Source organism: Sorex araneus, chromosome 4 (assembly GCF_027595985.1).
Source record: "Sorex araneus isolate mSorAra2 chromosome 4, mSorAra2.pri, whole genome shotgun sequence".
In the NCBI taxonomy this organism is placed as follows: Eukaryota; Metazoa; Chordata; class Mammalia; order Eulipotyphla; family Soricidae; genus Sorex; species Sorex araneus.
The window spans coordinates 32,220,444-32,357,967 of record NC_073305.1 but is presented as its reverse complement, the minus strand read 5'-3'; the positions used below and the strand labels follow the sequence as shown (position 1 = coordinate 32,357,967).

General features: G+C 46.0%; 2 protein-coding genes across 4 annotated transcripts; one reads left to right on the top strand and one right to left on the bottom strand.

The window, feature by feature from the left end:
• The first annotated feature begins 41,793 nt into the window (after positions 1–41,793).
• On the top strand, positions 41,794–109,396 carry SUSD5 (sushi domain containing 5). Its single transcript, XM_004603956.2, has 5 exons — positions 41,794–42,061; positions 57,817–57,994; positions 63,750–63,868; positions 88,311–88,499; positions 103,073–109,396. Exons 1-5 carry the CDS (start codon positions 41,971–41,973, stop codon positions 104,356–104,358), a joined length of 1,863 nt encoding a protein of 620 aa, XP_004604013.2. The 5' UTR covers positions 41,794–41,970; the 3' UTR covers positions 104,359–109,396.
• Positions 109,397–109,478: 82 nt separating this feature from the next.
• Positions 109,479–133,978, bottom strand: CRTAP (cartilage associated protein). 3 transcript variants are annotated; one of them, XR_008629870.1, is made up of 8 exons: positions 133,424–133,978; positions 126,501–126,650; positions 124,860–125,031; positions 123,439–123,567; positions 118,042–118,187; positions 117,193–117,276; positions 115,345–115,547; positions 109,479–113,538 (listed from the first exon to the last, which is right to left on the bottom strand). XR_008629870.1 is itself a non-coding variant. In XM_004603955.2 (7 exons), exons 1-7 carry the CDS (start codon positions 133,910–133,912, stop codon positions 115,494–115,496), a joined length of 1,224 nt encoding a protein of 407 aa, XP_004604012.1. In that variant the 5' UTR covers positions 133,913–133,978; the 3' UTR covers positions 114,791–115,493. The 3 variants fall into 3 exon arrangements, 1 of the variants encoding a protein (XP_004604012.1); XR_008629869.1 differs by lacking the exon at positions 109,479–113,538 and adding an exon at positions 114,791–114,990; XM_004603955.2 differs by lacking the exon at positions 109,479–113,538 and having other exon boundaries at positions 114,791–115,547.
• Positions 133,979–137,524: the final 3,546 nt, after the last annotated feature.

The following is a 137,524-nucleotide window of genomic DNA, read 5'->3' as shown; positions in this document are numbered from 1 at the left end:
ACCTGTGGCATATTCGATATGCCAAAAACAGTGACAACAAGTCTCACAATGGAGACATTACTGATGCCCGCTCAAGCAAATCAATGAACAATGGGACGACAGTGCTACAATGCAGTGCTACACTTAGATAACTCTTTGTAATAAGTGTGTGGAGTGTGTGTTCCATATGTTTATATATATTCTATACCTAACACAATCCGTGACTTCTATCCATTAAATGCCTGTGACATTCTCTTCTTATAAAAAAGAAAAATTGTATCTAGGCCTTCCTAAATGTTACTGGAGAGGAAACTTGTCCCAGTTGAGAATTACTGCTCTGGCATGGGTAATGAAGAGAATTACTTGTTTATATATCTTTAGATTTACTGCATAGTGTCAAACTGTTTTCCAAAGTATTTGCAACAGCAGTGACATCATGGAATTCGCAAAGTAGGGAGCTCCAAGAAATGGTCTCTCCACTGAAGCAAGACTTAGGCTGTCAAAAAAAAGGCTGAATCAATGTTATTTTAAACTCTGGAATCTAGTCAAACAGAAGTCAACCAGGGAGTGCTGAATGAAGAAAGAGGCAGCTGAATTTGGATAAAAAAGCATTGTGAGATTTTTCTTCTTCTTTTTTCTTTTTCTTTGCTTTTTTAAGAACATGTTTTTTTTTTTTAGATTTTAATTTACTTTTTTTAAATTTTTGGGTCACACCCAGCGATGCTCAAGGGTTACTCCTGGCTCTACGCTCAGGAATTACTGCTGGCAGTGCGTGGAGGATCATATGGGATGCCGGAAATTGAACCCGAGTCTGCCCTGTGCAAGGCAAACACCCTACCTGCTGTACTATCACTCTAGTCCCTTCATTTTTTTTTCTTTCCTGGCTATCATCCCCTATTAACTCCTATAATTATCCCCTTAGCAGCAACCTTGCACAAAATGACCCAAGCTTCTGCTACAGCTTACCTTTGCCAGCAAAAGCAATAGGGCCCCTGCTCTCATGCAATTGACCTGTCTATTAGTCACCTAAGAGACTCGCACCAGATACTGACCTTAATTTTGCTTCTTGCAGCTTGGAGTGGCTTTCCATGTGGCATCTACATAGAATTTGAAGATGTACACTACCCATAGCTGCCTGGGGCACCTAACGAAGAATGAGGCAAACAGGAGATAAAACCATCAGTCTGGACATGAGGAAGCTCTGAAGGAAGTTTCTTGAGGAAGCAAGTGATGGGGAATATATAGTGCAAGGTACCAGGGCCAGATAAGGTACCTGCTTGGAAAAGCTCTGAAAGGGCCTTTGATGACAATACCCTTATTCTGGTTTGTTGTTTGACTCCATAGGAAAACTAAGGCCCTTTGTGGGTTTAACATGGAAATAAAGTCCTAGCTTAGAACTAATATGTAGTTCTAAGCTAGGTTTAACATGGAAATAAAGTCCTAGCTTAGAACTAATATGTAAATCATAGGGACCTTAGACTTCCTTTTCTCCAATTTCCAGGAATTTTGGGAAATATCTTCTCATCACTAACTGACTTTTGAGATAAGAGAGCAGAGACTTAGGGCTGGAGCGATAGCACAGTGGGTAGGGCATTTGCTTTGCATGCAGCTGACCCGGGTTTGATTCCCAACATCCCATATGGTCCCCCAAGCACTGACAAGAGTAATTCCTGAGTGTATGAGACAGGAGTAACCCCTGTGCATCACCAGGTATGACCCAAAAAAGAAAAAAAAAAGAGCAGCGACTTTGGTGAGCATAGACAACAAGAAATAGAAGCTGCAAAAATAGTTTGGAAAAAGTACTAAATAAATGCACAACTGCAGTCTTCAAACAGCGACTCCAAAAAGTCCTGTGCAGAGGAATAAATACACGGAGGCAGAAAAGTCATTACTGATTGTTGAAGTGAAGTGAGAAGCTAGAGAAGTGAACTATGGAAGGAGGAAGGAGGTGATAGATATAGTAAAGGATACAAGTTTTCCTTTTGAGGTGACAAAAATATTCTAAAACTGGCAAAAACTGCATGCCTCTGTGAATATATTAAAAACCAGTTTTATAATTGAGCAAAATGTGAGATTATGTGAATTATATCTCAATAATATAACAAGAAATACGATTGACTGGTTCAGCACCTCCATGACTGTGCGAAAAATGCAGCGAGTGGGAAAGCCACAAACAGACCCCTGTCTTTGTAAACTCTCGAGCTCATTCGTCAAGGTGGTTTGGTGCGAGCCTCAGGCAACCACAAGCTAATGTCCGAGCTCACAAAGCTGTGCAGAGGTTTGATAAAGGAAGACCTCAAAGAGAGAAGAGCAGCAGTGTTGGCCGATGTGGCAGAAGCCGGAAAAAGTATTCGCAACGCTCACCTATCCTTCGCCAACTACAAGACCAAGATGACTGCCCTCTGACGTCCCGATGGATCTATCACATCTTCCAGAAAGGCAATGGAAAGGATTATTCACGACTTCTACTCGGATCTCTTTGACAGCCATGTCCACCTGCCCACATACCAAATTCTGCAGGATGGATATGTCGTTTCCAACGTCTTCCTTTCTGAAATCTGACACGCCATTTCTTTGGTAAAGCAAAGACCAGGTACAGCACCTGGTCCAGACAAGGTCAGACCTGAACACCTGAAGAATCTGCCACCAGTACTCATCAATACACTGGCTCGGTTCTTTACATGCTACCTGTCTGAATGCAAGGTTCCATCTCAGTGGAAAACCAGTAGGACCGTTCTGTTGTACAAGAAGGGAGACATCCACGACATCAGCAACTATCGCCCAATCTGCCTGCTGTCTGTCGTCTACAAGTTGTTCACTCATGTCGTCCTGAATAGAATAGGCAGAACACTAGACGAAGGACAACCATGTGAGCAAGCTGGGTTCCGAAGGGGATTCAGCACAATAGACCATATCCACACAGTGACCAAACTCATTGAAGTTTCGAGAGAGTTCAAGATGCCGCTCTGTCTGATGTTCATTGACTTAAAGAAGGCCTTTGATTCTGTTGAGACTGAAGTGATCATCAAAGCCCTAGCCAAACAGGGCATTCAAACTCAGTATATCAAAATCCTCCTCGAGCTGTATTGTGGATTCACCACCAGGATCTCACCATTCTACAAGGAAGCGATCATTGATATAAAGAGGTGTATGGCAGGGTGATACCATTTCACTAAAACTCTTCAGTGCCACCCTCGAGAACTTCATGTGACGACTGGAATGGGAAGGAATGGGAGTGAAGATAGACAGTCGGCAATTACATCACCTCCGCTTCGCTGATGACATTGTTCTCATAATGCCAAACATTAGCCAAGTGGCACAAATGCTGGCCGACTTCGACCACGAGTGTGGAAAAGTTGGATTGCAGCTGAATCTCAACAAGACGATGCTCATGAAAAATGAACTGGTCCCTGAAGCTCCATTTGCTCTCAATGGAATGAATATCTCTGAATGCAGCAGCTATGAGTACCTGGGTCGAGAAATCAACATGAGGAACGACTTGGCGCCAGAACTGCACAGGAGGAAGAGAGCAGCATGGAATGCTTTCAAGAGCATTGAAGAAGTGGTTAAGAGGACAAAAAACCTCTGACTCTGGGCACATCTTTTCAATTCCACTGTTCTTCCTGTACTAACATACACCTCAGAGACCTGGGCACTACGCAAACAGGATGAGAACGCTATTTGGGTATCCCAAAGAGGAATCAAAAGAGCTCTGCTAGGAGTATTATGTCTCACTCAAGTGAGAGAAGGAATCTGGAGTTTTGACCTCCGATGGTCAAGAATCAGGGATGCTGTCACGTTTGCCAAGGCATCAAAAATCAGATGGGCCGGTCATGTAATGCAATTCAGAGATGACCGCTGGACTAGAGCTGTTACCGTCTGAATTCCACGGGATGTCAGAAGACCTCGTGGCCGCCCACCAACTAGATGGTCAGATTTCTTCATCAAATCCCTGAATGAACGATTTGAGGCTCTTCCTGTTCCTGGAGCAAGCAGATATCATTGGGCTGCACTAGCACTCGACAGGAACAAATGGCAACATTACTGGCGCCCGCTCAAGCAAATCGAAGCTCAACAGGACGACAAGTGATACAAGTGATAATCTCAATAAAGCTGTGTCTTGAAGTTATGCTGTTAGCTCATATATATTCTTTGAATTTTGGTTGGTTCGTATTAATTTATCAATAGTTTATAATATAATGGAATTTCAGGGGCTTATCTTTGCACCTTTCGTTACATATTTTGTTTGTTTGTTTGTTTTGAGGTTAGGGCTTAGTCCTGGGTCTATGCTCAGGGATCACTCCTAGCAGGCTTGGGGGAACATATGGGTGCCAGGGATTGAATCCAGGCCAACTGTGTGCAATGAAAGAGTCTTACCAACTGTACCATAGCTCTGACCCCTGTCATATATATTCTTATCTCTAATATATTTTTCTTAATTATCTTTGTATGAGTACTAAATATCTCTCCTGATATTTGTCTTGATCTCCTTATTTTGTTTTTTGTCATTTTTCTTCGTTTTTCATTTTGGGTCACTCCTGCCAGTGCTTGGGGGACCACGTAGTGTCAGGGATTGTACTCAGGTCTCCAGCAAACAAAGGATTCGCTCAGTCTATTGAACTCTCCAGGCATGGTCTTTACATCTTGAATTCCATTTACTCTCCCCTCCTCAGCTTCATTGAGGAATATGACTATCAAAAATGGGATATATTTAAGGCATATAATTTGATGTATGTGTTTAAATACTCTGAACTAATCATCGCAATCACTATATCCATTACCTCACCATTACCTTTTCTCCTTCCTTTTCTTTCCTCTCTGTGTGGTGAGAATAAGTAGTCTATTCTCTTAGCAAATTTCAAGTGTAAACTTAGTATTGTTAACTGTATCTGTGTGATTGCTATTGAATCACCAGAACTTACTCATCTTGAAGAACATAGGTTCCATTTCTCCTACCCCCATTCTACTGTATGATTTTATGTTTCACATTTTATTTCTTTATTTGTTTATTTTTTGCTTGGGACCACATTGTGCATAGGGTCTTATCCTTGTCTCTGCACTCAGGAGTCACTGATGAGCTTGAAGACCAAATGTGGTATAAGGAATCAAACTGGAATCACCATATGCAAGAAGCCTTATCCACTGAATTATCTCTCTAGGATGTTTCATTGTTGTAGATTCCACATAGAAATTAGGTCAGCAGTATTTGTCTTTCTGCACTTAATTTATTCCAATTAGCACAATATCCTCAAGGTTCATCTGTATTGTCACAAATGGTAGGACTTCCTTTTCTTTTAGTAAGCTGAATGATCCCTTGTGGTGTGTATGGTGTGCACATAATAGCCATTTCATAATATATATTTCTCTGTTCTAGGAAGTTTTTATGAATGTATTCATATAATAATTGGGGTTTTGTCACAAGATGTTTTTACTTAGCACAAAATTTGCAGATTCATCCCAGTCGTAGAAGTTATCAGTACGTCTTTTTTTTAATGGACAAACAATAGTCAATTGTATAGACACTTTATTCATTTGCTCATTAATGCACATTTTTGTTGTTTTCACATTTTTTCTATTGTGAATACTACTATTATGAATATTTACATATACAGTTTTGAATGGAGATGTTTTCAGTATGTGTACAAGTATACTTAGAACATTTTATATATATGTAAAATTGCTGACATACATACACTAGCTCTATATTCTTCAGATCTAAATACCTGAAGAACCACCAAACTGTTTTCCAAAGTAGCTAATCATCTTTTTTATTTTCTTTTTGGGTCCACCTGGCGATGCTCAGGGGTTACTCCTGGCTCAGCACTCAGGAATTACCTCTGGCGGTGCTGAGGGAACCATATCGAACCCGGGTCAGCTGCATGCAAGGCCCTACCCACTGTACTATCACTCCAGCCCCCAGTTAGTCATTTTATATTCCCATCAAATCCACAAACTTACTGACAGTTGGTATTATCTGACTTTTTATTTCAGCCACCTACTGGATGTGACCCTGAGAAAGCCTGAAGACTTCAGTCACAAAGCCTGTATACCTAAATTTTCAGCAGATAATATCTCGTTGAGGTCCATCCTGAGACTGTGGAGTCCGTCCAGCCAAGGGGCATGGAGGGAATTTTGGATTGTGGGAGCAAGCAACTGCCAGGGGCTCTGCTTGAGTGGGCATCAGGCTGCCCCAACCCTTTGAATTTATCCTGGTTTGTTCAGCCTTTTGTGGTTGATATAAACTGAGGATTTTGATCTCTTTCGAGATTTATTTATGGGTCTCTGAAGCAAGGCTAGTACATGAGCTTGTATAGCTGAGCTGCAGGTGACTTGTGGACATGGCTCACACATACCTAACTTTTGATCATTTAATTCTTTGGAAACTTGGTTCTGAGTTGTTGGGGTCCGATCAGAGGCACAGCAGTGATTTTAAAGTATCAGGAAGCCTGAAGGCACCTTCAGGCTGCTGAAGTACTTGCCCTGCGGGTAAAGGTTGACCTGCTGGCAGCACCACATCCCCTTCTTTCCCTTATTATTGACAAATATTTCTGTTGCCTCTAAAATTCTGGTGTCTTTGGTGTTGAAATATTGAATGTAATTAAATATGGTGAGCAATTCTTTGAAAATAAAATTACAAAAAAATTTATATTCCGAGGTACAGTGGCAATGTTGAAAGGACTACAGCAGGCAATTAAATCTGTAGAATTAATTAAATGAATAAATAAATAAATAAATAAAATTCTGGTGTCCCTAGGGGTTCTGTTTATTTGTTTGCCTTTTAAAAAGCTGATGTTCCAGTATATCTGTGCTTTTCTCACTTCTTTTTTTGTTTGCTTGTTTGTCTTTGGTTTGGAGCCACACCTGGCTGTGCTCCTGACCTAATTCTAGCTCTGTGATGAAGAATTACTCCTGGTGGTGCTCCCAGGACTGTATTGGTTCTGGGACTGTATGTGACTCAATCGGGGTTGGCTGCATGCAAGACAAGGGCTAGTTATGCTCACTGTACTATCTCTCCAGCCTGGGCGTTCTTCACTTCAGATCACTATCACTATCATCTTGTTGATCCTCGATTTGCTCAAGCAGGCCCAATAATGTCTCCATTCATCCTAGCCCTGAGACTTTACCAGCCTCTCTTTACTTGTCCTTCCCAACGGTGCCACATTAGAGGCTCTATCAAGGTCAGGAGAATGAGACCCATCATCGTCACTGTATTTGCAAATGAATACATCAAAGGGAGTTCGCCAGGCTCTCCCATGCCAGCAGGAAAACTCTTGGTAGCTTTCCAAGTTCTCCAAGAGGGAGAACTAGGCTATAAGATGTCACGCAGCCTCGAAGCTTGGTTTTATAGTCTCTGGATGTTGGCTGTTGATAGGATTACACTGCATCGGGGGCAGTTTCTGGGTGTGACCGCCTAGCTACTGGAAAATGGGGGATCTGGACAGAAGAGGCCCAGTCCCAATCCGAGCAGGCTTGGAGATCTCAGCCTCGGATCCCGCACACCTGGGTTCCTCTGCTGGTTCCTTCATGCATGAGGCTCATCCGAATGTGTGGAGAGGGGCTCTGAGTATGGATGTGGCTGGGTTCCAGAGGTCTTTGGCTGCAGGGCCTTTGCTTGGGATAGAGAGGGATAATCAACCCACTCCCTCCGAGGAGCCCCAATGAAGACAGCCAGACGCGGGGGCAAGAGACTCTATGTTGCTCTCTTCTGACTCTCTTCACTTCAGATAAGAAATTTAATTTTTTTTGTGTGTGGCTTTTTGGGTCTCACCCGCTCAGAGCTTACTCCTGACTCTGCACTCAGGAATTACTGCTGGTGGTGCTCAGAGACCATATGGAATGCCGAGGATTGAACCCAGGTCAGCCGCATGCATGGCAAATGTCCTACCCACTGTACTATTGCTCCGGCCCCAGGAATCTAATTCTTATCTTTGCTCTTTTGAAAGTTAAGTGATTTTTTTGTTTTTTTTTATTTATTTTTATTTATTTATTTATTTTTAAAAGTTAAGTGATGTTTCTGACTGATTTCATGACATCCTGCTTTTGTGTTTCAAAGGTTTATGTGCTTAGTTGAATATTTTGTTGGGGTCTTGGGGGGATAGTAATTATACTCGATAGTCTGAAGTTCTTCCATGTGTTGATTAGTGCATGTCAGCTTTTAGAAAACACCTTGCCACTACTTCTTCAAACACTTATCTAGCATTGTTCAAATATGTCCTTGGATTCTGATTATGCTTATGGTAGAACATTTAATATCTGCTCACATTTCTTAGATTTTCTGGGGGAGTGGGATTTGCAGACTCAGAAGTCTAGGCACCACTCTCCATGAAGGTTGGTCAAATGGTTTGGTGCTTGACCCAGCAATGCATACTGCTCAGGCCTGGTGGTATTGGGATTCACCAGGTATACTCCAGGAGATGCTCCAAAATGACTAATGTGCGTTAACCTCAAGAAATCCCTCTTCCTGGGACCTAAGAGGAAAGGTCTCAAAATGTATAGGAAAAGTTGCTTCTCTAGAGAAGGGACCCCCAAGTTAGAGAAGGGACCACCAAGTAAATGATGCTCCTCCAGGACTCGCTCAGGATGGGAGATGTGTGCTGAAAGTAGACTATGGACCAAACATGATGGTCACTTAGTACCCATACTGCAAACCATAACACCCAAAAGGAGAGAGAGAGAGAGTAAAAGAGAATGTGCCTACCACAGAGGTGCTGAGTGGGGAGTAGGGGGGATGAGTGGAGGTGGGGGAAGGGATACTGGGAACATTGGTGGTAGAGAATGGGCACTGGTGGAGGCTGAGTACTCAATCATTGTATGACTGAAACGTAATCATGAAAGTTTGTAAGTCTGTAACTGTATCTCACAGTGATTCATTAAAATAAATAAATAAAAATATATTTTTAAAAAAATTGCTTCTCCCCCATCAATCCAGCTTTGGAGACATTCTATTAGTGACCTCTGCCCTTCCCCCCAAAACAATTTATTATTCTTTGTGCTAACACTACACCTTAAAAAAAGAGAGAGAGTAAGACAAAATTCTGCATTTTAATAAAATTTGATTAAACGGTTACCAAAAACTGCACACACTTCCCCTAGGCATCTCCACCCCTGCAGCTTTCTGGCAGGGTCTACCTTGACATCTCTGTTTTGTTTCTGCAGGGCTATCCTATCCATTTCTCCTCTTTTCTTTTGGACACTTTCTCTCCCTTATTTGAAGGGGCATTTTTAGACTTGGGATCTGACTTTGGAGGAGCAGGGGGTTAGTTACATGCTGACTGCCAAATGGAGACCTTCTTCAGTAACTGCCATGAGGACCTCTCTAAAGACATACAGATAGACTGTCAGATGGTTTTTTTTGATGAGAAGGACACTCACTTATGAAGATCATAGTCATTTTATAACCAAACGGAAACAATAGCTTATCTCTCTGCCATGTCCTGGTCATTAGATGTCACTCAACCAGAAGTTCTCATACTTACTTAGCCTACTATTTGCTTTTCAGAAAAATAAAATCACCCATTTAACCCCTAGAAATTTACCTTCTTTAAGCAAGCAAACCACAAGTGCCATCCATTGCACCCAAGGCCAGCAGTGCAGCTTTGAACCTTTCCCTTGCTCCCCAGATGATAACATCTTCCAAGTCAGGGAACACTGCACTAATCACCAACCATATTAAAGATAAAGAGATTCAACAATGAATCCCAGATGCAGAGAACATTTCAGACTGTCTAAGGATTGCTCACAGGCTCTCACTCAGTTTCCATTTTATATGTTCTCTGTGCAGCTCCATAATGCCAGTTATTCTTGGGTGAGATTAGGGAGATAAAGACAAAATAGGAAAGAAACTTCTCTACCTTCAACTTTCCTTTCCAATCTATCTATTTGTGTTGACTTTTCAGATTACACTGGCGCTGTATTTTTCTGTTCTGTCCAGTATGTCCTGATGCCATATCCCAGAGAGAAAGGCCGTCTATCGTTGTCATACACTATCTGGATCAACATCAGAAGTCCTCTAATTCTAATCATAATTGACATTCCCTCTTCCTCTTTGTCTCTGAGGTCTTCGTGTTTCATAACAGAACTCTTGAACAAGTGAAGTATAAAGAGCAAGCATTTATATAACAGTGCTGAAGACTGGACCTCTGAGATCAAGGTGCCAGCATGGTCAACTTCAAATCTGTGTCCGCCATCTTCTCATTGTGTTCTCACATGACAGAAAGAAGTCAACCCAAACCCCCGCCAGTATTTATCCTAGAGCACACAACCAAGAGTAAGCCCTGAGCACTGCCAGGTGTGCCCAGAGGGCAAAAGAGTTTTCTGGGACTTCCTTTCACATGGATTTTCAGCCTGTTCATGAAGACCCAACTTTTTTTTAAAAAAAATTGTTATTGAATCACCACAAGACACTCTTACAAAAATTTCATGTATGAATTTCAGTCATGCAATGATCAAACACCCATTCCTCCACCAGCGTACATTTTCCAACACTAATGTCCCCAGTATCCCTCCCCTCTCCCCATCCCACTCCACCTTCTGGAAAATATGGCAAACAATTTCCTTCTTGCTCTTTCTCTACTTTTGGGCATTATGATTTGCAGTGCAGATACCAAGAGGCCATCATGCTTGGTCCTTTATCTACTTTCAGCAGACAGCTCCCATCCTGAGTGATTCTTCCAACCATTATTGACTTAATGATCCCTTCTCTATCCCAGCTGCCTCCACCTCCTGCTCATAAGACAGGCTTCCAATTGCCTTATGAGCAGGAGCAATCTTCCTGGCCCTGTCTCTACTATCATTGGGTGTTAGTCTCATATTATGATATTTTATATTCCACAAATGACTGCAGTCATTCTATGTCTGTCCCTCTCTTCCCTGACTCACTTCACTTAGCATGATACTCTTCATGACCATCTATTTTTTAAAAACGTATTTTTTATCATATTATTTTTTTCAAGTCTCAGTCATACAATGATCAAACACCCATCCCTTCACCAGTGCACATGATCCACGACCAAGAACCCCAGAGACCCTCCCTCCCTCTCCCCCTCTGCCTGTGTGGCAGATTATTTTCAGTTAACTCTCTCATTGCTATGATAACATTCAATTTTGACTGAAAACTCACTATCATTACTTGGAGTTTTCCTCCCCAATAGTCAGACCTGTCAGAATGGCATCATTAGAGCGTATGTTTTCTATTGTTGTTAAAATGAGCATATGATGTTGCACCATGACCATCCATTTATAAGCGAATTTCATCTTTCCTAACAGCTGCATAGTATTCCATTGTGTAGATGTACCAAAATTTCTTTAACCAGTTGTCTGTTCTCAGGTACTCCAGTTGTTTCCAGATTCTGGCTATTGTGAACAGTGCTGCAATGAATATGCAGGTGCTGATGTCATTTCTACTGTACTCTTTTGCACCCTCGGGATATATTCCCAGAAGTGGTATTTCGGGGTCATATGGAAGCTCAATTTCTAGTTTTTTAAGGAATAGCATATTGTTTTCCAAAAAGGCTGGACCAGTTGGCATTCCCACCAACAATGAAAAACTCTCCCTTTCTCTCTACATTCGCACCAGCACTGGTTGTTCTTGTTCTTTTTGATGTGTGCCAGTCTCTGCGGTGTGAGATGATGTCTCATTGTGTTTTAATTTGCATCTCCCTGATGATTAGCGATGTAGGACATTTTTTCATATGCCTTTTGGCCATTTGTATTTATTTTTTGAGGATCCTTCTGTTCATTTCTTCTCCCCATTTTTTGATGAGGTTGGAGGTTTTTTTCTTGTACAATTCTACTAATGTCTTGTATATACTGGATATTAACTTACCTGATGGGTATTGAAGACCCAGCTTTTAATTACCTCCCATATGTAACTAACACCTTCTAATATCAGAAAGGGGCTGGGATTTCAGTGTATGAATTGGAGTTAAGGGATACAAATATTCATCCAGTTGCATGCCCCTTCCCAAGTAACTACACAAACCCTCACACCTTAACTCCATTTCTTCTGCCCAACATGTATCCTGTTTTCTTTATTTGGAGGGTTTGGGGGGATAGCGGATGCATGCCCAACTATGCTCAGGGATTACTCTTGACTCTGTGCTCAGGAATAACTCCTGGTGGTGCTTGGGACACCATATGTGGTACTGGGGAATCTAACCTAGTTTAATCACATGCAATTGCCTTAACTCCGATATTATCTCTCTGGCTTCTGTGCTATTTTGTTGTGTTTTAGCTTATTTAATACTTTAAGCCCCTGAAGATATTATTGTTGTTGTATTCTTCAGACAAAAATCCTTTCTGTTTGTCTTTCCATCATGGATTATTTTCCTTCAGCTAGAGGAATCTCTTTGGTATATCCTCTAATGTGGATATGCTGTTATGTTCTTGCATGTCTGAAAAGAAGAGGTCCTCATTTTGCCTTCCTTCACAGAGGAAGTTTTCACTGGGAATAGAATTCTTGGTTGACAGTCCTAGTCTCTCCACAGTTTAAATATATAACTCTTGTTGTCTTTAGGTTTTTATTCTTTTTCTGGGATATGGTCTGTAAGCTTTGTTACTTCTTTTCTTTTCTTTTCTTTTCTTTTCTTTTCTTTTCTTTTCTTTTCTTTTTTGCTTGAGTTTTGCTTGTTAATTTGGGTTTTAGCAGTTTTTCTCAGTGAGGGGAGCAGACACACCTGAATCTCCCTTTGCCTACTTTTAACTCTCAGTTCTTGTTCAATGTGATCATTTCCTGCCTGCTCATTCTCACATGTATCTTAACACCTATTGATGCGCTGGGGGCCTGTAAATTAACATATTTTTGGGTATAACAAGAGAAAAAAGTGAAATAATGTAGGATATCATTGGTTTGTCCTTTCTCCCTTGCCACAGAGTTTGGGCTTATCTGGTAATAATCTCTAAACAATTCTAGACTACATTGGTATGTCCTGCTCCCCTTGCCACTAGGAGCTTAGGTATATCAGTCACACCCATCAAAGTGCTCCCGAGTCACTCCCATTCCTTTGTTTATCTGTAATCACTTCTATGCTCCCTTCCCCAACTAGTCATTCAGCTCTTCCCCTAATCAAACTCTGTTAATTTGTAAGGTCAGACCTTGCTAGGACAGTGAACTTGTATTGTAAGTTAATATTGTCTTTCTCCTCTCTTATGTCTTTTGAATAGTTTACTTTAAAACAATATCCCTTTTGTATGGACAAAGAAAGACAGTTGTTAATATGCTTTGGTAACATGGGACTTAATTGACTTCAAATATTATTCACTCCTCGGCATCTGCTTTCTCGACTTAAGCCTCAGCTGCCCTTACTTCCTAGCACCCTCAAAAGCAGGGTCCCGACGAGGGATGGGACGGACCCAGGGCAAGTGGTGAGTTGTGTGCTACCCTGGCATCGAGACGGGCCTGGCCAAAGTGCCTAATGCTTAACTATATGTTAAGAGCTTGGTCATGGACATGTCATGTCATGATCCAAAAGCAACGACAAGACTAGCACCCTGCTAGGGATAGGAAAGACTAATCTGGCCTGAGCACTATAGTCTGAGATCGAGATGACCCCAGGACAGCAATTCTATAAGCTTAATGCATCTCTTGCTATATCCATACAACATGATTAATAATATGAATATTTATATGTTAACTGGACAAGGAGAAACACACACATGGTATTCTGCTCTTGGGCGGGTGTCCTGCTGAAAGAGTATCTGTCCTAGTAGGAGCATCCCCTAAGGAATAGAACTTTACCCCCTATTGTCCTATTGATTGTGACCACACCTATGTGTAAGCCCAGATCCCTGATGAGGGGGATTTAAGGTTCTTGTATGAGGGGGTTTGGGAAAGAAGCAGAGAGAGAGACGGGAGTATATAGAGAGGAGATTGGAATAAACTGCGATTGAGACCAACCAGCCTGGCTCTGTTCCTTCCTTCGCCTGCCTCATCATCGCCATCAACCTCCCCGGGTGGGGAAGCGGCTGGAGACTACAGAACTCCGCTGCCCTGTGCCCTATGCCCGGTGCGGTGAGGTGCTCCGCCTCTCCTTCCGCCCCTCTCTTTTTCTTTTTTGAGTTTTTACACAAAGTAGGGTCAGAATCAGAGTTCTGTTCACTGAGCATGTTCCAGCAGCTAGCCGGTATTGGTTTTTCAAAGTTTTATCAAAAGTTGATAAATATGGGCTGGAGAGATAGCACAGCAGGTAGGGCGTTTGCCCTGCACACGGCCGACCCGGGTTCAAATGCCAGCATCCCATATGGTCCCCTGAGCACGGCCAGGGGTAATTCCTGAGTGCAAAGCCAGGAGTAACCCCTGTGCATCGCCAGGTGTGACCCAAAAAGCAAAAAAAAAAAAAAAAGTTGATAAATATAAGGCTGTCTGGGTTGGAGTCTCAGGGCCCTTTTATTTTTCTTTATATACACACTAGGAAGTCCTTTTATTTCTATTTTTGTTCATTTTTATTTGTTTGCTTGTTTTGGGGTCACACCCAGGATGTTCAGGGGTTACTCCTGGCTCTGCACTCAGAGGAATCACTCCTGGTGGTGTTCATATGGGATGCTGGGGATCAAACCCAGGTCAGCCACATGTGAGGCAAATGCCCTACTTGCTGTACTATATTTCTGACCCCTTTTATTTTTTTTAATTTTTTTAGAGAATCACTGTGATGTACAGTTACAAACTTATAAACTTTTGTGTTTGCATTTCACTCATACAGTGATCATTTACCCATCCCTCCACCAGTGCCCATTCACCTCCACCAATGATCCCAGTATCCCTCTCACCACCCCCACCCTATCCCCCACCACCCCACCCTGCCTCTGCGACAGACTGAGCCCTTTCATTTTTTATAGTGTTTTTTCACTGCCTTGCCTATGACAATTTTTTCTCACATATCTTCTGTTACAATAAATCTCTTTTCAAATTAATCGCTATTTTCTAAATTGAAAATTTTATTTAAATTGTAATTTTCAGTTATGTGCTTCATTAATTTTAAAATTTTATGGTTTCAATTTCTTTGCTACATTTGTGGTTTGTCCTTTAGATTTTTTTGTTTTGTCTTGGTTTTGTTTGGGGTCACATCAAGCGATGCTCAGGGGTTACTCCTGGCTTTGTGCTTAGGAAATTGGCTAGCTCAGGGAACATAAGGGATGCTGCGGATTGAACCCAGGTCTACTGTATGCAAAGTAAAAGTCCTACACACTGTATTATCACTCCAGTCCCATGAATAGATTTTTAAAATGTACCTTAAAGCTACAATATCTGGGGTTCGAGCTTTCATCATTTGTTGTTTTATCTTTTTCTTTTTTTAATGAAGCAAAATTGTTTTTATTGAGTGGAACTTAATAAATACATGAGGGAAAAGAAGGAGAGGAAGTATAAGTTCAAGAGAAAATATGAGCTTCTCTGAATGGAATGAGCAAGCAATGAAACAGAAAAACGAGAGATGTGTTCAAGCAAGAACATGGACTTGAAGAGCAAAGCCTCATTTGTTACTATTTTTCCCTCTGATTTTTATTCCTTTATTGTTAAGGGGCTGGAGCAATAGCACAGTATTTGGGCATTCGCCTTTCATGCGGCCGACCCGAGTTTGATTCCTCCGCCCCTCTCGGAGAGCCTGGCAAGCTACCGAGAGTATCGAGCTCGTGCTGCAGAGCCTGGCAAACTACCTGTGGCGTATTGGATATGCCAAAAACAGTAACAATAAGTCTCTCAATGAGAGACGTTACTGGTGCCCGCTCGAACAAATCTATGAGCAACGGGATGAATGATTGTTTTTATTGATGAGACCACCATCTCCTTTGTGTGAAATTCCACTTCATGGAGCGGGGAGAAAGGGCCGCAAAGTTTAAGAAGAGAACTCCCAGAACAACCACCATCTGGGAGTTCTTTGGCACTATTGTGGCAATATGGGAAGATGCCCTCATTGACAACATCGACAAGGACTATTGACTGGTTCAGCACCTCCGTGACTGTGCGAGGAATGCCGAGAGTAAGAAAGCCACAAAAAGACGCCTGTCTTCGGAAACTCTCGAGCTCATTTGCCAACGTGGTCTGGTGCAAGCCATAGGGAATCACAAGCTAATGTCTGAGCTCTTGAAGCTGTGCAGAGAAGCAATAAAGGAAGACCTCAAGGAGACAAGAGCAGCACTATTGGCCGATGTGGCAGAAACCGGGAAAAGTATTCGCAATGCCCGCCTGTCCTTCACCAACTACAAGACCAAGATGACTGCCCTCCAACGTCCTGATGGATCTGTCACATCTTCCAGAAGGGCAATGGAGAAGGTTATCCATGACTCCTACTCGAATCTTTTTGATAGCCACGTCCACTGCCCACATACCAAATTCCACAGGATGGATATGTCGTTACCAGGATTCTCCCTTTTGAAATCCGACATGCCATTTTGTCGGTAAAGAAGTGTACAGCACCTGGTCCAGACAAGGTCAGACCTGAACACCTGAAGAATCTGCCGCCAGTACTTGTCAATACACTGGCTCAGCTCTTCACACATTATCTGTCTGAATGCAAGGTTCTGTCCCGATGAAAAACCAGCAGGACCATCCTGTTGTACAAGAAGGGAGGCATCCACGACATTGGCAACTATCTCCTGATCTGCCTGTTGTCATTTGTCTACAAGTTATTCACTTGACTCATGCTGAGTAGGATTGGCTTAACACCAACCAACCTTGATCATACTAAATTGATCATGCTAAATCCTTTTCGAAACCAGGCTTGCTCGCATGCCTGGTTTTGAAAAGGATTTAGCATGATCAACCATATCCAAACGGTGACCAAGTGCATTGAGGTTTCATGAGAGTTCGAGATGCCTCTCTGTCTAACGTTTATTAATTTAAAGACGACCTTTGATTCTGTTGAGACTGGCGCAGTCATCGAAGCCCTAGTCAAACAGGGAGTTCAAACTCAGTACATCAGGATCCTCCGTGAGCTATATTACAGATTCACAACCAGGAACTCACCATTCTACAAGGAAGTGATCATTGACATAAAGAGAGGGGTCCAGCAGGGTGATAGCATTTCACCGAAACTCTTCAATGCCACCCTCGAGAACGTCATGTGATGACTAGAATAGGAAGGAATGGGAGTGAAGGTCGGCAAATACACCACCTCCTCTTCACTGATGACATTGTTCTAATAACACCAAACATTAACCAAGCGGCACAAATGCTGGCTGACTTCGACCGTGAGTGTGGAAAGGTCGGACTGCAGCTGAATCTCACAAAGACAATGTTCATGAGAAACAGACTAGTTCCTGATGTTCCATTTGCTCTCAATGGAATGAACATCTCCGAATGCAGCAGTTACGTGTACCTGGTTCAAGAACTCAACCTGATGAATGACCTGGTACCTGAGCTGTGCAGGAGGAAAAGAGCGGTGTGGAATGCCTTCAAGAGCATTGGAGAAGCGGTTAAGAGGATGAAGAACCTCTGGCTCTGGGCACATCTTTTCTGACTCCACCGTTCTCCCTACACTAACATACACCTCAGAGACCTGGGCCCTATGAAAACAGGATGAGAACGCTCTTTGGGTATCCCAAAGAGGAATCAAAAGAGCTATGCTTGGAGTATCATGTTTCATTCAAGTGAGAGAAGGAATCTGGAGTTCCAACCTCCGTCGATGATCGAGAATCAGGTACGCTGTCTCATTTGCCAAGGCGTCGAAAATCAGATGGGCCAGACATGTAATGCGATTTAAAGACGACTGCTAGACTAGAGCTATTACTGACTGGATTCCACGGGATGTCAAAAGAATGCATGGCCGCCACCTACAAGATGGTCAGACTTCTTCGTCAAGACCCTGAACAAACGATTTGAGGCTCTTGTGTTCCTGGAGCAAGCAAATGCCATTGGGCTACACTAGCACTCGACAGGGACGAATGGAGACATTACTAGTGCCCACTCGAGCAAATCGATGAGCAACAGGATGACAAGTGATACAAGTGATTAAGGCAGTGCTGGGGATTAAATGTGCAGCTTCATGTCTGCAAGACAGGGGTCCACCACAGAGCCATTCTGGGCCCACCTTCATTCCTCCCCTCTGCCCACCCTCTCATGTCCCACTTTTGTTTTAATTGCAGACCAGCTATGAATTTGCAGTGTTGCAGATTCTGTGACTCAGAAATAGCTATTCTTCCTTTAAGATAGATTTACTTCTAGTAAGCACATACATACCCAGGTAAAATGGGTTAACCATAAGCTAAATTCAGTAAGACTATTCCCACTTGAACTGCAACCCTCACGAGTACTTTCCTTTTTTTTTGGCGGGGGGAAGGGGCGGACTGGAGCGATAGCACAGCAGGTAGGGAGTTTGCCTTGCATGCAACCGACCCGGGTTCGATTCCTCCGTCCCTCTCAGAGAGTCTGGCAAGCTACCAAGAGTATTCTGCCCACAGAGTAGAGCTTGGAAAGCTACCCATGGCATATTTGATATGCCAAGAACAGTAACAACAAGTCTGACAATGGAGACGTTACTAGTGCCCACTTGAGCAAATCGATTAACAACGGGATGACAGTGTTACAGTGCTTGGTATAATGTGGAGTCAGGAGATCTCAATTAAAAGCAAAAGAACATCCCTCTCGATGGAAACTGGTCGTTTTCCTATTCAATAGCCTGGCAGGGCTTTCAAAAGAACCACTTGGGGGGCTGAAGCAATAGCACAGCGGGTAGGGCATTTGCCTTGCACAAGACCAACCCGGGTTTGATTCCCAGCATCCGATATGGTCCCCCGAGCACTGCCAGGAGTAATTCCTGAGTGCAGAGTCAGGAGTAACCCCTAAGAATCGCCGGGTGTGACCCAAAAAGAAAAAAAACGAAACACTTGGTTTCTTCTCTAAGCAGCTGCCCCTGAAATGAGCAAATAATCTCCCTGGGAATGGAGGGCCTCATCACTAGGATAGTCTCCCTGAGCCCTGGATCTTCCATGATGCTAGTGTAATAATGACTTACTTTGCTGTTATCTGCTTTCTGCCTTATTATTAAGGTAATATTATTAAGTATTGAGTTAAAAAAAATTTTATCCTCAGAAGGACTTGTAGTGTATGTCACTGTTACCAGAAGTAAAATCTCCTTAAATCTTTTCTATTAATGTCCTAGAAATGTTGATATGAATATAATACATACACAGTTATATAATAGATATGGTAAATATTCATATATAATGCAATATTATATATCATATAGAGAATTTTACATGAATGGTATAATATATATTCAGTACAATTCTTTTTTTGTCAGTAATATATATCAGTATGTTAGACTTAGTATACAGACCTCTATAGTTTATTATCTTTTCTCTCTTTTTCTATTTTTTTATTGCTATAGCATCATTTACAGTAGTATTAGTATTTATGTTCTAGGGATACAATGTTACTGCACCACACCCATCACTAAAATGTCAATATCCCTCCACCACAGTCCCTAGGTCCTTCTTGTGTGTCTTTCCTCCCTCCCTCCCTTCCTTCCTTCCTTCCTTCCTTTCTTCCTTCCTTCTTTCTCCTCCTCCCATTACTCCCTATAAGTAAACCTAGTGCCCTTGGTCGAATCCTTAACTTTTCTTTTTATCATACTTTCATATTTGAATTATACCAAGCAAACTTATTGTGATCCCTTGTTGGTTGGAGTTGCCTTTGATACAGTTAGTAATGGTAATTTGGCTTTAAATAGAACACTTTTATTTTTCACATCGTGAATGAATTCATTTTTCCCTGTGCAACCAAAAATTAGAAAAATATCTGAATTATACCAACAAAAGGTCATTTTTCAAGAAGAACAGAAGATGTTTGGATAAGAGAATGTCACTTTGCCAGACAACATTTTTGGCATTTGCAGATCATTTATAACATACTGTGTTTATAGTAGATTTTCTTCTGCAGCATTTCAAAAGATTCTGCTCCTCCTCAGTTCCTCCACCCCTAATAATTTGATCGATATCACCACCTAGTCAATTCATACAGTGTCCTGTCTTCACGGGGAACAGAATCTTTTTCTCGGAACACTGAGTCATTCTTTCCATCCCTGTTACCCTTTTGCTTCTGTAGGCACACATTGTACATTTTTGTGGGACCTGGAAAAGCTGAACTTAGAGTTTGTTTATTTTTTCATGTGAATGAAGATAAAGTTCCTTTAAAACCAAGTCCAAATAGCTACAGAGCAATCCTTTTATTTGCTCATTTACTCTTACACAGACTATTTGGCAAGGCCTCTTAAAAGTCAGTAGACAGGAAAATATGCTGTCTTAAAATATAATGTAATGAAAAACAGTGGGCTTCTAATTATTCTCCCAAGGCTATTCCTACCCTTTTCAACAAATTAAAGCAAACTCGGCCACTTTTTTATCGATGGCATAAAAAGTGCACAGGGACTAAGACAGCAGATGGCATGCCCAGCAACCCAAGATGCAAGGCTCCCCAGAGCAGGATCAACCCTTCTGCAGGGCTCAGTCTCTGGTGGGGTCTCTATGCCTATCGACTTTCGGCTTTCGCAGGATCTCCTGCTCTCTCTGATCCCAACCCAACTTCACCTGAAACATTCACTGTCAACCTCCTCCAACGTAAATGCTCTCTGATATTTTCTTCAGGAAGGAAGGAAGGAAGGAAGGAAGGAAGGAAGGAAGGAAGGAAGGAAGGAAGGAAGGAAGGAAGGAAGGAAGGAAGGAAGGAAGGAAGGAGGGAAGGAAGGAGGGAAGGAAGGAGGGAGGGAGGAAGGGAGGAAGGAAGGAAGGAAGGAAGGAAGGAAGGAAGGAAGGAAGGAAGGAAGGAAGGAAGGAAGGAGGGAGGGAGGGAGGGAGGGAGGGAGGGAGGGAGGGAGGAAGGAAGGAAGGAAGGAAGGAAGGAAGGAAGGAAGGAAGGAAGGAAGGAAGGAAGGAAGGAGGGAAGGAGGGAGGGAGGAAGGAAGGAAGGGAGGAAGGAAGGAAGGAAGGAAGGAAGGAAGGAAGGAAGGAAGGAAGGAAGGAAGGAAGGAAGGAGGGAAGGAGGGAGGGAGGAAGGAAGGAAGGGAGGAAGGAAGGAAGGAAGGAAGGAGGGAGGGAAGGAGGGAGGGACGAAGGGAGGGAGGGAGGGAGGAAGGAAGGGAGGAAGGAAGGAAGGAAGGAAGGAAGGAAGGAAGGAAGGAAGGAAGGAAGGAAGGAAGGAAGGAAGGAAGGAAGGAAGGAGGGAAGGAAGGAGGGAAGGAAGAGAAGCTGATTAAGACCTAAACAATTTGCTCATGCTCACAGCACTGCCAAGTAGCAGAAGTCATTTGTTTCTCTTTCAGCACTCTACAACCCACCATAGGGAACAGAGAGGAAACACTAACTCTCTTTTCCCCCTTTCCCCATTACTTCTCTGGGTCCAAGTCAACTAGTTAATTGCGTGTGTAAATTCCTATCAATGTACATATATACCATTATTTGTAGATGACTTAATTTTGATAGCCTCACTCAATAGTAACTGGTTTTATCTTTGAATGAACACTATTAGAAAAGAAAATATTTGTACATGGCTTGGTATATATCACCAGAGAGTAAACTACGGCTCCAAATAATTGTAAAAATGTTTAAAGTAGATCAGACATTATGCTAAACAATGATGAGGCACAGATTGTGATGAAAGTACAAGTTTATTTCTACTTTCCATTATTCCTTAAGTCATTATTTAGTGGGAATCATCATTCCTGGTTCCAACTACTGGTGGGTCCTTCCCCCCCCATACATATACCTTATTTATTATTTTATTTTATCTTTATAAAGTTGTTCACAATAGTTTATTACATTTGATATTAGCAGGCCCTAAAAAATTTAGTTTGTATTGCTTTTATAAATAATTTGTTAAAAATGATCAAAAAGGTTTCCTTAGAAAAAAGTGTAGTAATCTCTTATACATGGGCTTAGTGACTCCAGGTGAGATACAACAATCTTGAGTCTTGTGTGCTAATATTTTTTAAACCAAGACCGGATTCCCTTCTACTTTATATCTATGCAGTGTGCTATTCCTTGTGCATTAGTGGTATAGAGTATGAAATGTCACTCCAGAAATTCTAAAATTTTAAATAGGGTGATGCAGCTGGAGTTAAATTTGTAACTGGATGATAACTTTGGGGTCCAGAGGCGTCTCTGAAGCTTATTGATCTCTTCTGAGATTAATTTGTGAGTCTCTGGATCATGGCTATTAATGAGCTTACATGGTGCCAGAGGCAGTTAGTGGGTGTGACTGTCAGGCTCCCAGAAGAACAGGGGGCTGGGGGAGGTTACCCATCCCCGACTCCATGAGAGCCTGGAGTGCTGGATATTGAACCAGTCATGTGCAAGGCATGTGCCTTACCTGCTGTACTATCTCTCTGGTCTCCATCACAGGGCTCATTTTAGCTAGAATGATTTTTCTTTCATTCCCTTTGCTGTTGAAAAGCATATTTGATTGGGTGCCTGAAAAGCACATTTCCCCTGGTCACGCTGGTTGCTGGGCTCACACACTTTTCCTTTTGGTACTCACACATTTTGGCTGTGGTACCTGCTGGGGCTGAACTCCCTACGCCAATGCCTGCAGATCTTGTCCTCGCAGTGTTCTCCAGGGCCTGCACATGTTGTTGTACGGCAGGCACCTACACACCTGGCTGACGAGAGCCAGAAATGACACTGTGTGGCTTTGGGAGAGGAGATGTGCAAACTGCACAGCTGTTGGCCCCACACCGCACATGTGGGTGGCTCCAAAGGTCAAACTCTCAGCCTTCTACTTGAAAAGTAGGCACCATTTCACCCCCACACTGCGAACCAAGTTCCTCTTAGCACTTTAGCACTCTTGGCTCAGTCCTTGGACAGGCTACCTAAATCTCTATCTTTTTCCTGCCGAAGTAAGTCTCTTTGCCTTTCCAAATGACCATGTGTGGCAGGTCTAAAACATGGCAACGTTCTCTCCAGCAGGGAACATGTTTGGTGCCATGCTTAGGCGAGTTTTCGGAGTGTGAGGTTTGACTAGTAGGAGTCATTTAAACACAGAAGACAATCCATGAGGAAAGGGGTTATTGATCCAAATAGAATCATGGAAGTCTCCTTAAAAATGATCTCTGCTCAACAAATGGGACTACATTAAACTAAAAAGCTTCTGCACCGAAAAAGATACAGCGACCAGAATACAAAGACTATCTACAGAATGGGAAAGGATATTTACACAATACCCATCAGATAAGGGGTTGATATCAAGGGTATATAAAGCACTGGTTGAACTCTACAAGAAGAAAACATCCAACCCCATCAAAAAATGGGGCGAAGAAATGAACAGAAACTTTACCAAGGAAGAGATACGAATGGCCAAAAGGCACATGAAAAAGTGCTCTACATCACTAATCATCAGAGAGATGCAGATCAAAACAACCATGAGATACCACCTCACACCACAGAGGCTAGCACACATCCAAAAGAACAAAAGCAACCGCTGTTGGAGAGGATGTGGGGAGAAAGGGACCCTTCTACACTGCTGGTGGGAATGCTGGCTAGTTCAGCCCTTTTGGAAAACAGTATGGACGATTCTCAAAAAACTAGAGTTTGAGCTCCCATTTGACCCAGCAATACCACTGCTGGGAATATATCCCAGAAAAGCCAAAAAGTATAGTCGAAATGACATCTGCACTTATATGTTCATCGCAGCACTGTTTACAATAGCCAGAATCTGGAAAAAACCCGAGTGCCCTAGAACAGATGACTGGTTGAAGAAACTCTGGTACATCTATACAATGGAATACTATGCAGCTGTTAGAAAGAATGAGGTCATGACGTTTGCATATAAGTGGATCAGCATGGAAAGTATTATGCTAAGTGAAATGAGTCAGAAAGAGAGAGACAGACATAGGAAGATTGCACTCATCTGTGGACTATAGAATAACAGACTATAAGACTAACACCCAAGAATAGTAGAAATAAGTACCAGGAGGTTGTCTCCATGGCTTGGAGGCTGGTCTCTCATTCTGGGCAACTCAGAGAAGGGAACACCAAGTAAAATGTGATTGGAGGTCATGTGGAGGAAAGATGATGCGGGCCCAATATAGACTAGAGACTGAACACAATGGCCACTCAACACCTTTATTGCAAACCACAACACCTAATCAGAAAGAGAGAACAAAAGGGAATACCCTGCCATAGTGGCAGTGTGGGGTGGGGGGGAGACGGGACTGGGGAGGGGGGGGAGGGATGTTGGGTTTACTTTTGGTAGAGAATGGGCACTGGTGAAGGGATGGGTTATCAAACTTTGTAAGGGAGAAACATGAGCACAAAAATGTATAAATCTGTAACTGTACCCTCAAAAAAAATGATCTCTGCATGATTACTACACTAATGAGATCCAAATATAATCTACTTTAGATTTCAGGGTTGAGAACTTAAATAAGAATAAGCATTTTATTGTATTGCATTAAAGGGTCTTATTTTCCGTATTTACTTAGGTTAAAATCATATAGCAATCACAAATTGGCTCCCGGTGATTTTCTGATCATTCTATTTGACATTTCTTAAAGTTTTGTTGGAACAAATAATATAAAGTTAATTTGTTATGTGCCTAAGGAGGCAGGGGGTGGGAGGGAAAATGGAGACATTGGACATTGGTGGAGGGAAGGTCATACTGGTGGTGTTGAACACTAAATACCTGAAATGATTGTATAATAAGCAACTTTGTAAGTCACTGTCACTGTATCACTGTCATCCCGTTGCTCATTGATTTATTCGAGTAGAACACCAATAACGTCTCCATTGTGAGACTTGTTATTACTGTTTTTGGCATATTGAATACGCCATGGGTAGCTTGCCAGGCTTTGCTGTGCGGGCAAAATACTCTCGGTAGCTTGCCGGGCTCTCCGAGAGGGGTGGAGGAATCGAACCCGGGTCGTCCACGTGCAAGGCAAACACCCTACCCACTGTGCTATCATTCCAGCTCATTGTAAGTCACAGTGTCACAGTGTATATATATATATATATGTGTGTGTGTGTGTGTGTGTGTGTGTGTGTGTGTGTGTGTATACACAGCCAGGAGTAATTCCTTTATATATATATACATATATATACATATATATATATATATAAAGAGCAGGGGCCTGACCAATAGTACAGCAGGCAGGGTATTTGCCTTGCATGTAGCCAATCCTAGTTCAGTTCAATCCAGAGTATCTCATATAGTCCCCCAAGCACTGCCAGGAGTAATTCCTGAGCACAGAACCAGGAGTAATCCCTGAACATTGCTGGGTGTGTCTCAAAACCCAAAAATAAATAAATAAATAAGATTTTCTTATTTTTATTTGATGCACCAATCTGTTAATGACAGGGTTTCATATATACTCTATTCTCATGCCATACCCTCAAACAGAGGTTTCCCACAACCACCAACATCATTACAATTTTATAGGTAAAGAAATTGGTGTCCAGAGATGAAAAGTCATGTTTCCACAAGTTGATGAATGTTAGGTTTCAAGGGCCAGACCTAAACAAGTGTCAGAGCACTACCTCCCCAGACCCAACCCCTGTCCATCACATACAGTCTTTCTAAGTGCTATCTTGATAACTACAAAACTCACACCAGAGAGTTCAGGAGACAGTAGGAGACTGGAGCCTTCCAGAGTCCCTGAAGAGCTCATACGTGATGGCCCTGAAAAGCCTATTTGTGACCCCTATATGGAGTATCCTGTAGGACCTCAGTGGTCCTCTCCCGGCTCATTCCTGCCCCTCTCAAGCCTGTCTTCCTTCTGAGCCAGACTTCGAATTGCTTTCTGAGGACTCATTTCTACTTTTTGCTAGATTAGTTGTAAACACTCTGAGTAAACTAGACAACAGTCCCTACCATTGGCAGTTGACTGCTAACTGCCACACCCTGGAAGGTTTTCTTAGTTCAACTGCAAATATAAAGTATGGGAGGTGGAGGTGGGGGAGAAAGCAAGGTAAGTGGGGGGCGATGAGGAACTTGGTCCTAGCAGCAAATCAACTTCAGACCCCAAAGCAAACCTTAAAAAACTACCAGCGCCCACAATGGTCCCTCAGTGCAGCCAATGTTTACTCGGGACCCTGCCCACAACCTCCATTACCCCGAAGGCAGCCTGCATGTAAATGCTACATTGTGCAGAGAATTTCTCGGTTCTGTGGCTTCTGGCTGGTGGCAGATGATTTGTGAGGCTGTTTCACATCCATCAGGCTTGAAATTCTACACTGGCTGGTATATGTTGCTTCAGGCTCATTAATTCTTATTTCTAGTCATCAAGGCTTAATCAAATGCCTACTGTGCACCATGCACCAGAGATAAGAAGACATAAAACGAAGTGGCATTGCCCCCAAAGGAGGATGCTAAGACACCCACACAGTTCTTTATTTGCCATGTTTTCTCTTAGGAGTTTCTTTATGATTTAACCTAACATACTGCTGTGTATATGATTGATTCATCAAATAAAAGTTGAGAAATTACAATGAAGCAGATACCTCTTAAGGCAATAGAAATAAGACAGAAAACAAAGATCTCTCAGCACAGTACATTGGGTCTAGTTGAAGAGACTGATTTCAGAACAATAGTCCCATTAACACTCCAAAATTACTGAGAGGCCATCATGCAGTGTATAGTGGAAGAAGAAATTCACTACTAAAAATACTGGTCTAAGTCTCAAAGAAGATGGCAGAGGAGCTGGTGTGAGCAATAAGTCAAGATTGGCAGAGGTGGAGCTGGAGTGATAGCACAGTGGGTAGGGTGTTTGCCTTGCACCCAGTCGACCTGGGTTCAATTCCCAGCATCCCACATGGTCCCCCAAGCACAACCAGGAGTAATTCCTGAGTGCATGAGCTAGGAGTAATGCCTGTGCATCGTCAGGTGTGACCTGTGAGTGTGGAAAGGTCAGACTGCAGCTGAATCTCACAAAGACAATGTTCATGAGAAACAGACTAGTTTTTGGTGTTCCATTTGCTCTCAATGGAACGAACATCTCCGAATGCAGCACTTATGTGTACCAAGGCCAAGAACTCGACATGACAAATGACCTGGCACCTGAACTGTGCAGGAGGAAGAGAGTGGCATGGAACGCCTTTAAGAGCATAGAAGAAGTAGTTAAGAGGATGAAGAACCTCTGGCTCCGGGCACATTTTTTTGATTCCACCGTTCTTCCTGCAATAACATATGCCTCAGAGACCTGGGCCCTACAAAAACAAGATGAGAATGCTATTTGGGTATTCCAAGGAGGAATTGAAAGAGCTATGCTTGGAGCATCATGTTTCACTCAAGTGAGGGAAGAAATCCGGAGTTCCGACCTCCGCTGACAATCAAAAATAAGGGATGCTGTCTCGTTTGCCAAGGTGTCGAAAGTCAGATGGGCCGGACACGTAATGTGATTTAGAGACAACCACTGGACTAGAGCTGTTACAGACTGGATTCCACGGGATGTCAAAAGACCATGTGGTCGCCCACCTACGAGAAGGTCAGACTTCTTCATCAAGACCCTAAATGAATGGTTTGAAGCTCTTCGTGTTCCTAAAGCGAGCAGATGCCATTGGGCTACACTAGCATGGGACAGGGATGAATGGATATGTTACTGGCGCCCACTTGAACAAATTGATGAACAACTGGATGACAAGTGACACAAATGATCACCGTGAAATAGAGTTACAAAGCTTTCATGTTTGAGACTCAGCCATACAATGATAAAACACCCATCCCTCCACAAGTTCACATTTTCCACCACCCACATCCCAGTCCTCACCCTGCCTCTGTGACAGACAATTTCCCCTATACTCTCTCTTTAATTTTGGGCATTATGTTTTGCTTGAAATTTCCCACCACCATTCAAGTCTACCTGCCGGGGCAGACGCTAGATAATTTTTTTTCCATTGCTCATTTTGAATATCATGAGAGCTCACATGGCTGCAATTGTAAATGTAAATTTCTAGATTTTAAATGGTTGGGTTTCCGAGACATCTCTGTATGGTACTAATCCATTTTGGGATTCAACTGGGAGTCTCTGGGCCAGGGTTATTGGTGTGCTAAGATGGCACCTAGAGGCAAACTATGGGCATGACAGCCAGTCTACTGGGTAGGACCTGGGGAGGGGCAGCCCGGGTCCTCTGATGCCATGCGGTCTGTAATTTGCATACCTGGGCCTTGCTTGTGGAAGCTCTTGGTCACTGGGTTCCATCTGGATTAGGCGGGGAGACTTCACCTGCTCCATCTGGCATGCCCCGGTGAAATTGGCTCGGTATGGGGCCCAGAGAGATCTCTGGCACTATGGTGTCTTTTGGGACTTGCTGCTGTATCTCTGGGCCAGAGCTGTTGGTGCACTAAGATGGCGCCAGGAGGCAAATTGTGGGTGTGACAGCCAGTCTGCTGGGTGGGTGGGGACCTAGGGAAAGTCAACTTTAAAAAAAAAACAAAAACAAAAACTCCTTCTTCCCTCACCTCCCTTCTCTCTTCTTTTTGTTCTGTTTGAGACCACTCTCTGTGATGCTCAGGGCTTACTCCTGTCTTGGTGCTCAGGAATCACTCCTGGCAGTTCTGGGAACCATATGCAGTGACAGGGTTTGAACCAGGGTCTGGTGCATACAAGGCAAGTGCCTTACCCACTGTACAATCTCTCTGGCTCACCTCTCCTTTACTCTTATCCACACCAACCTCCCAAATTCATTCTGTTTTCAGATATTCTTCACCTAGCAAAACATACAAACTCATTGTTTATGAATATTCCATGGTAGGGGTATTTGTAAACATATGAACTTTCACAGCGGGTAGGGCGTTTGCCTTGCATGCAGTGACACGTGTTCAATTCCTCCGTCCCTCTTGGAGAGCCTGGCAAGCTACTGAGAGTATCCTGCCCCACACGGCAGAGCCTGGCAAGCTACCCGTGGTGTATTCGATATGCCAAAAACAGTAACAACAAGTCTCACAATGGAGATGTTACTGGTGCCTACTCAAGCAAATTGATGAGCAACGAGATGACAGTGATACAGTGATATGAACTTAGATCCTACCAAAGAATCCCATTATTAACATTCAAAAGATTTCTCTTACTTAATCACTAAAGTTTGTAAGTCTGTAACTGTATCTCATGGTGACTCATTAAAAAATTTAAAAAAATAGAAAAAAAAGATTTCTCTTTGGCTAGGATATTTCAGAGTTTACACATTCTAAAATATATTGTGATAAATACTTTCAAGTTTTTTTTTCTCACAACTGGACACAGATGCACAAATCCCCAGGTAGTTCATTGACCATTCCGTTCTGTTCAAGTCCCTCAGTAGTAGAAAAGTTGATTTTCTGTCTTTAATCTGACCACTGACCTATTTTAGTAACTGAGATTTCTTGGTATAATCCCTACATATTTTTAAGATGCAGTTAGCCCATTAGACCTAATTTTTATTTTATTCCCAGATTTCTCCTGGTCACATAGGATCATAAGATTTAAAAATGATAATAGTTTTCTTAACAGTGAAGCAATAGCTATAGTAATTGACATGAACTTAATGGATTTTTTTTTTTGCTTTTTGGGTCACACTCAGCGATGCTCAGGGGTTACTCCTGGCAGTGCTTGGGGGACCATATGGGATGCCGGGGATCGAACCCAGGTCGGCCGCGTGCAAGGCAAACGCCCTACCCGCTGTGCTATCGCTCTGGCCCCCTAATGGATTTTTTTTTAAGTAGACAGATTTTATTTAGAGGTTTTCGAGAGGAGGAGGAAGGGATAAGAGAGAGGGAACAGTAAGAATAACGCGCTCAAGAGAGAACATGGGCTTCTCCGAGGGTGGAGAGAGATCTACACACATCCTAGCACTAGACACGAAAGCATGAAAGTACACATCTGAAGAGGGGTGATCCGGGTGACACATGTGCTCGGGCACCGCATGTGCTTGGCCACGTGAGCACAAGCAGCACATGGGCTCAGGCAGCATATGTGCAACTTAATGTATTTTTGCTGGAAAATCACAATGTGACATATACAATAAGAAGTAATTATATTTTGATTCTTACAATCATTGGCTTTAATATTTTTCCTCCAAGTTTATTAACAAATCTGTAATGAACTTGGGTATTTTCATGGAACTTGATGGTTAATTGGACTATTACATCTGGATACTGCAGAATAGATAAACCTTATCTTATATAATGTAGCACTGTTGTCCCTTTGTTCATTGATCTGCTCAAGTGAGCACTGGTAACGTCTCCATTGTGAGACTTATTGTTACTGTTTTGGCATATCGAATACGCCACAAGTAGCTTGCCAGGCTCTGCCGTGTGGGTGAGATACTCTCAGTAGCTTGCTGGGATCTCCAAGAGTGACGGAGGACTCGAACCTGGGTCGGTCACGTGCAAGGCAAATGCCCTTCCCACTGTGCTATGGCTCCAGTCCATTATATATGATAAATGAATGAATTTGCATATTCATTATTCAAATAATAAAAAATATAGGCTTTTCAAAATGCCAGGGCAATTACCACTGGACAACATCTGCTGGGGGTGGGGGGGGAGCAGGTGGAGTTGGGGGGCAGTCTCTACTGCTCTTCAAGAGAGATTTTTTTTGTCATAGATAATCACAAGGAAACAACAACTATGTTGTTGGCGGTATAAGATATGCTTTACCTATGTCACAGCTGTCCAGTTCATATGTGTCCCCGGGAAAGATTTTGCAAAGGCATGAAAACTCAGAATTCACTGAGAAAGTGGGTGTCCAAGGCCCCTCTAAGTGGCTGGCTCCGAGTGGAACACCACTGGTGGCGTCCCTTTTCATGTTTTAGTTCGTCACTGATTTTGGTAGTCCCTCCATGTCACTACTTTTTACATTATTTTTTCTTGGGAAAAAAGTGGTGTTTTCTTAAAACTGAGCAAACTGTTAGATTTGCTTTATTGGATACCAAAAAGAGGGAAACTGAAAGCAAAGGTGGAATTCGCTCTTTAGTTGGTGTGTTGGTTTCCATCCGTTCTCTGTTTGGGTGTCTGTGAAAAGTCTGTATGCAAGTTCAGCTGTGAACGTTGTCAGCTCTTTCCCCCAGCCACCTTAGGTGACTTTGGAAAGTCCCCTTTCCCTACCACCCCAACTTTTGACAGCCCAGGGGTGTCTATAAAAACTGTAAAAGTCCTACCATGGGATCAGACCAATCTTCTTTTCCTCTCACTTTCTTTCCGTCCCTGCTGTGTCTCCGCTGCCTGTCACAGATCTGCAGACAAGCATCATGAACAGGTGTGCTCTGACGCAGTCCCAGTGGGAAACACAAGTTCTCTGGGAAGTCCCGTGAAGAGGCCTTCTGCCAATGAAACAGCTTCATCAGAATCTTTGCAAAGGAATTCTTGGACATTTCCAGTTTTTCCAAGGAGCTAGGAGACTGACTGTAAGCCTACTTTACTGCTGGACACAGGTGACCTGTTCATGCCTGAACACATTAATATAGCACTCCTGGATTATTTTCTTTTTAATTTAGTTTCATTATTTTTAAATTTTATTTTTATAAGGTTGTCCACAATAATTTATTACATTCAATATTCCAACACCAGTCCCACCACCATTATACCTTACCCACTACCACCACCACTCTTTTGAAGTTTTCCAAAGTTTCGCAAGCCTGCCCCAGCAGCAGGCATAAATAATTTATTTTGTATTGCTTATTATGCATAGCACTGCACTGTAGCACTGCTGTCCTGTTGTTCATCAATTTGCTCGAGCAGGCACCAGTAACGTCTCCATTGTGAGACTTGTTGTTACTGTTTTTGGCATATTGTATATGCCATGGGTAGCTTCCCAAAAGTTTTCCTAAGAAGAAAGTATGTGAAGATTGTTGTATCTCACCCTGGAGCCATTGAGCCTTTGTATAAGACATTCCTAACATGTTATTACAGGTTGAGCGTTGTGCACTAATATATTTTTAATTGAGGTTGGTTGTCTTCTACCTTACATTCTATCCAATGAGTGCTACTCCTGGTACACCAGTGGTATAAAGCATGCAATGTCACATGGCTGCAAATGCGGCTACACCTCCAGGAATTCTAAAATTTTAAATAAGGTGATAAAATTTTAAGTGGATGATGACTTTGGGGTCTGCGGCATCTCGGAAGTGTGTCGATCTCTTTCAAGATTTATTTGTGAGTTTCTGGATTATGGTCAGTTAATGACCTTATATGATGCCAGAGGCAGTTCATAGGCATGACTGCCAGGCTCCCAGAAGAACAGAGGGATGGGGAGAGATTGCCCATCCCCAGCTCCATGAAAGCCTGGAGATTCTGGTCCCAAAACCCACATACCTGAGTTTTTCAACAGTTTAGTTCATGGATGAGGCTCCAAACCTGTGGAGATTGGATGTGATCATGGCAGTGATTGGGTTCTAGAGCTTTTTGGCTCTGTTAGTGGTCTTGGGTGATTTTCTGGGTCATGTGACAGGCAAAGTCCTAGGTGTGTCATCCCTTAGCATTCTCAAGCTTCAGTCTAGGTCTCCTCTTACACCTAGCTTTTTGGGGTGGTGGAGGAAGTACTACTTTAACTTTGAGAACTGTGGGAAGCAGTGCAGAATAAAACAGAGCCCATGGACTCAGAAGCTGAATTTTCTGATTGTTTTGTTTACCTCCTCTTCTCCCTACTGGTGAAGAAGGGATTCTCACCTTAGGAGTATGAGGACAGAGCCAATATTGTTATTCACCAGAAAGAAATAAAACAAATATATAATAGCATTTTAATAATGACCAGTATTTCTCCCTTGCCAGAATAATATTAATCTGATTTTATGTATGGTTATTAAAAGTTAGAGTGTTAGTTGAGTTAACAGATTTTCTTTAGAAATTAAAAAGTTAAGCATCAGATTCAAAGTATCTGCTGATACAAAGTAAAACTGGCATCATTTAACCATAAGTGGAGTCAACAGATGTGCACAAGAAGCTTTGAAATAAAAGAGGAAAATAATTTAGAACAGTCATTTGATCTCATTGAAAGGCTATATTTCACAGAATGGCATAGAAAGGGACCTTCTGCATTGCACGTGTTGATATGATGCCTTTAAGCTATGTTCTTAAAACAACTGGCCACTTTAGAAATGGTTGTTAATGCTTCTTCAGCATACTTATGTATTTTGAGCTTGGTGTTTTCGGTGCTGCCCATAGGGTCCATGATAATTGGTATTGACAAATATTATGGGCACATATTTTGTTCACTATTATAACTATTTTGAGAAATAACAAATGCAGAACTTAGTCCTATACTAAGTTCCTTCCCACTTGGGAGCTCCTTTTCTTCTCTCTTCTACTTTCCAATAAACTTTTTATACTTTAAAAAAAAAGAAGAAATAAAAATGCAGCACTTAATCTTTCAGTTAATATGTGCTTCTTTTTTCCTTTTGAGGGGACCACACCTAGAAACACTGGAGTCTACTCTCTGCCCCGTATTCAGAGAAGCAGGCAGAGATGGAACCCAGGACTCTGGCATGTAAAATATGAAAGCCAGCCTTTTGAGGAAGATGTTCCTGTGCTCCACACTCTTTGCTATCAAAAGGACTTATTACGATGTTAACAGCTACCTAACAAATAACTAAAATAGTCGTGGATTTACACCATGCAATAAATGATCATTCTTTGCAGCAGTAATAGTCAAACTATGTACAAAGGGGCTGGGGAGGGGGCACATGCTCAGCCTGAACAAGCCCTGAGTTCTATCCACAACAATACACGGCTTCCCAAGCACTGTCAGGTGTAACCCTGGTAGTATCTACACCACTAGGCCCAAGCACTAAATTGTCAAGCCCTCATGTCCAGGTAAATATTTCTGGACGTGGTCCTCAGACTTCAAGCACTGCTTGGAAACCCCTTCCTCCCCCAAGAAAAACCAACCTAACCATACACTAAGTGGTCTAGGACAGAACTCCCCACATCTCTATTTCCTTTTTTTTTCTTTTCTCTCCCTTCCTTCCTTCTGTCTTACCTTCCTTCCTTCCTTCCTTCCTTCCTTCCTTCCCTCCCTCCCTCTCCTTCTTCTCCCCTCTCCCCCACTCTCTCTCATTCCCTCCCTTTTTCTCTCTCCTTTTTTCTTTTTTCTTCCTTCCTTCCTTTTCCTTCCTTCCTTCCTTCCTTCCTTCCTTCCTTCCTTCCTTCCTTCCTTCCTTTCTTTCTTTCTTTCTTTCTTTCTTTCTTTCTTTCTTTCTTTCTTTCTTTCTTTCTTTCTTTCTTTCTTTCTTTCTTTCTGTGCTCAGTACTAAGCTCTGGCTCTGCACTCAGGGATCACTCCTGGCAGTGCTCAGGGAACAATACGAGATACCAGGGCTCAGACCCAGTTGGCTGTGTGCAAAGTAAGCACCCTCCGGTTAGAAGCCTGCCGCATGAGCTGGGGGAGAAGGCAGCTGGGATAGAGAAGGGATCGCTAAGTCAGTGATGATTGGAGTGATCACTTGGATGGGAGATATGTGCTGAAAGTAGTCTAAGGACCAAACATGATGGCCTCTCAGTATCTGTATATCAAACCATGATGATCAAAAGTAGAGAGAGAGTAAGAAGGAAATTGTCTGCCATAGAGGCAGGAGATGGGGTGGGGTGGCGGGAGGGATACTGGGGACATTGGTAGTGGAAAATGTACACTGGTGGAGGGATGGGTGTTTGATCGTTGTATGACTGAAACTCAACCATGAAAGCTTTGTAAGTCTATCTCATGGTGATCCAATAAGAAGAAAAAATAAGTAAGCACCCTAACTGCTGTCTCTATTTTCTGCATTTATGTCACATAAACCCAACCTCCAATGATCCACTTTTCCCACTGACCTACTGATTGGTCTCCTCATACATCTTTTAAAATTTTTTTAAATTGTTTTTCAGAGCATTACAAAGCTGTTCATGATTGAATTTCAGTCATACAATATTCCAGTACCCACCCCTCCACCAGTGTACATTTCCCAGTACCAGTATCCCCACGTTCCCTATCATGTTCCCTCCCATCACCCCCCACCCCCCACCCCTTGCCTGCTTCTTTGGCAGGCACTTTTCTTCTCTCTCTCTCTCTCTTGCTTGTCTGCTCACTCGTTCTTGCACTCTCACTCTCGCTCTCTCTCCCCCACCTTCCCTCTCTCTCTTTCTCCCTCCCTCTCTTTCTCTCCCCTTTTGGGCATTGTGGTTTGCAATATTGATACTGAAAGGTTATCAAGAATATCCATTGCCTACTTTTAACCCTCAACGTGATTGTTCCCAGCTATTATTGTCATAGCAGTGTCTTCTCTATCTTACTTACCCTCAGCTCCACACACACTTGTGGTTAGTTCCAACCACTGACCAGTCTTCCTAACCCTGTTTACCCTGGCCATAGATATTATTCTTCTACTATATATATATATATAGATATATATATATATATATTATATACCACAAATGAATGCAGCCATTCCATATCTGTCCCTTTCCTTCTGATTCATTTCACTCAGCATGATGCTCTCCATGTCCATGTCTTTATAGGCAGACTTCATGAGTTCATTTTTCCTGACAGCTGCATAGTATTCCATCGTGTGGATGTGCCATAGTTTCTTTATCCATTTGTCTGTTCTTGAGCACTCAGGTTGTTTCCAGATTCTGGCTATGGTGAATAGTGCTTCAATGAACATAGGGGTGCAGATGGTGTTTCTGCTGTGTGTTTTTAGGACATATTTTTAAATTTCATTTCATTTTTGTAAAGTAGTTCACAATATTTTATTACATTTAATATTCAAACACCAATCCCATCACCATTACACTTTCCCACCACCATATTTCAGATGTTTCCATCCCTAATCCCAACCCCTGCCCCAAAGCAGAACAGAAATAATTTATTTTGTATTGTTTGTTATGAATAAACCACTGAAAATACTTCAAAAAACTTTCCTTAGAGGAAAGTGTGTGAGGATTGTTGTATTTCACCCAGGAGCCATTAAGCCATTTTATAAGATATCCCTAACATTTGTTAAAGGTTGAGCCTTGTGTGTTTATATATATATATATATATATATATATATATATATGTAAAGCTTTGTAACTATATCTCATGGTGATTCAATAAAAAGAGTAACCCCTATGTATCGCTGGGTGTGACCCAAAAAGCAAAAAAAAAATTAAAAAATAAAAACAAACAAACATAGTGTGAGACATAGTACGAGACCCAAGGACAGTAGAGATGAGGGCCAGCAGGACTGGTCCACAGTTGAAAGCTTGACACAAGTGGGGAGAAAGGGAAGTTAGGATAGAGAAGAGGCCACTATGACAATGATAATTGGAAATGATCACTCTGGACAAGAACTGAGTGCTGAAAGTAGGTAAAGGGTTATACATGATAACCTTTCAATACCTGTATTGCAAACCATAATGCCCAGAAGGGGTGGCTGAGAGGAGGAGGACGAGAACGAGGAAGAAACGGAGGAAGAGGAGGAGGATAAGGGGGATGAGGAAGAGGAGGAGGAGGAAGCAGAGGAGGAGGGGGAGAGGAGGAGGAGGAAGAGGAAGAGGAGACCTGCTACAGAGGCAGACTGGGGTTGGGGTGCAAGGAAGGAAACTGGGAACATTGGTGGTGGGAAATGTACACTGGTAAAGGACCAGATGCTGGTACATTGTATGACTGAAACCCAATTATAAACAACTTTGTAAGTGTGTATCATGGTGATTTAACTTAAAAAATAAACATTTTTTAAAAAGTCTTAAAACATGATATGCCAATAACTGAGGGGTCTGTGGAAGATAGACCTTTTAACAAACTTTTTTTATTGATTGAGATTCAGCTGTGACTTACAACCCTGTTAATGATGGTTTCTCATGCATGTAATTCCAGCACCACATCCATCACCTTGTGTACCCAACTCCCTCTCCCAAGGACCATAACACTCCTCCCATTCCAATGGATTGAACTGGTTTAAATGAAAGGAGAAGTGGTCTCATTCACATACCTTTATGGAGAATGCCCTAAGATGGTGAGTTAAAGACTTCACACGCTGGGGGCTGGAGCGATGGTACTGTGGGTAGGACATTTGCCTTGCACACAGCTGACCCGGGTTCGATTCCCTGCATCCCATATGGGTCTCCCAAGTACCTCCAGGAGTAATTTCTGAGTACATGAGCCAGGAATAACCCCTGAGCATCGTCGGGTGTGGCCCAAAAATAATTTAAAAAAAAACTTTATATGCCTGAAATGCAAGATTATGTAAAAATTTTAGGACTTCACATTGATTAGAAAAAGTTTCGAGACTGAAAGACTACCAGCAAGGCTATGGAATGACCTCTTGGTCAAAGGACAGTCATCATGTAGGTGTCCTGGAGTGAGCAGCCTATGAATGTCTATGTAGCCTCCCCTCTCTGAGGCATTATCTGGGGAGGGCAGCACTAACAACCAGGTAGATGATTTGAAGAATTAGAACCATCCTGTAGCTGTCAGCTGTCTCCTTTTCCAGTCACATAGAACCATGTTTTAAGGGCCATTGTGAAGGACATGAAAGCCACGCAGGAATGCTGTAACATCAACTCTGTTCTAACACTTGATATGATCACCATGACTGCTAAGTTGATCATCACCACCGCTGAACTGTTTAACATGCCAACTGTATAGCCCCCCACAAGTTCCTGGGTAGGAATAAATTATTGCATGCCATAATGCCCTAAAGGGATGACTGAGAGAAGGAAGAGGAGGAGAAGAAGAAAGAGAGGGAAAAAGGGAGGAGGAGAAAGAGGGAGAGGAAAAGGAGGAGTAAAAAGAGGAGGGGAGAGGAGGAAGAGGGGGGAGAAGGAAGAGGAAGAGGAGAAAGAGAAGGAGAAGGAGGAGGAGAAGATATGTTTGAGCAGGTATGACTGTTTACATCAAATCTTTTTTTTTATTTTTAAAATAAAGATTACAGCTACTTGTCCTCATTGCAACTGAGCCACATTCCAGATAACACTTTTGACTATATAAGATTTTTGATCTATTATCACAGAAGCCCACATCACACTCTCTGTAACCAGGAAATGGGGCTGGGAGCAGAGCATCAGAACAATGGACTCATGTCCATGAAATTTACTATATGCCCCATTAGCGAGAAGCAGAACCTTGACAGAAGAAAGGTGACATCATTGGGTAATCAGATAGGGATATCAGGCACTCACAATATTGTGTGTATCTGAAACAGCAGCCCATATATGGTGCCATTTCTCTTACATACATAACACATGGTCTGTGAGTTAAGCAGCGGAGGTGGAAGAAGTGAGCACTTTTCTTCTGTGACACATAGTTAACTCACCTACTAAAGTCTTGTATCCCATCCCCACAATGTCTAGCCTGACGAATTTGGGAGGTTTCAGTGGGCAAAGTGAAAAATGCTTCCATCAGTAAATGTGCAGGGATGTGTCAATAAACTGGTAGTTGGTAGCTAGAATTGTTCTCTGACAGAACTAGGAGTATCCTCTCAGCACTACCAAGTGTGATCCAAAACCCAAAATAAATAACTAAATAAAATGCATTAATAAACCCACTAAGCTGTCAGAAGAGACAGCTCAGTGGAATGAGTGCATTGCATGCTAGAAATCCAGATTTGAATCCTGGCACCTTGTGATCCCCAACACCTCTGGGAGCAACACCCAAGTACACAGCTGCAAGCAGCCCCCCAAAACAACACTGCTGTGCTCCCCAAAAATATGTGAAAGAAAGTTGTCTCTTGTTCAGTGATAGAGCTGTTGTTACATGTGTAAAAGCCTGAGTTTGATCCCCAATATATTTGATCCCAAATCTACTGCTCCCCAATACACTTGATTCCCCAACACACACATATACACACACGATGAATAAAATAAAATGTAATTAGAGAATGCCACAGGAACACTACACATGTGCCTTGCAAGCATATGGTCACTAGTTCAAATCCCCAGAGTTCCATATGTGAACCAAGTACCATCCTGGCTGCCTGTTGTCTGTGATCCATAGCACTGCAAGCAAATTCTAGTGACAATACAACTAGCTGTATACAAACACCAAAAATAAAAGGGGGGTGACACTGTGGGGAGCAGAGAAGCTACAAAAACGTGCAAGTGGCACCACCAAGAAATGTGGCTCTGACAAGCACAGGCATTGCAGCAGCCCCCTGTGAACACCCCAACTTGTTCAAGCATCTCAACTAGAGGAGAGCAAACCTGGGTATACACGGAACCCCACAGCCTGATGTGCAGCTTCTGCGTCAAGAAGCACGTCTGACAGGTCATCACCACAACATTATTAACAACCACACAGTAAAGGACAGAAGCGAGGAGGAGATTTTTTAAATTGAGGGTGGGGATGCTCATGGAGAGATTGTACAGAGATTGAGGCAAAAAAAAGTAAACAAACAGAATTTTAATACCATTAGAACTGGACAGTAATAGCCAACTGATTAGTCTAAAAGTGCTAGAAGCAGCTCAAGGATAGCGAGTAGATGCTTCAGGTGCCTTTCGGCCCCTCCCTTCCCACCTCAGCAATAACCAGGCTTTAAAAGATCCTCTCTAGCCCAGACATGCGAAATCTCACATCTCAGGCTGCCAGTTCGCTGATGGGAGAGAAAGAACTAAGTACATTCATTTACACTCAGATGTGAACGATTTTCATGTCTCTAGATTTAACACCCCAGAGTAGCTATATCTTTGAAATTCATTTATTTTGGTTTGTGCTCAGGCTGTGCTCGGGAGTCACTCCTGGCAGTGCTTGGGGGACTCTATGTGGTGCTAGAGATTGAACTGCAGTTGGCCGCATGCAAGCAAGCACCAAAATTCTTGTACTAATGGCTCCAGCCCAAAGTATTTGTGTTTTTATGTACATCACTTTATTTCATAAAGGAGTAAATCACTAGTAATAGTCTTGGGGCTGAAATCCGGGGAGGACTAAGGAAAGGTGAGAACTTTAGAACTTCAGTGCACTTCAAAATGTATGTGGTTGCCGAAGTGATAGTACAGTAGGCAGGGCATTTGCCTTGCACACGACCGACCAAGTTCGATCCCTGGCATCCTATATGGTCCCCCAAGCACAACCAGGAATAATTCCTGAGTACAGAGCCAGGAGTAACTCCTGAGCATCGCCAGATGTGACCCAAAAAAACAAAACAAGACAAAATATATATACATATGTGGGTGGGGTCAGAGATATAGTATAGCCAATAGGGCATTTGCCTTGCACACAGTCAACTTGGGTTTGATCCCCAGCACCTCATATGGTCCCCGAGCCCCACCAGAGGTGATCCCTGAGCACAGAGCCAGGACTAAGCCCTGAGCACCATGAGGTTGTGTCTCCAAAACAAACAAATCCCTCCAAATTATGCAAGTCATTCTGTTCCTTGGCATCTACCTCAAGAGCAAAAGAAAAATCACATTAATTCATAAAGTATTTGAACTTCTATGTTCATTGCAGTGCTATTCACATTCGCCAAGATCGGAAACAGAGCCTGAGTGATAGTACAGTGGGTAGGGCATTTTGCCTTGCACACGGGGACCGGAGTTCCAACCCAGCATCCCATACAGTCCCCCAGACTCTGCCAGGAGTAACTCCTGAGTGCAGAGCCAGGAATAACTCCTGAGCACTGCCAGGTGTGACCCAAAAAAACGAACAAAAAAAGATTTGGAAAACAAGTGTCCAAGAACAGTTAAGTAGAAATATATACACACAATGGAATACTACTCAGCAGTCAGAAAAGATGAAATCCTGCAGTTCACTGCTGGGTGGGTGGAACTAGGTAGACAGTATCATGAGCTAGGTGAAATAAGTCGCCCCGTATGATAAACCACAAATACCGAATGATTTCTCCTCTATGTAGAGTGTAAGGAAACACAGTGAAGGAACAAAAATGGCCAGATACAGACCCTGAGAGTCCCGACTGAGTTAGCTAAGAGGGAGGAGGGGGGGTGAGAGGATAGGGGGGAGGGGGGATGGAGGGACGAGGATGGGAATGTGGTGGTGGTGAATGTGAGGTAGCAATATTCCTATCAACAGTATCCTAAGTCACGGTAACTAAAAATGCCTCCCACAACCCCGAATTACGTGGTCGGGAAAACGGCACCTGTTACTCCCTCAGGGACAAGCACAGTAAGCAATCCTCCCAGGCCAATGTCCCACTTCGTTGAGACTGCAGAGTGGTGAGGACTGCCGCGACTGACTGGACCCTCATTAGGAATCCCTCGCAGAAGCAGGCACAGGTGGCCGCGTGGTGCGTCTTAGTTGAGCGGGACAAGCTGGACCGAATTTGAGAAGTATCCGGTGCCTCGCGGCCCCAGCCCTAAGCATCCTTGGAGACATGCGCACCCACCTTCCTTTAACACGGGACAGACCCGGGCGGGGCCGGGGGTGGAGGTGGAACCTCCAGCGGAAGGAAGGGCCCCTAGAGGGCAGGGCCCCTGCCGCAAATGCCCTGGGAACCTGGAGCCTCAAACCCCTCCAGGAGGCCAGAAGCGCCAAGACCAGAGCTGGAGCACCCAGCGCACCCACCTGTCTCCCGGCGCGCCCGGAGCCGAAGTCAGCGGATACCTGGACACGCGGCGACGGAACGTCCCGGGGAGAACGTTTTGGAGGGGAGGACCCTCGGCGCGGGCGTCTAAGGCAGAGCCGTGACCGCACCGCGCGTTTCGCTCCTCGGCACGAGTGTGCGAGCGAGCCTCCTCTGCTCCGTGCGGTCCCTTCCCCAGCAGGGCGTCCGCTGGACAGAGTTCGGAACCGCTTTCCCCGCGGGCCTGCCGGAGAAGCCCGGCCTCTCGGACTGCGTCAGCGTTTGGCCGCGGGTCCGGGGGGCAGGCGGGGGGTTCCCTGCCGCCGCCGTTCCCGCGCTTCTCCCCGCCTTCCCCCGCGCCCTCACCGCCCCCCACCCCCACCCCGCCCCGGCGGAGCCTCTTTTGGCACCGAGACCTCCAGGTGCCCGGCACGAAGGCGGAGTCCGGCTCCCGCCGCCTCGCCGGCGCCAGGGCCCAGACCCCCGGGAGTTGGGGGGCCCCCGGCGCGGCGGCTGCGGTGTCCCCGGCCTCCCGCGAGTCTCCGCGCTCCTCCCTCGCGGCGGGAGAGGCGCGAGCAGAGCGCAGCGCGCACGGCCGAGCGGCGCCCTCCGTCCGTCCGGGCAGAGTCCGGGACCATGGCGGCGCCGGGACGCGGCCCCCGAGCCCCGCTCTGGGCGGCCGCGCTGCTCCTGCTGGGCTTCCCGCGCCTCGCCGTGCGCGCCGAGGGTGAGTGTCCGGGTGCGCGTGCGGCCGGCTGGGGGGGATGGAGCGGCCCGCGGCGGGAGGCAGCGAGCCTGGAAGCCGGGTCGAGGGGAGCGGTCCCTCCCGTCCCACCGGAGCCACGCGCACCGCCCCCCGCCCAAAGTCTCCGGCGCCCCCGAAGTCTCCCGATCTGGGGCGCGCGCCCCAGCAAGCCGGTGCGTTGGCTCCGCACTCGGATGCTTCCGTTCCCAGGCTGTTGGGTTTGGTTCTCATGAAATCACGTCTAAGGGTGCCCCCGGAACCCCCTGGGCAGAGAAACGCCTTCTCTTCCACACTGAGCAAAAGGCGTCCCTGAACCCAGGAGCGAGCGCGACGCACCGAGCTGCACGCCAGAGGCCCCGAGGTCGGTGCCCCCGGCCCGGCCCGGAGCGACCCTAGGCACACGGCTGGGTGGAGCACAGGGGTGGCTCAGAAACGGCAATATGTGTTTCTGTCAGCAAGCCTGGTGCTTAGAAGACTCCCTTGTGTTGGGGCTTGGTCCAGGAAGATGTGAGAGCAGAGTGAGCATCCGCTAGGCAAAGGGAAGAGGTGAGCGTCCTTGGAGGCAGGGGAGCCGGCCAGCGACCAGGGACACGAGAGGAAACCACGGGAGCCAGGTCCACGGGGCCAAGATCCGCTTGTTTTGAGACTAGATTTAGCTCACAAGACTTAACTTCCCTTAAATTAGCAGGATCAGAACCCTTTCTTAATTGGTTTCCTTAAACGAATTCTGCTGTATTGTGATTTTAGAACCGAACTCCCCGCCAATTGGCTTAGCAGGATCTGGAAGACAGAAAGCCCGCAGTTCTTGCATGTGTGAGGGGGTTCTAATAGGTTGGAGCTCGGGGCAAGTTAGCTGGCTAATGGAGAAATGCCCTTGGCTGATTATGGGTGCGTTTATCTTGAGGGTTCTTTGTGGTACTTTTTCTTTTAATGTGACTGTGCCAGCAATATTGGGTGAAGCCAAAAGACTGAAAAAAAAAGAGGCTTGCTGATAATCGAAAAAAAAAAGGAGAAATCTCATGCATTATCTTAGAATTTCTTGCCACTTTTTTGTACCAGGTGCCAGCTTGATAAACTCTGCTTCTATTTAAGAGTGAATGTCTTACTTCTCCTTTTCTTTAGAGTGCTAGAGAACATTTTTTAACTTTGAAGGCTTTTAGTGTTCGTTAAGTTTGTAATTAAGTCATGATTCCCATAAAATTTATTATTTTTGATGTACAATAGATGACTTTCAGTTTTTTAGATTGAACAGCTATCACCACCATCTAATTCTCAACATTTTCCTTACCCAAAAAAGAAATCACATGCCTATCAACAATTTTATTTTTTATTGTCTTTTCTTTTTTGCTTGTCTTTAAGTCATGAAAATGAAACTGATTTTTAAGGAATGCAAGTCGAATAAATTAGAGCAAGCATTGACTTTCGAACAGTGCTCACTATTATAACCATTTCATTCCTTTTAAAACTGTCTCTGCAATTCAAGAGTGTTTAGTTTCACCTATTTTTAACAGCTTAAGTTGAATGCCAGATGGATATGGACTGACATTTGGTGCCTATCTAGTTTGATAAGAGTCATAGAAATATAAAGGGAGGAATATTGGATAAGGAGGAAAGTAACAAGTACCCCAAGCATACATTATAGCTTGTCAGAAATGTCTGATTCTCCCCTTTCCTTCCTTTCCTTCTTTCTTCTTTCCCAGTGGAGAATTATAGGTACACTAGCTTTTCAAGAAACTCCACTCTCGACTTCAACATTATAATAGGGCCATTGAGAAATTATAACCTGTATTATGAAAGGATTCTTTTTCTTTCCTAAATATATGCTCAACGGCCACCACTTTCCACATTTAGCTTGTATGTGCCAAAGTGATGGGAGGAGAAGAAAGAAAAGTTTCATTGAGCTGTGAGGTGTTACAGACATGATGTTTGGAGAGAGCTGGACAAAAGTTCTTTCCAAATATGAGTCAGTAATATCAGTTTTAATGAAATTGTTTACTTTGTTGTTGTTATTGTTGTTTTGGAGCCACACCCAGCTGTGCTCAGCGTTTACATCTGACTTGTGTTCAGGGATCATTCCTGATGGGCTCAGAGAATCAGAAATGGTGCCAGGGATGGAACCTGGGTCAACAGCATGCAAGGCAAGCACCTTACCTTGCATGTACAATCTCAGCCCTATTTAGTTTACTTTTGACTAACTATATGTGCGTCTTTGTTTTGTTGGGGTTTTTTTTGCTTTTTTTGGGGGGGTCCACACCTGGCAATGCTCGGGGGTTACTCCTGGCTCTGCACTCAGGAATTACTCCTGGCGGTGCTCAGGGGACCTTATGGGATGCCGGGGATCGAACCTAGGTCAGCTGCGTGCAAGGCAAATGCCCTACCCGCTGTGCTGTCGCTCCGGCCCCTAACTACATATGCTTCTTATGCATGGAAAGATATGCTACTGTACACTTAAAATATATTTTAAACAAAAAAGATTTCACAACTAAAAAATGTTCACATTAACAATGCAATTTAGGTCTGTTTAGGCAATAGCCATTTAGTTCAACAGCTAATATACTGAATATCTATTATAGGTAAAATACTTTCTTTGTTGTTTAGGATAGAATGATAGAAGGAATAGTTACTTGCTCTTCGTAAGCTTAAACTCCAATGGGGGGGAATTTACTTGGTGAGTAGTTACATCAGTAAAATGCAGAATTGAAAGGACAGAAGGCACCATTATAAAACTGAAGATTTTTTATAAGAACCACTGTAGGCATTGAAGGCCTGAGGGTTCTGGTGGGAAGGGGAGCACTTGGTGGTGGGGATCAAATTCAGGGTCTTACATATGTTAGGGGTGTGGTTCATATGTCATTTGAGCCATAGCCCCAGCCCTTCTAACAGATTTTGAGTTTTTAAAGGAGCTATTCCTGGGAATTCTCAGGGCTTTCTCCTGACCCTGCACTCAGGAATCACCCCAGTGGTGCTCAGAGGACCATATGGGATGTGGGGATTAAACCTGGGTCAGCCACATGCAAGACAAGTGTCCTACCTGCTGTACAATCTCTCCAGCCCCGCTTTTAGGAGATTTTTTAACTTGGTGTTGTAAATTCTGAAAGGTGACTGAGAATGAGCTGGGAATAGAGGAGGAATGAAGAGTGTGTATGCCAGGGTAGAGAATAGAATTGCAATGACTGTGAGTGGCCAAGAAAAATGGAACAAGTGATAAGAGATAAAAGGAACATGTGATCAAGCCAAGATTTCAGGGTAGAAATGATTTGAGATGATGCTAAGGAAGTTGGTATGAGTGCAACACTGTGGGGCTCTGTAGGCCAAGTTTTGAATTAATCCAAAAAAGGAAAGGAATCTTTTGAATGTTTTCCAGTAATTGAGTGACTGATGAGACTTGCGTTTTGAAAAGATCACCCCAGTGGTGTTACAGGGAGAATATTAGATTGAGAGAGACCTGTAGTATTCTATTATACTTATTCAGGTTAGAAAGAATTAGGCTAGAAGCTAGGTGGAGTGAATGAAATAGAACTGGACTGGAGAGAACATTGTCTCATCATTGTAAAATAGTCTTTGAAGGCATGTGTGTCAGTGGAATCCTGGGGAACGCATCTACTATGTGAAGATATAACCTAGAATTGAGTCTAGAGGGAGAGAAAAATAGATTCAAACTTTGAAGTCTATGTTCATGAACTATATTGGCTTATAACTTGCATTTCTTGTATCTTCTTGTCAAATACCAGCATCAGGGTTATAGTAGTTCCTAAAATAAGCTGAAAAATTATTTCCTTCTTTTGTTTTCTGAAAGGGCTTCTATAAAGAGAGGTTTTTGTTTTGCTTTGTTTACATTGGGTGGGAGGGTCCTTGTGTTTGAATTTTTTCATACATAAAGATTGTATTTATTTTGGGGGCACCACACCCAATGTTGCTCATGGCTCACTCCTGCCTCTGCCCTTAGGGATCATTCCTAGCAGGGCTCTGGGGATCAGATGGGTTGTGGAGACTGAACCGAGGTTGGCCGAATACAAGGCAAATGCCTTAAGTACTATACTAACACTGAAGCCCTCTGAATTAATTTTTTTTTTTTTTTTTTTGCTCTTTGGATCACACCCGGTGATGCTCAGGGGTTACTCCTGGCTCTGCACTCAGAAATGACTCCTGGCGGTGCTCAGGGGACCATATGGGATGCTGGGAATTGAACACAGGTCGCTGTGTGCAAGGCAAACGCCCTACCCGCTGTGCTATTGCTTCAGCCCCTAAATTTCTTTAATGAAAGAATATTAGGTTTTCTTTTCTTTTCTTTTAGAAAATAGAAACATTTATTGGAAAGAAGAAGAGAAGGAAAAGAATAATCCCATTTGGGAAGGAACTCAGTACAGAACTAAATTTTATTTAAATTTTCTTACTCATTTTGTGTCTATTGTGCTGTTTCTGTTTTTAAAAAGAAAAAATAACTGCCCAGGAACTGTTTCAACAGTACTTGGGTAGGAAGCTTGCATTCTATGCAGCCAACCAGAGTTTGATCTCTTGTACACCATATGACTCCCTGAGCCCATCCGAGTGATATCTGACCTCAGAGTCAGAAATAATTTCTGGGCACTGCCCAGTATGCCACCCTCAAAAAAGTGCTCATTTGATCTAAATTGTCATGTACAGTAATATTAATGTATTAATATTAATAATGTCTCAATATCTTTTCAGTATCTATAGGATTTTTAGTAAAAATCCCCTTTTGCTTTTTATATTTTCTCTCTTGTCCTCATCAGTGTGACTGGGAGTTTATCAATTCTGGGGAAAGAAGCAACCTTGGATCTTAGTTTCTTTATTGTACATCTGGTTTTCATCCATTGGTTTCTGCTCTGTCTTTATTTCCTTCTTTCTGGTTTCTTAAAACCTTTAATTTTATGTTCTTTAGGGTTTTTTTTTTTGAGGTAGAAATTAAATCTTCGATTTGCAACCATTGTTCTTTTGTATTAAAAGTATTTGAGGCTATAAATTTCCCTCAAGTACTACTGTAGTTTTTCTACAAGTTTCTGTCACATAAGTGAAGATGCATTATTTCAATTGTGGATTCTCTTCTGAATTCATGGTTCATTTAAAAGTATGTTTTGTAATTTACATACACAAGGGGATTTTCCTAGTTGATCCTTTGTTTTGTAGAAGCAGTATAATTCAGTGGTTAGGCTTACTATTATAAAACCAAAATGCCTGGTTTTATTGCCAACTGTGTAATCTTAGACAAACCATTAATACCAAAACTTAACTATAAGGATAATGATAACACCTATGTCATAGAGATGTTATAAAGATTGGTTTAATGAATATTTATAAAAGATTTTGAATATTTGAATCCTAGTAAATAAGCGATATGCAAAACAATGTTAGATTATTTGTTTTGTGACTTTGAAAACATGCTTTGTATAATTTAGGCCTTTTGGAAATTAAAAAACCTTTTTTGGCTTGAACTATCTTTTATATTTTATATTCTTAAACTTTAGAATATGTTTTAGATGTAAATTCTTTTACATACTTTCCACATTTATAGCCTAATGCTTGACCAATTTTACAAGTGTCCTGTATGTGCCTAAAATTAATGTTTATTTGAAGTTTTTCTAAAGGGTTTTTCAGAATTCTGCAGTCTATGGTATTATGCAGTGGTCCTTAAGCGTAGTTAATTTTGTTAGTTTTGTATCTTTATCCTTCTCAATTTTTTTTCTGTTTCATAATTACTAGAGGAATAGTAACTACAATTTTTATAAGATTGCGAATTTTCTTTTTCCTTATATTTTTATTAATAACTGCCTTTTGTAATCTAGAGATGTTTATTTGTGTTTAAAGTTTTTATACTACTGATGAAATAACTGTTGTCCTAACAGAATCCATCTTTTTCTAACAATGCCTTTTTAAGTAACAGCTTTAAGTATAATTAACTTGCCATACAATTATCTCATTTAAAGTATGTGATTTCGTGGTTTTTAGTGTACTCACAGAGGTATATATCACCACACAATTTTAGAACTCTTTCATTAAGCCAAAAATAAACTTTGTATCCATCAGCATCTACTCTTCATTTCCTCCCCACCCCATGCACCAAGTTCTAGGTAACTATTAATCTATTTTTTTATTTCTATGAATTTTCCTACTCTGTACATTTTTATGTAAATAGAATCATACAGCATGTGGACTTTTATGATTAAGTTCTTTTACTTAGCATATCTTATAATTTTTTTAAATGAGTACCTTATTTTATTGCCAACCAATGTTCTCTTTTATAGATATACCATGCTCTGCTCATCCACTCGTCAGTTAATAGTCACTAGATTGATTCTATTTTTTGCCCACTGTTATAAATGATGCTGCTATCAAACACTCATACAACATTTTTGTGAGTTTATATAAACATGTGTTTTCAATTATGTTGAGTATTTGGCCAAGAGTGTGATTGTGAGGGTATGTGTGACTCTATGTCTAACCACTTGAAAAACAGCCAGAGGCAGGCACAGAATGATCTCTCTTATATGCAGGATTCGAAGAAAAAGAATAGGGAAATAACATATGCCCAGAGCAACAGAAACTAGAACTTGTCTTCAGTAAGAGCTCCCCCATGGGGGTGGAGAGAGTGGGACCCTGGGACAATGGTGGAGGGAAGTGGACACCCGGGTGGAGGGTTTGATAGTGGGCACAATCATATATCAATCCTATTTGTAATAGTTTGTAAACCACAGTGTCCAAAATTTAAACAACCTGATGATTTTCTAAAGCAGCTCAACTAATATATATTTTATCACTAGTTTGTTTGCTTTTGGGGTCACACCCAGTGATGCTCAGGGGTTATTCCTGGCTTTGGACTCAGGAATTACTCCTGGCAGTGCTCGGGGGACTATATGGGATGCTGGGAATTGAACCCGGGTCAGCTGCGTGCAAGGCAAATGCCCTATCTGATGTGCTATCGCTCCAGCCCCTATATCACTAGTTTTGCAGCTTGTGTAATCCTCACCATCATCAATTACCTGTTATAGCCATCTTAGAAGTTGCAAGGTTTTAGTGTGGTTTTATCTTTTACTATAACTAATGATGTTGAAAATCTTTGCATTTGTTTTTTGACATTTGTATATCTTCTTTGAAGAAATGTGTGTGCTCATATTTTTGTCCATTTTTTCCATTTTAGTCACTTTCAGAAATACAATTCTTAGAATTTTCACATTATTTTATACCCATCACTACTATCCAGCTTTAGAACTTTTTCACCTCCCAATTAAAACTCTACCCAGAGTGCTGGAGCAATAGCATAGTGGGTAGAGTGTTTGCCTTGCACGTGGCTGACCTGGGTTCGATTCCCAGCATCCCATATGGTCCCCCAAACAACACCAGAAGTAATTCCTGAATGCATGAACCAGGGGTAACCCCTGTGCATCACTGGGTGTAACCCAAAAAGGAAAATTTTTAAATTTTTTTAAAATAAAATAAAACTCTACCCAGTAAATAATAACTCTCCAGCCTGCCCATCCCTCTCCCAAAAAAATTCGTGGAAAACACCATTCTTTTTCCTATAAATTTGATTGCTCTAAGAACTTCCTGTAAAATGGAGCCATACTTTTTATGGCCCCAAATTACGGGCTTCCCCCCACTTCCTACAAAGTCTATTCATATCATCATATCTGTCAAATTACCTTCCTTTTGGGGTCAGAGATGTGACTCAAATGATAGAACACAAGCCTTGGGTTTGATCTCCAGCACATGACTTCCCAACATGGCCAGGTATAGCCTTTATGGTGCATTATATACCATAAGATTAAAAACCCAAAGAAGTGAAATGAAATTTTATTCCTTTTCAAGACTGATGAATATTCCCGTTGTACGTATATGCCACATTTATCCTATTATGTTCTCAATGGTCTTGAACACTTTGGCTGTTCCCACCTACAGTTATAGTGAATTATGCTGCTAGAAACCATACAAATATCCCCCAGGACCCTGATTTTACCTTTTTTCTGAGTCACTTCTGGCAGTGCTTGACCAGGGCTCCACTCTCTGTCCTCTAGTGGGAAGTATTCCGGGCTTAGGATCCAGTGATGGTCAGACAGGGACATCTTCCTCACATCTTCACCAAAAATTGTTTTGACAACGTTTTAGAAAATATAACCATCCTAATATGTGTATAGTCATTACTTCATTGTGGTGAGTCACATTTCCCTAAAGATTAGTGATCGAGATCACCTTTTCACATCCCATTGGCTATTTATGTATCTTCTTTGGAGCAATGAAGCCAAGGACTTTTTTTCAATTCCTTTGCCTTTTGGAAGGGCCATGGCCAGTGGCGCTCGAGATTGTTTCTCCTCTGTGCTCAGGAGCGACCCCTAATGGTGCCGGGGGATCATATGTGGTGCCAGGAATTCAAACGGGTTGGCCAGATATCACACAAGTGCCTTAACCCTTGTACTTTCTCATCAGCCCCTTCTTTGCCCATTTTAAAGTTAGACTGTTTGATCTGTTGTTGAGTTCTGCACCTATTGAGCATGCAGGGTTTTTTTTTGTCCCCACTTCAGTCGCATGTTTAATTTCTCCCAATTCCAGCAATATCACAGAGAAACCCCTTCATATCTATCCCTGGTAGACTAAGAGAATGAATCCCCTTTTAGAGTTTCTTATCAGTTATATATTTATAATTTTTCCTCCTGTTCTGTGGTTGTCTTTTCATTTTATTGATTTTTGTTCTCTGTTTTTTATTTTTGGACTATACCCAATGGTTTTTGGTGGATACTCCCAGCTCAGTACTCAGGAGTTACTCCAGGTAGTGCTTAGGGGACCATGCTTTTATTGGGAGGGGACTAAACCTGGGCTTCCAACATGAAAAGCATATATTTAACTTGTTGAGTGATCTTTCTGGTCCTTGATTTTGTCTATTGAAACAATTTATTTTTTTTAGTTTTAAAAAAGTCCAATTTTTTTTTCATTCCTTGGGTTTTGGTGTTGCATCAAATAATCCACTGCATAATGTATGATTACAAATGTTCTTTTATAAGGGTTATAGTTTTGATTCTCAGATTTAGTAAGATTCACCTGGAGCAAATTTCTGTTAATAGTGTAAGGAAGAGGTCCAATTTTGTTCTTTTGCATGAAACTATATTGCTGTCACCATTTGTGGAAAAACTACTTTTCCCACTGAGTGGTCTTGACACCCTTGTTAAATACAAATTGACTGTAATTGGAAAGGTTTATTCTGGACTCACAATTCCACTTACCAGTTTCCCTATCGTATGCCAAACCATAATGAGTTGATTACCAGAGCAATCGAAATTGGGAAGTGTGAGAATTGCAATATGTTTTGGCTACTCTGGGACCCTTACATTTCTCTATGAATTCTAAGACGAACAGAAGCAACTGAGATTTTGATGGAAATTGTGCTAAGCCCCATAGATCTACTGGGAGAGCATTGCTATCTTAACAATGAGTCTTCCTATCCAAGAAAATGGAATTCTCCTTTTTTTCTAGGTCTTCTTTAGTTGCTTTCAATAGTGTTTTTGCAGAGTACACATTTTACACATTTGAGGACAGGGAGACTTCTAAAACAATGCTCAGGGAGCTTGGGCCACTCCCTACGACACTCCGAGAACTGGATGGACCAGACTGTTCAATCATCCAGCATTGTGACACAGCACTGCTCAGTCCCCATAGTTCTGGAGGCCACTGGAACCTTCAGAGACCTCCAGAACTACATGTCTTTTATTAAACTAAAATGTATATATTATAGTTCTTTTGGGCGATATGGAATAGTGTTTTCGTTTTTAGATTTTTCCCTTGCTAGAGTAGAGAACTGATTTTCCTGTATGTGAGCTTGGTACTTCAACCTTGCTATATACTCGTTCTAGTAATTTTCAATGGAATTTCTTCCTTCCTTCCTTTCTTTTGTTCTTTCTTTCATTAGTCCTTTTATTTCTTTGTAATTTTTCTTTAGGCACTCTGGTATGCAATATAGATAATAATAGAGTTTCAAGATTACAATATTTCAACATCTATTTAAGAATTTTTTATTTGCAAAATTATATTGATCTTAAAGAGAGATAGTTATGTTTCTTTTTTTTCCAACATGAAAAAATTTTTTATATTTTTTTCTTTCCAAATTTCCCTGGCTACAGCAGCCAGTGGAGTGTTGAATAGAAATGGCAAGGACAGGCATCCTTGTGGTCAAAGATCTTAGGGGAAAGCAGTCAGAATTTCATTATTAAGTCTGATTTTAGCTATGGGATCTTTGTAGATGCTTTACCAGATTAAAAAAATCTCTCCTCTCCTTTACTGCCTTGTTGAGTGCTTTTGTCAAAGTAGCATTGAATTTTATTGGGTGCATTTTATCCATCTACTGAGATGATCCATAAGTGTTTGCTCTTTATTCTGTTGATAGGGTATATTACGTTAGTTGAGTTTTGGATGCCAAATAGACCTTTCATTCTTTGGAGAGATCCCACTTCATCTATGCAATTCTTTCCCCCTTCCCTTTCTTTCTTTTTCACTTTTTTCTTTCTTTTTTTTCCTCCCTGATGTTCAGAGATCACTCCTGACAATGCTTAGGAGACCATATACATTACTTGAGATTTGAACTAGAGTTAGCTGTGTGAAAAAAAAAAAAAAATATATATATATATATATATATCCTCTTATGATCTCTCAGTGAAATGGTATCACCCTGCTGCACCAGTGCAGTGATACCATTTCACTGAAACTCTTCAGTGCCACCCTCGAGAACATCATGTGACGACTGGAATGGGAAGGAATAGACAGTCGGCAATTACACCACCTCCACTTCGCTGATGACATCGTTCTCATAACACCAAACATTGGCCAAGTGGCACAAATGCTGGCCGACTTCGACCACGAGTGTGGAAAGGTCGGATTGCAGCTGAATCTCAACAAGATGATGTTCATGAAAAACGAGCTGGTCCCTGAAGCTCCATTTGCTCTCAATGCAATCTCTGAATGCAGCAGCTATGTGTACCTGGATCAAGAAATCAACATGAGGAACAGCTTGGTGCCAGAACTGCGCAGGAGGAAGAGAGCAGCGTGGAATGCCTTCAAGAGCGTCGAAGAAGTGGTTAAGAGAACGAAGAACCTCTGACTCCGGGCATATCTTTTCGATTCCACCATTCTTCCTGCACTAACATACGCCTCAGAGACCTGGGCCCTATGCAAACAGGATGAGAATGCTATTCAGGCTTCCCAAAGAGGAATCGAAAGAGCTATGCTAGGAGTATCACGTCTCACTCAAGTTGGAGAAGGAATCTGGAGTTCTGACCTCCGTCGACAGTCAAGAATCAGGGATGCTGTCTCATTTGCCAAGGCATCAAAAATCAGATGGGCCGGTCATGTAATGCAATTCAGAGATGACCGCTGGACTAGATTCCACGGTCTGTTACCGACTGGATTCCAGGGGACGTCAGAAGATCTCGTGGCCGCCCACCAACTAGATGGTCAGATTTCTTCATCAAATCCCTGAATGAACGATTTGAGGCTCTTCCTGTGCCTGGAGCAAGCAGATATCATTGGGCTGCACTAGCACGCGACAGGGACAAATAGAGACGTTACTGGCACCCGCTCGAGCAAATCGAAGATCAATGGGATGACAAGTGATACAAGTGATGATCTCTCCAGACTCCATACTTCTTATTTTAATGCAGAAACTCAGAGCTGTAAATTTACCCCTATGCACTGCACTAGTTATATCCTGTAAATTTTGATAAGCTTGTTTTCATTTATCTCAAAGTATTTCTAAGATTCACCTGTGACTTCTCTTTTGACTTACTTAGGGTCTGTTTTTTTTTTCATTTTCACCAATTTATAAATTTCCTAATGTATTTCTGTTATTAATTTCTAAGTCAAACTCATTATAATTAGGAAACAGATTTTGTACAATTATAATATTCTAAATTCATCTGATTTCATTTTTATGGCCTAGCATATGGTCTACACTAGAGAATATTGCATACACTCTTAGGAGGAATGTGTACTCAGATATGGTTGGGTGCTATTTCACACGGCCATTGTTCATTTATATTTTACCATGTATTGATTCCTTCCTTCTAATCCACATTGCCTCAGACAATTTTCTTTATGACTGAAATACTTCTAGGATTTTATATAAAGAGAGTCTGCTTGCTTGTAGTAAACTGACTTCATTTTTATCTATCTGAAAATGTATTTGTTTCACTTTCGTTCTTTTTTTATATATAATGTAGGGACACTGCTATTTATTCAGCCATTGATTAAAAAGCTGATTGAATTGGACATGAACTCGACTGTAAAAAATACAAAGACGCACTCGCAGAAGGGTGCGATGTGATGTGTGTTGTTTGAGGACTCTCAGGGTGGCGCTCTTTCTCTCTCTCTCTCTCTCTTTCTCTCTCTCACACACACACCGCTCGAATTAGATGCTCTCAAGCCGCTGTGTATGGACCGGATCAGGATGGCTCCTCCTTGTGCTCTGCTTCTGTGTGTGCCGCTGTGCTCTTCTGTCTGTCTCTCTATCTCTGTCTTTATAGTCTCTCCTCTGCTCTTTTCTGACCTCTCTCTGTCTCTGCTTCTGTGTCTTCTCTTTTGCTTCTGTGTCTTCTCTCCGCTTCTGTCTCTCCTCCTTGCTTCTGTCTTACCTCTGCCTCTTCTCCCCTTACGGTCTTAGTTTATATAGCAATTACATAGGGTGGTGACACAAAGGTGGGTTGAACATTAACAAATCAACAAAGAGGGGTAAAACCATTTCTCCAGATTAACAAAATTTCATCTAAGGAGATTACTCCAGATTACTAGGAGATCCGCTCAAGGGTGGGATCCAAACAAGGGTCTGTCGCTTTCTTCCTTCCTCAGCTAGTAATCCACTTAAATAGTAATAGTAAATCTACTTCTAGTATTTCTAGCAATGTCACAGTAAGAGATATCAAACTTAAAGTTTGGTTCTTCCTGAGGACATTCACTATATATTCCAGACCACAGTCCTCAGACCAAGTTAGTCTTCCTAACCCCATCAGGGTCCTAGTCTCGTCATTACTTTTGCATCATGATAGCATTTTTCTGTGACCATGTTCTCAACTTACATTTCAGTATTGTAGCACTTTGGCCTAACCCATTTTGATGCCAGGGTAGCTCACAGCTTGCCACGGGTCCATTCTGTCCCTCATTAGGACCCTGCTTTTGGGGTGCTAAGAACTAAGGGCAACTGAGTTGAGAAAGCAGATGCCCAGGAGTAAATATTATTGGAATCAATCAGCTCCCAAGTTACAAGCATAATATTAACTGTCTTGCTGTGTCCATACAGAAAGAACATTGCTTTAGGGTAAACCAAGTTCCCTGAGGCAAGGCTAAAAGGACAAACTCAATGTTATCCTACACTCCATATTACTTTTTAAAATTTTTTTATTTTATAAGTTAGTTTACGGAGATTTTGTGTCAGTTTTGCTACTTGTTATATCTGTCACTTCTCATTCATGGAAACACCTAACTTCCTTATACTTTTGGCTGCATTTTACAGAGTGATTATTGCCTTTGAAAAATTGTTTGCATGAGATTCTCTGAGTACTTTTTTCTTCAGAAATGATTCAAACTTATTCTTACCATATATGTAGGCAAATGTCCATATCAATCTACTTTAAATCTATGGCTAAAACTCTCTTAGACATCAGTGTTTGTTAGGATTGTAATTCCCATTGAGGACTGACAAATGGGTTCCTAGTACCAGGGCAATTTTTCCAACAGTTCCTTAAAAATGAGAGGAGAAAGTATGTTTAATCCTTGTTCTCTTGGGTCCTGAGAGTTTTGCTTCTCAGATTCCCTGCTTTGTGTACTTCTGTGTCGTGGGGGTGAAGAAGCAATAAGTCTGTCAGCTCTCCTCTCTCTTGTGATCTTTAAATCCCCTTTGGCCAACAAAACCTCAGTGTAACTTTCATAATTCGCCCATATACACATACATAATCCAATACTACTCATGCAAACTATAATGATTCTTTTCTCCTGGGAGGGCACCTGCCATGTCTAATCATTCGAGCTGTGTCAAGTTCTCAGGAAGCAACAGTCCCCAAAGATAAGTTTACTTGGAACTCTACCTTGCACTTTTCAAATCAATGTATTTTACTTTAGTCCCTGAGCCTTACAAAACTGTTATTAATAGGGGCTTTTACATGAAATGCTGTAGTACCACACTGTCCACCAGAGTGAGTCTTCCCTCCACCATTATCCCAGTGTCCCATCCCCACCCTCCTCCCACTGAGTAATCTTCCTACCAAAACCCAGTTCTCAGTTTTCTATCGACTTTGGGCTTTTGTTATTCCCCTACTTAGAGTCATTATAGCCCACATATGAGAGAGATCATCCTGTGTCTGTCACTCTCCTTTTGACTGACTTCACTCGGCATGATACTCTCCAGATCCATCCATGCCAGCAACATGGCACCCACAGAACCACAAGGAGTGATCTCTGAGTCAAGAGTCAGCAGTAAGTCTGAACACAGCATGGCGTGACCCAGAAACAAACAACAAGGCAGATCCGTTCATGTCACAGCAAACTGCACAATGCCATCTCTTTTTTTGTAACTGAGTAGTATCCCATTGTGTATATGTATATAGTGTCTTTATCCAGTCATCTGTTCCTAGGCAGGGATTTTGGCACCATTGTGATTAATGTTTATCTTGCATTTGTATTAAAACATTTAAAAAAAACTTGGCCTGGGGGAGAGATACGTATCATCATAATTTTGTTGCAGATGGGTTATGTGTCTTAGTCAAATAAAACAATTTTTTTTGTTTTGCTGACAATGATAGTGAAGATTTCTTATTCTCATTGGGTGTGTTTTCCCCTTGACTTTACTCTAAACTTAAAGCCACCGGAGGCCTGGCTTTGTCCCTTCAGGGGCAGTGGCTCCAGTGCTTCCCCTGTATCCTGGATTCCTGCAACGAACTCTTTTATGGGTGCTTTAGCATGTGCCCCTGCCTGACTCACTTCATCCATCACACATTTATTTTTTTTGTTTTTGTTTTTGTCTTGGGGCCACACATCGCAGTGCTCAGGTCTTATTCCTGGCTCGTGTTCAGGGATCAGTCCTGAGGGTGCTCAGAGTGATATGCAGTGCTGCAGATGAAACCAGAATTGACTGCATGCAAGGGAAATGCCCTGCCTGCTGTGCTATCTCTCCAGCCCCTTCTGTCCCACATGATTGAGGTCCTCTACATGCCTATATATTGATGTGTTGTGAACCAAGGTACACTGGGCATGGTCGTTGTCATCTTGTCCACACCGGGATTCGTGCAGCAAACACTTGAGTTCATTTTGGGAGGACCCAGTAGACTCTGAGACCAGGAGGGGAGCAACCTTCTGGGTATGGAGACACTTTCCAATAATAGAATCAGCAGAAGGTACAACTTGGGTCTGTGCGGATGCCTTGAATACACATGACCCAGCTCCACCCAAGATAGTGATTTCAAGGACCTAGGTTTGCCAAATTGTCATAAAAATACCCATGTGACTAGAGAATTTGGCCTAATCCAGATGATTGAGTTGATTTTCTTAAAGAAAAACAAAAAAATGGATGAAAACTTTAGTAGAATGGTCATTACCTGGTCGGTCCCTGAGATGAGCACTGTGAGGGAGCTGCTTGCGTCTGCAGCTCAGGAAGCAGCTACAGTTCTGACAGGTGCCTGTCAGAGATGGTGTTCACTGAGGTTAAATGCCCCTGGACTCTGAACTCGGCCTATGCTGTGCTTGTCCCCACACAGGAAAGCTCTTTGTGCTGGAGTCTCCGAATGGCTCTCTGGGCCTGCAGCTGGAAGCAGCTCGGCTTTCCTGCAAGGGCCGGGGCGCCCACCTGGTGTCTGCGGACGAGCTGCGGAGGGTGGTCCAAGACTGTGCCTTCTCCGTGTGCACCACAGGCTGGCTGGCGGATGGCACCCTCGGGTAAGAATGTCAACCTGCGGGGGAGAAGGGGGAAGTTCCCCTTCCCACCCTACTTTGAATCTCTCCCAGGGCTTCTATAGGAGAAAGGGCTCAAGAAATTATCCTATTGATCATATGCGGGATATGAACAAACATAGTGGGGGGATAACAAATGCCCAAAGGCAATAGAAATAAGGGACAAGAGAACTGGTTTACAGTAGGAAACTTGCCACATAGGGGGTGGGGGTGGGACAGGTTAGGGAAGGATACAGTCCAACATTGGTGGAGGGGAGTGGTCACTCTGAAGGAGACAGAAAGCTGAAAGTAAGCATAAAGAGCCTGCCATAGAGGGAAGGGGGAGGGAAATTGGGACATTGGGGGGAGGGAAATGGTCACTAGTGAACGGTCTGTGTTTGGAGCCTTGTATGACTGAAACCAAATCATGAATAACTTCGTAATTTTGAAATTCATGGTGAGTAAATTAAAAGAATGATCCTGTGGAGGATAGGTAAATCATGATTTAAAAAAAAAAACCTGCTGTTGCCAACATAGGCAAGGTAGAAGGTAGAGTGGGCAGTGACTTCTAGAACATTCTTATTTGGACTGTTCACATTTAAAAAATTATTCTGGAATCCCCGTTTCCCACCCTCTCTACCTCTGTTATTTTGAATTTCCCCTTTTAATTTGCAGCACTAATAAACTTAAAATAATACAGATCTATATAAAGTACAAAGTGGGATTCTCTCTTCTCCCATACCTCAGAGGTAAGGAGTTTTAAAAATTTGGCTTATTATTCTTTATCTCCTTTTCTCTGTGCATCTTCCTGCACATTCACATGTATAGAAAGATGGTTTGTGGGTTTTAAAATAGGGCCACAACCAGACAGGGGCAGGTGCCGTCCCTCTACCTGCCCTCTAGGAGCCCCTGCGACCGCCATTTTCTAGAAGTCAGCAACAAGCTTCAGGTACGAGTGGCGGTGGCAACAAACGCCAGGCCTCACAGGACAGGGGAGGAGTGAGCCCTCTTCCCCCCGCCTCGATGGGACTCTGAGATGATGCCACATCTGGTTGCTGTCTACTTAAGCTCCCACACGGCCATGATCCAGAGACACACAAACGAATCTCGGACCCGAGCAACTTGCTGCAGCGGCCTTTTCAGACCCTAATTATTAAAATTTTAGAATTCCAGGGCTGAAGTGATAGCACAGCGGGTAGGGCGTTTGCCTTGCATGCAGCCGACCTCGGTTTGATTGCCAGCATCCCATGTGGTCCCCTGAGCACCACCAGGAGTAATTCCTGAGTGCAGAGCCAGGAGTAACCCCTGAGCATCGCCAGGTGTGACCTAAAAAGCAACCACAAAAAAATCAAATAATAAAATTTTAGAATTCCTAGAGTGACATTATAGTGTATCCATACAAGTAATACAAAACACATTGTCTAGCATTGCCTTTTCGGCAGGTATGGGTGGGAGTGGGACTGGTCTCAAGATATCAAAGGTAACTAAAGTATAGAAAGAGAGTGTTGTGCAAATTGTCTGAAACACAGGCAGGGGGAGGAATGGAATAGGGTGGGGGGTGCTGGAGGTTTTGTTGGTGGAAAACGTGCACTGGTGAAGGGGTGGGTGTTTGATGACTGTATGATCGAAGCTCAAACATGAAAATTTTGTTACTGTACCTCACGGTGAGTCAATTAAAAAAAAAAAGAAAAGAGAAGAAAATAGAGCCACGAGTTCTTTAACATCCTCCACATGAAGCAGTGGAGTCTCTGTCTTTTCCCTTTAAATCAGAGACTGCATAGGAGAGCCTCAGCCTGCAAACTACAGCAAAAATGATGCCCTGTGATTTATGAGATTAGACCTGGATTTCTGGTACTGTCACTGGTGAGATGGAGGAGAGACGTCTGGTAATCCTGCAGTGGCCATGTTGCAGAAGGAGGCCACATAGAGATGATTCATGTAGATACTATCAGCAGCAACTTCAGTGTCCCAGCCAGGAGGCAGCTCATTCATAGAATTATTCTAGCCAGCCACATTATTCTATTGATCTACCACCAGTCTTCCAGGACCTCATCAGTATAGAGCAGAAGCAAGCTAACCCCTGTTTGCCCTGTCTGGGACCCCAACCCATGGATTACTTGGAGAGAAGTCCATCTTGTGGTTAGCTAGGAAAGAACTTCTCAACGGTGCCAGTGCCTGCCTTATTAGCCAGTCTCAAGGAAGTGCCCCCTTCATTCCACAAGGAATGTGAAAGAACAAAATGTGCTCAAAGAATTCCTCTGGTGGATAACAACCCTGGAGATGTCTGAATGGCAGTTGGCCATGGAAAACACATAGTCATACTGACTCACATCTCCACATGCGCCACCTGGGAAGCAACAATTGAACTTAAAGGACACCCCTGACTACTGACAGTGCTTTTCTGTGAATCTAGGCACGTGTCCACCCCTATCCTATTTTACACCCTTGTTCCGAGATAGGAAAGTTGTATGTGCCTGCATAATGTGGTCCAGTATAAATTTTGCCATAATTCCCTGTCACTGTCTTAGATAACCAAGGTATCCAGAAATTCTCTAAGACCAGACTGGAACTAGGGCTCCCTGGTGGTGTATAAGTCAGGACAGGGTCATTGGAAAGGCTTATCCTTTCTAGGTTTGTGGTTAGAGAGGCTGAAAAGTATTCATAGATTTCTATATTGGTTGTCTATTTCTTTTAAAAAAGAAAACATGATGGAGCTGGAGCAATAGCACAGCAGGCAGGGCGTTTGCCTTGCACGCGGCTGACTTGGGTTCAATTCCCACCATCCCATATGGTCCCCTGAGCACTGCCAGGAGTGATTCCTGAGTGCAGAGCCAGGGGTAACCCCTGAGCATTTCTGGGTTGTGACCCAAAAAGTAAAAAAGAAAAGAAAGAAAAAAAACATGCTTATATGATAAGTTTATTAATGACTTTTTAAAATAGTTTTGGGGGTGGTAGAGCACATGGGTAGGGCATTAAGTTTGATCCCCAGCTTCTCATGGCCCCCAAGAGCTACTACTGGTTGTGAACCTACTGAAAATAGATAAATAAAAATAGTCTTTTGTTTTACTGTTTTTGTAGCTAAAAGGGATCTGAAAATTAGTATTTAAATTTTACCAGGGATCTTTCCTGCATAGCCAGTGTCTCCCCCAACCAAATACTATTTGGTATGGTATATATTACAATTGATGAAATGACAGGTATGTAGTAGATTTTATTAGTATCTCCATCAATTTACACTGAATACATATTAAGTGCAGAGGAGTATAAAATCTAGAATTCTCTCCCTTGGAGGGAAAAGAGATGCAATATACAAAAGTGGTAAAAAGAAAGAAGATGCATGTAATTGGAATTCTAAATAGAAGAGAGAAAAAAGTTGGAGCGAAACATATGAGACAACCATAATGAAGAGAAATATCTACATGCAGATATGAGTGGTCTTATCAAGTCCAAGTAGGGCAGGTATAAAAAAAAACCCATGGCATATTCTGAGAACATGGCATATTCTGAGAAAACTTACAATAATTTAAAGGGGATATAACTCAGAAGCCAGGGACACATTCTTTTGTAAGCACCAGGACCCAAATTTAAACCTTGTCATTACATGACCCCCTGGGAAATGCCGGGTACACCTCTAGAGGTATCCAAGCACTGCCAGGTATGGCCCTGCAGGCCTTCAAGCACTTTCAGGGTACCCTTAATGGCACAATACCACAGGGCCAGAGAAGCTCTGCATCCTCCAGCCCTAAGCATTGAAACACCTTATCTGGTTGGTCAAGAATTGCCAAGAATTGCCACTGGAGCCCCTGAGCACTGTTTTGGAGGCCTCCCAAAATTAAACATGAGTAAAAATATTAAAATCAATAGGAATAAAAAGAGAATGCATTCAAAAAAGAAACAAAGAACTGAACAAAAACAGTGAACACATAGGTCAGGGAGATAGCACAGAGTTACCAACCCAACACCATATGACCCCTTGAGTACCCTCCATTGTGGCCCTTGAGGCCCCCAAACACTAGGAGGTGTGGCGCCCTGGTGGCACCTGGCAGTAAAGGGCCCAATCATCCCTGCATCACTGTATCCTAGCATTCAACAGTCAACCTAACTGACTTAGAGTTGCTGTGAGTGGCCCCAGGACCCAGTGAGCACCCTTGGAAGGCAAAATATGGGGGGAGGGGGCAGAGAGAGAGAGCTCAGTGGGCTGAATGTAGGCTTTGCATGCAGGAGGCCCAGGTTCCATTCTTGGCACCACGTGTTCCTTTTAGCAACCCAAGGAACAAACAACATCCCCATCACAGAGCCAGGAGAAGAGGAGAAGCCCTTGAGCACCACTGGATGTGGCAAAAATGGAAGACAATTGAATGATACCTTCCAACTGCTGAATGAAAATTATTGACAATATGGAATTTTATACCCGGTCACAGTATCTTTCAAGAGTAAAAATAAAAGTGAGAAAATTCATTGTATCAGACCTACAACTGAAGAAACACTAGAGGACATTCTTTTTCTTTTTTTTTTTTTTTTTTTTGCTTTTTGGGTCACACCGAGCGATGCTCAGGGGTTACTCCTGGCTTTGCACTCAGGAATTACTCCTGGCGGTGCTTGGGTGACCATATGGGATGCCGGGGATCGAACCCGGGTCGGCCGCGTTGAAGGCAAACGCCCTACCCGCTGTGCTATCGCTCCGACCCCTCTTTTTCTTTTTTTTTAGAGGACATTCTTTAGGCAGGAGGAAATAAATACAGGTGAGAGTCTGGAGTGTGAAAAAGTATGAATGGAATGATTAAATATGTATGCAATTAGAATTATGTAATTTTTAAAGAAAAGATAATGATCACAAAAATTGTATAAAGTCAGAAAGTATTTAAAATACATAATAGAATAGTTTATTTTGAATTACATTATTGGGGAAGAGGACAAAATAATGTTAATTTGAAATAATGTTAATGTAATAACATTTAAGTCAAGGAGGCATTTTGTAATCTCTGGAGCAACCACTAAAAAACAGTAAAAGATTATCTAATTAACAAACCAACACAGAAAAAGAGAAAATCAAGAAAAAAATTTTCAAATAACCCAAAAAGAGAAATCTAAAAAACTAGTTAGAAAGCACTTATAACATGGCAAATTTAATTTCAGAGATAACAATAATTTAATTAAATATAAATAGATTATATGATTTAAAGAGAAAACAAAAATTGTCAGGTGAATTATTTTTAAGATTCTACTATTTGTGGTTTATAAAACATATCACTAGATAAAATAATGGGACAAAAAATCAATTGTGATGAAATTAGCTATATGGACAACTGCATTATATTAAGAATATATTCTACTTGTAGGATGTCATGCTTTGAAGATATTCATGGGGGAAATCTAGATTAATAATGTTGGAAAAGAATGAATTCCATGAACTAATTATCTGTGTTAAGAAATCTAGAAAGAACAGCAAAACAAACTCTCTTAAAAGGGAATAAACCAGAAAAGATGAAGAACATAATTTCATGAGACAGAAAACATATTTGAAGAGGTTATCAATGCATTGGCTCTGAAACTTGAATCAAAACATATGAACTCAGCTTAAGTATTGTTTATGTCTTCCTGATTATATATCTTTGAAGAGAGTTTCCACATTGGTACTTTCAAACACAAACCCCTGAATCAAAAATATCTCTACTGATTCAGCAGTAACAGAAAAGAATTGCTACTTTACGTTTTGGTTAATTCACCTAACTTGACCCAGTGCACTCTTTGTCTATTTCAGGACAACTGTATGTAGTAAGGGGAATGGTGAACAGCAGACCATGAGAGCTGTCGACGTAAAAATTGACAACAACCCAGTTCCTGGAGGCACATACAATGCCCTTTGCATTAAGGATGAAGGTCAGTACTTGTAATGAATTTACAAGATGGGAAAGCACCTTAGGTGGTGTTCTCTAAAAATAAATGAAGATCCATTCATTAAGCACGATTTATCAAGAAGTCTTCCTAAGTCAAGCCAGTGTCCAGGGAGTATGGACAGAGAAATTACAGGGGACAGAGAAATTATGGGGGCAACCAGAGGTGCCATAGAACACAATCTACAGGATGGTGAGGTGAGGAATAATTCTGGCTCAGTCCCACAGAGGGTCTCTGGGATTAGTGCAGGTATCGCAGTTTTCCTGACCAGGAGTGAGGGAGGTGCACCTGCCAGCCACTGGTTATGGAATGCTTCCAGGAGATCTTGATTCCTTGCATCTTCTGAGTTTGGGTTGCACAAGCAGAGGGGTTCAATAGCCTGAGTACCACTGTGACAAAGGGATTCAGGTGCCCACCTGCGCATGGGAATGGTAAAGTTCTCTAGGGATTAGGGAAGACCCCTGCTAGCATCTGCTAAAGTGACTGATGCAGTATGCTCTGCAGTCTTTCTCTGTGGTGGAAACTGCTTAAACACAGAACTTCATTTTTCCCCAAAAGAAAATGTTTAGTAATGAGGAAATTTCCCCTAGAATATTGAACCTCCTTCTGGGAAACCAGGTGATGAGGATCTAACAATAAAAGCATCTCTGGGGCAGCATTTCTTGTACACTGACCAAAAGTGTATAACTTTGGTTATACGCAAAAGTGTAAAACCATGTTAACCCTGATTTTCATGACTGTGTCATGATGAGGTGGTATTCATGAAAGTGGAGAAAAATCTAACGTTGATGGATGGGTCCTAGAGGTCAACTTAGATTCTACTGCCTGGCTACATATAAGCCTCATCTGGGGAGTTTTCAGAAATACTGATGTCTGGGTGCAAGCTCTGAGATTCCAATATAATGTTCTGAACATTTTTTAAGCGTCCCTTTGATTTTAACGTGCTGACTTGCCCCGTATCTCTCTAGCAATGAGAAATGCCAAATGAACTTGGTAGAAATACAAACGTCAAAGGTGTAAAGGCACCAATTCTATCACCAAGGTGGTGTCAGAGGGGTTAGTAAACTGGAGGTTGGTAGTGAATCTAAGGCCCTGGCTGATGCTTTTTAGATGTTGGTTGACTGGTGTAAGTTTCTCTCCTGCTATGGACCTTCCTGCAGAAAACCTTCCTCCGTGGCTTATTTCTCTGAAAGAGTGTTGGGAGAGTCTCCTACTATCTTCTGCCCTATCAAGCAACTGTAGAGTATGGCCTTGCCTTCAAAAGTCTTGGGAAAACCTTAGCCATGGTATGTTTTTTTAAACGTTGAGACTATTCTTTGAATACCAAACATACACAAAGGTTTCTTTCTCTGAAACAGACTCAGTAGGGTCTAGAAGAAAAACAGTATGACCTTGTTGTGTTTTTTTTTTCGGAGATTTCAAGAGGATCTCTAGGTCTTCTGAGTCACCTCTTCCCTGCAATGAAGACGAAGTTAGCTTTTGCTATGTAACATGCCACTTCAAACTCTAGGGGCTACAAAAACACAACTGTTTAGTTAGTTCACTGTGCACTGGGTCCAACAACTTCTGTTCTGGCTTGGTACAGGCATGAGTCGGCGATCAGTTGTTGGTTCCATAGCTGTGCTTCTCAAGTAGCATGACTGTCTGGCTGTTGACTGGGGTGATGAGGATGATGGAGGGAGGTATTTCTTATTATCCAGTAGTCTAGCCTGGGCTCTCCACTTCACAGGCTTTCGAGTAGGTTGTGTACATGCAAGTATATACTGCTTTTGCCAGCATTGTAGTGCATGAAGTCTAAGCTGGAAATATCCATACATATCCTCTAGAACCTTGAGTTTATAATCATGATATTATATCCTGATACAATTATGATATTAGATTTGTAACAATGTAATGTGCCTCCTGATACACTGCACTTAGAAAGAGACAGCTTCAGTAGGATTCCTGCCAAAAACGAGTAACTTGAACCAAACCATGAGGAAAAATTAGTCAAACAAATTTTAAAAATATCCTACCAAATATCAGCAGCCCTGTATTTCTAAAATCTGTCAAGGATAAAAAAGATGAAGGAAGACCAAGCAATTTTTTTGACTAAAACAGACTAAAAATACTTGTGAACAAATTTGTGAACCTGAGTTGTGTCTTAGACCAGGAATAAAGGATCTACACAACAGGGGCCAGAAAGATAATACAGTGGGTATGTTGCTTACCTTGTACCCTACCAATCTGAGTTCAATTTTTTTTATCCGGCACACCATATGGTCCCCAAGCACCTCCAGAAATGATCTCTGAGAACCAGGGGTCAGCCCTGAACACTGCTTTTGGGTGTGGCCCCAAAATAAAACAAGACAAAAAGATCTACAACTAATTAAATCTGAATAGAAATTATGAATTACAGTGGTAGTATATCAATGTTTAAATTACCTGATTTTGCTAACTGCATCATAGTTATGTGCAAGACAAACATCCTTGTTCTTGGATATTCATTTTGAGGATTTTAGGAACAAAGGAACTTCAGATCTACAAAGTCCTCTCCAACACTTCAGATTAGTTACCACTAAAAATGTATGATACACTTATTAACAAGTATGTATAAGCACACCAACATATGTATGTATTATATATATCTCTTTACATATAGCTACCTATCTCTACAGCTCAACGTATCTCTCTCTACATATATATGTGTGTGTATCTGTATATACATATATATATATTGAGAGGGAGAAGAAAAGGAGAAGGGTAGAAAGGGAGAGAGAATAATAAGGCCACTAGGACAAAATGAAAATATGTTGGTGTACTAAGGTAGCATGTATTCAAAACATTGCTGTTATTACAGTTTCTCTCCAACAGTGAAATAATTATGAAAATCAACATTTTTTTAAGAAAGGTCTCTCCCTCTTCTCAAAACAACAGTAACCAAATACTCTACAGAGGCTGGGAAGATTGCTCAGTGGCAGAGCACATGCTTACTTGGCAAGTAGGAGCTCCTGGATTAGATCCCCGGGGTCCAAACAAAACACCCATCACATACAAAAATCCTTAGTTATGGAGGAGCTGTGAAGGAAATTTCTCACACGTTTCATGAATGTGAACCCCCATGCCCTTTGGGGGAGCAGGCGCTGCACATAGTATCAGAGACCAAGTGCCCAGGGTCCTGTGTCGAGAGCAGATCGGTACTCCCTGCACCCCAGCTCAGTGAGGCTCTCTGGGTGGGGAGTAAGGGAAGCACAGAGTTGGTCTCATCAGGGCCTGGTTTGGGAGGAGGCTTCCCGCTGACCAAGAAAGGGACGCTGTGTGCATGCCTAGGTAGGATGGGGTCAACTTTCTAAAAAAGCAGGAGGGATGCCAGAAAGAGCTCTCTGCTCCTTGGCTGGTGGTCCCACGGAAAGAACTCTGACAATGCTCCCCCGTGCCGTGGGTCAGTACTTGTCCGCAGTGAGGTGTCCATGGGTAGCCAGGGTCAGCTGCATGTCTCGGTGCAAGGAAGGAGACTGCAGGTGTAGGGACCAGTACACCAGCTTCGCCCCTGTACCACGTCATTTCTCAGCATGTCCTTATCCCTGAGGAAGCTCCGTGGCACACAGCTCTGATTCTTTTTGGGCCCAGCAGCGGGGCTGCAGGCGGCTCCTACCTCTGAAAACGACAAGACCTGCCAGGCCCAAAGCGCCCAGAAGGGAAATGGGGCAGAATGTGCAGGCAGCTTCCTCCTGGGTTTCTTTTGGGAAACAAACTTCATCATAAATGTAGACCTTCCTCCTTTTCCTCTCTGTGTTTTTGTTACACTGACGGCGAGTTTCCAGCCCCATGGTGATCTCACTTAAACTAATAAGTGAAGTTATTTTTAACCAACTGGATGCTGATGAATTAAGCTGCCTCCACTTGGGTTCTCTGGCTCTGCTGCTCTTGGCAACTTGTCTGGGGCTGGAGGTTAGACTGGAGGCTGCAGGTCTCTTCCGGCCTTCGTTGGCTGTTTCCCTGAGGCTCCACTCTGGATGGGTGCCTCCTGCCCTCCCTCTGAGCAGAGGCTGCCTGCTGCTCCTCCCCACTAGCCCACCTCCCCTTCACTTCCTTCCTATCTATTCCTGGTTCTTGCCCAAAACCAGAAACGGGGCCAGAGAGATATAAGGTATTTGCCTTGCACACAGCCATCACTGATTCAATCCTCGGCATCCCGTATGGTCCCTCAAGCCCACTGTGATTGATTCCTTAGTGCAAAACCAGGAGTATCCCAAAGCACTACCAGGTGTGACCACAAAAAACTATCAAACCAACAACAAAAAAAGAAAGGAAGGAAGGAAGGAAAGAAAGAAAGAAAGAGAGAGAGAGAAAGAAAGAAAGAAGAAAGAAAGAAAGAAAGAAAGAAAGAAAGAAAGAAAGAAAGAAAGAAAGAAAGAAAGAAAGAAAGAAAGAGAGAAAGAAAGAGAGAGAGAGAAAGAGAGAAAGAAGAAGAAAGAAAGAAAGAAAGAAAGAAAGAAAGAAAGAAAGAAAGAAAGAAAGAAAGAAAGAAAGAAAGAAAGAAAGAAAGAAAGAAAGAAAGAAAGAAAGAGAAAGGAAGGAAGGAAGGAAGGAAGGAAGGAAGGAAGGAAGGAGGAAAGAAAGAAAGACAAGAAAGAAAGAAAGAAAGAAAGAAAGAAAGAAAGAAAGAAAGAAAGGAAGGAAGGAAGGAAGGAAGGAAGGAAGGAAGGAAGGAAGGGAGAAAGAAAGAGAGAAAAAGAAAGAAAGAAAGGAAGGAAGGAAGGAAGGAAGGAAGGAAGGAAGGAAGGAAGGAAGGAAGGAAGGAAGGAAGAAGGAAAGAAAGAAAGAGAAAGAGAAAGAGAAAGGAAGAAGGAAAGAAAGAAAGAAAGAAAAGAAAGAAAGAGAGAAAGAAAGAAAGAAAGAAAGAAAGAAAGAAAGAAAGAAAGAAAGAAAGAAAGAAAGAAGAAAGAAAGGAAGGAAGGAAAGGAAGGAAGGAAGGAAGGAAGGAAGGAAGAGAAGGAAGGAAGGAAGGAAAGAAAGAAAGAAAGAAAGAAAGAAAGAAAGAAAGAAAGAAAGAAAGAAAGAAAGAAAGAAAGAAAGAAAGAAAGAAAGAAAAAGAAACAGATTGATTCACTGATTCACTTCCTCTGTATTGTTGTGAAGGGAGCTGGGGCCAGAGAGAATACAAGAGAGTAAAGCACTTGCCTTGCATATGGCCAACCAGGGTTCAGACTCCAGAACTGCATATGGTCCTCTGAGCCCTCTAGGAGTGATCCCTGAACACACCCAGTGGTCTTGAAGAGAACTGATCAGGTCAGGAATGACCAGGGACATTCTCTAGCTGTGATCACAAGACTTCAATTTATTAATCACACTGCTTTGGGGCCAGAACGATAGAACAGTGGGGTAGGGCTGTTGCACACAGCTGACCCGGGTTCCACCCCCAGCATCCCAGCAATCCCATATGGTTCCTGAAGCACTACTAGCAGTGATTCCTGAGTTCAGAACTAGGAGGAACCCCTGAGCATCACCCAGTGCGACCCAAACACACACACACACACACACACACACACACACACCTGCTTTGAACAGCTGATAGTATCCTAGGAAGAATAGAAAATCAGAGTTCATTTCCAGTGAAATGGCATCAGCCATTGGTTTGTTTATCTAATGCTCAGATTTATGGGTGCTTCAGATACAGGTGTGATTAAATGGACGGAGGGAGGAGAGGGAGGGATAAGTGGATAGAGAGTAGGGGGGAGAGAGAAATGGATGAAGGAGGGAGGGAGGGAGAGATAGATAGAGATAGAGATAGACAGACTAATGGGCAGAGAGAGGATTCCTCCCCGCCCTCAAGAAGTGGATCATGTATAAGGACAAGTAAGAGATGTATCCATTTCAATGACACGAGGTGGAGGAGGGGAATTAGGGAGACTTCCCTGAGTAGGGAGTCAGGGGTATTTGAGGTGGAACTTGGGAGAATTTTGTTTCATGGGGATAGTTGGGAAGGAAAGGAAGGGGGAACCGCACAACAAGAGAACAAATGGAGCAAAACACTAGATATTGAACCATTCTTAGTGCATGGTTCCGGGAAACTCCCTCCAGGCCAGCCATTGTGTCTTTGCTCACAGAGTGACAAGGCCCAGACTCTCCCAGTTCAAGTGGCAGCCAGACAAGTCTGAGCTATCTGCAGAGGGCAGCTCAGATAATCCCCAGCACAGGAAGCACGGATGCCCACCCCCTGCTGCTCACCCAGGCCTGGGCACCAAAAGACTTGCTTTCACAGGACAGAGGCCTCGCATCCCGAAGTGTGAGATAGATTGGTCCTTAGGCACTAAGAGCCAGTTAGGAACCCCGGGGTCTGTCCACCAGGGAGCTGTTGCCAATTGGTCTTTCAGTCCCTGGGTCAAGTGTCTCTGGGATATCTGAGCTGTTGGAACTAGCAGCGTGACAGCTTCACTCCCACCATGCTCAGACAGGCAGGGGCTGCACTCCAGACCTGTCAGCATAGTCAGGAAGCAGTGTGTGGCTCTCTGCCATGTGGAAACATGAGGAAAATACATGCACACACATGTGTACACACACAGAGTCACACATACACACACATACATACATGCATACATGCACACATACATAAGCTCCAAGCATAAATAGAACAGAGGGAACTTTGCTCTCTTGATTAAGAAATCTGGGGATGCAACTCAAAGGGATGGAACCCGTGCCTGAAATGTGTGAGGCCCAGAGTTTGATCTCCTGGCACTATATTGCCTCCCCAGCTCTGTACCTCTGGATGTGGCCCCTGTTAAAAACATAAAAACAAGAAAAAAGAAAAACCCCAGATGACCAAAACCATAGTGTAAGCATGACTCAAACTGTAAATTAAACGAGGAAACAAAAAATAGTTTGCCAAGGAAGCAGGGTGGGAAGGAGAACACGTGGTGTCCCTGGTGGACAGACACTGCCACCAGTGGTGAGTTTGGAGTTAAGGCATCGGATGCCCGAAACTCTCTTATCAACAGCTTCATAGATTACGGTGCCCAAATTTAAATAAAAGAAAGAAGCTTTGTGTATGCAAGGCTTGGGTTCAATCCCCGGACCCACATGGTACCCCATGGACCACTGGGAGCTACCTAGAGCTCCCAGCTCTGCTGGAGTAAGTGGCCCCCAAGCACCATGGACTGTGACCCCCAAAAAGCACCAGCCCCGGGGCCTCCAGGCCACACCACTAACTCTCCTAGTGAGACTTTGGAACTGCCTGTCAGCACACATGGCCATCATCCTCTCCACTTCTCCCTGCAGTGAAGCACACCCGGGTCTGTGCTGTCTAGAGGACAAGGGTCGTGGGTATGCTTTACAGACAGAGCATACTTCCTAGAGGGAAGCGGCCCTCAGCCATGACTGCATGCCCCAGAGGACTGGTTTCTGTAGCTGTGGCCACCCCAACCTCACCTTCCCTCAAACGTCAGGTCCCACATTGTACAGCCGATGCCACCAAGAGGACAAGAGAGAACTCTAACTTATTCCAGGAGCCTATCTGGGGAGGACCAATGGGTAGAATTTAGCAGAATAGCATTATTTCTTTTAATTTATTATTTTATTTAATCACTGTGAATTACAGAGTTATTTAGACTGGATTTCAGGGATGCGAAGTTCCAACACCAATCCCTTCACTGATATCCACTTCCCTCCACCAATGTGCCCAGTTTCCCCCCAGCCTGTCTCTATAACAGGTAATTTTTCCTTTTTCTTTTTCCCTTCTAGGCACTGTGGTTTACAATCCTGTTACTAAGAGGGTATCATGCATGTCACTTTACCTCCTTTCAGCACCCAGTCCTCATCCAGAGTGACCACTTTCCCCTGTCACTGTCATAGAGGTTCCTTCCCTGACCTATCTGCCCTTGACCCCATAGGCTAGATTCCTCCTAAAGGATCAGTTCTACTTCTCTTCATTTCTACAGTCTTTGGGCATAAGTTAGAATATTATTTTAAAATCATGTAGTGATCATCCTTGGGGATGCCAAACCACTCTCCAGTATCCGGAATTCAGCTTGGGCTGGGAGAAGATTCGGAGTTGTTATCAATGTAGAATGAAGTGTCTGCAGATGAGGTGGAGAGCCAAAGGTCACATGGGCCTCTGGGAAGTCAGAGCTAACTTCCAAACTCTAAACTTCTAAACTTGCAGTCTAACTTCCCAACTTGTAGTGGGTTCGCCTCAGCCCATCAGAAATGCAGGCTACTCTCGGGGAAGACAGTTTTTACTTTTGAATTTAACACCCAGGTACTGAGTGATTTATAGTTGTGATCACACAACAAAGGGGGAGGGATTCTGATTGAAAGTACTCCTGGTAAGTGTTTGCCTTGCACTCGACTGATGCTGGTTTGACCCTCAGCATCCCATATGGTCCCCTGTGCATCACCAGGAGTAATTCCTGAGTGCAGAGCTAGGAGTAACCCTGATCATCACCAGATATGACCCAAAAAGCTAAATAAATGAACAGGAGGAAGGAAGGAAGGAAGGGAGGGAGGGAGGGAGGGAGGGAGGGAGGGAGGGAGGGAGGGAGGGAGGGAGTTAGTTGGGGTGGGAGATGGGAGGAGAAAATGGACATTAGAGGGACTGGAGTGAGAACGTGGAGTGACAGGAATGAGAACAAATACACAGAAACTTTTCCAAGACCTATTACACAGGTCTCAGAATCTAGGACATAATCTAATTTGCGGGTTTTTTTTTTTCTTTTTGGCTTGGTTGTTTTTTAAATCACTTCTTTGGGGCAGGAAAGATTTTGGTGTGTTCGAAGAACATGCCTAGAGGCTCAGGTCAGAGATTCTGCTCCAAGATAGGGTTGGAGCAGCACTGGATTTGCTGAGGTAAGAGTTTTAAGGGAAAGTGGACAACTTTTGCAGAGTTTTTGACTTGTCCTCTGCAAAGTGCTCCTCCCTACTCCCTGGATGACAAGAAAGCTCATAAGAGCTAAAGCAGATACCCAGAGGAAACACCACTTCGGCACACGAGTACAAAGTGGCTAGACCCCTGGGCTCTGTCCCGAGAGTCCCTGGGTCCAAATCAACTCAGACACTTACCTGTCATGACATAGGGTTAAACTTCATAAGTGAAATTTTACCACGTTGATGATGGGATTGCTAAATGACTGTTTCCCAGACTGTGTTTCGCTGGCTGTTTCTTCAGCCCTCAGTTTTGACCATGCCTAGTTTCTTTTTTTTTTGTTTATTTTTTATTTTATAAAGTAATTTACACTATTTGATTACATTTAATATTCTAACACCAATCCCATCACCATTAAACCTTCCCACCACCATATTTTGGATGTTTCTATCCCAAACCCCAATCCTTGCCCCTAAGAAGAACTGAAATAATATATTTTGTATTTTTTGTTATGAAAAATCTCTGAAAATGCTACAAAAAAGTATCCTTAGAGGATAGAGTGTGGAGGTTGTTGTATTTCACCCAGGGGGCATTAAGTTCTTCTATAAGAGATCACTAACATGTTGTTAAAGGTTGAGCCTTGTGTGCTTTATATATATATATATATATATATATATATATATACATATATATATACATATATATGTATGTATACCCTATCAAATGTGGTGCGGTAATATTGGTAATAATGGTTAAGGTGTGTGGTTTAAAGTATCACGCGGCCACAAATGCGGCTGTGCGGTCCAGGAATAAATTCACTCGGCCCAAGCATGTGGAGAGCAGCCATGTGCATGGCGGCAGCTGGGTTCTAAAGGTTTTTGGCTGCCGGAGCTGGGTCTCTTGGGGCGGGAAGGGGTCTCACCCACCTCCCTCCAGGGCACCCTGAGTGAAACAGCCTGGTGTGGGGTCCGGTGGCATGGTTATGGTGAGCGTCATGTTATGCTTCTTCAGGGAGAGAAGGATGTGTGATCTGGATGGTGGCTGATGATGAAATTATTTGGCGCTGGCCAGAGCAGCTTATGGGCATGACTGCTGAGTCACTGGAGACAGGCGGGTACAGGCAGAGGATCTCTGCTCCCCATCCCGTTGAACCCAGTGTTCTCAGTCACAAAGTCCCGCATACCTTGGTTTTTCCAGAGGTTCATCATGTCTAGTTTCTTGAGACATGTTTCCCCTTCACTTGCGTTGGGATTTTGTGTGTGCTTCTGATTGTGGTGGTTTTCTGTGTGAATTCTTCATCTGTTCCTCACCATCTCCAAATTCTGAACTGAGTTTTGTTTGTTCGTTTGTTTGTTTTTTCCTTTCCCTCAAGGCTCCAGTACATTTTAGTTTCATCTAAAGAATTTTCTTTAGCCCGGACATAAGTTCTGTGAGGAAAAAATTCTCCTCTCGGACCCACTTGACTCTTGCCACCTGCATCTATTTCAGCTGCTTTCATGAACATCTCCAGTGGCCTCTACCAGGTCTTCCAGTTTCAGGCTCATTTCCTCTGTTCGTGCACTACACCGCAGGCAGTGTTCCTTCTAAGTGCTGAGGGGATTGTGTTATTTCCTATTTAAAATTCTCTAATCATTTCCCACTTTCCTCCAGACAAACTCCAGGCTTCCTACCTGGCTCATTCATGTCTCCATGAACTCATGCCCATTACCTCCCTTACTATAAGACTCCCAGCTTCCTGCCTTGTGTTTTATGCCCCAGTCTTACTGAGTTGCTGCCTCTTCTCCAACAAAAAGAGAGGCTCAGATAGCAAAACACACTTTGAAGCCACAGTAAACAAAGCCATTTGGCGCAGAGATACAAATCAACAAATGCTCCCATGTGAGAGACTGGAAGCACCAAAGCATATCCAACATACATAAGTGTGTAATAATGGCAACCCAGGGTGAAACTCCAAGTCAGTGAGAACAGGCTGGCTGGATTTTTCCAAAATATTTGGTTGATTGGTTAAGAATTTGGAGAAATGGAGAGCCAGAGAAATAGTACAGTGGGTAGGGCATTTGCACACAGCTGACCTGGATCCAGTCCCCAGCATTCCATATGGTCCTCCAAGCACCACAGTACTAATTCCTGAATGCAGAGCCAGGAGTAACCCTGAGTATTTCCAGATATAACCCCAAAAGAAAAAAAAAAGAATTTGGAAGACTGATGAGGCTGCACGTATAGCATACAGGTAAAGCACTTGTCTTGCATGCATCTGACCCAAGTTCTATCCCTGGCACTCCATTTAGTTCCCTGAACTCATCAGGAGTAATAACCGGAGTGCAGTTAGATGTGATACCACCACTACCATCCCCCCCAAAAAAGAAAAAGTTGTTTTAGTCTACTGAAATTGGCATGATAAATTCAAAAGCAAGTTACAAAGATGTTCATTACTGAAGCTAGAGAGATAGTACAGTGGGTAGAACCCTTACACATGGCCAATCTAAGTTTGATCCCCAGCATTCCATATGGTTTCCTGTGTAATGCCAGGAGTCAGCTAATTCCTGAGCACAAAGTGAGGAGTAACTCCTAAGAATCATTGGGAAAACATGTTCATTATTAAAGGGAAAATGGAGAGCCAGAGAGATGGCACAGGGGTAAAGGCATTTGTCTTCCATGTAGTCGACCCCAATTTGATGCCCTGTACTACAGGGTATCCAGAACAAGGTACCCCAGGAAAGGTACCCCAGGAGCAATCTTCTAGCGCAGACTGAGGAGTAGCCCCCAAGCACTGCCAGGTCTGGCCCAAATATCCACAGTGCCCCTAAATGGGAACAAGTTAATGTCCACCATTAAGGAGTTCATTAAGAAAAATCCACACAAATGAATAATACATGGTTATTTAGAAACAAGCACAAATGTTTGTTGATGAGAAAAAATTCACAATATAAAAATCAATCAACAAGTGTGCTACAAAATAGATCGCAATGTGGCAAAATACTATAAGATATGGTGTGGAAGGTATAAAACTGAGAGGGCAAAAACTATGTTCATAATGGTTAGCAGCGGTCAACTCAGAGAAGAATTTCAATGTTTCCTGTGACATTTTTCCCTGTGACATTTTCAAGTTTTCTGACTAGTATAATAATAATAATCATGTGCATGGGGCAGGAATATAGCTCAAGGGCTGGAGCACAAGTTTTGCATGTGGGAGCCCCAGGTTCAGTCCTGGCACTGTGTGGTTGCCCGAGCACAACAGAAGCCACTTTTGAACCCTGAGCCTGGACTTGCCCGCAAACAACACCAAGTGTGCCCCTCTCAAAAAATGACCTAAATTCCTTTTTTATTGTCAGGGGCCATAACAAGAAGTGCTCAAGGAGCTACCACTGATGGTTCCTTCAGCAGGCCCATGAGCCCTTTGAGCTCTCGGCCCAGCCCTTCTGTGGACTTGACATCACGGGAGGCCAGGGGGGGTAGCTCAAGTGGTAGTGTGATGGCAGGAGGCCTTGAGTTCAATCTCCAGCACTGCTGGTCCCCAAGCATCTCTGGGTATGATCCAGTGGTCCCCAGCACTGCTGGCCGGAACAACACCGCATCCCTGTATCTGAGCACTGACCATCAGCTGCCAGGCTTAGCATAGCTGGGAGTGAGTACCCCACCCCAGCATTCCACGAGGGATAACTCCTGATAAATAAAATCTTGTTGTTTTTTTTTTTGCAGGGGGGCTAGATTTAGGTCACATTCAGCAATGCTCAAGGGTTACTGCTGGCTCTGTACTCAGGAATTACTCCTGGCAGTGCTCTGGGGACTATATGGGATGCCAGGGATCGAACCCAGGTCGGTCACATGCAAGGCAAATACCCTACCCATTGTATGATTTCTTCGGCCTTTTTATTTATTTATTTATTTATTTATTTTTGGAGAGGGGAGGTTTGAAATAAAACCTTTTAATCTTGAAGATACTTGGACATAAATGTAAGGAGGAGAATATTATATAGCCCTATGTACTCAATATGCAGCTTCAGTGATTATCAGTATCTTGCTAATTTAGTACATCTGGCTCCTCCAATGTTCTTCCACTGATATTTTTTATTTTTTAAAAGAGATAATTAATTAATCAGGGGGGAGCATAGCCCTGCTTTAATCAGGTCTTACTCCTGGCTCTGCGCTTAAGGATCACTCCTGGTGGTGCTCAAGGGGTCACATGTTGTGCCAGGGATTTAACTTGGGTTAACAGCATGCATGGCAAGTACTGTAACCCCTATACTATCCCTTTAGCCCCCACTGAGATATTTTAAAACAAATCCTACGTGTCATTTAATTCTAGAACATTTGGGGAAAAAATTGTAGGAGGCAAAATTCAGAAACTACCATTATTTATGTGTGTATGTATAGTCAATGTAATAGTAATTAATTTAGATTTATTGATTTGCTCGGGATTTATTTGCATATGAACTCACCTACATTTTGCAAGTACTGTAGAGCATCCAGATTTCAAGTCCTGCAAATTCAAAACCATTTAAGGCCTGGTCCCTTGTCAAATACAATTCCCGTTGGCTGAGGTTGTGAATACTTTTCATCCATTTCTGCCTTGCACTGGATAAATTACAGGTTTTCTGGAGCGGAGGTCATTTTTTTCATTTAATTTTTAATTTCGATGCCACTAAAATATAATTCACAGCTGCAAATGATTTAAGTTTGATGAGCTGTATAATCAATACCCAGTCAATTTAGAGAACATTTTTTCCAGCCCTACTAAGCTTCCTAGCACCCATTTCCAAAAGTCCTCTTGTCTTTCCCTACTCCAGCAAAGCCAGAGATACTGATTGTTCAAACACGAGTATCAGTTTTGCCTGGTTTAAAACCGTGTAGGTTTATTGTTGTTGCTGTGGCTGTTGGTTTTGGATTGGGGGCCACACCTGGTGGTACTCAGGGTTAAACTCTTGGCCATGTGCTCAGGGATCATTTCTGGCGAAGTTCAGGGCATCATATGGGGTGCAGAGATTAAACTGGGGTTGGCATAGTGCAAAGCAAGTGCCCTACCTGCTGTACTATCACTCTAGCCCCAAGGCAGGTTTTGAGGTTTTTGTTTTTTGTTGTTGTTGTTGTTGTTTTTTGGGGGGCGGTCATACCCGGCGAGGCACAGGGTCACTCCTGGCTCTGCACTCAGGAATTTCTCCTGGCCGTGCTCAGGGGACCATATGGGATGCTGGGAATCAAACCTGGGTCGGCCGCGTGCTATCACTCCAGCCGCCCAAGGCAGGTGTTTATCTAGAGCACCAGTTCTCTGAGGATGACACCTGACTAGCAGCAGCATCCAATTACATGAAAAAGTTAACTTCCCCTTAGACAAACAGATTTGTGGGCTCCAACCACGAGCAGCTGAGTCACAAACTCAAAAACATATTCATGTGTAAGTATGTTTCTGTCTATTTGTGAAGTGCTTCTAATGTTCATTCACATCTGAGCTCTGCTATGGAATTAATCATATCAATGGTATGGGGAGGGCCGTGCTGGTTGTGCATTGGGTGGAGGGAGCCGGGCAGGTGAGCCAGAGGAGTTGCTGTGGTAACCTTCAAGTGTGAAACAGTGACTTCAATAGTACTGTAAACTCTGATACTTCAATTAAAAGTTAACTAATCAAAAAGATAACTTCACAGAGCTTAGGTAACAACAGCAGAGGGAGGGAAAGACAAGCATTTGTATCAAAAGATGGTTTGTGAAATTGTAAGAGAATTGCAGGGGCTGGAGCAATAGCACAGTGGGTAGGGCATTTGCCTTGCACGCAGCCAATCCAGGTTCGATTCCCAGCATCCCATATGGTCCCCTGACCACCACCAGGAGTAATCCCTGAATGCAGAGCCAGGAGCAACCCCTGTGCATCACCAGGTGTGACCCAAAAAGTCAAAAAAAAATTGCAGACTTTTAGAATTTCAAAAACCGTGATGTAAGTCTTGTGACTCCTCAAAGGAAAAACTCAAACTTTATTTTTCTCTTTGGATCACATCCATCGAGGCTCAGGGGTTACTCCTAGCTCTGTGCTCAGGAATTACTCCTGGAAGTGTTCCGGTAACTATATAGGATGTTGGAGATCAAACCCAGGTCGGCTACATGCAAGGCAGATACCCTACCCATTGTACTATTGCTCCAGCTCAAAACTGAAACTTTTTGCATTGTTTTGTTTGGGGGCCAACCCAGGAATACAAAGACCTACTTCCAGTTCTTTGTTCAGGAGTTGCTCCTAGTGGTACCCAGGGAAAGTACTTGTGGTGCCGGGAATTTAACCTGGGCCTCTTGCATGCAAAGCCTGTGTTCAGACCACTGAGCTATTTCTCCAGTCTAGTGCTTTTATAAGCATCCTAAAATGTGGAGACACTGGTTGTCAGAAGCTTGAATTGGCAAGCAAATGTGTCATTTTCATCAAAAAGGGTGAGTCATTCTTTATTCAGTTTGTTTGATAGAAAATCTTCTTATTAAATGTCCCTTTGGAAGGTGAAATAATAGAAATTGTTCTTCCTGTTGAAACTGTTGAAAGCCCGTTGTAAGTTCTGAGAAATCCACAAACCACAATCCCTACCTTCAGAATCATGGAGAAGTGGCAGCAAAGACTGCCCAGATAAAAGTGTCCCTGGAGAGAAGAGGGCTGAGGTTTATAGCCAGCTGTTTTCCATTGCACTTCTGTGAAGTTCAAGATGGGGAGGTTAGTGAAAGGAACTAATTCAGTTTGCATCTGGATCTACGTGGTGGTTTTGGCACACACATGCTTGGGCGAACGCAAGGGACTGCTGTCCTGGGGTTTCTGAAAGCACACCAGCTACGAAGCAGAATGTTTCCTGTCTCGAACGATTGTAGGAAATCCAGAAACATATGGGATACGTACCCAGACTCTCATGAACCTTATTGTGGGTTTCCTGAGCCAAATTTGAGCCCATGCCTCTGGAACTGAAGGGAGCTAATCCCAAGAGTCTGGCCGGGTGCGAAGTTAGCCAGAAGTTGCCTTTGATCTACTCTCCAGACTCTGACTGTTTCTGGGTCTTCCTTCCAAGGACTAGGTGTTGTGTTCGACAGACAGAGCTGGCTGGGCAAGACATGGAGTCCAGATTGGTCCTTTAATAGTGCTGATAAAGAGTCCCGTTACCATGAGCTCAATCCTGGTAGGAGAAGAAGTCTGGAACATCCCGTGTGAGCTGCAGGCACCTAAGGATGGTGGAAAGAGACAGCCTTTGGACCCACCAAGCCAGCTGGAATTCTGTCCTGTCTGCCTGGCTGAGGCTGGTGCTTAGGTCCCGGTGTCCTGCCAGACCCAGGGGACATAGGGATGACTGTTCAGTGAGGAGAACCCCTGAATTGGTGGTTATCATCAAATAACTTCCTGTCCCTCCTTGGCACAATCAAGTCCAAATGGGGGCTACACAGTCACAGTAGGTTTGGTTTAAAATGCCATATTCTGTGCCTGAAGTGATAAATAGCAGACAGGGCTTTTGCTTTGCATGCACTGCCCCAGTTCAATACCTGGCATCTCATATGATCCCAAACACCCCATCAGGAGTAATTCCTGAGTACAGAGCCAGGAGTTACCCCTGAGCATCACACACACACACACACACACACACACACACACACACACACACCCCACATTCTGTGCTTGACAACATGCCTGGCGCCCCATAGTGCCAAAGTGAGGCTGGCGCTGCCCTGGTAACCCTTATAAAATTTAAAAGCAAGGCTGGGGCAATAATATAGATGGTAGGGCATTTGCCTTACATGCGGCTGACCTGGGTTTTATTCCCGGCACCACATGTGGTCCCCCTAGCCCACCAGGAGTGATTCCTGAGCTATGTCAAGTGTGGCCTCAAAACAAAAACAAAATTTATAAACAAGGTCTCTCATGTTCAAAAACATGCATAGCATGACCCTCTAAGAAAGTACAACCAGGGGGCCAGAGCGATATTATAGCAGGTAGAGTGCTTGCCCTGCACTTGGTCAACCCGGGTTCGAGCCCCAGCATCCTATATGGAACCCAAGCACCACCAGGAGTGACTCCTGACTGCAGAGCAGGGCAAACCCTGAACACACTTGGGTGTGTCCCCCCGAAAAAGAAGTACAACCAAAACTACAACTGTCAACTTTTGTCAGTATATCTACATTTGTGTGTGTGTAGGCTAGAGGGCAGGCAGGAGACTTTCTAGCATTGCTCAGGGGTCACGCCCAGTGATGCTTGTCCTGGTTGTGTTTGGGTCTTAGGCCCAGTGGTTTTGGGGGAACACCAGAACTACACCCCATGGTGTTTGGGAACACATGGTACTGGAAATCAAATTTGAGGCCTTGTGCATGCCAGGTATGTTCTCTACCCCTTTGAGTTATTTCCAGGGCCAAGCACACGCATGCACATGCATGCGCGCGCGCGCGCACACACACACACACACACATACATAGTGGTTTGGGGGCCACACCCATTGGTGCCCAGGCCACACACACATAGTGGTTTGGGGCCCACACCCATTGGTGCCCAGGCCTTACTCCTGGCTCTGTGCTCAGGGAAATCAAGTTGACATCAGCCACAAACAAGTATTTAATCCTTGTACTATCTCTCTTGTTCAGAAATAATATATATATATATACATTAATAATATAGTCCCTTTAAGCACCATCAGAAGTGATCCCTGAGCACAATAGGGTGTGACATAAAAATCAAAATAAAAGAATGCTTTAAACATCACATGAGGCTGACACCCAAGGACTGTAGGTACAAGAGCCAGGAGGGTTGCCCCATAGCTAGAAGGCTGCTTCATGAGTGGAGGGGAGAAGGCAGATGGAATAGAGAAGGGATCACTAAGAAAATAATGGCTGGAGGAATCAGTCAGGATGGGAGATGTGTGCCGAAAGTAGATATTGGACCAAACATGATGACCTCTCAGTGTCTGTGTTGCAAGCCATAATGCCCAAAAGTAGAGAGAGAGTATGGGGAATATTGTCTGCCATGGAGGCAGGGGGAGGGTGGGAAAGGGAGGTATACCCGGGATATCGGTGGTGGGGAATGTTCACTGGTGGAGGGAATGGGTCCTTGATCATTGGATGATTATAACCCAAACATGAAAGCTTGTAACTATCTCATGGTGATTCAATAAAATTTTTTAAAATAATAAAAATTAAAAAATAATGTTTCTAAAATAAGTTCACTATATAAGGAACAAAGAATTTCCTTTCCACTATAGAAAATTAAAAAACAGGGGCTAGAGCAATAGCACAGCGGGTAGAGCGTTTGCCTTGCACGCAGCCAACCCGGGTTCGATTCCAGCATCCCATATGGTCCCCTGAGCACCGCCAGGGGTAATTCCTGAGTGCAGAGCCAGGAGTAACTCCTGTGCGTTTCCAGGTGTGACCCAAAAAGAAAAAAATTAAAAGAACAAAATTTGAATAAAATAATATTTTCTTTTCGGAGGTGGGGTTGAAAAAAGTCATCATTATTATTTTGATGTAGCAATTCCACATGTAGAAGTTTATTCTAACAAAAAGATACATACAAAAATGAACTTAAGAGATGTCTTCTAATAGTATCATTTATAATAGTGAAATCTTGAAATCAACACAAATGTCTAATAATTAAATAATATATACTACAGCATAGCCTTTCAAACTATGAAGTAGACGGTAGTGCTAACATGGAAAGAGCTATTACACCAGACTCCAGTCTCTGGTTCAACATGAAAAGGAATGAATGGAATGGATCGTTAACACCCTCCCAAAACAGGGTTGGAGCAATAGTACAGCAGGCAAGGTGTTTGCCTTGCATGTGACTAACCAGGGTTCAATTACAGATGGTCTGCTGAGCCCACCAGGAGTGACCCCTGTGCACAGAGCCAGGAGTAAGCCCTGAGCAAAGCAGGATTTAGCCCAAAACCCAAATAATAAGAATAAGAATAATACTTACATGCTATACTATCACTCTGGCCTGTTTGGGAAGATTATTAATGATTGATTCCTTATTCATTCCATAAGGCTAACATTACCCTCATACCAAAACCAGATCAAGGCATTTCAAGATAAAAATCATGTATCAGTATCTTTCATTAAGAATTACAGCAAGGGGCCGGAGCGATAGCACAGCGGGTAGGGCGTTTGCCTTGCACGCGGCCGACTCGGGTTCGATCCCCGGCATCCCATATGGTCCCCCAAGCACCGCCAGGAGTAATTCCTGAGTGTAAAGCCAGGAGTAACCCCTGAGCATCTCTGGGTTGTGACCCAAAAAGAAAAAAAAAAAAGAATTACAGCAAGTTGGGGCTGGAGAGATATTACAGCGGGTAGGGCGTTTGCCTTGCACGCAGCCGACCCGGGTTCGGTTCCCAGCATCCCATATGGTCCCCCGAGCATCGCCAGGAGTGATTCCTGAGTGCATGAGCCAGGAGTCAGCCCTGAGCAACACCGGGTGTGACCCAAAAAGAAAAAATAAAAAAGAATTACAGCAAAGTGTAGAAAGTTGCATGATACATGAATATATAAAAGTCAATTCTTTCCTATGTACCAGCAAATAAAGAAATTGGAATTTCAAATGGAAAGCACCATTTATAATAACACTTAAAAATGATATACTGGGGGCTGGAGAGATAGCACAACGGGTAGGGCGTTTGCCTTGCACGCGGCCGACCCGGGTTCGAATCCCAGCATCCCATATGGTCCCCTGAGCATGGCCAGGGGTAATTCCTGAGTGCAGAGCCAGGAGTGTCCCCTGTGCATCGCCAGGTGTGACCCAAAAAGCAAAAAAAAAAAAATGATATACTGAGACAACTTAAGTCTAACAAAGTATGTGCAAGATCTGTATGAGGAGAACTATAAAACTGATGAAAATCATCATAGACTGAGAAATATTTTATGTTCATGGGTAGAAAATCTATGGTATTGACAAAAGAACAAATATCAAGAGAACACAATAGCTCCCAAATAGACCCATATCAGTGTATCTTGGAAAAGGACCAAAGGCATTACAATGAAACAAAAGCCATATTTGTTCCTTTTTATTTAGAAATCACACCTTGTGGTGCTCAGGACTTACTCCTGTATCTGTCCTCACAGATCACTCCTGGTGGTGTTCAAGTAACCATGTGAGATGCCAGGGTTGAAACCTGGTTCAGCTATATACAAGACAAATGCCCTGCTGCTGTATTATCACTTCAGCCCTACAAAAATTATCTTTTTAATATAGGTGCTAAAACATTTAAAAAATCACTTGCAAGAAAATAAAACAGAAGAAGAAAGGAAAACTCCAGAATTGGATCGTATGGCCCTCACTCCCCCCAAAAAATAATATTAATTTAAAATAGATGGTAGAGGTGATGAACAGTTAGAACTGAGCACATTCTTTGAATGTAAGCATTCAGAGGGCCCAGGTCCAATACCCAGCACCGTAGGATTCCCCAAGCACCATCAGGCACAACCCCCAAACTCTGAGATGAGTAACCCTTGAGTAAAACCAAGTGTGTGAGCACCAACTCCGCCAAAAGAAATGATGGGGGGCTGGAGTGATAGCACAGCGGGTAGGGCGTTTGCCTTGCACGAGGCCAACCGGGTTTTAATTCCCATCATCCCATATGGTCCCCCGAGCACCGCCAGGAGTAATTCCTGAGTGCATGAGCCAGGAGTAGCCCCTGTGCATTGCTGGGTGTGACCCAAAATGCAAAAACAATAAATAAATAAATAAATAAATAAATAAATAAATAGGGGCCGGAGCGATAGCACAGCGGGTAGGGCATTTGCCTTGCACGCGGCCGACCCGTGTTCGAATCCTAGCATCCCATATGGTCCCCTGAGCACCGCCACTAGTAATTCCTGAGAAGAGCCAGGAGTAACCCCTGAGCATCGCTGGGTGTGACCCAAAAAGCAATAAATAAATAAATAAATAAATAAATAAAATGATGGTAGAACTAAATGTAAAGTTCAAAGTTATAAAATGCCTGGAAGATGCTATAGAGAAATACCTGGGTGATCTTTCATACGCTGATTATTCTTCAGATAAAATAACATATATCCAATCCATGAAAGAAATCATTGATGATCTGGACTTTCTTTAATAATTGGAAACATCTGCTCTGTGAAAGACTATGTCAGGGACATGAAAAGACAAGTCCCAGGCTAGGAAATACTAGCAAAAGACACAGAATAAAGGATTATTGTGCAAGATATACTGAAAAAACTCAAAACTCAATGGTGAGAAAATTAACAATTCAACTAAAAAAATAGGTGAGAGAGCTGAACAGGCACCTTATCCTGGAAGACTTACGATGGAAAAAAAATAGTCAAGACAAAAATAAGGGGCTGGAGAGATAGCACAGCGGGTAGGGCGTTTGCCTTGCACGCGGTCGACCCGGGTTCAAATCCCAGCATCCCATATGGTCCCCTGAGCACCGCCAGGGGTAATTCCTGAGTGCAGAGCCAAGAGTAACCCCTGTGCGTCTCTGGGTGTGACCCAAAAAGCAAAAAAAAAAAAAAAAAGACAAAAATAAATACATAAATCACCCTGGGGTGTGGGGGGGGGAAGAAGGTCTATGGCATTGAGTAAGATATGAAAAAAAAAATCTTATAGAAATGCTCAGAAATGCAGTAATGAGAAGCACACAACTGTTAGAACATCCCAAATCCCGACCTGGTGACATTGGTGGGGATGCAAAACTGCATTGTCACTTTGGAAAACTGGCACACAGGGCCACCTATGCTCGATGCCACTCCAGTCTGTAACGTTTCACATTTGACAAAGAGTACCTATTCGCTTATGTAAATAAGGCATAGAGGGAGCTTATTCTTAAACTAAACATGTTCCTGCCATATGATCCAGCAATCACGCTTCCTGGTATTTGCCCAAATAAACTAAAAACGTATGTCCACATGAATGCCTGCCCATGAATGTTCATAGCAGCTTTATTCATAATTCCAAAATGAATAAGCAACCATGACATCCTTCAGTAGGTGACTGGATCAGCGGGTACATCCAGACAATGGAATATTATTCACTGCTAAAAAGAAATGAGGAAAATACCTGGAGGGACCTTAAGTGCTGACTGTTTAAGTGAAAACTGACCTAAACAGCTACATACTGTTATAGCTGCAACTAGATGTCATTCTGGGGAAGATTGGTGGGAGGGAGGACAAAACTACGAGGAGCTAGAGAGATAGTTTATAAATTAAGTTTCTTTTCTTTCTTTCTTTGTTTCTTTCTTTGTTTCTTTCTTTCTTTTTAAATCACTTTGAGATACAGTTACAGAGCTTTCTTTTTTTTTATTGAATCACAGTGAGATATAGTCACAAGCTTTCATGTTTGAGTTACAATCACACAATGATCAAATACCCATCCCTCCACCAGTGCACACTCTCCATCACCATGTCTCCAGAATATTCCCCCCACCCCCATCCCAGTCCTCACCCTGCCTCCCTGGCAGGAAATTTCCCCAACACTCTCTCTCTCTACTTTGGGGCATTATGTTTTGCTCAAATTTTCCCACCCCCATTCAAGCCTGCCTGCAAGGGGCAGATGCTAGATCATTTATTGTCCATTGCTCATTTTGGAAACCTTGGGTTCCGTGGCCACACACTTCTGGAATCCTAGATTATAAATGGTTGGGTTCCGGAGACATTTCTGTAGGGCATTAATCCATTTTGGAATTTAATTGGGCATCTCTGGACCAGGGCTGTTGATGCGCTAACATGGTGCCCAGAGGTATATTGTGGGTGTGACAGCCAGGCTGATGAGTGGGCAGGGAACCGGGGAGGGACAGCCCGGCACCTCTGCCACCATGAAGCATGGAAAATTAGTTCTGGAACCCGCTTATCTGTGCCTTGCTTGTGGAAGCTCTTGGTCACCAGGATTCTATCTGGAGTAGGCCGGGAGACTGCACCTGCTCCATCTGGGGTGCCCCGGTGAAATTGGCTCAGCCTGGGGCCAGAGAGATCTCCCACTCTGTGGTGTCTTCCAGGACTTGCTTCTGTGTCTCTAGCTTTTGATCTCTTTTGAGATTTATTTATGGGTCTCTGAAGCAAGGCCAGTAATAGAGTTTACAGGGTGGCACTGGAGCCAGTTCGTGGGGGTGATTGTCAAAGCTTCCATGTGTATTGGGATGTGGGGGGAGGTAGCCCACCCCAACTCCGTGAAAGTCTGGAGATTTCAGTCACAAAACCTGCATACCCTAATTTTCACTAGTTCTTTTAGCTATGTATCCTGATGCATATAGATGTGTGTATGTGTGTCTATGTTTGCAAGTCTCTATTCTGTATCTGTCTTTGTACATAACAAACTGTGATATTAGAGCTAAAGCTGGGGGAAGGCAGAGGCATCCTCTCTGGCTTGCCACATTTTAACTTTTTTTTCTTTTTGGGTCACACCCAGCAATGCACAGGGGTAACTCCTGGCTCTGCACTCAGGAATCACCCCTGGCGGTGCTCAGGGGACCATATGGGATGCTGGAAATCGAACCCGGGTCAGCCGCATGCAAGGCAAACGCCCTACCCGCTCTGCTATCTCTCCAGCCCATACATTTTTACTTTCAATAAAGTGACTGCTCCCTTATGTGAGTTCAGTTGACCTTTGAGCAACTTGGAGGTTAGGACACCAACCCCCATAAAGTGGAAAATCCAAGCATAAATTTTTGAATTTCTAAAATCTTAACTACTAAATAGCTTATTGTTGACCTATAACATAAACCATTGGTTAGTACAGGTCTTGTGCATTATATGTATGTTGCATACCATATTCTTACACTAAAGTACACTAGAGAAAAGAAAATCCTAAAGGGAAAAACATTCTGCGTGTTTACCTTGTCTGCTTACCAGAAGATTCTCATAGAAATGGGTACACGCAGTTCAAACCATGTTGACCCAGGGTCTACTCTGAGGCCAAAGCAAAAAAGAGTTTGTTTTCAGACATATGTCTCTGGATCCTCTCCCTATACCCCTCCCTTCCTCCTTTTCTTTGCTTTTCTTGGCTTTGCTTCCCTCTTTTTCTTCCTTCCTTACTTTCATTCTTTCTTTTGTTCTTTTTCGTTCTTCCTCTTCATTCCTTTGTTTCTTTTTCTTTTTTTCTTTCTCTTTCTTTCTTCCTCTCTCTTCAGAAGGTGTTTTATCAGGAACATGCCTAAAGGTGCTCAGAGGATCCTGGGGTGCTGTGATTGAACTTGGGGTCTCCCATATGCGATGCCTGTGCTCTACCACAGCCCTGGGTCCTCTTTTCAAGAAGACACTGCAGGGTCCTGCTTCTTTGAGATTGTAAAACAATCTTACATATGACTGACTCCAGTTCAATCCTCTGAGCACTATTTGGAGTGAACCGTGAGCGCAGCCCCAGGACTTACCCCTGAGAACTGCAGGGTGTGCCCCAAGAAAACATAAAATGAAATACAAAAGCATAGCCTATTTATCACCTAAGAAACTTTTTTTTCTTTCCCCAGGTCTTTGCCTGTGCCAGGCACCCTGTCAGGCCCTGGGTGCCAGGGTAAAGGGGAAACCAAGCCTGCTGCCCCAGCTCAGGGCACGGGGCTGGGGCGGAGGGCAGGAGCAGAGGGGGAAGGATGGTTTTGGCCAGTCCTGCAGGTTGGAAGCTGGGAGTTAACTGTGCTTCCTTCTCCACAGAGAAGCCATGCGGAGACCCGCCCTCCTTCCCCCACACCATCCTGCAGGGACGCACGGGCCTGGAGATGGGGGACGAGCTGCTGTACGTGTGTGCGCCGGGCCACGTCACGGGCCGCCGAGAGACAGCCTTCACCTTGCTGTGCAACAGCTGCGGCGAGTGGTACGGCCTGGCGCAGGCCTGCGGGAAAGGTAAGGGCCCCGCAGAGGCCCCTGGGGACAGAGCCTTTGCCCTGAGCTGAGCTTGGAGGCAGCCACACTTCTCAGCTGTCCGCCCGCCTCTGCAGTCTCAGCGGGGTTAGCCAAAGCCTCTCTTCTCTGCGACCCTCAGTAGTTTCCCGCCTCATTTCCCGGGCAGCCCCCTGCACACAGCCTTGCAGGGGCCCCAAGCAACAGTGCTTGAGGGAGCCCAACAAGATGCTCCTGAACTGCTCCGTGACCTCATCGGACAACACTCATCCCTACCGTCTGCCAGGGCCACCTACCTTCCTGCTACACCCCTCCCCGCCTTCCCCAACACTCAGCATCTGGTTCCCAGTGCAGACTGACTCCAGCACCACCAGGGACTGTCAGTTCGCCTGCCAGTTCCCTGGGGTCGGAGACAGCTCTTGGTGTTGTCTGGTCTGTGTTGTTGCCTGGGGTGCTCGGACTTCCCTGCTGGATACTGTCTGCCATGTGAACGGTCCACCCTTTATTTCTCCCACCTGGGATGGGCAGTGGCTTGTTGCCAGGTGGAGCCCATTACAGGCAGCTCTGCCCTAACTGTTGGTCCCTCGTCTGTGATAACTGTAGAGCATATCTCTCATTCGGGGCAGGGGGAGGGTGGTTCTGTATTGGTGGCCCTACTGGAGCACTGGGGCATCTCTGGACAGTTCCCTCTCCCCCAGCTGTGCAGGACAGCACTGACCCAGCCTCCTCAGCTACTACAGATTGTGACACTCTGAGGGCTGGAACGATAGAATAGTGGTAGGGTGTTTGCCTTGCACGAGGCCCACCCCGGTTCAATTCCCAGCAACCCATATGGTCTCCCGAGCACCTCCAGGAGTAATTCCTGAGTGCGGAGGCAGGAATAACCCCTGTGCATCACCGGGTATGACCCAAAAAGAAAAAAAAAAAGGATTGTGACACTCTGACATTGGGGCCCATCTGAAGGTGGGTCTCTGGTGACTTGCAACATCCACATCTCTAGCCACGTTCCTTGTACCCTGATTTCTCCTCATAACACGTCAGCTGAAGGGTTGACTCCTTTTTCTAACCAACTTGATTTTTATCACTTTTATAAGCTAGCATTTCTTTCTTATAAAAACTTTTTTTTAATTTGTTTGCTTGGGGTGTCACACCCTGGCTGTGTTCAGGAATCATTCCTGACTCTGCACTCTAGGGATCAGTCCTAGCAGACTTGGAAGGCAATATGGGGGTCTAAGGATAACCCCTGGGCTGTCTATGTACAAGGCAAGCAGCTGACCTGCTGTCTAGTCTCTCCCATCCTTATACACTGTAGCACTGTCATCCCATTGTTCATCGATTTGCTCAGGCGGGCACCAGTAACGTCTCCATTGTGAGACTTGTTGTTACTGTTTTTCACATATCAAATCTGCCAAGGGTAGCTTGCCAGGCTCTGCCGTGTGGATGGTATACTCTCGGTAGCTTGCTAGGCTCTGAGGAAGATGGAGGAATCGAACCCAGGTTGGCAACGTGCAAGGCAAATGCCCTACCTGCTGTGCTATCGCTCCAGTCCTTATACACAACTTTCTTAACTCACCTGTTGCAAAATATATATATATATATATATATATATATATATATATATATATATATATATATATATAGTGATCCAAGCTGTGCTCAGGAGACCCGGGGGACCCTTCCCAATTAGGAGTATGATTTTATGTGAGTAGCTGAGGACATGGTCAAGCTCTGTGGTGCCAGGACTCCCCAGCCCCCCACCTAGCAGAGCTCAGGGCATCCAGGCACAACTGGCCATGCTGGGGGCCTCTAGGGCTGCACCCAGGGGAACAGGTGGTGCATGAACTGGAACTGGACACATGCATGACATGAACCTTAGCCCCTATACTATCTCTCAGGCCTGCAAAAATTTTTTTAATATCCTGTGGCTTTTTTATTTTCCTCTTAAGTGTCCTTTGAGGAACAGTCAGGTTGCTTTTTAACAAAACAAAAAAAAAAACCTTTTGTTTATTTAACTACTTCCCAAATTTTCTGCCAACCATTAAAAATATTCTGTCTAGGGGCTGGAGCAATAGCACAGCGGGTAGGGCGTTTGCCTTGCACGCGGCCGACCCGGGTTCGATTCCCAGCATCCCATATGGTCCCCTGAGCACTGCCAGGAGTGATTCCTGAGTGCAGTGCCAGCAGTAACCCCTGTGCATCGCCAGGTGTGACCCCAAAAAAAGGCAAAAAAAAAATTATTCTGTCTAGGGGCTGGAGCAATAGCACAGCGGGTAGGGCGTTTGCCTTGCACGCGGCCGACCCGGGTTCACTTCCCAGCATCCCATATGGTCCCCTGAGCACCACCAGGGGTAATTCCTGAGTGCAGATCCAGGAATAAACCCTGTGCATCGCCAAGTGTGACCCAAAAAGGAAAAAATATATATATTCTGTCTAGTAACTGACATACTTTAGTAAAAATGAATCCATACAAAACTAAAATAAACAAACATTCCACAAATGAAAACAACATTTTGTTAAATTAAATAGACAAAATGTCCTACCAGAAGGTCACAAAAGCTTCTAAAAACCATTTCTCTCGATATATCTGTATGTACACTTTGCTGCATACTCGTAACAGGGAACTATAAGCTGGGACAAGTTCTGGGAGCAACCTGAATCCTTTAATTGCAGTTTCCTCGACTTTCCTCTGTGGTGGCTGCCTCGTGGCAGGCAGGAATGTTTCGCCGATTCTGATCTTTCACCTGTTGCCGAAAATCAGGCCTAAGCCTTCAGCTTCCTGTCTGTTGCCTGTGTCACTTCCTCAAGGACCTAAGCTCTCCCGGAGGAGGTTGGCGAGCTGGCTTGCCTCCTGAAGTCACACCCATCAGCCAAAGGCACTGTTTACTGGCCCTGGCAGAATGGGGACTAAATGCAGGGTTTGTGTGTCTGAAATGGTGTTTATTTTCTCACTGCAAGGCAGAGGCTGTCCGAGCTCTCAGCTGCTGGGCAGGAATTTGGGTTTCGATACTTGGCTGGGGACACAAACAGCTACAGTTGGTTTTTTGGTTTTTTTTTTTTTCAACTCTCTAGATTTAACACTCAGAGTACCTGTGCCATTAGAAGTGTGTGTGCATGTGTGTGTGCGTGTGTGTGTGTGTGTGTGTGTATGTGTGACAAGAATAGCTTCCCCAGGAATTTCACTACCTTTTGCACATTCCTTTTTCCAAGGTGCTTCAGCTTTCTCTGATTAGAGAATTGCTCCAGAGAGGAGAACAGACTCTTAGGAGAACGGGCCAAACACAGGTTTTGAAGTTGGACTGTGTGGGTTTGAACAACAAGTCTTCCTCGTACCAACCTACTGACCGTTTATTTTCCTCTTCCACAGCCCTGCATTCGGCAGGGCCTAAGTGCTGCATATGTCGAGCAAACTGCCCCACCCCCACTAGAGGACCCTCTAGTAAACCAGATGCTTCTAACACCTGGATCTGGGGTTTCAGAGGTGATTAGAAGGGGAAGCAAGGTGAAAGTCTAAAGGAAGGGGGTAATAGCACAGCGGGTAGGGCGTTTGCCTTGCATGCGGCGGACCCAGGTTCAAATCCCAGGATCCCATATGGTCCCCTGAACACTGCCAGGAGTAATTTCTGAGTGCAGAGCCAGGAGTAACCCCTATGCATCGCCGGGTGTGACCCCCCCCCAAAAAAAAATAAGGCAAATAAATAAATAAATAAAGGGGGTGTTTCCATATGGCGTGCTCAGGGAATCTGGTGGTTGCAGAAACCAGGCCCGGGAAGACTGGAGAGTGTCACAGTGTAAGAAGGTCCCGGAGGTCTTATACTTCCCGTGTATCTTTGGGGAGTGAACTGCCCCTGAGTCCTACATCAGCGTGTTCTAGAACACGTGGGAGTGGAGAAGAGGGCCACAGCAGACCCTCCTTCTGGAGGTTCTGCTGGTCCTGAAAAAGAGGAAGCAAGAGGCCAAGGGTCAGGAGATCAGAATAGTTGAGGGGTTGAACATTTTGTTTGTCTGCTTATTTTTTATTATTTTAAGGTAGCCAGTACTTAAGCTTACTGAAATGACAAGGAATAGACCGGAGAGAAGGGAAAACGGAAAAGTTACTCATGTGAAACGAAAGGGAAGCTGGTCATCCGAGTCACCCCACCTGGGCTTTTTGGTTTGGGCTTGTTTTTTTGTTCGCCGTTGGGTTTTTTTGTTTCGTTTTGTTTTGTTTGTTTTAGGTCACACCTGGCGATGCTCAGGGATTGCTCCTACCTCTGCACTCAGGAATTACTCCTGGCCATCCCGGCGGGGGTGGGCGGGTTGGGGGAGGAGTGGGTCATATGGGATACCTGGGATTGAACCCCGGGTAGGCAAGGCAAACACCCTACCCTCTGGACTATCACTTTAGCCCCCGTCTGGGCTTTTTGAAGGTGCATTGCTTCCAAGGGTACCTGTGACAGGGTCAGGGCTAAATAAACGTTCGTTTATTTCTCCTGCAAGCTCACTAAGGAGCCTCGCGCCCCTTCCTAAGGCATCTACAGGCTTGTGTGCCTGCTCCCATGGGGGAGTGGTCCTGGCTCTGGGTCCTGCGGCAGGCAAATCATGGAGGGCAATCTGGCATGGCCCACCTGGTCCCGGCTGAGCAGTCAGCGTTGGCCAGCGGGCGTCTCGGACTCTGGAGAGCGGCGGCCGTGCTTCCGGAGGCTGCTGTGCGCGTGGCCTCAGGGCTGGACGGAGATCCAGGCTGCTGTGGCTCCCCGAGCCATCTGGATCACGGTGCCCAAAGCCACGCTCATCCAAAGTGCCTCTGTCCCCCTCGCCATGGAGTCCTCACGCCCCCCTGAGAGTTTCACACTCTCGTCACCAGCCTCAGAGAAGTGGCCAGCTCCCGTTTGCCCCCTGGGAAAAGTGAGGAACAGAATGGCACGGTGGCCTGCTCGTGTCATGGGGCCAGAGGGGCGTCGGGCAGGGATGTGAAAATCCCCTGCCACATCAGTCTCACGCTTGTGTGCTTGTTCAGGGGTCACTCACGCAGGGGTCCCCCCCACGCGGGACACTGGGGCAGCAGGCCCTTTGTGCAAGCCCTTGGCAAGCTCCTTCGTTTTTTTGCCCTCCTCTCTAAAGCCTTTTATTTTTCTTAAATTCACTTCCAGTTCTGTTCTTCTCCATCTTTTGGACTTAACTTCCTTCCAAGGAAAGGCAGACTGGGGTGGGGGCAGGGGCACGAGGAGGGGGAATGAAAAGAATAAAAAAAAAAAAAGCATGAGACTAAAAGCCACATTTAGAATTTCCCTGTCAATATGGCCATATTTGTTCAGAGGGTCATTGAACCACTGGTTATTTCTGGCTTGTCTGGGTGTCTTTTTTAAAATTGCTATTTTTAAAGACAGCGTAGCCAAGACCAGAGGGGAAAATAAGAAGGTATGTGGGCTTCCAGAAAAGCAGCAACATGAAACAGAGATGGAGACTGGTGCTCTGAGAGAGCCCTGGGGTTCTGGACTCCGGCCTGGTGTGCGCCGGCTCCTGACCAAGCCCCACCATGATGGCAGACCTCAGCCTGTGCCGCCTGCCTGCTCTCCCTCTGCGCACCTCTGTCTGCCAGAAGTCACTGTTCCATATAAATAGACGGGGTTGGGATGGGAGTGGCCGGGTGTTTGTCAAGAAATACACGCTTCCTGGATTAGCCGGTCTAAGTCAGAGGTTTCCCACTCCCCCTTAACGTTAGCATTAAGCTTCAGGGGATCGCCGGGATGGAGAAGGCTAAAAGGATCCCTGGGTGACTAGGGAGAGTATAGGCACAGGCCAGCAGGGGTGGAGGTTGGGGGGTGTGAGGGAAACAGCCCCTCCGCAGGCCAAGAGCTGCGTAGTGTCTCCATCTTAGCAGCAGGACTGAAGTTTGGGTGGAAGCTCAAGAACAAGCTTGCCTGTTGGCGTATGAGGGAGAAGCCAGGCTCGCCACACTTCTTAAGGCTCTGTCACTGCTAGCTGGCGTTGACTCCTGAGTGGGCTACTGAGCACCTTCTCACTGGTCCCTGGACATCTGGACATCAGGGCTGGAGCAATAGCACAGCGGGTAGGGCGTTTGCCTTGCACGCAGCCAACCCGGGTTCGATTCCCAGCATCCCATATGGTCCCTTGAGCACCGCCAGAGGTAATTAATTTCTGAGTGCAGAGCCAGAAGTAACCCCTGTGTATCACCAGGTGTGACCCCAAAAAAAGCAAAAAAAAAAAAAAAAAAAAACCCTTTACCATTTGGTAAACAATTCAAATGCCTTCCTATATTCGGATTCCGTTTCTTCTTCCCAGCGGGCGGGCTCTTGTTGAATGTTTTGAATCCTGATCTGTGTGTGTGCCTGGTTCTAAGCAGCCTGTGGGCACCCAGAGGGGCCCCTTGTCTACCTCTTTCCCTTATTCTTTCCTCACTGCAGTTCTGAGCACTCAGGGAGGAACTTTTCACAGGAAGCACTCAGGGTGGGCCCCTTTGACTTGTTAACAACTGGGGGGTCACCTTTTCTTTTGACAAGTGGCCTCTCAAGCTTACTGCCTATATTTTGAAAGTTAAGTTTGCTGTCCTGGCTGCATTTACACCTTCCTGTCTTTGGTTTTGTGCAGCTTTTATGTGTTGTGCCAGCGCATCCTTTGCCATGAATTTATTCTGCTGGAGATTCATAGTGGCTGGAATCGGCGTCTTCCTGTCTTCCCCTCAGCTTCCTCCACTCCCCGGCCAGCCCTGTTCCTTGTGGTTTCTGATTGATTTGTTTTTTATTTTTTTTAGTTCAAACATGAAGTTACTTCTGTCCTCATTTGATTCCTTGAAGCTAAGAAATTCCCATTTTCGTGTCATCCTAATTGAGCTCCCTTTCTTCAGGGTTTTATTTTCTGGCTCTCCTTCCTCCTGAAGCTTCCTTTCTTGTTTGTTTTTTTCTGTGGGGGCCAAACTGGCAATGCTCAGGAGTCACCCCTAGCAGGGTTCAGGGGATGAAAGGGGTGCTGGGGATCGAACCCTGGTTGGTCGCACGCAGAACAAGGGCCCTGCCCATTGTAGTATTGCTCAGGCCTCTTATGAAGCTTCTTGAGAAGCAGTGGGAAGGATTTCTTACTGTTCCTGCCACAGTTGTTTCTTCTCAGCCTGGATCTCTGCCTTCCTGTGCATTTCTTCCCACCCAGATGACAGGTAGCTGGATGCTTTAACTCTGCTCCAGGGGGTATGGACATCTACTCCTGTTGGTTGGAAAATACTTGGCCCTATTTCCTCTTCAGAATTGACAGTGAGTCAAGATTTATTTCACCATCTGAGTCCTGGCATTTAGGATTCTTTCAAAAAGAATCAGCCCTGGTGTTTTCTGGTTTGTTTCTCTCCAGGAATTGTTGATTCTCCAATTTTGTTTGTTTTTTTTAAATAAGGGGCCATAGTTGGCACTGCTGGGGGGGTAGGCGAGCAGAGGGGGCCCTAAAGTGATAGGGATCAAACTCAAGGTCTAGCTTTTGTGATCTACCACTTGAGCCATATCCCAGCCTCAGCCCTCAGTATAGATTTTGAAGTGCCAGTTTGACTTTGGGAGTTTAGCCATGTTGCCCTTCTTTGCTTTATTCCAGAATCTTCTGTGTTAGCAACTGGTAGTTTTTGAAATTTGTTAAAATATATCGGACCCTTTTCTGTGTGAATGCTATCAGGAAAACCTTTTCCCTAATATATAGTATGCTTTCCTAATTTAAAAAGTTCTCATTCAGATCGGAGAGATAGCCAACCTGGGTACAATCCCTGGTACCTCAGAGGGTCCCCCGGGTCCCCACCAAAAGTGATCACTGGGTGCAAAGTCAGGAGTAACCCCTGCATATGGCCAGTCATTTGAGTATGACCCAAAACCTCCCCCAAAAAATTCACATTCTGGAGCAGAGCACTCACCTTGTGCACATGAGGCGCTGGGTTTGATCCCAGAAACACACCATAAAAATGGAGAGAGAGGGAAAAAAAGGACAGAGAGAACACAATTGCTGGAGCACAGGTTTTGCCGGTTCCATCTTGGGTACCACACGGTCCCCTGAGCACTGCCAGAAGCAACCACTGAGCACAAAATCAGGAGTAGCCCACAAACACTGCTGGGCGTGGCTCACAGACAAACAACAATAAAAAAAGCACACACAGTGACACAACGGATGGCTGAGAATGTGTTTGGCCAGCGGACAACTCCTTCGAGTGGGCCAATTGAGGAAGAAGTGTGGAGACACCTGCGTCAGGCCTCTCCTGTCCGTGAGAGGGGCTGTGCTCCCGCTGAGAACTCAGCACCTTCTAGCCACCAAAGCCCCAAGGCTGGGAGACAGCTGACAAATAGATACTGTTTGGCAAAAAATAATCCTTTTTCTCAGTGATGCCATAGAATGCAATTGGGTTTTTTCTTTGCATATGAATTTTTTTGCATATTAAACTGGTTGTGGCAGAATGAGGGCATGCAAGATGGGACCTGAGTGGGACCTCTGCATTAGGACGCAATTTTTTTTTTTTTTTTGCTTTTTGGGTCACACCCGGCAATGCACAGGGGTTACTCCTGGCTCTGCACTAAGGAATTACCCCTGGCCGTGCTCAGGGGACCATATGGGATGCTGGGAATCGAACCCGGGTCGGCCGCGTGCAAGGCAAACGCCCTACCCACTGTGCTATTGCTCCAGTGCCCTAGAGCAATTTTGATGGTGAAGGATCCCTTCCCTGCTTGATTATGAAAAATACGCCAGCAGTTGGGGGGAGTGCTATACAGGTGCCCTTTCAAGCTGATGGAAGTAGGAGATGGGGAAGAGAATATTCCCCAATATTCTCAGGAGTTGGTGTTTGCCTTGCATGTGGCCAACCTGGGTTCGATTCCTCCGCCCCTCTCGGAGAGCCCGGCAAGCTACTGAGAGTATCTCGCCCCGCACAACAGAGCCTGGCAAGCTACCCGTGGCGTATTCAATATGCCAAAAACAGTAACAAGTCTCACAATGGAGATGTTACTGGTGCTGCTCGAGCAAATCGATGAGCAACGGAATGACAGTGATAGATTCTCAGGTGCCGGGCTGGAGCTGAATTTGCTCCCTGATGTGTGAGGGTGTGTCTGGGGGTGGGGGGGCGGCTTTGTATGCAATGAGGGGGTCAACCATGACCTGATTTCAGAGGATGCACAGGGTGTGAGAGGAGAGGATAGTTAGAGTAATTCATTCCATAACTCAGAAGAGAGTCCATTGTCCGTTTGTAATTTTTGTTTTGTTTGGATGCTGGGAAGGCCTCAGGCAAGTGAGGGCCGGGTTCTATGGCTGAGCCATCCCACCCCTGGTCCCCCCACTCCCACTCCCGCCCGGACAGTTGTGCTCTGATGCAGTGGCTTTTCAGCCACCAGCCTGTCCGTGAGCTGGGGCTGCTCCAGGGCCTTAGGAGACTGAAAATCATGATTTTGGAGCACTACGCTCCCAAATCAGTCTCAGTTCTGAGTGGCTCTGCAGTGAGATGAAGAAACTGAATGATTACAGGTTTCTCCCAGGGCTATGCATTCCCTCGCTGTCATTCAAAACTACCTTGGAGGGGGCCAGCAAGGGAGTAAAGCATCTACCTTGCGTACAGACACCCCTGGCTCCACCCCCAGCACCACAGAGTCCCCTGAGCCCTGCTAGGGTGGCCCAGGTAATTCCGGGCCCCTCAGGACCTGAGCAGCACAGCATCCCTGGGCCGAGCATTGAACCACAGTCACACCTAGCTGAGAATCACCAGGAGGTCCCGTGGGTCTCCTGAGATTGGCTTGGGAGACCCCAAAATCAAACCAATCAAAACCCTACTTTGAGGGGCCCAGAGTGATAGTTTATCAGGTAGGACATTTGACTTGCATGAAGCAGACCTCGACATCCTATATAGCCCTCCTGAGCATCACCAGGAGCAATTCTTGAGTGCAGAGCCAGGAGTAAACCCCAAGCATTGCCAGGTGTGACCCAAAAAGCAAAACAAAAACAAAAAAAAAAAAACCCTACTTTGAAGAAGTTCGGACATCATGACACTCTAAGGGTGAGATAGATGCCTTGATCCCTGTCATCCAGTAGCTCATGGCTAGTACGTGAATTCGTCTTGGTTTTGTTCATGGATTTGTTGGGTTGGTTTTTGTTTCTGCTTTTTTGTTTTTTTCTGGCAAGCTACCCGTGGTGTATTCAATATGCCAAAAATAGTAACAACAAGTCTCATGATGGAGATGTTACTGGTGCCTGCTTGAGCAAATCGATGAACAATGGGTTGACAGTGACAGTGACAGTGACAATTTTCTGCCTAATATGCCACTCCCCACAGAGTGTAATGGCTTAACACAGCAATAATTTATTTAGCTCCATTTTTCTCTTGTGTCATCTGTTTGCTCTGGGCTCAGCTAAATTTTTCTACTGGTCTGGGCTGAGCTCACACAGGTAGAAAAGTCAGCATCCGGGTCAGTTGGAGCTAGTTGGATGAGGATGGCCTCTGTGCATACATTTCCCCTCTCTCCACGTGATCTGTCAGCCTTCAGCAGCTGTCCCAGGTCTGGTGACCAGGTGGCCGAGTTCCAAGAGAGAAAGTAGAAGCAGGAAAGGCCTTCCCTTTATTTCTGACATCAAAGCCAGTGACAAGGCCTGTTCAGATTCAAGAGACAGGCAATGGCATGTCACTTCTTAAAAGGCAAAGCTATCCAGTCACAAAGGGACTCAATGCAGCAGAGTAGAGCATTGTGGGTATCTGTGTCACCTCCCACAGCCAGACATCCAAACACATCTTCTGAAGGACGAAGTAGCCTCCCAACTCCAGCAGGGCTCAGTATACTGTGTCTATTCTGGGTAAATTTGAGAGAAATTTTGTTGTAGTGGCCTTTTGTTTCCTCTTGTTGTATATTTAAAAAAGAGATAGCACTTGGGGCCGGAGCGATAGTACAGCGGGTAGGACATTCACCTTGCCTGCTGTCGTCCACGGTTTGATTCCTGGCACCCCATATGACCCCTGAGCATGGCTGAGCACTGAATAATTCCTGAGTGGAAGTAACCCCTGAGCATCTCCAGATATGGCCCAAAAATCCTAAATAAATAGATAAGTAAAATAAATAAAAAGAGGAGCTGGAGCAATAGCACAGAGGGTATGGCGTTTGCCTTGCATGCGGCCGACCCGGGTTCGATTCCCAGCATCCCATATGGTCCCCTGAGCACGGCCAGGAGTAATTCCTGAGTGCAGAGCCAGGAGTAACCCCTGTGCATCGCCGGGTGTGACCCCAAAAAATAAATAAATAGATAAATAAATAAATAAAAAGGAAGAAAGAAAGAAAGAAAGAAAGAAAGAAAGAAAGAAAGAAAGAAAGAAAGAAAGAAAGAAAGAAAGAAAGAAAGAAAGAAAGAAAGAATGGTACTTAAATACAAAAACTAATATTATTTTTGGTAGAAAAAGCCACATTCAACAGTGCGGGGAGATCATACAATGTGTGGGCATAACAGGAACTGCAGCATTCAAAGCTCTGGCCCTTTGTGCTCTCTCTCTCTCCAGCCTTAAGCCTAATGTTTATTTATTTATTTTTCTATTTAAATAAATAGATAAATAAATAAATAAAAAGGAAGAAAGAAAGAAAGAAAGAAAGAAAGAAAGAAAGAAAGAAAGAAAGAAAGAAAGAAAGAAAGGAAGGAAGGAAGGAAGGAAGGAAGGAAGGAAGGAAGGAAGGAAGGAAGGATGGTACTTAAATACAAAAACTAATATTATTTTTGGTAGAAAAAGCCACATTCAACAGTGCGGGGAGATCATACAATGTGTGGGCATAACAGGAACTGCAGCATTCAAAGCTCTGGCCCTTTGTGCTCTCTCTCTCTCCAGCCTTAAGCCTAATGTTTATCCAGCAAAATAGCTGTGAACAGAGTCTCAAGTGCTTGGCAATTCAACCTGGTCTTGATCTGTCTCAAGACCAGAGGTCCCGTTTCATGTACTTCATGAAAGCAAGAGCTCATTGTCCTGTTCATGACCCAAAGCCCAGCCCAAGTAATGAGAAACAGTCCTCAGTGGAGTTTGTTGAGGGAGTGAATGGGGGCTGCACCTGGATAGGTGTGGGACAAGGCAAGAGGTGGTGTGAGAGCGCGGGGAGAGTGCAAGAGGAAGCCTGACCCATGCTCAGTGCTCGTGTCTGACTTCGGCGAGCCCAGAAGAATGATCCAACCATCTGATGTGCCTGCCTGAGAATCTGTGGACGCCGTGGAGGGAAAGGTTTTCTGGCTGGCGTTTGCTGAGCATACGGCCTACACGCTATTGACATTTATTAGTGATGTTTGTTCTTCATCCGCTGCTTTTCATTTTTGACTGAAGTTTTAATAGCAGATCAGAAGGGTTTTTAATTTTATTTATAATTCTAAGTCACTCAGTCATCAAGCTATCTTATTCTTCAAAGACCATTAGAAAGAAGCCAAATGTCCAGGAATACACCATGGGATCACCAACATTCCACTCAGACTCTTTGCATTTGTACTTTCCAAGTTGCAGAATGAAGTGTCTTTTTATTTTGGGTTGGGGGGGTTGGTTAAATTTATTTTGTTTTATTTCTTTAGCGGTATATAGTGCAAACATACAGTGTTTGTCTTCCTCCATCTGGCTTAAATCACAGCGTAATGCCCTCTAGGCCCATCCATGTTATTATTTTTTTTTTTTTGCCTGTTTGTTTGAGGGCTATATCCAGAGGTGCTCAGGAAGCTATTCCAACTTCAGAGCTCAGGGACCACTCCTGGAAATGCTCAGGGGACCATATGGTGCAAGGGATAGAACCTGGGGTTTCTGCATGCAAAGATTTGCTCCAGCCTAGGATTTGCTTTTTTGTTTTGTTTTGTTTTGTTTTGTTTTATTTTGTCTTGTCTTGTTTTGTTTTTATAGCTGAGCAGTATTCTAACATGTGCATATATGCCACATTTTTGTCCATCGGTCAGTGGGCATTTAATTCCTAGTTGTTGCCTATGTAGGTAATGCTGTAGTTACCACAAATCCCTTCCACATTCCATTTTTGTATTTTCTGGGTAAATACCCAGAAATGGAACAACTGCATTGTGTGGAATTTCTATTTTAACTTTTTTTTTTTTGAGATAGACTCACACAGAACGTGCTCTTTTGTTCGTGGCTTCTTTTGCTGAACTGTGGGATGCATCCCCATCATTGTGGGAAGCAATGGTTGGTTCATTTTCATTGATGTGCAGATTTTCATTGTACAAATAGACTATGATGTAAGTGTGAGTTCTGCAGTTAATGAACATTTGAGCTGCCTCCAGTTTGGAGTTCTTCTGAACATTTTCCTGCCTGCCTTTTGGTACCCATATGCACACAGAGCCATGGAGTATATATTTAGGAATAGAGCCTGCATATGTTCCATTTTAGCAGCAGTGCCCAGACAGCTTTTCACAGTGCCTGCTCCAAGTCACACTCCCCCCGACAGCACCACACACGCACACACTTGTCAACACGAGATGTCAATCTGTTTAATTTTAGCCATTCTGGTGCTATGTGATGGTATCGTAATATGGCTGTAATTAGCATTTCTCTTGCACTAATGAATTTGAGCATCTTTATGCATGTTTGATGACTGTTTAGATATCTTTCTTGGTGATGTGCTGACTCAAGTATCTTGCCAGCTTTTCTATGGCTTCTCTGCCTATTTATTTTTGATTTGTAGGAGTTCTTCATAAATAAATACTGGATATTAGTCCTTTGGAGTTTCTCTTCAACTCCGCACTTGCATTTTTTAAAATTTAATTTTTTTTTAATTAAAATACCATGAGATACAGTTACGAAGTTGTTCATGATTGGGTTTAAGTCATACAATGTTCCAACATCTAGCCCTTCAACACTGTACATTTCCCACCACCAATGTCCCATTTCCCTCCCTCCACCCACCCCCAGACTTCCTCTACAGTAGGCACTTTTTCTCTCTCTGTCTCTCTTTCTCTGTCACTGTCTCTCTGTCTCTGTCTCTCTGTCTCTCTCTTTCTCCTTTTGGGCATTTTGGTTTGCAATACATACGTGATGACTGAAAGGTCATCACGTATATCCCTTTACCTACTTTCAGCAATCAGTTCCTGTCCAGAGTGATCATTCCCTCCTATCATTGTCATAGTGGCCCCTACTTTATCCTAACTGCCCTCTCCCCCCAACTTGTGACAAGCTTCCAGCTGTGATTTGTTTGTTGCTGGTATATAGAAATATAACAGATGTTTTAGATTGACTTTGGACCCCCTATTCATGAAAAACTAGCAGGTTAACTGTGATTGTGTGTGTCCTTTGGGTTTGTCTGAGATACACAAGACATTTCATCTGTAACTGACAGTTTTATGTCATCTATTCCCATCTCCTTTTCATTTCCCTTTCTCTTCTTTGCTGTGGGTAGAGAAGGAGGGGTTGGGCTACACCTAACTATGCTCAGGGGCTTTTCCTGGCTCAGTGCTCAAGAGAGACCCTTGGCAGTGCTCAGGTGACCATATGTGGTGCTGTGGATTCAGACTGGGTTTGGCAGGATAAAAGGCAAGTGCTCTAACCATTGTACTATCTCTGTGGCCCCTTCCTTTTCCTTTCTTGTGTTCTGCTGGCTCTGAGGTCTTCCCCTCTTCCCTTCCAGATGAGGCTGAGGCACATATTGACTATGAAGACAATTTCCCTGACGATAGATCCGTGTCATTCAGAGAACTCATGGAGGATTCCCGGACAGAGGAGGAAGAGGACAGGAGTCAGGCAGAGGCGTCTGAAGAGGCCCCCAAACCAGACCACCTGGTCTCCACCACTGCAGGGAGAGAAAACAGGGCCCGGGATTCGACCTCTGTACCCACCATGGGCTGGCCCAGAGCTGGGAGCAATGTCCCCACAGCCCTGCCGGGTCCCCAGCTAAATCAGAAGCATTTGTTCTGGTTTCCTGCCGAGACCTTCCACAAGCCCGAGATGGAAAAGGAGGCGAATGATGACACCAGAAAGCACCTTCCTGCTGGAGACAACCACAGTGGCCTAACGCTGGCCACCAGTGAGCTGGAGGCCGAGGTAACCTCAAACAGCTCTGTCACCCTCTCAGGGACATTCGCGGGCAGGAATGACAGCAGGGCTGGGGACGCGATGGTGAGCAGCAGTGACGAGTCCTGGCTGGATGGCTACCCTGTGACAGACAGCGCGTGGAGGAAGACAGGAGCCGAGGAAGAGGAGGAAGATGGGGACAAGGGGGATGGGTCCGTCGGACTGGAGGAAAGTGTCCTCGTTACTCTCACCCAGCCCATTCTCGTGGAAGTCAAGAAGTCCCAGAGCACCACCCTCCTGCCAGGCGCAGACCCGGCCCACCATTCGCTTCCGTCCCAAACATTCGACCTAGAAGCTTTGGCCCTCAAGCCTGTAAACATGTCGGACACCACAGGCCCCGGCAGGGAGGATGGTGACTTGAACCAGTCAACTCTTCCTTGGAGCTCCGCCACCGAGAAGTCTCCCACGGCCACCCTCCCCTCGGAGCTCACCGCCTCCGCCCTGGACACGGGCACCGTCGTCCAGCCGATGCATCGCCACGTTCCCTCCACCCTCGTGGTGGCCACCCAGACGCCCGTGGAGAGCACCGTTCCCGAGGCCCAGGACAGCTTCCCCTACGTGCTCTCAGAGGACTTCCTGGAGCAGGAAGGCCCAGGCCCACAGGCAGGGGAGGAGCTTCTCCCGACCCTGCAGCCGTGCTACGGGGAGGAGTGTCCCAACCTCAGCCGAGGCCCAGTCATCGCCACCGTTGTCACCGTCCTGTGTCTGCTGCTGCTCCTGGCGGGGGTGGGCGCCGTGTGGGGCTACCGCAGATGCCAGCACAAGAGCTCCGTGTACAAGCTGAACGTTGGCCAGCGGCAGGCTCGGCACTACCACCAGCAGATTGAGATGGAGAAAGTCTAAGCCGCCCCCAGAGGGAGCAAGGCCACAGCCTCTGGGGAGGAGGAGGCAGCGCGTGCGTCCCACGGATAAACACTCAGCGTCCACGCCAGCAGGGTGCCGGCCGGAAGGGCGCCTCTGTTTCCTTTCTCGGGTCTTTGTTTCAGAGGCTGAGAAGTGTTTCTGGAGGCACCTGGCAGGGCAAGAAGTCTCGGGTGCCCCCTCACACCCATCACTGTCTCCTCCACCGTCCGCCCTCGGAGGAATTGCACTAATCCCAGACCTGTGCTTGGGCCCTCGTGCCAACGGAAGGTCAGAACTCACCTCTTGCTTCATCGCACTCTACTTCTCTCCTTCTTCTTCTTTCAAAAGAAATAACTTACTCTGGGACCCGAACATTTCAAAAAGATGGGCGAAATGGAGCCACCAAGAGCAGTGTTATGTTAAGATGTGGCAGTTTAATTGTTGGGAAGTGTGCTAATACAAGAATAATGCGTTAGGGGCTGGAGCGATAGGACAGCAGGGAGGGCGTTTGCCTTGCATGTGGTCAACCCAGGTTCTATCCCCAGCATCCCATGTGGTCCTCCGAGCACCATCAGGAGTGATTCCTGAATGCAGAGCCAGGAGTAACTCCTGAGCATCACTGGGTGTGACCCAAAAAGAAAAAAAAAAAAGAATAGTGGGTAATTTCCTCGTAGGGTTGAGATGTTGCTAAAGGCAGAGGAGCCCCAAGAACCAAGACATTGTCTAGATGCTTTGGGGGGTTTTATCCAATTGATATCAGAGTCTATGTAAGATGGATATTTTAATGGGGGTGGGGAGGGAAGAAGAGAGGCATACTACATACTGACCTCGCTTGCCTCCCTTCTGTGGACAGTCCATCCTTTCTAAATGACAAGGTCACCTTTGTTCCTGGAAGCACTGTCTCCTCTCTCCAGCAGTGCCTAGTTGTCCTTGGCTAGTGCTAGCCTAGAAATGTCTCAGTATTCTTGCTCTACGTCACAGATCCCAGGATAAGTTTATCACTGGGGAGCTACATCATAGAGAAGTAGAGGAATCATCAAAGAATAGAAAACGATCTGGGCCCACCTAGTCTTCACTCTGTTGTGGAAGTTGGGACTCCATGGGCACAGCACGAATCCGGGGAGACCACATCCTGGCTGGCGGGCACGCCCCATTCATAGTCCCTAGTATCAGTTATGACAATGGACCTCCGAGCGTGGTAGTCCTGAGACCTGCAGCACCCACACAACCAGGGGACTCTCTAGACATGTAGGGCACCAAGTGCCATCCCAGTCTTAGGAAGCAGAAATGAGTTGGGGACAACAAGGTTATTCTGAGACACTCAAGTCTGAGAATCATCGCTCTGAGGCACAGAGGCCCAGGAACTCCTGTGACCTGCATGGAATCAGATGTGGCCAGGGGTAGCTGAGCCCTGCAGCCCTCGCAGCCCTCACCGGTGGTCTTACTGGTGCAGAAACATAATCTGTTTTTCTGGTAGAAGGCACCTTCTTAGACAGTAGTTTTTCAGTGGTGAGAAGTGAAGGCAATACAGTCCTTACCAGAGAATCAAGCATTGTTGTGTGGCCTGAGAGAGGTCCTGCTCTTTCTCACAGTGGAACTCTTACCGGTGGCGTTTTCCCAAGGAAGAACATTTTTATAAGATATTTTCTACTCGACCACCTCTTTTTGGATACGATCCTTGGAAAAGGAATAGGCCGATGGGCCATAAAGGTGGTACAGCATCAGAAAGACCTAGTGCCTAGACTTAGGGCAAATGAAGACCCGGAGGTAGCAAGTGGAATACCTGTGCGGCAGATCAAACCTAGAACAACAGAAATGAGATGCTGTCTGCGTGGAGCCAAAGCAAAACACAACAGAATAAAAGCTAGAGATTTTATGTATTTATACATTCGGTTCTTTCCTGATCTTTCACAAGGTCACTTTTCTGTTTTTAACTATATATAATAATCTTCATGTCGACCACCGGGATCATGTTGTTCATTGTTCAACTATTGTAATAACCCAAGAACACTGACTTAATGCCAACACAAGAATAAGTAATATTAATACAAATGTATTAATAAATTTTACCAATATATTAATACATGTAAAAATTCTATTTTGTAGTAATGGACTGCAAAATAAACCCAATACATTAAGTTTTTATTGGTTGGTGTCATCTAAATTAATGTCACAGGATCTAAACATCCATGCAGAAAAGGAACAATGCAATGCTGTGTGTAAGTAAACCTAAATTGTTGGGATGCATGTTTTGAGGCTTATGAAAACTGGCAGGAGGGAGCACCCATTAACACAAAGCTTCTGAAATATTTAAAATAAATACTTCTTTCCTCTCCAACAATTGCATAATGTCATTTATATATGGATTGAATCATAGTGATTTCTTTTTCTTTTTTTTTTTTAAGAAAATTATTCTCCAGGGGCCAGACCAATAATACATCGACAAGGGCACTTGTCTTACACATGACAAACCCAGGTTCAATTCTGGGCACCCCATATGGTCCCCTGAGCCCTACCAGGAGTGATCCCAGAGCTCAGAGCCAGGAGTAAACCCTGAGCACCACCAGTTATGGCCCCAAAACAACCAAAAAATGACTCTCCAGTAATCTTGATTGGCACTGCTGTTTAAGGAGCCAGAGAGATAGTACAGTGGATAAGGCACATAGACAACCCTGGTTCAATCCCCAGGACCCCATATGATTCCCGGAGCTGGCCAGGAGTAAGCCCTGAGCACCACCAGGGGTGGCACAAAATAAGAACAGAACAATTGAAAGCTTATAACTATATCTCATGGTGATTCAATTAAAAAAAATTTTTTTTTCAAAAGCTAGCAAGAACAGAACAAAAAGATAGCTCTGCTTAAGCCTCTCACCTTGTTGCCTGCTGAAGCAGGAATTTAGGCAGGTCTACAGCCTGCCCCTTCCTCCTCTCCGCCCCCTCCTCCCCACACCCAACAGAAAGCCCAGGACCTCGCTCACTCTAAGTGTGGGTCCTGGGCCAGCAATACAGGCATCCCTTGGGAGCTGGTTAGAAATTAAGAATCTCTCAGCTTCTCCCCTGACCTGCTGGCCCAGCACCTAAATTTAACACAGTGCTGGGAGCATGAAATGAAGTTTGACATGTACCGTCTCCAGAGACCAGAACCGACCCGACGCTCAAAAGAATCACTAAACAGGACCAAATCACAGAAGTATGGGACGGGCAAGAGACCCTCGAGGGGGACTGGAGGGCTGTTGAAGAGATCAGGAGAGCGTGGGCAATGAAGAGGCTCTGCCCGCAGGCGCTCGGGCTCAGGAAGGCTGCCCTGGCCCAGCTCTGGCCAGGAGGAAGCAGGATGTTGCAAGACCAACACCTCTCCTCCACTTCGAATTCTCTTGCCTGGGCAACCCAGCGACCGCAGCAACGATGAATGAGGGACAATAACAACCACAGGGCGAGGCCCCTGGAGCACAGGGCAGGGTGGAAAAGAAATATGAGAAGTGAGGGCTGGAGTGAGAGTATAGCAGCCGGGGCATTGGTCCTGCATGCGGCCAACTTGGGTTCGATCCCCGGCACCCCATAGGGTTTCCCAAGTTCGCCAAGAGTGATCCCTGAACACAGAGCCAGGAGTAAGTCCTGACCGCTGCCTGGTGAGGTCCAAGCCCCCCGCGCCCCCAAAAGAGAGAGGTCTTGGAGGAGCGAATGGAGAGATGCGACTCGGAAGCTGTCCGCTGCAATCCAGCCTGCTCGGGTTCCTAAACAGTGTCACAGATGTTAGTGCCCACCCAGGTCCCCTTTTCTACAGTGAACCCGTCCTCCAGCGGCCCTGGTGGCTACTGACACGCTCATCGTCGCACCCAGAAAACTGCCTTGCCCAGGACTTAGGCCCGCCCTCTGCCCGGCCAGCCTCCTGGGGATCAGGATCCGGTGTCCACCGAGACCGTCTGCTAGCTCGCTCCTTCCAGCTTCCCTTGTGCACCTTCTCCCGAGTCCTCCAGCCCTGGCACAAGACTAGGCTTCAAGGGATTCCCACCTAAGCCATCGATCAGCTTTCAAACTCTTTTGCTCTACATGGACGCTCCACCTCAGAGCAGACTTTCCACAGGGTCCTCGGAGACCCAGAAAAACCCCTCTGTGCTCCACCTCTTGTAATGGCAGGGGTTCGATTCTCCACACCATGCTTCTCTACTTCAGCACCGGCTGATTCTTTACAGCTTCCATCTGCCTCTATTTGAGGCTCTTTCTCCTGCCCATCCAGCAGTGCCACACACGCAGCCTCGGTGGCGGCCAGCAGGCCTGCCTGAGCCATTTCTAGTCCTCGCTTGAAGGAGGAACTATTCTATCATGCCTCAGACACTGGCAGGGATGAGCCAGCCCATCAGATCCAAAGCAAGCCATGGATTCCAAGTATTTTTCCTGGTGGGCTCCCATATCTGAGAGAACCTTCTGGGGAGGCGTGAGCCTCTCCCTCTGGAAAGACTCCCGATGAGCACTTGGCAGATAAGCACCACCATCCCCCCCACACACACACACACACACTCCAGTACCCCCTGTGATATCTTAGGCAGTTTGGGATGAGGACACTGCATGCTAGATGAACAGCAGACATCTCAGGACAGGAAAAAGAACATGTTACAAACATGCACCCTGGCATAACTGAGTGTGGTTAAGACATTCCCATCCAGGGGCTGGAGTGATAGCACAGCAGGTAGGGCGTTTGCCTTGCACGAGGCCGACCCGGGTTCGATTCCCAGCATCCCATATGGTCCCCTAAGCACCGCCAGGGGTGATTCCTGAGTGCAGAGCCAGGAGGAAGCCCTGTGCATTGCCAGGTGTGACCCAAAAAGAAGAAAAAAAAAAGACATTCCCATCCAGGGGGAAAAGAAAAAATGGGGGTGGGTGGGTAGAGAACTAGAATAGTAGATAAAGCCTTGCATGCCTTGCATGCAGCCAGCCCAGGTTCCATCCCCAGAACTACATATGGTCCCCCAAGTCCCACCAGGATTGATCCCTGAGCACAGAGCCAGGAGTCAGCTCTGAGCACTGCCAGGTGTTCCCCTTCTCAAAACAAAACAAACCCCACCCCACCCCCACCCCCCAAAAAGAGAACAAGCAAAAGACATTAAATGATTTTTTTTTTAATGTTGTACCATGCCTGGTGGTGCTCAAGAGCTCTTCCTGGCGGTGCTCAGACCACATGCAATACTGAGCACTGAACCTGGGTTATTTACATGCAGGGCAAGCACCCTACCCATTGTCCTATCTCTCTGACCCTTATTGTCACTGTCACTGTCACTGTCATCCCGTTGCTCATCGATTTGCTCGAGCGGGCACCAGTAACATCTCCATTTTGAGACTTGTTGTTACTATTTTTGGCATATCAAATACGCCACAGGTAGCTTGCCAGGCTCTGCCATGCAGGCGAGATACCCTCAGTAACTTGCCAGGCTCTCCAAGAGGGGCGGAGGAATCGAACCCAGGTTGGCCACGTGCAAGGCAAATGCCCTACCGCTGTGCTATCGCTCCAGCCCTTATTGTCATTTTCCAAATATCTTTTTTTTTTCCAACAATCTCCCAAGTCCTGAAGCCCCACAAGAGTGAGATTGTACATCACTGCCCTAACCCACGAAGGGGAGGCAGGAGGACATCAGCCACGGTGGACCTCTGGCTGCCCCTCCTCTAGTGGGCCTCGAGACTCCAGGGTTGATCTCGTAGCTGTGGGCCTGGTGGTTCCATCTCTCCCGTCTTTCCTTGTAAGAAAGGGCGCCAGTATCTCACCCGCTCAGTTCCAAGAAGACTGTGAGCCAACTCATTCATTCTGCAGCCACAGAAGACACATAGCTGTGTGGCCGAGGTGGCTGAGGGTGAGCCGCTTGGCTATGGGGGTCCAGGTGCCTGTCTTGGGAGGGGGCTTCTCCACTAGGGCACAATGCCCAGCCCTGGACGTTTGCTTGGGGCTAGGAGTGGGTCAGGCAAGGCAAAGCCTGGCTGTTGTGGGGTCGTCCCTGCTGGGTCCCATGCCACGGAACGAGGTAGAGAAGTGCCTTGCCCGGCTGCGGGCACAGGAAATCCAATGTACAAAACCTTTGGCTGATGCTTATTTAAGGTTCCTTTCCTTCCCCTCCTCCCCTCTCGCATAGAGTTTAAACTCTCCACACTAGGTCATTCAAGCCTGGACTTAGCAGAAAAAAGAAGTCGCTGTTTAAGGGATGGCAGATGATCAAGAGTTCAGACAGCTGCGATGAAGGATTAGTTGTGGGTTTTTCTCAGTACCTCGCTACGAGCTGTGCCACCGCCCCACGCCCAAACACTATTAAGTGAGAATGTTTTCGCTGGCACCCAGCCACCTTTCCCCCACAGTTTAAGTATTGAAATTTTTTTTTTTAAACTGAAGTAGCTTAGGTTTACGGCTCACATTTTAAAACTTAAAAACCTGATTTCCATAAATGTGGGCAGAAACCGACCACTGTTTATTCCACCGGCAGTCATAATAAACCCTTTCCCATCGACAGCCTAACAAATCATTTTCTGTTTGCCACTGAGTTGGGCTCAATAAAATTTTTGTGCTCTGAAAAATGAAAATCTGAGCGCAAGCTCCTGAGAGCCACACTGCCAAAGACAGCCGTGGTGGTTTCTCCTGGCTTTCGGAGGTGAGCCCGATAGGTGAGTGGCAATAATCATCATGGCAAGACCCAGGAAAGACAGATGCACCCTTTCTTTTCTTCAGACAGGTTCCAAGGCCCGCGTGGGGGTCTGGGAGCGCCAACACCTTACAGTGTTTCTGTATGTACAGTTCAAACGTGATTTAGAAATTAGGCAGAGTAATAGGCTGACGAGACCAATCCTAACAACATGCATGAAGGAAAGCTATGTAAATGTGGTCCTTCTCCCTGAGACTATTTTCTTACAGCCAATATGTTCAGACCCGGTGGACCACGGGGAACTGAAACCACAAACAGTGGCCTGGGACAATATTTGTTAATTGATTATGTCGGTGTATGGAGGACCATCAGTTACTTTCATTCATTTCTTTACTTTGGTTTTGGGATCACATGCAGTGGTGTTTGGGGAACCATGTGATGTTGGGGATCAAACCGTGCCTTGAGCCGTTGAGCCATCTCTCCGGCCCCAAATTGTCCCCTGGAAACAGAGAGCCTGGAGAGCTACTAAAAGGGTTCCAAGCCTTGCCCTTGGCTGTCAGGTTCAATCTGAGAGCCACCAGAAGTGATCCCTGGGTGCAGAGCCATAAGTAAGCCCTGAACAACAGCAGGTATGGCCCAGAATAAAATAATAAGCCCCCCAGACACACGAAGCTCCCCTTAGCCCTTCACTCTGAGTGTCCAGCATGAATGATTAGAGACAGCGCCTTATGGGGGCCGGAGCGATAGCACAGCGGGTAGGGCATTTGCCTTGCACGTGGCCGACCCGGGTTCAATTCCCAGCATCCCATCAGCATCCCATATGGTCCCCTGAGCACCGCCAGGAGTAATTCCTGAGCGCAGAGCCAGGAATAACCCCTGTGCATCGCCGGGTGTGACCCAAAAAGGCAAAAAAAAAAAAAAAAAGAGAGAGAGACAGCGCCTCAGGCTCTTTCCTGAGGGCTTCTGTCAGCGATCAGCTTCTCCCAAGCCCAGAGGAACCTGGACTCAGAGCTCTGAGGTTCTCTAGTGGCCGCCTGTCTGCTGAAAACAAGCCAATGTGTGGGCAGGTCTGTGGGAACCTTCAGGCCAGGTCCAAGACGCTGCCATTCCCTCAGCCCTGCATGGCTGATGAGCTTCCTCAAGCTGACCTCGTCCCGACCGCCCACTGGCACCCAGAGAGCCTACTCGGGGAGGGCTGGAAGGGCCAGAGCACGTGCTCTGCAGGCGGGAGGCCCAGTTTCAACCCCGACACTGCATGGTCCCCCTCACCCTACCACCCAACACCACTGGGAGTGGTCCCAGGGCACGACGGTTGTGTCCCCAGAAAAAAAATAATCAAGCTCCTGAACATCAGCACCCCAGGCTCTGCTCTGTCTTCCTGGTAGGGTTCTCACTGCTAGGGGCTATCCTAGGCCCTTTTCTCCTGCTTTGAAATTACCTCACGTGAGGAGAAGACCCAGCCAGCCTCAGCTTCAAGTGCCATTGACGCCTGGGTCCAGCAGGGGGTGCTGTGGGGCTTCTCCCAGGTTCTCCTCCCTGAGGCAATGTAGGCAACACCCCACAACTCCATCTGAGCCTGTGGGCTGCACTCAAGGCAACAGCCCCCCTCTAAATAATGCTCAGGAGGGGCTGGAGCAATAGTACAGTAAGGCACTGGCCTTGCACACGGCCAACCCGGGTTCAATCCCCGGCATCCCATATGGTTTCCAGAGCAGCGCCAGGAGTAATTCCTGAGTGCAGAGCCAGGAGTAAGCCCTCAATATCGCTTAGTGTGGCCAAAACCAACAAACAAAATGGCCTTGGGGGCAGAGGATGTGGCTCTGGTGTTAGCAGACAAGTCTTGTAAGTTCAAACTCTGAACTAAATTATTTTCTGCACCACATGGTCCCTGAAATGTGCCCGTCAGCTGCATTAGCAGACTATATTTTGCTTCAAAAATTCACCCCTGGGGAAAAAAAAAAATTCACCCCTGGGGCTGGAATGATAGCACAGCAGGTAGGGTGTTTGCCTTACACGTGGCCAACCCAGGTTCGATTCCCAGCATCCCATCAGTGAGCACCGCCAGCAGTGATTCCTGAGTGCAAAGCCAGGAGTAACCCCTGAGCAACACGTGAGTGTGACCCAAAAAGAAAAAAAAATTCACCCCTGTGCCCTGTGAAACCCCCCCAGAGCCAGTATCAGACTCTGAGAGGCCTTCACAGGTTTCTGAATACACTCCCAGTCCCAATAAAGCGCATGCATTCAGGTCACTATTTGAAGCTCTACTTCAAGACCTGTTGTGAGAAAGTGCTCCAGTTTTATTTGCAACCGGAAACTCCCCTTCTCAATCCCAGCAGCCTGCTCTGTGCCAGCTTCCTGGCTTAGCCACCCAACATCCACCTTCCCCACATCCAGAAGTGGCACCTGGGGCTGGAGTGATAGCACAGCGGGTAGAGCGTTTGCCTTGCACGCGGCCGACCCGAGTTCGATTCCCAGCATCCCATATGGTCCCCCGAGCACCGCCAGGAGTAATTCCTGCATGCAGAGCCAGGAGTGACCCCTGTGCATCGCCGGGTGTGACCTAAAAAGAAAAAAAAAAAAGAAGTGGCAGCTCCATGACTCCCTTTATTCAGTGCAAGGACCTTGCAGTCACTGTGTGCAAGTCTTTCTCTTACCTGCCACGCCACTCTTGGTCTTGCTGTCAAAATTAATCCGTTGATTCATTCCCATCATCTCCATGACTACCGCCCAGGTCTGGTTCTCAGCATCCCTCCTGATTGGAATTGGCAACAGCCAGGCTAACTGGTCTACCTGCTTCTACACTCCCCCCCCCCCCCCCGCCCGCCTGTTCATGTTGATTTTTCATACTGGGGCAGATAGAGGGATCCTGGTACAAGGTAATAATGCCAGTGAATCAAGGAATATTCTGCTTATACTTCCAAGGAATTCCTAATCTTACTCAGCAGAGAAGCCAAAGTTTCACCAGGCCTAAGGAGGTCTTTATTCTACCCATCCCAGACATTCAGGCCTCTCTGTCTTCCCTCCCTGTTCTTCCCTTTGCCCACTCCTTGGCATCCTTGCTGTTCCCTGAACATCTCAAATATGATGCTAGGTAACAGGGTACCCACCTGATGTTCCTATCTGGAGTATTTTTCCTTGAGGCCTGCTTCTCTGAGCTCACTCTCTATGCTTTGATCTGATACTGTGAGGCCTTCCTGACCCAACACTTGATTAGTGAACTTTGGTGCTTGGTTAACTGATTCAAATTAGGGCCTAAGACACGCAAGGCATGTATTCTACAACTGAGCTCCATCTCCAGCCAGCCCACCTAGTCAAGCTGCAGTGTCATCTCCAGACTTTCCGGCCTCCTTCAGGTTTTGATTTCTTTCCATCATGATTATGATGGGCTGGAGCAATAGCACAGTGGTAGGACGTTCGCCTTTCACGTGGCCGACCCGTGTTCGATTCCTCCGTCCCTCTTGAAGAGCCCAGCAAGCTACCGAGTATCGCGTCCGCACGGCAGAGCCTGGCAAGCTACCCATGGCGTATTCAATATGCCAAAAACAGTAACAATAAGTCTCACAATGAGAGACGTTACTGGTGCCCGCTTGAGCAAATTGATGAGCAACGGGATGACAATGACAGTGACAGTGACAATGACATGATTATGATCTGCTGATCCCTCATATTTGTTTTTTGCTTATTGGTAGTCTGTCTCTCTTTGTAGAACGTTGGATCCATGCAGGCAAGAATCTTTTCTGTATCACCAGTGCCCCACCCCCCAATGCCGAGAACATAGTAGGTACTCAATAAATACTCATTGAAAAAATGGATGCAATTAGGCTCTTTTTTCTTTCATCTATTTTCAACTTTTATACTTACAAGACCTGAGCAAGGCCCTCCAATGGGATCAAGCAAATACTGTAAGATGTCAGAGATTCAAAAGTCCCATTTCTGTATACTATGTGGCCTACCCAACTTCCTTTCCAGTGGGTTCCAGAAACCGTCCAGGCCAGCCCGTGTGCAGGTCACCCTGGGGAGGAGAAGAGCACCTCCACCATCTCTTCTGGCCCAGGGGATAGGGAGAAAGAAGGCTCTGAAGTCTTGGGAGCCCAGGAAAGCCACATTAGTTTTCATGACGATCTTTTAAAAGTATTTTTCTTATTTAAAAATACTGTTTGGGCTTTTTGGTTTTTTTTTCCGCCTGGGGAAAACAATAAACCACGAAGACTGCTCCTAACCCAAGTGGTGAGGAAGGCCAGCGTGAACATGGGGAAGATGACGGGGACACGGGGAACACTGGGGTGACGATGAAGACGAGGGTGTGGACACGGGAGGCAGGGGTGAAGATGGACAGGCGATGTGGACACAGGAACGGCAGGCTCACCCCGAGCTGTGTGTAGTGAGAGATGGGGCCTTCCCTTCCATGTCACAGAGGAAAGAGAAGACTCTGAGGTATCAACCACGTGGCCTACTGAGGAAAGGAAGACAAAGACTGCTTCCAGAATGTCCGCGGCAGGTCTCTGGTCGCCATGACTAGCCCGTCTCCTGCGTCTCCAGGAAGTCGTCCACATACTCGATTACCTCTCCCTGCAAGAGTCAATGGGGCACTGTGTTAGAGGCTCATTATGGGGGCTGTCAAGCTTCAGGGAGCAGAGACTCTCCACAAAACCCCCCAGCCCAGCTGCCTCCGCAAGCAGGACCAGACTGTCACCGCTGCCCAGGCCCCAAGACCCCTCTCCTGGACTCTCCTGGCTCCGACCTCAGGTGAACTTGGAGTTCAGTGCCCCGCACTGTGACTACGGAACAGACACGCAAAGCCTCCTGTATCTGAGCAAAAAAATAGTGATGAGGGAGACTGGGAAAGGGAGGACAGAGAGGAGAGAGGGAGGCTGAGAGCAGGCTTTGAATCCAGGCTTGATCCCCAGCACCACATGGTCCCTGCGTAGGTCTGTCTGTCTGTCTGTCTGTCTGTCTGTCTGTCTCTCTCTCTCTCTCTCTCTCTCTCTCTCTCTCTTGCATGGAGGGAAACTTCTGTGGTGCAACCCATGCGTCAGGCCTCCCTGTGGGACCAGGGGATGCTCTGTGTAGACGATGTCTGAGTGCTTTAACTCTTTCCGGCCCCGCAATCTCGTTCTTATCTAATCGCACTGCTCAAGAGACCACTCCAGCAAATTAGAATCTATCTATCTCCTTCTTTTCTTTTCCCGATTTTTGGGGCCACGCCCAGCACTGCTGCTAGGGGTTACCCCTCAAGGCTTGGAGAGATCACACCTGGCAGTCCCTGGGGAATAGTGCAGTGCTGGGGGTGGAACCCAGAGTTCCTGCCTACAAATCTTACGCTCCACCTGTTGAACTCTCTGGCCAAGAATCTACTTCTTCCAGACTTCCCTCAAACAACCACCAGAAGCATCTGCAGAGAAGCATCTATTTCAGCTTGCTTGCTACAGTTTCTGAAGCCACTGGCCTCTGCAGATGATTTTAACCGGTGTACAAACATTCTGGAGTCCGTACAAACATTTTGTGATTTTTTTTTGGATGGAGGAGTTTTTTTTCTCACTCAGTGAAAAATGTCAGTAGCTAAATTGTACCGAAGTAGCTAATAGTACGTCCCTTGAGGAAAAGTGAGTGATGGCCCTGCATGTGGCCAATCCTGGTTTGAGCTCTGGCACCACATAATCGTCTCAGCACCAGCGGGTGTGGCCCTGGAAATCTCCGGCACCATCAGCCTCAACTGAACTCCCATTGGGGAATCAATGGGGAAGGCGACTGGGAAGACTCCTCCATCCAAAACAAAATATAAAAATTACAGTTGGGTCCAGGGATGGAGCACAAAGGAGTGGGGTCCAGGCTTTACATGGGGGAGACCCGGGCCAACCCCCAGCACCACATGCTCCCTGAGAGTGCACTGCCAGGGACACAACCCTCCCCCGCCCCCCCAAGCACTGAACCAGGAGTAGCTCCCCCCGGAACCACCCAGAAACAAACAGACAGAAAGAGATGGGTAGGTGAGTGCAGGGGGTCCCTGAGTATGGCTCCATCCCCACTGTCAGGAAGCCTGGTGCGGGGCCCACTTTCCCAGAAGGCCATCCTCATCCTCGCCCCAGCTCTGCCTCTCAGAAAGACACCCCCAGAAGCTGTGCTTCTCAAGGGGCCCGCTTCTCAGGTCAGGGATGACAGCCAAGAGGGGAGTCGCGCCCTCTTCCGCAGATGTGTGCTGGGCGCGGCCACTCACCTCGTCATCATCCATGAGATTCTCCTTAGCAAAGTCATACAGCTCTTTCTGGAGCGTCGTCACATTGAAGAACTGAACTGCTTCCTGTCCGGGCAGAGAAGAGCTGTGATGAGTGACCGTGGCGAGACAGAGGAGGGGAAGTAGGCCTTTACAGATTTATCTGGGCAGCGACAGAAATGCCTGAACTCCGAGAGTGACAGTGCGTGCACAACTTCATGCCAAAAAAAATTTTAAAAGACACTTCCCCCCCTTCCCCCTATGCATTACACACTCCAAGGACCGGGCAGATGACTCACGGGGGTGGACACCTGCTTTGCATGGGGGAGGCTCAGGTTTGATTCCCCAGAACCTCAAGGTCCCCTGGAGCACCACCGGGAGCAACTCGCAAGCATCAAGTGTCCCAGGAGCAGCTCTGAGCACCGCCAGGTGTGGTCCAGAAACCAAACTAAAACATAAACTGTGGGCCGGAGCAACAGGACAGCAGGTAGGGCGTTTGCCTTGTACACAGCCGGCCCACGTTCCATCCTTGGCCTCTGAGCACCGTCAGGAGTGCTTCCTGAGTACAAAGCTGGGAGTAGGCCCCGGAGCATTGCTGGGTGTGACCCGGAAAAGCCCTCCAAAATAAAAAAATTTTTTAAATAAACTGTATATTTGGAGAAGGTGATTTTTATCAGACATGAAGCATATCTCAGTTTCTCCTGAGGGTGAAGAGATCAAAAGACCAAACCGTTAGGAGACTCAAAGAAAATCGACAGGGAGGGGGTGGTTCTCCTCACATCTGAAACAGCCCTTGGCCTTGGCCTTGGCCTCGGGGAGGTGGAAGCCTAGAGCCTGGCCTGAGGTTCTCACCGGCCGGGGCTGGAAGTGCTCGTCGGCGAGGCCCCACTTGTCTCTGTGGTACTGGTAATACACCAGGTTCTGCTGCATGACCTTGTCCTGGGGGTCGAAGAGCAGGTAGCTGACAGCACAGGGAGCCGCGTTCTGGAGGTCGTTCACTGGTGTCGGTCAGGGGAGAAAGAGAGCAGGGAGTCAGTCATGGCTGCCGGGCCCGGCCTCTCCAGCCACCCACCTGGAAGGGGACCTTCCTCAAGCCAAAGATCGTGTCCCAGCCCCGTCTCCGTCTCCGCAGCCTGTCCCTCAGAAGGTCACCAGGCATCATCACACTTCCGGGGGCGGGTCACAGGGCGCCGGGCATCTCCATGGCAGCCTGACATCCAGGAGAAGTTACACAAGCTCCTCCTGGGAGAGCCGATGGGCGCCCTGACATGTGGGCACTAGAGGGGCTGCAGAGCCCGGCCCCAGCCGGATGAGGCGGGGGGCTGGGCTCTCGGGGCGAGGGAAGGCAAAAGAGAGCTTCTGGGAAGAGAATCTGTGGACAACAGGACCTTGGTGCTGCCCCGACCAACACAGCAGCTTTCTGAGGCCGTTGAGAAGCTTCTGTTCCCTTCCTCAGGGAGACCTGGTGTGAGTGTCAGCTCGGAAAGTTCCTCAGGACAATCCTGAGGAGAGGCCGGGGAGACTGTTCAGAGTCTGACTTCCTAGAGTCCTAGCATCCAGCTGCTACACCCACTCCGGGGGACAACCCAGAAACACCCGGCATCATATGGTACCTCTAGCATCAAGCCTGGAGTGGCCATAAACACCAGTGAGCCTGGGTGAAAAAAATAATAATAATAGGGGGCTGGAGCGATAGCACAGCGGGTAGGGCGTTTGCCTTGAACGTGGCCGACCCAGGTTTGATTCCCAGCATCCCATATGGTCCCCCGAGCACCACCAGGAGTAATTCCTGAGTGCAGAGGAGTAACCCCCTGAGCATCGCCGGGTGTGATCCAAAAGGGAAAAAATAAATAAATAAAATAATAATAATAATAATAATAATTTTTAAAGTTTATTATCAGGAAGACGGGAGACTATTTCCAGCTCAAGGATGAAGGTCTCAGATCTACGTAGCCATCCGACAGCTCAACCAAGACTAGGAAACCCAAAAAGCACTGGGCTCTGGGCTGAGGAGATGAAAATCCACCTCTGCCCTCTCATCCTTCGGAAGTTGCTCCTCCCTCTTTGGTCCCCCACCTGTGATTCTGAAGATTTGCGGAGAGGGAAAAGGTGACAAGACTTTGTATTCTAGTACATCCCACCAGCTTTGAGCAAAGTGTGGTGTGGCCCAAGAAAATTCGAGAATGCGGATGACTAAAGCATGCCACCCAGTGGTCATTTTCTGCAATGACAGCATTCCTTTTGTTTGCATCTGTGGACACCCTAAAAGAGCTCAGGACGGGCCCCACTTTCAAGAAGCCAGTAGTCCCAGGACGTGAATTTTATACACATGGTTGCCTGTAATTCAAAAAATGCAAATGCCCTAGAAAGGAGTATGTCGGGCAAAAGGAACTTATCCACCAAGAAGCTGTTGCCGCAATTTTCCCCAAAGCGGGTACTGCAAGCCAGTTGGATATGCCCTGAAACCCCAAGTGCCCACCCCAGCCTCAATGGTCCCAGCCACGCCCAGAGGGCTGGACAGCCTGAGGGGCGCCTTCCTGAGCGCCCCAAGATCACTCAGCCAAGGGCTCCACAGGCTTTCATTCACACGAAATTAAAAGACTAGCTTGTGTTTCCGTCTCCCCCAAAACTCTTTCCGTTGTGAGCCTAAGACTGCTGGGGTGCGAGATGCTGAGCCAGAGTGATGGGGCTCCCGGGGCTCATCCCACTGTTTTAATCTCCACGACAGGGGCTGGAGCGATAGCACAGCAGGTGGGGCATTTGCCTTGCATGCAGCCAACCCGGGTTCTATTCCCAGCATCCCATGTGGTCCCCTGAGCACCTCCAGGAGTAATTTCTGAGTGCAGAGCCAGGAGTAACCCCTGTGCATCGCCGGGTGTGACCCAAAAAGAAAAAAAAAATCTACACCACCTGCACAATTTTCACAATTCTCATTGACACAGGGCTCTCCCAAGGGTGAATGGATGAAAGCAAGCCACTGAGGTGGCTGCAAGGGAGGTGGGGAGACGGAGAGGCAGTTTGCCTCGGGTATTGCCCGGCATTGCTCTGACTTGTTTGGTCGGCTGACAGAAACAAGCCTCTCTGAAAAAAAAGAACAATCATTCGTGTTTTTAAGAGGGGACTGTTCACAGCAAAAACGCTGCCGAGAAATGCATCCAGACTTCGCATTAGGTTACCGGCCCCGGGACACCCCAGGTAGGAAAAGTACCGTCCCTCCGCCAGTTCACCCTGGTGGCTCAGTGGCCACCATCCTCCACAGGCCAATGGACAGCCAGGTACGGGCCAGCAGTGATGAGACACGCAGGGCCTCATGGAATGGGGGTAGAGCCAGCCCTTTCCTCCCCTGCCCCAATGAGACCCCTAGTCGCCACCCATGAACAGGCCTTCTGGCTACTGATCAAGCGGCTTAAGCCATAATCCCAGAGACTCAGAAAGAAATCTCTGAACTCAGAGGCTTTGGGCAGAAATCCCTCCAGATTTAATTATTAAATTTTCAGAATTCCAAAATCACATAGCTGCAATGCATCATATGCTATTCATAATTAGCAATAGAATACAAATTGTCTAATGTTGCCTTTTCGGCAGATCTGAGTGCTGGGGTAAAATCCTAAATGATAATGGTGGGTCTGGTGTCGAAATATTGAATGTAATCAAAGCAGAGAGAGAGGAATGTGGAAATCATCTGCTACACAGGTAGAAGGAGGGTTTGGGACGGGGGTATATTGGGGTTTTTGGTGGTAGGAAATATGCACTGGTGAAGGGATGGGTGTTTCATCATTATATGACTGAGACTTAAACCCAAAAGCTTTGTAACTGCTCTCACAATGATTCAATAAATATATTTATTTAAAAAAAAATGCGGGGGCTGGAGCGATAGCACAGCGGGTGGGGCGTCTGCCTTGCACGAGGCCGACTCGGGTTCTAATCCCAGCGTCCCATATGGTCCCCTGAGCACCGCCAGGGGTGATTCCTGAGTGAAGAGCCAGGAGTAACCCCTGTGCATCGCCGGGTGTGACCCAAAAACAAAAACAAAAAAATGCTGCCAGAAGAAAGCTAGCCCCTCAACACAACAGTGAAATCCTGAAAACTGGGTGGGGGGCTCTCTGCTGCCTCTTAGGAAAACACGAACAAAGATTTTCGAGAACTCGCCTCTCGTCCTTGACATCAGCCAACTAGCCGGGGCCAGGGCTACTGCAGCAGAGGAAACCTCTCACCGGGCACCCAGGCAGAGGAACTTCTGGGAAGAGCATCTGTGGACAACAGGTGCTGCCCCAACCAAGGCAGCAGATTTTCTTGGCCAACATCCTATGGTACCTCCCAGCATCCTGCTGGTACACACACTCCAATGGACAACCCAGAAACACCTAAGCATCATATGGTGCCCCCGGCATCAAGCCCGGAGAAACCATAAACACCAGTGCGTATGGGTATTTAAAAAAATAATAATAATATATATATAACTGAAAAAGCTTATTATCCGGGGGCTAGATCGATAGCATAGCTGGTAGGGCGTTTGTCTTGCACGTGGCTGACCCGAGTTCGATTCCCAGCATCCCATATCGTCCCCTGAGCACCGCCAGGAGTAATTCATGAGTGCAGAGCCAGGAGTAACCCCTTTGCATCGCCAGGTGTGACTCAAAAAGCAAAAAAAAAAAAAAGCTTATTATCGGGACTGGAGCAATAATACAGAGCAGGGTATGGCATTTGCCTTGCACATGGCCAACCCCGGGTTCAGTCCTCAGCACCCCATACGGCCCCTCGAGCCCACCAGAAGAGATCCCTGAGCTCAGAGCCAGGAGTCAGCCCCTGAGCACAGCCAGGTGTACCCCCCCCAAAAAAATTAATTTTTTAATTAAAAAGTTGACTATTGATAAAAACAAAAATATTGAATATGGGGCTGGAGAGATAGCACAGCGGGTAGGGCGTTTGCCCTGCACGCGGCTGACCCGGGTTCAAATCCCAGCATCCCATATGGTCCCCTGAGCACCGCCAGGGGTGATTCCTGAGTGCATGAGCCAGGAGTGACCCCTGTGCATCGCCGGGTGTGACCCAAAAAAAAAAAAAAGCAAAAAAAAAAATTGAGTAAACACATACATACTTTCTTTTTCCTTTTCAATTTAGTGATCAAGGTTTTCAGTGCTCCCAAAAGAGGACAGGAGAGAGGATGAAAAGGTAGGGGGCCGGAGGGCTAGTAAGCCCAGGCTCTATCCCTGGCACCCCTGAGGATCCCGGAGCCCCATCAGGAGTGACCCCTGAGCACAGAGCCAGGAGTCAGCCCCAAGCACCGCAAGGTTTGGTTCAAATACACTCCGCCTCTCTAAATTAAAGCAGGTGACCATCACCAAAGGAGGGGCCCGACCAAGAACAAAACGGCAACAGCAGAAGCAGGACCTTGGTGGCCAGAGCCACCTCCTGCTCCCCACTCCCCGCTCCCGCTCCCGCTCGGCCCACACCTCCCGGAATTCCAGAGCAGCAGCTGGTTGGGGGCGGTGGGGGCGGCTCTAGGGAGCGGGAGGGATCTAGGCAGACACGAGCGTGTGGCTGCAGCCAGGGAGCCGAGGTAAGCGAGCGTGGTTTCCTGCCCGCTGCCCTCCCGTGGCTGCACCTCTACACGCCAGCCACAGCAGAACCCCATGAGGGAGTAGAGAGCTGTTCAGAAAGCTACTGCCTCCCTCATGGTTTGTCTCTGCTGTCCACTGGACGTGCTGAAGGATTAACCCTCACCCTCCAATCAAGGCAGGACCCGCTGGAAGGAGGGGCTGGGAAAGATGGGGACTGTGGGAACTCACTCATGAAAAGAAGAGCGGAAGCCTTGTCTGGAGTTCGCTCCCTGCCCACACAGGAGCACCCGGCGCTGGTGCTGTGAACCCAACGCCCCTGGGACAATTTTAGTACCTTAGTCCTAACTCTAGTTGTTTGGTTGCCACAGGGTCCGTGTGGACACCAGCAAGACCACGCCTGGTGGCCTTATCTCCACCTTACAGAGGAAGAAGTTGAGACTGTGACCGGGTAGCAGGCGCGGGAGCTGGAATCTGCATGGCTTTCATTTTTCAGCGGGGATAGGGAGCTAGCTGGAATCTGAACCCTCACCTCAAGGCCCGGGGGCCCCAGGTCTGCATCCTGAGTCAGCTGTCAGCTGTACTTGGCACCACGGACAATACCCTGGGGTAGGTCCCTCCCCCGCTTCCAGACCCGGGCCCCAGAAGGCTGCAGGGGCTGGCCCAGAAGCTGGGGAAGTGGATTACTTACACTTATAATAAGCAAACTGCAAATAGTGATACATGGTAGCCACGAATTTCTCCACCGGGTAGCCCCCGACCACAGGTGTGAGGCTCTCTTCACACTGTATTTTGCATTCCAGAACTTCTATGTAATGATCTGGAAGAAGAGACACAATATTTCCCTTTTTTCATTTACTTTCTTAATACTTCTGCCTCCCCATGCAAATGTCCCAGATTAAATACTTGCCACTTTGTTATATGGCTAGATTTTTTAATACACAAAGTTCCTTAAAATCAATAAGAAAGGGGGCTGGGAGTGATAGCATAGCGGGTAGGGCGTTTGCCTCGCACGCGGCCGACCCGGGTTCAAATCCCAGCATCCCATATGGTCCCCTGAGCACCGCCAGGAGTAATTCCTGAGTGCAAAGCCAGGAGTAACCCCTGTTCATCTCCAAGTGTGACCCAAAAAGCAAAAAAATAAAAAATAAAAAATATATAAATAAAATCAATAAGAAAAAGCAACCCATATTTTTCAAGGCCAAAGGATTATTACCAAAGGGAATTATAAAAGTGGTTCATAAGCACTGTGCAAATGTAGTTTTATAATGAAGAAATAAAAGCCACAGGGGTGGGAAAGAGCTCAAGGGTGACAGCGCATGGCCTACACGAACAAGGACCAGAGTTCCATCCCTGCTACCACACAGCCTTCCGAACAGCCTAGTGGAACCATGGGTCAAACTAGCGCTGGGCCCAGCATTGAGTCATGCAACAAGAACTGCCTGGAGTCGGGCCAGGAGCGACAGTACAGCAGGTAGAGCATTTGCCTTGCATAAGGCTGACCCAGGTTCGATCCCCAACATCCCATATGGTCCTCGAGAGTTTCAGGATTAATTCCTGAGTGCAGAGCCAGGAGTAAGCCCTGAGCACTGCTGGGTATGACTTCCCCCCCCAAAAAAAAGAAGAAGAAGTGCCTAGAGTAGCCCCTGAACCCCTGAGCACTGCCTGAGAAGTCTCCCCCACCCAAAATGAGAGAAATACAGGGAGCAGAGATAGCTTAGAGGGCAAAGGGCTTCCTGTGCATGCAACCAGCCCTAGTTCAGACCCCCAGTACTACACATGGTTCCCTGAGCCCCGCCAGGAATGACTCCTGAGCACAAAGCCAGAAGGGAACCTTGGGCACTGCCAGGTGTTGCCCAAAAACCAGAAGTGACAAATACAAAAGGGCTTCCTTTGGGTAGTGGCATTTTTGGTTCTTTTTTATTTTGGGTCATAACTGGCAGTACTCAGTGACTACCCCCAGATCCGTGCTCAGGGGTCTCTCCTGGTCGTGGCTGGGGACCGTGCATTGCCAGGGATCGTACCTGGGCCTCCTACATGCAGAGCCACACACAGCATTTTTGCAGTGCTTTGGATTTTTTCTTTCGCCCTCCCTTCCCCTCCCTCCCCTACCTGCTATGGACAGATAGAAATCCTTGAAGTCCTTGATCTCCCTGGAGCCCTCGCAGGCTGCCAGACACTCATAAAAGGCCTTGAAGAAGTCGGGCAGGGCCAGCTCCATGTCGGTGATGGACGTGCGCCAGTTCTCACCGTTGTAGGCCCGCACGGCGCGAATGAACAGGTTCTGGAAGGCAGGGAGAAGCAGGTGAGGCTCCTGACGTGCAGGGGACAGCCTGCCCACCCCCCAGGGACTAGCCCCCGGCAGCAGGTTCCACTCAGGCAAGTTATGAAGCGGCTTCTCTCCAGCTTATTGTTCTGTTTCCGTTGCTACTGTTGTTGGGGAGAAGGGGTGCGTTGGTCCCACACCCCACATTCTGTTTTGTTGGTCCCACACCCCACATTTCTGTAATGCTCAGGGCCAACTCCTGGCTCTGTGCTCAGGGATCAATGCTCGCAGGACATATGGGATGCCAGGGATCAAAACCGGGTCAGCACATGCAAAGCTGGTGCCCTCACTGCTGTACTATTTCTTTTTCAGTCTGTTTGTTTTGGGGCCCCACTCAGCGATGCTCAAGGGTTACTCCTAATTCTGCACTCAGGGATCACTCATGTCAATGCTTGGCGGACCACATGGGGTGCCGGGGATCAAAACCAGGTCAGCGCATGCAAGGCTAGAACGCGCCTCACTGTACTGTTTCTCCATCCCTTCTCCAGCTTTTTCTATTTTCTTTACAATGGGACACTAACTATTCAGTTACTTAGTAGTTTCAAAAGTAGCAGGTGCTTGGGGCTGGAGTGACAGCACAGTGGGTAGGGCATTTGTCTTGCATGCAGCAGACCTGGGTTCGATTCCCAGCATCCCATATGGTCTCCTGAGCACCGCCAGGGGTAATTCCTGAGTGAAGAGCCAGGAGTAACCCCTGTGCATCGCCAGGTGTGACCCAAAAAGAAAAAAAAAAGTAGCAGGTGCTTGTGAATCACTTCAGGTCTAAGTACATGCTTTGCATGCAGGAGGTCCAGGCTTGACCCTGAAACTGCCTGGTCATCCAAGCACCACTGGGAGTAACTCCCGAGCACTGTAAAAAAGGAAGTCTACGATGACAGAAATCCAAGCACTGGCCTGCAAGGCTCAGAGCTGGCGCCAAGGCCAAACTGTGGGACGCAGACTGCAGGATCGGTCGCAGAGCACTTGCCCTATCTGTGAAACATCCTGGCTTCCACCCCCGCACCACAAAAAGCAAATCAGTTCATTTAACTAAGGTTAAAAGGGTCTGGCTGCAAAACAGCATCATGAAACACCCAAAGGGGGATGAAAAGATTCTTTCCTGTGATGATGGAGGCGATGACATATACCCGCCAAAATTCACCAAGTTGTAAAGTAATACTTACCTGTGAATCCGAAAGATTAATTATGCCTCTGTAACACTGCTTTTAAAACTCACATCAAATCAAGGATGGGCCAGACAAACAGTACAGCTAAGTAACGGATTTGCTTTGCACACAGCCGGCCCGGGTTCAATCCCAGCACCCCAAATGGTCTTTGAACAACAGCAGCAGTGATCCCTGAGCACAGTCAGGAGTGAGCCCTGAGCAGTGCCAACTGCAGACCCCCAAACAGCGACCTCAATTCACCTGGCGAAAATGCACACAGACCTCATAGGACTTGGTCTCCAGGTCTTTGATGTGGTCCTCGGCATCGGGCAGGCTCCTGTAATAGGCCATGTTCCTCTTCATCATCTCGTCCTCGGGATGCTTCAGAAGGAAGGTGTGGGCCGCGGCAATGGCTTTTGGAAGATTATTTGCCTAAAGTACAAAGAAGAGCCAATCAACAGAGCAGCAGTTTCACAAAACAAGAACAGTCAGGGGGCCAGAGAGATAGCACAGCGGGGAGGGTATCTGCCTTGCACACGGCCAATCCGGGTTCAATCCCCAGCATCCCATAGGGGCCCCTGAGCACTGCCAGGAGTAATTCCTGAGGATCATCGGGTATGGCCCAAATGGCAACAACAACAAAAACAAGAATAATCAGCCCTTCCACCCCTTTGGTTTCCAGCTTCCAGTCAGAGTCCTGGGACTTCCCAAGCCCTGCTCCAACCAAGGACCAACCCAGTGTCCTGACCGCAGGACCATCTCAGAGCTGCCCCACACCACACAGCCAGCCTGAACAACTTTATGACAACGGGGCACGCCAGCCTTCAGGGGTTCACCCATGAGGTGCCCCGGGAGGGACGGAAGGAAGGGACTAGAGTGAACGAGTAGCCATCCCTCCTCTCCCTCCCCGCTACTGTCCCTTCTCTGCTGGTCAGTGGCGCTGGGGCGGGGGGAGTTCTCCATATAGGTCTCCTTCAGTTTCCAATTTGGGGTGGGGGTGTTGGGTCACACCCAATGGTGCTCAGGGAAAGATCTCAGCGCTGTGCTGGGGGTAAGGGGGTGTCACTCGACACAGTGCTCCAGAGAATAGGGTCCTAGGGTTCAAACCAGGCCTCCTGCGTGGACAACACCCCACCTCTCATGGGCCCCCACATTCCACTGTACTCTCTCCTGTTCCCTTCCGGCCTCGGGCCGCTAGCCGGGGCTACGACACGGCTGCTCATGGACCCCGCACATACCCTCCTACTTAGCGTTTCCCCAGTCACCCCCAATGCCCAGCGCTTTCCTTTCCTGCCGGAACCTGGCAAAAGCCAACATGATCCAGTGTTTCACAGAGCAGCTCCGCCCCACCCCTACCCCCATGCCCTCCACCCTCCAGCCAGCAGGTATTGGCGGGGAATATCCCCTAGGCTTGTGCTATTCTTCAAAGTGGGTCTGAGTGGTGAGCAAAACAGGAAGAAGAAATCCCTCCCTTCGTCCTCCACCATTCTAGTAAATTCTCCCTCTCTGCCTCCCAGCATCCTCTGAGGCCTGACAGCTCAACATCTCAGTGCAGACTTTGCGTGCAGGGAACACCAGTCGATCCCTGAGCTCCGCCAGGAGTGACCCCTGAGCACTATGTGGGGAGCAGCCCACCCCTGACCCAGGACACGTGTGGACTAAAGGCAAACAGACAAAACAGGGTCTGTCTTTGGTGTTCCCTGTCCAGTCTTCTGCTCTCGGTAACACTCACAGTCTCACCCCATGGCACGACAGTGTCTCTCTAGACATGCCTGCCAGCCTCCTGACTACCATCCTTGAGGGCGACATGCACAGCCATGTTCCAGGCCCGTGACACATGTCCTGGGTCGAGGCAGGACACCCAAGTGCCAGAGCTTCGGACATGTCACAACCACCACATCCACGTTCTCACAAATGAATTCATATCCTCATCTCTTCTCGCCCTGAGGCGGCCATCAGCTCATTCTGCATCTGGTGACACGGGGGAATGTGTAGGTGTCCGGTCTGAACACTGAAATGACCAGGGGACGGGAGTCCTGTGTGCACCTGAGAGAACTCAGCAGGGGCCAGGAGAAGAGGAAGGGGGGGCGGCTCTGAGTGTGAAAAGAGAAGGGGAGAGCGGAAATGCCCCCAGCCTAGCACTGTGGGTTCTGTGAGAGCAGCCCGAGGCTGTGGGCCTGAGCTCCAGGGGTGGCACGTGGGGGACAGCACCCAGGAGGACAGAAATCCAAGGAAGACCCATGTCAAGGGGCAGGGGGTGGGGCTGGAGAGATAGCACAGCAGTTAAGGCACTTGCATTGCACACAGCAAACCTGGGTTCAATCCCCGGCATCCCATGTGGTCCCCTGAGCACAGCCAGGAATGATTCCTGAGTGCAGAGCCAGGAGTAACCCCTGAGCATTGCCAGGTGTGACCCCAAAAACAAATTTAAAAGAAAGGGGGCAGGGGTGCTGACAAGGGCAAGCGGACCAGGGGAGAGACACCTACCTGTCCACACCTCCAACCACCACAGGGCCCCCGCCCCACCTTCCTTCCTACTTGCCATTGTCCTTGTAGCTGTGATGACCTAGGGGGGCACACACTAGGGGGGGCCAGGCTGTGATCCTCGCACAGTAGGTGGTAGTGCTTGCACACGTGCTTACATGAGCTCGCTCAAACATGCCTGCAGAGGTCCCACTTGTGGCCTGAGTGCCTGAACACCTACAGTGCCGCTGTTCCTCTACGTGCCTGGCTGCCGTGTGACCAGACCACCTGCACCAGGGTTCTGATAGCAATAGTTGCCAGAATAGAGCTGGGGGCATGTGGTGGCACCGGGGATTGAACTCAAGGCCTTATGCCTACAAGGAGGCTGTGCTAAGTCACTGCGCTGTCTGCCAACCCCCAGTGACATCCTGGCACAGCCTGGTGGGGGGTGAGAGCAGGGACGGCAGGGAGCCTGGAAGGGGAGAAGAAGCCCAGAGAGGGATCCAGGCTGAGTCTGCACTGGAGAAGCACCAGGCGTGGTGAGGAAAGATGCCCAGATATCCGTGCTGAGCCCCGGGGGAAGCCAGTGTCGCCTCTGACAGAGCCCTAGGGAGCGATTTCCAGCGCTGGCTGGAAAAAGGTTCCTGCAGCAGCTACAAGGACAGGAAGGGGCATCGATGCAGTCCTGGAACAGCAAGTGCCGCATATCAGCGGGGCATTCTCAGAGGAGCCAGCGTGGTAAATTCACAGCCTCTTGGGGCCTAACTTTTGCAGCAGGAAAGTCCTTCCTGAGGAGGAAAGGCTGATTTTCTCCACTGCACCTCAGAGTCTGGGCTACACTGAGGCGGTACCCAACAGACCCCAGGCAGGTGTGGAAGAAGGCAGGGGAGAGGGAAGAACGGGAAGCAGATGCCCAGGAGGACCCTGGCCACTGGCCCATGACTCTCCGCAAAGTCGGCCTCTCTGTGGGGGTAGTGACGGAGCTTGGGGGAGAGCAGAGTCCACGGCCAGGAACAGGAGATGGGAGCAGTGTCTATGAGACCATGTCAAAGCTCGGAGTTCAAAGCCATTAAAGCTCTGATAAAGGGATGGGGCCCACGGTCCCCCTGCAGGAGGGCTAAGAAGCAGTGGCAGGGTAGAGCTTGGGGGAACTCACACTCAGGGACTGGCCTGCACTTGCTGATGCTGGGGGGCTACGACCAGAAACACCTGAGTCTCCCCCCCTCATCCTAACGTCCGAACCACCATCTCCACTCCCATGTTCAACTTGGACCTCTGCCTCCATCCGTGGAATAAGAGGATACAGCTGCTGCTGCTGCCTGGTTCCACGGGCAGGGGCCAGGTAGAACGTAGGAGCCTCTTACCAGCCACCTTCTCCCTCTTCGAGAGACTGAGACAGGAAACATGGTGGCCAGAGAGTGCCCAGGAGGCGAGGTGCTGGCCTTGCATGCAGCCACTTCAGCTACAACCCAGGTTCAAATCCCCGGCATCACCTATGGTCCCCTGAGCACTGCCAGGGCTCACACAGAGCCAGGAATAACCACTGAGCACAGCTGGGTGTGGCCAAAACCACCCCTCACCACCACCAACTAACTAAACTTTTTAAACAGAAAATGTTAGTGTGAGGGGCAGCATGCGCCATAGATGGCCGCGTAGGTGGCAAGAAGGCCCAGAAACAGCCCAAGAAGCAGGCCAAGGAAAAGGATGAGGAAGATACGTTATGGCATTCCAGCAGAAATGGAAGGAGGAGCAGAAGAAACTCAGGAACTAAAAGCCAAGGCCACAGGGAAGGGCCCCCTGGCCACTGGTCACTGTCACTGTCATCCCATTGCTCATCGATTTGTTCGAGCAGGCACCAGTAACGTCTCTCATTGAGAGACTTATTGTTACTGTTTTTGGCATATCCAATACACCACGGGTAGCTTGCCAGGCTCTGCTGTGCGGGCACGATACTCTCGGTAGCTTGCCAGGCTCTCCAAGAGGGGCAGAAAAATCGAACACGGGTCAGCCACATGAAAGGCGAATGCCCTACCGCTGTGCTATCACTCCAGCCACCCGGCCACTGGTGAAATTAAGAAATCTGGCAAAAAAGTAAGCTGTTCCTTGTGCTGGAGGCAATGGTGATCTTTAATTCTGATTAAACATCTGGATTCCCTGCGTAGCCTCTGTTACTAGCAGTACCTAGAATGAAGAGTTTTGGAACCTGTTATACACTTCTGTACAACAACTTCTGTAAAAAAAAAGAAGGAGGAGGCTGGAGGAATAGCACAGCGGGTAGGGCGTTTGCCTTACACGCGGCTGACCCGGGTTTGATTCCCAGCATCCCATATGGTCCCCTGAGCAGCGCCAGGGGTAATTCCTGAGTGCAGAGCCAGGAGTGACCCAAAAAGCAAAAAGAAAAGAAGAAGGAGGAGGAGGAGGAGGAGGGGCTAAAGTGATACCACAGCGGGTAGGGTGTTTGCCTTGCACACGGCCAACCCGGGTTCAATTCCCAGCATCCCATATGGTCCCCTGAGCATGGCCAGAGGTAACCTCTGTGCATCGCCAGGTGTGACCCTCTTCTTTTGGTTCTCAGCTACTTTTCCCGTAGCTCTGAGGCCAGTAAGCCTACCTCAGAACTGTGCCAAAGTATATACTCTTCTCAAGTGTCTGATCTAGCCTGGATTCTGTACCAGGAATTAAACCAATTCATTTGGGGGGAAAAAGAAAGAAAGAATTAGGTCTCATTCAGAAAAAAAACAAACCACACAATAACCCCACCTAATAAACATCCCTTTTCCACTGATTTTCAATGAAAGCAATTAGTTAAGATCTTGATCCTTTTGTAATATTCTTAACTTCTCCCTGCCCTATAGAAAGCATAAAATATCAAAACATCTCCTAGTCTACAAACTTTCAAGTAAGTAATCATAACAAGGATCTTGAAGAGAAGTTACAGGCCAGAGGTGTGTCTTAAAGGCAGACACGTGCTTCACATGAATGAGGCCCTGCTCCGCATTCAAAAAGAAAATAAGAACTGGGGACGTGGCTCAAAGGGCTGTACTTTGCACGTACTTTGCACATGGAGCTCCAGGCTTCATCCTCAACACTGCAACACACATACACACACACACACACACACACACACACAAATCAAATCAACAAATGCTTAGTTTTGTTTAAAAAGAGAAAAGAGGAGGGGCTGGAGCAGTAGTACAGTGGGTAGGGCATTTGCCTTGCACACGGCCAACCCAAGTTCGATTACCAGCATCCCATATGGTCCCCTGAGCACCGCCAGGAGTAATTCCTGAATGCAAAGCCAGAAGTAACCCCTGTGCATCGCCGGGTGCGACCCAAAAGCAAAAAAAAAAAAAAAAAAGGAGAAAAGAGGAGACAAATAGTCCAGTGGGCAGGGCATTTGCCTTACACCTCATATGGTCCCCAGGCGCCACCAAGGGTGATCCCTGAGCCAGAGCCAGGAGTAACCCGACCACCCGTGTGACTCCCCACCCCAAAAAGATAGTGCTGCGTGAGTCTGTCATAATTTGTCATTGTCCTGCAACTTAATCTTATCATGGATTCTATCGTAAAATTTCTACTAATGCCAGAACATTCTCAAAGCAGATACTTTGTACAAAACTTGAAACATAGAAATAACTCATCTTTCATTCTATTTGAGGTTTTGTGCCATTGGATCACTACAGTGAATACAATATACAGTAGATCATCTCGGTGGGGATCTGAAAAACACATCTAGTTGCCCAAGGACTCCACAATTCAGGGACCAAGCGATAGTACAGCAGGTAGGCAATTGGCCTTGCACACTGCCAACCCGGGTTCAATCGCTGGCATCCCATTTGGTCCCCTGAGCACTGCCAGGAGTAATTTCTTAGTGTAGAGTATGGAGTAACCCCTCAGCATTGCTGAGTGTGGTGCAAAAAAACAAAAAAAAAAGTTCAACGTTAAGCGTCACCGTATGGCTGCCACCAGACCTTCCTCGGACCTACGCCGGGAAGCTATCTTTTATAGTCATTAAAATAAACGCACACTATCTCTCTTTAAGACACACACACACATACACACAGAAGTGTTTAAAGGCGCTAAAGCAGGAACTGCTACTTGAGAGGGCACTCTCCTGAAGACTAAATCAAAGCTTTTTATCAGCCCATCCTCCTAACCTGTGGTCCCCAGAATAAGGACCCAAAGGATAGAGGACTATAATTAGCGGCTATTTTTAGCCAGTAGCATCCAGAAGGATGGAAACACACACCCGAAGACAGCTGGGCATCACTGAGCACAAATCTGACCTTCGTCCACCCCCTGCCCCCGTGCCCCTTGCCAGGCCTGCTTCCTCCTATGCACTAGGCAAGCCCGCTCCTCGGGTCCTCTGCCGCCCTATTACATAAAGTCGCGCTAGCCGGGCAAAGGGAGCGTGTGCGCGTATGGAGAAGGTGCGCTTCAGTCCCAAGTGGCACCAATCGGGTCCCCAGTCGGGCGCCAGGCACTGAGCTAAATAGTCTACGTACGACTTCTCTGTCTCAAGAACACCCTTTCGGGAAAAGTACTTTATCCTGATGTAAAGTTGGGTGGGAAGTGGTGGTGAGGATGGATTTGGAGGATCTGGAGGAGTCCCCGGGAGGGGCGGTCTGGAAAAGGACGCGTCATCCCTCAAGGCCCAGAGAAGCAGCGGAGCGCGGAGGGCGCAGCCCGGGCAGCGGGTGGGCGGGCCCGGGGCGGGCGCGGGGCGGGCGCGGCCGACTTGCCTTGAAGTAGGCGAACTGCAGGAACTTGTAGGGCTCGCGGCGCTGGAAGTCGGCCAGCACGTCGCGGCTAGGCTGCGACTGGCGGAAGGCGGGCAGGCCCTGCTTGCAGCGCTTAAGGCAGTGCGCCCGGCGCAGCAGATCCCCGAAGAGGCGCAGCTCGGGGTAGCGCGCCAGGGCGGCGGCGCGCTCGGGCTCGGGCTCGGGCTCGGGCTCGGGCGCCGCGCTGCAGTTCCGGTGGCAGAAGGCCTCGCTGTCGCGCAGCAGGCGGTGCAGCCGCAGGCTGATCTCCAGGTAGCCCACGCTCTCCGCCCAGTGCTCGCCGCTGTACTGGTCCAGCGCGTGGCGGTAGGCCGACTCGAGCGGCATCAGCTCGTCCCGCGGGAAGCTGCGGAAGCTGTAGCGCTCGTACTGGGCGCGCCCCGAGCGCAGCGCGCAGCCCGCGCACAGCAGCGCCAGCAGCGCCGCGGCCGCCCCGCGCTCCGGCCCCATCGCGCCCGGCGGAAGGAAGGGCGGCTGCGGGCCCGCCGGGAGAGGAAGGAAGAGAGGAAGGAGGAGGACGCGCGACGACGCGGCGGCCCCGGGCCGGGAGGCGGGGACCGCAGCCTCCGCCCCTCCCCGCCCGCCGAGGGGGTCGGCGCCGCCGCTGCTGCGAGCTCGGGCTCCCGCTCGCTGACGTCGGGGCCGCGGGGATTCCTTTTGCGGACTCACCGTCTGCAAATCCCACGCGGCTTACAGCGCTGCGCCCCGTGGCCGGGGAGCCGCTGGAGGACTAGTGAAAATCCGGACACCCGATCCGTCGCCCCGGGGTCTCGGGCGCCCCAGGCTGCGAGCCCCGGGTGCACCCTTGGGTACCACTGTCCGGAGCCTCACAGCATTAAGAAATAAAGTTAATCTGGGGGCCCGAGGGATAGTACAGTGAATAGGGCGCTCGCCTTGCACGCGGCAGGCCCGGAGGGATCACCAGCATCCTATAGGTTTCCCCTCTTCCCCATTCCCTCAACCCTGCCAGGAATAATTTCTGGATATGGCCAGGTGTGGCCCAAACACAAATAAAATCGATCAGACGTCAAAGGCCTTTTTGTAAACTGTCGAGCCGGCACACCTTAAGACTCTGACTCCACTCTGCAGAATACAGTCCTGAATACCCTAGGTATGTTCTTCACTCTGCAAGGTAGCAACAAAGGATTTAGCAACTCCTGGCTCTGTGCTCAGGGATCACTTCTGGAGGTGCTCAGGGACCATGCAGTGACAGGGATTGAGCCCAGGCCTCCTGCATGCGACGCCTGTGCTCGGCCTTTTGAGCTATCCCTCTGGTCCTCCTTGACATGTTTGAAGAACACAGGCCAAAATAGCACCAGTACACACCTATGAGGAAGGTCAGAATCCAGAACACTGATGACAACAAAAGCTGATAAGGATGTGGCGCAACAGGAATTCTTATTTATTGGTGATGGGAATGCAAAATTGGAAAATAGTTTGGCAGTTGCTTACCAACCTAAACATTTTTACTGTACAACCAAGCATTCCTAATCTTTTCAGCATTTATCCAAATTAGCTGAAATGTGGGGATGGGGAGATAGTACAGGGGTTAAGGCATTTGCCTTTCACACACATTTGCCTTTCAGACAGCACTACATATCGTTGCCCAAGCTTTATCAAAGTAACCCCTGAACACCCAGCCAGGAGTGGCCTGAAAAAACACAAAACAAGGGCAGGTTCCCCTTTCTGCCTGAAGGCGCAGCCATCCGCATCACACACCTGACACCTGTGGGCATAGAAACGGCCCAGCTCCACAAATGAACCTCATCGGGTCACCAAGCCACCAAATCACTTCAGCTCCATAGCTCTATAGCCTACATGTGCAGCTGTGCAACACCTCCAACTTTCATAGTACTGTCAGCCCAGTAAAACCATAACAAATCTGATGGGAAAGTTGCCTAGAAAACCACCAAATTCAACAAGCAAAAAACGGTAACATAGAAAGTTCAGCTAGCACCAACCAGCCCAGTAAATTCTCAGATAATGACTTTAGTAACACCATTGTGAGATCTGACAATTCTCGCACATTGACTCTAATTGATCTATTCTTTTATAATTCCACTTCCCTTTGTATTGAAACAAACAATATGAAGTAAATGTGTTTCTGACTACCAAGGGAGCAGGCTGGGTGGTGGATGGGGAACTGGGACTTTGGTGGAGGGAAGGTCACACTGGTGGTGTGATTTGTGTTGAAACAGAATGCCCAAAACAACCATTATGAACAACTTGGCAATCACAGTGTTATAGTATAATTTTTAAATGAGTGTATAAGCCTTGTTAGCTGTAAAATTATGTCTATACAAAAACATATTCATGAATATGTACAGTGGTTCTATCCAGAATTTACCTATATTGAAAACAATCAAAACATCCTTTGAGGGGCTGGAGCGTTAGCACAGCGAGTAGGGCGTTTGCCTTGCACGCGACCGACCCGGGTTCGATTCCCAGCATCCCATATGGTCCCCTGAGCACCGCCAGGAGTAATTCCTGAGTGCAAAGCCAGGAATGACCCCTGTGCATCGCCAGGTGTGACCCAAAAAGAAAAAAAAACATCCGGGGCTGGAGAGATAGCACATCGGGTAGGGGTTTGCCTTGCACGCGGCCAACCCGGGTTCAAATCCCAGCATCCCATATGGTCCCCTGAGCACCGCCAGGGGTGATTCCTGAGTGCATGAGCCAGGAGTGACCCCTGTGCATTGCTGGGTGTGACCCAAAAAAAGCAAAAAAAAAAAAAAATCCTTTGAGGGGCTGGAGCAATAGCACAGTGTGTAGGGCATTTGCCTTGTACACAGCTGGTTCGATTCCCAGCATCCCATATGGTACCCTGAGCACCGCCGGGGGTAATTCCTGAGTGCAGAGCCAGGAGTAACCCCTGTGCATCACCGGGTTTGACCCAAAAAGCAATAAATAAATAAATAAATAAATCCTTCGATGAATGAATAAACTGGAACATATCCAGATAATGAAATGCTGTTTCGTGCTCAGAAGATTTGAGTTATATTGTCCAAAAGGCATGAATAGTAAAATGGTATTATAAGTGCCAGAAGCCAATGCAAAAAGGCAACATCTTGTGTGACATTCCGGAAAAGGCATAAAGAAAAATAAAGATACGTAAAGATAGTAAGAGTCAGAGGTTGCCAGCAGCAGCTGGTGGAGAGAGTGACAAACAGGCAGAGAACAGTGGGGTTTTCCACACCAAGATTACCCTGCAGTGAGAAACTCTCGTTCTTCAGAATGTACAACACCAAGATTAACCCTAATGTGAACCACAGAAATTCAATGACAATGCTATGTCAGTGGAGCATGATCGAGCAAATGTGCTTGCCCAGGGAGATGACTCAAAGGACTGGAGCACATGCTGTCCACGTGGGAGGCCCTAGTTTGGTAACCCAAACCACATGGCCCTCCAGGGTATGTATGCTTCCCCAAACCAAATCTCTCTGATGTAATGTGGTATGCTTTGAGTTATATATGTTAGGCAGTTAGTGCTTAAAGACTTTGCCTATCACTACAAAATGTTCAGTTCAATTTCTTTAGATTTTTTCCCCACTCTTTTTACAGGGTGTTGATAGTGGGTGAGACTGGGTGCAGTGGTACAGAGTAAATGAAAAATCTTAACTTGGGGCTGGAGCAACAGTACAGTGGGTAAGGCATTTGCCTCCCATGCGACCAACCCAGGTTCGATCCCCAGCACCCCATATGGTCCTGCAGGCACCGCTAGGAGTAATTCCTGGGTGCAGAGCCAGGAGTAAATGACAAGAAAGAAAGAAAGAAAGAAAGAAAGAAAGAAAGAAAGAAAGAAAGAAAGAAAGAAAGAAAGAAAGAAAGAAAGAAAGAAAGAAAGAAAGAAAGAAAGAAAGAAGAAGGAAGGAAGGAAGGAAGGAAGGAAGGAAGGAAGGAAGGAAGGAAGGAAGGAGAAAGGAAGGAAGGAAGGAAGGAAGAAAGAAAGAAAGAAAGAAAGAAAGAAAGAAGGAAGGAAGGAAGGAAGGAAGGAAGGAAGGAAGGAAGGAAGGAAGGAAGGAAGGAAGGAAGGAAGGAAGGAAGGAGAAAGAAGAAAGAAAA

Coding starts and splice junctions, on each gene's coding strand:
- SUSD5 (XM_004603956.2), top strand. CDS start 41,971: ATGGCGGCGCCGGGACGCGGCCCCCGAGCCCCGCTCTGGGCGGCCGCG. Junction 57,995..63,749: donor CTGGCGGATGGCACCCTCGG/GTAAGAATGTCA, acceptor TGTCTATTTCAG/GACAACTGTATGTAGTAAGG. Junction 63,869..88,310: donor CCTTTGCATTAAGGATGAAG/GTCAGTACTTGT, acceptor CCTTCTCCACAG/AGAAGCCATGCGGAGACCCG.
- CRTAP (XM_004603955.2), bottom strand. CDS start 133,912: ATGGGGCCGGAGCGCGGGGCGGCCGCGGCGCTGCTGGCGCTGCTGTGC. Junction 123,568..124,859: donor TTTCTATCTGTCCATAGCAG/GTAGGGGAGGGA, acceptor CTCTTCTTCCAG/ATCATTACATAGAAGTTCTG. Junction 115,548..117,192: donor ATCTCATGGATGATGACGAG/GTGAGTGGCCGC, acceptor TGACTCTTGCAG/GGAGAGGTAATCGAGTATGT.